The sequence below is a fragment of the Leopardus geoffroyi genome, chromosome A3 (assembly GCF_018350155.1).
Source record: "Leopardus geoffroyi isolate Oge1 chromosome A3, O.geoffroyi_Oge1_pat1.0, whole genome shotgun sequence".
Taxonomy (NCBI): Eukaryota; Metazoa; Chordata; class Mammalia; order Carnivora; family Felidae; genus Leopardus; species Leopardus geoffroyi.
Window position 1 is genome coordinate 55,836,278 of NC_059336.1, and position 144,179 is coordinate 55,980,456.

General features: G+C 41.7%; 3 long non-coding RNA genes across 4 annotated transcripts; 1 reads left to right on the plus strand and 2 right to left on the minus strand.

The window, feature by feature from the left end:
- Positions 1-2,106: 2,106 nt before the first annotated feature.
- On the minus strand, positions 2,107-5,857 carry LOC123580618. The gene is made up of 3 exons (XR_006703398.1): positions 4,080-5,857; positions 3,629-3,919; positions 2,107-2,554 (listed from the first exon to the last, which is right to left on the minus strand). It is a non-coding gene; the product is annotated as an uncharacterized LOC123580618 (long non-coding RNA).
- Positions 5,858-12,078: 6,221 nt separating this feature from the next.
- On the minus strand, positions 12,079-94,007 carry LOC123580619. 2 transcript variants are annotated; one of them, XR_006703400.1, is made up of 4 exons: positions 93,542-94,003; positions 16,265-16,917; positions 14,911-15,371; positions 12,079-13,667 (listed from the first exon to the last, which is right to left on the minus strand). It is a non-coding gene; the product is annotated as an uncharacterized LOC123580619 (long non-coding RNA). The 2 variants fall into 2 exon arrangements; XR_006703399.1 differs by having other exon boundaries at positions 14,911-16,917; positions 93,542-94,007.
- LOC123580620 lies at positions 18,546-25,970 on the plus strand. The gene is made up of 2 exons (XR_006703401.1): positions 18,546-18,876; positions 23,263-25,970. It is a non-coding gene; the product is annotated as an uncharacterized LOC123580620 (long non-coding RNA).
- Positions 94,008-144,179: the final 50,172 nt, after the last annotated feature.

Consider the following 144,179-nt stretch of genomic DNA (forward strand, 5'->3'; position numbering starts at 1 on the left):
CAGGATCAGCATGTCTGTGGAGAAGCGGCAGGCACTAACTGAGCTGGTCTCATCGCAGGTATTTCAAATAGAGGGTGTTTAATAAAGGAAGTTGTTAACATAAGTGATGAGGGAGCAGAGACCCAACGGGGGATTGAAACCCTTCCAATGTTAGCAACAGCATTAAGGACCAGAGAGATAAAAGGGATAAATCTGAGGCTACATAGGCTGCCAGAGATCTCCAGCTATCGGAGTTCAGATGCCTCTAGCATTCTCCTGCGCATGAGGGTACTTTGTATTACCTTCCGTCACTTCCCACAATCCTCCCAGTTCTTCCTCGATTACTCATAGGTAGATCACTTGCATCCACATCCTTATGTAAGGGTGCTGAAGATTACCCATCATGCTTTCAGAAAACATTTTTGTTAAATAGACAGGTTCCTTGGGGCGCCTGGGTGGCCCAGTCAGCTAAGCGTCTGACTCTCGATTTCAGCTCAGGTCATGATCTCATGGGTTGTGGAGGTTTGGCTCCGTGTCGGGCTCTGTGGAACCTGCTTTGGATTCCCTCTCCCCTCTCTCTCTGCCCTTCCCCTGCTCGCACCCTCTTTCTCTCTCAAAATAAATCAATGAACGTGAAAATAAACTTTAAAAATACTTTTTAAAAAATAAACCGGTTCCTCTTTTAGAACAGGTGATTTTTTAGCAAAATGGACCTGAAACGGAGAGGCAAGGAGCCTCAGTGTTTTCTCCCAGAAGCAGAAGCTGAGACAAGCTTATGCTTTACAAATCTTGCCCAAGAAAACATAAAAGCAATTGAACAAGCCTTTACAAATATTTTTTAAGGTATGAGGGGGTTACCCGTAACATACAATATTCTATCCTATTGTTCAGCGCACAGTTCCCTGGTATTGAGCACATTTACATTGCTGTGAAACCATCATCACCGTCCATCTCTTGAACTCTTCCGTCTTGCACAACTGAAACTCTGGCCCCATTAAACACTAACTCCCTGTTGCCCTCTCCCCCAGCCTCTGGCACTCGCCATTCTCCTTTCTGTCTCCATGAGCTTGACTACTTTTAGGAACCTCCTGTAAGTGAAATTGTGCAGTCTTTGCCCTTTTGTGACGGGCTTATTTCACTTAGCAGAACGTCCTCATGCTTCATCCCTATCGTAGACGTTGGAGTTTCCTTCCTTTTTAAGACTGAAGAAAATTCCATTGTATGTATGTAGGTACCACATTTTGCTGGTCCATTCATCGATGGACGCTTGGGTCACTTCCAGTTTTCGGCTGTTGTGAATAATGTGGCTACACACTTGAGTATACAAGAAATCGAACAATTCTTACAACCGTGTTCCTTGAGAAGTCGATAAAGAAGAGAAGCTTACACAGAACACAGGTCAGTGTGGATATGCTAAATTTGAATTAATTAATTGTGTCTAGTTAGCTTCTGGAAACATAAACAGAGATGCCAAACTAGATGCCTTGGCAGGGGCCAAACATGCAAAGAGAAGTCTGAAAATTATGAACAAAGGGGAAATTTATAAAACATTTAAGTGATTTGCATTAGGGTAGTGAGTGGACTGGACTATATTGCTGAGGTGAGGGGGTGTGTTGGATTTTCTAGACTCTTCCTTAAGACGAATGGCAGAAACCCAAGCTCTACACAATACAGAGATGTTGGATGGAGAAAGCACATAGAAGGAAGACAAGATTGAGAACCAGTGTTTTGTAAAGATAATCTATAGGAGCTGAATTGGTAGCAGAGAGTGGGCCATTTGCTGACAGGACAGCATGCAGTTTCTAGTGGAGATCTTGAAATATTGGGATGGAAATACAGTCCTTTTGAAACTTGAGGTCAGGGGCGCCTGGGTGGCGCAGTCGGTTAAGCGTCCGACTTCAGCCAGGTCACGATCTCGCGGTCCGTGAGTTCAAGCCCTGCGTCGGGCTCTGGGCTGATGGCTCAGAGCCTGGAGCCTGTTTCCGATTCTGTGTCTCCCTCTCTCTCTGCCCCTCCCCCGTTCATGCCCTGTCTCTCTCTGTCCCAAAAATAAATAAACGTTGAAAAAAAAAAAAAAAAAAAGAAACTTGAGGTCAGAGGAAATCCTTAGAAGGAGAGAGTGAGAAGTCATTAAGAACTATTTATTTACTTGTTTCACAAACAATGCTTGGGCAGCACTCTCTGTGGTAGATCATACTATCCGAGTATGGCCATTACCCAATGCTCTTCTAGAACTGTGCCGCACTCCCCATAGGAAGTAGTGTCTTATTCCCCTCTCCCGGAATCTGGATACGCTTGGGATTCACTTGTAAATAAGAGAATGCAGTGGAAATGGTGCTGTGTGACTCCGGTGCCTCGGCTGGAAAAGTCTTCCTAGCTTCTGCCTTTCTGTTGGAATGCTGAGTCTTGAAGCTTTCAGTTCTCATGAGTCATCTTCTTGTCCCAAGGCAGCCATGCTGTGAGGAAGCCCAACTAGCCAGATAAAGAGACACCACACTGAGAGGCCCTGAGACCTCTCCATGTAAGAGATAAAGATGCCCAGAAAGTCCATCCCTGGTGGTTAGGCCTCCTGCACCTGCATGGGAGACGTTGAGGCAGAACCATTGAAACTGTAGGTTAGGAATTAAAGCTCCCTGACTCCTGACCCACAGAGCCAGTGAGAGATAATAAGATAATTGTTGTTGTTTTCAACAACAACTACATTTTGGAGAGATTTGACATGGCTGTGGATAACCAGAGCACTGCTTTGGGACCAGGCATTGTTTTAGGTACTGACGTACGGTGGTTTGAAAATCCAAGTGTCCTTGTCTGTATTTACAGACCAGGTAGAAACAGAGTCACTGAGGATAACTAGCAAGAACACTTGTCAAAGTGATAGGGCGGAACGACTAAGAATAGTGAAAGAGGAAAATGACCAATGACCAGGTGTGTTCGGAACTTTCTCGGCATTTTGGGGTGAACGAGAGGAAAACGCCTTAAACGTAAGATAAGCAGTGTCCCTTCCCTACTTCCTCGCTGCCGGATAGGATAGGATCGAGGAGGGCAAAGCACCTAAAAGGGCAACTTAAGAGGGAAAAACACAACCTTTAATGTCTCACTGGGACAAAGTGTAACTTGAGTGACGCAGAGGTGTTGAGTCAGTTCCTAGAGATGGGTTAAATGTTGTTACAATCATCCCCCTTTTGGGGGCACTCAGGGGTCATGCTTCCTTTCAGGTGCTTCTTGTGAAGCCGTGGGCAGAACCATGCCTAGCCGTGGGTGCTTTGTGGCCAGAACAAAGGGCAAAATAAATGTATATCCCATCCCACCGCCCCACATACATAATTTATAGCATTTTAATCTTCCTACTTGTCTCTGCTTATGAATTTCTTATAGAATTATTTAATGATGTGAGTTCAATGGGCAATTTCAAAATCTACTTAATTTACCATTTCTTTTCTCAGCGATGCAGTGAGGCACTGAGAACCATACTGCAGAGGTAGCAGCCTGAATGCGCTTGAGAGAAAAAAATCATCCAATGCCAGACAATTAATACGTAGGCAGGCTCCTGCCCTCTATCCCTGGGTCCCAATAACCCTGACAGGATGCTAGGGAGTTTCACAGATCAGAGAGAGACAGAGTTGTGTTAAAGGAACAGCATCAGGCGTACCTCATGCCCAGTCTTGGAATGCCCCTGGTGTCTCTAGGTGTCCTATGAGGCGAAGGGAATGAGTTTTACAGGGCAAATGCAATAAACACAAAGGAGAAAAGGATGTAATCTTAAACTGAGTCCAGTAGTCTGGACGAGGAGACACGAAGAATCTGCCTGGGAGCATGGGAGAAACTTGTTACAGTAATAAGCTCAGGAAGCACACGTCCAGATCTCTGACATCGGTGAATATACATTCGTAAGTCACGAGGCATGGGAACATTCAAGATTCTTCTGGATGGACCGACCACGCTGAGACAAAGGGTGGAGCATGGAATGAGAGACCACACAAAAGCAGGTGTTAAGAGTCCTCACCTGGCAGACACATCCGATTCACTCCCACCGGCCCTTCTCCCACGACATCTCCCTCCCAAGCACTGGCAAAGCTGTTGGGTGGCCAGATGGGTCTCACCTGCAGGACACACGCCTGTCCTCCCGGACAACTTAGAGCGGCCCATGATGTCTTATGGCAAGTCGGTTTCAGAGCACTCGTCCTTTGCGTGGGGCAAAGCGGTAGGTCACGGTTTCAAATCCGGGCTGGTCACAACCGAAGGGCATTAGCTCACCGGGGAAGGACTTCGGATGACCTTTACCCAGCCTCGTATGAAACGAGGCTCTCGGTCTCCGCTCAGCTTTTCAAGGTCGAGGCGTCTGCACCGCTCAACGGATGCTAACCGTACACAGTAAGGAGAGGGGGACACACACCAGGGCTTTCCGTCTCCTTGATAGACACGGTGGGAATGTGTCCGGTCTTACGGACGGCAAGCCGCAGACGTCAACACCGTCAACTGAGCCACAGGCATCAGCATAAAACTCAAACCCGAGAGAGGCTCAAATTAGTATCCAAACATGCCTCTGTTTCCTTAATGCTCATTCAGACAGAGGTTCAATGGCTGGAAATTATTGAAATGAGGCAGATGTCAAGGGGATGCTGCACAGGCAGCTCCTCTTCAGTGGCAGTCATTGTGTGCCTCCAGCTTCAGGATCCTTGTTAAATCTCCACATCGTGCCCGGCCCTAAAGTACCTGCCGGTGCAGCTTTCCCGTTCGCCGCAAGAGTTGCACAAATGTACGAACGGAGCTGAAGGCTCTGGGATCGGCCTGGAGCTGCGTCATTTTCCCGATCGTTAGACTGAGAGCCCCGGTGCCCCGCTGCTACCGTGCGCATCATTTCGGAGCGCCATTCCCTTCCTCCCCTGTGGTCCTTGGCTTCGCTCGGCGCCTCCCACCGACCGACACCACCGGGCCTCCGTGTACCTTGCACGGGAAGAGAAAACGGTCTTGAAATAATAGACTTCCTCTTGGTTTCTCAATCGGGTACAATCAGGGTTGTTTTTCATTTTTCAAGCCAACCCGTGTAAAGCGTCTAAGAGGTGAGGGAATAAATACACGACTTTATGCTGGGGTGGGGGTTGTTAACTGTTTTTGCAAAGGTGGCCCAAGCCAAGGCATTCCTGTTCCCCAGCGGGACTGGAGGTGGAGGGAGGCTTAAATATAGGTCTTTTTTTCCCCCCCTCTAAATCTGTAACCTGCAACAATGTCTTGCAACATTTCGCCTATTCTGAGAACTGCAGCCTATGTTGGTAAAGAAGCTCAGTGATATTTCCTACTTCAGGAGGGGGGTGAGGGGAACCCTCCAGAGGTGGCCAACAGATGTAATGAAAGTCCTAGTTTTCTTCGGTGGAAAAAATGTCTTTATATGCAGGCAGGATATATGACAGTGCACATATTTTTTGTGCTAAGTATTCAACCTAAGTTAAATACTGAAAATACGAGAGGAAAAAATATTGCCCGATTCAGTATCTGACCTCACCTTACTTTAGAGCAAGGTTGTAAAATCCAGCAGAATGGCTTTCTTTCTTTCTTTTACAGATTTTATTTAATTTTTTAAATGTTAATTTATTTTTGAGAGAGAGAGAGAGAGAGAGGCAGAGAGGAAAGGAGACAGAGGATCCAAAGCAGATTCTATGCTGAGAGAGCAGCGTCCGCACGATGTGGGGCTCAAACCCCAAACTATGAGATCATGACCTGAGCCAAAGTCAGATGCTTAACTGACTGAGCCACCCAGCCGCCCCCCCCGAATGGCTTTCTTAAACTTCCTTATACGAACCTAAACTCAGCAGAGAATCTTAGAATATGTAGCTTTTGTTCTCTTCTCTTCCGACAACACCATCAAAAAAAGGAAGAAAAATAATCTGTCATGTGTATATATATTCTTTGAGAGTTCAAGTATTTTTAAATGTAAAAACTTTTAAGTGCAACATAAAAAAAGTAGCTGAGAGCTATAAATATGTTTTTGACTTCACAAAAGAAATATTTCATAATTTACACTCTCCATTCTTGAGGGAAGAGCAACTTTACCACTCATGAATTATTGGTTTCTTCTTCCTGGTTAAATATTCACTGTCTGTCCATCTGTCTTGTTCATATTTTTTCCTGCTGATTTTTAGCACTCTTAGAAATAAGGAATACATTTCAAACTCGATGCACAGGGGATTTCATTATAAATTGTGGCAAACTGGGAAAACGCAGACTTGATGTGTTAACCTCTACAAACTGGTGTGGGAAGCTGGGTGGGTAAATTCGTGGTGATGGCTGTGGATGCTCTTTGGATTATATACTAGAATCACATCGCTTAAAAATAATTATGTCCATTTAACTTTCCTTAGAAAAATTCGAGAACTTTTTAATGCTATAATCTGTTAAGACTTAGGTATGTGAGTTGTTTTTTAATCACCACGAAGCTAAAGTACCTGTACGTTCCAAATTGTAGTCAGTTGCAAACAAATCCTAAACGATAGTTGGGAAGGCAACACACACTGTCTCTGGAGGCTTGTCTGGACGTTACATAAAAATGCCCAGACTGGGAACTTCATAGGTAACCTACACGCCGTTGATCACGATTGCACGTGCATACACTTTCTCTGTCCTCCTGCCGTGCGTTTGTATCGATGTCACACATATAAAAACCAAACATAGGTAGAAAGAGTCTCAGTTTTAGAAAAAGCTTGGTTTTGGAACAGATTGGAATTTGGGTTTTAGTCATCCAAGATGTGATAAACCACACTGGGCATTAATGTAGAAAACAGATTGAGCTTTTTAATGGGACATCAAATAAGACTTTATTAGCATCTATTAGGTTCAACCCCAAGCTCAGGAAATAGCATTAATGAGCATCATATATCAGCGTGTCTGTTATTAGATAACAGTATCCCTTAAAACCAGCCAGCCATATATTACTTTATACTTTTTTACCTTTATCTTCAGAATTAGCTGACATTCTATCCTGTTACACTGGCCTTACTATTAGTAATAGTGAACCAATTTATAAACCCATTAGTGACACTTTTTCCAGAAGATAAAAACAGTCAAAATTATCTGGCAGCAATTAATCTTAATGGCTGTATGCAGTAAACAGCAATGGGCTAATTCCAGCTCTGTCAGCCCCATCAAACAATCCTGCATTAGGCAGCTTTTCAGTGATCCATTAAAGCATATTCAGAACAACAACAAATTCAATGCTGAAGGCATATGCACTAAACATTACAACAGTGATCTTCTGAAGCCATCATTATCTCTTAAATAGTACTTCCCCCATGTATTATCATTATGCTGTACATTAGAAATACTTTGATTAAACTCCCTTAATTCATAACAGACAGCTGCAGACCATTTATGCAGTTAATCTCAACACAACAGCTATTGAGGAAATATAACAAAATGAAGGCTGTAAACTGGAAGTCATTACTATGAAAGATACTGGTTTTCTAGCCCTCTTAGAGCAGAGTGCATCGTAAGGATGGGCTTTGCGCCTACAATAATGGGGATGAAACTGTTAATGACCTTCCACTTTCCCTGTAACATCTGTCCCGAGGCTGGTTGTATTGCAGACTGGGCGCGTGACCAGTTTAGACAGGGCTGTGTTCTCTGTGCGTTGGCCAATCCAAGGGTTCCACCGAGGAGGACCAAAGCTGTGGCTAGCTCCTGTTTCCCGGCTGCGGTGTTGAGAAGTCAAGGTTTTGGTGACACGGATAGTCTCACCCATGTCACGGAATCGTTAGTGTATAAAGCACTGAAAACCTATTCTGCGCGTATGTCATCGTTAGCGACAGCTTCTGATTTCCTTTCCAACAAGTGCTGTCTTTTAAAGTTTAATTGACAGTACTTGAGTTGACATACTTAAAAAAAAAAATGATGCCTATGAAATTTTCTCTGCAAACTTTCTCTCCCGTGTGTGTGCTATTTTCTTTTAACAATCCAGAGAAAATCTGCATGCAAAAAAAAAAAAAAAAAAAAACCAAACCATCCACCCCCCCCCCTCCCAGATTTAAGTAGCCACACCCCAAGTTCACGTTCCGCTGAGTAAAATATGCACGGGTTGAATTTGATGAACAAGAAACCTGTGTAAATTTCTCCCATAATGCACCTTCACAAACTCTTTCCTTTTCACAGGTAGAGAAACCATAAACATGTTCATGAATGGGCTCTATGTGCCTGGCATTTTTTTTTTTCCTCATATAGGGTTTATTTCAGAGTTCTAAACCACAGACACCGTGTCTACCTTTTGATGAAATGGCCAACTAATTAAAACATAAATTTAGAGTCCCCTTGCCATCTCTGACAGTACTTTTAGCTTTCAGGGTTAGCATCCGTGAATTAAATATTGATCCCAAATGTAAAGTGCCGCCATTGTGGAGTGATAAGGGCTTAGCTTTCAGAAGGAAGGACCAATCCCTGTGGCAGTTTGCACGGAATGTTTATGGGGATTTCCACCATGGTGGCTAAATTGAGCCATCCCTCCAAGATGTCCGGGAACACATGAATATTAATGTTTGCCAGCGTGGGGAGAGTAGATTAGCTGGGTGGACGTCACCCGTCACTTGGGCCCCTCAGGTTACCTGTGATGCAGGCAGAGATCCTTGCCTGCCCTCCCCCACGTTCCCAGCCACCCCTCCCGGAATACCACGCTTTTAAAAAAAAAGTGGCAGCTCTGGGAAATTTTCTTCATTTTTCTCTCCTTTCCGTTGCGTTTGTTGGAATGTCGAATGTCGTCGAATGTCCTTTATTTCTCACATTTGCGTTTGTGACAAAGCTGCCCCAAATCTCTCTTGGGTACCTGGATATCCTGAGGCCAGTTGCAGGCCTGAAGTGCATTTGGAAACACCTGGGATTTTCACCCATTTTGAAAAGTCTTCTCATCCTGGGCCTTAGCTCCCTGCCATCTGAGTTACAAAGCTCTACTCCCAATTGCTGACTCACAAGTACGTTTGAGAAATAGCGCCTTTCCTTGGAAGTTCACAGCACATGTCAGCGTAGTAAAGCCTCTGACAAGGTCTAGAGCAAAGAAGCCTGTTTAACTGTGATTAACTCAGCATTCCCAAACCTTCCCAACTGATTTTTTTTTTTTTTTAATAGAGTAACAGTCAACATCTTATGGGGTACTAATCTTTCATAGAACCTATTTTGGGACATGCTTTTCTAAATTCCTGCTTGTAATAGTTATGTCTCAAGATTAGTCTGTGGTAGGAAAGGACAAGTTTGCAATTTGACTGATTATGCTTTCTTCTGATTTGTGTTCGTACGTTTCGGTATAGCTTAAAGATACTCCACGGTTGACAAGTGGCCATTAGCAAATAAAATTATGTTTGGGGAAAAAAAAATTTGTTTGCAAAGCACAAGCTTGCTTGACTTTGATAGATCTTGCCATTCATTCCAGGAATCTAAGTTTATCAAACAATGTTCATGTAGAGATTTTTTTCTGATTGGGACATAAGGTTTTCTTCAACTAATGATTAGAGTTTTCCAACTGATGTTAAACATATGGATAATTCACGAATGTGCTCATTTACCCTGCTGTGGAACATTATCTTTAGCTACAACACAATTATATTGTACACGAAAAGTTCTATCTAGACATATTTACATATATCTATATCTGCCTCTATTCCGGAAGCTTCAAGTTATGAGCAGGTAACTTCTCCTGCTTGCAGTCTCAGCACACATTCCCCCCCGCCCCAAATACGACAAATAGTGATGACTGTGTTCTAGATGTACCCTATAAAAGTGTTTAATCCACTGGAACTGTGTGACTAAAAAGCTACAAACTGTAAGTTTACAGGCCAATGTCAGTAGAGTTCCAGCAAATTAAACCAAATAGAAAAATGATAAGGTGATAAAGTTAACTAAGAAATCCTCTAACACGTTTGATCTAGGATACTAACACTTGAAGAAATGTAGGTTTGATTTTAAAAGATGAGGTGTAGATTGAGGTGCGTGCGTGCGTGTGTGTGTGTGTGTGTGGTGGGTCTTCTGAAGCAAACTTCTAACTGCAATATTTCTGTTTGTAAATTAATTTATTTTTGAGGAGAGGGAGAGAGACAGAGAGTGCACGTGCAGGAATCAGAGAGGGGTAGAGAGAGAGGGAGAGAATCCCGAGCAGGCTCCGCGCTGATGCGGGGCTTGATCTCATGAGCCCTGACACCACGACCTGAGCGAAAATTAAGAGTCGGATGCTTAATTGACTGAGCCACCCACGCTCGCCCTAACTTCAATATTTCTAAATACTGTCCCAAACTTAATGTGCTGTCCCACCCCGGCCTTCCATTCAGACAGATCACGACAGGTCTTTTTCCAAGAAAAAAAGAAGAAAGGAAGGAAGGAGGGGGAGGAAGGGTGGGAAAGAGAGTGAGAAGAAGAAATAGAGTTCCTCTGATGGATTAGGTAAGATGTGAGAAGTGAAATACAGAAAACCTGGGGGGAACAGCATTTGTGCGGTACTTTTCCCGAAGGTGGCCATTTTGAGAAGGGAGTCAGGAAGGGGCAGACCAGTCTTACTATCATATGCCCGGGGTGCAGTTTGTCTCGAATTGTGCCTCAAACGCCTGCATAACCATCAAGCCTCAACTTTTTTCTCGCTCCTGTCGTAGAGTTCAGTCCGTGTGACTAAGTTTCAATTCCATTTCCTTGCTTGGCTGTATGGTTCTTCACCGAGCCTGGTGCTTGGGCACCCCAACCTCCGCCAGTCCTTTCTCCCAGAAGGCTGGTCTGTATATTCCACCCACTGCCTTGTCACCTGACGCTGACCCCCGTCTTGCCCACCCCCTCCGCTCCATCTGCCTCCTTTTCCTCGGGATCCAAGCGTGCTCCCCTTGGTCCTGGGTACTCTTCAGGGGCATCTTACCACCTGGGTTCAGGTAAACCCTTCACTGCTGTCCATGCTTCCGGTATCCCCAGGCCATGCCTTATACTGGACTCGGAGTCATGTTAGGAAATGCCAGTCTGGGCTTTTCAGAATCCTCCTGAGTCCCGCACCTGGCAAGGTCCGTATTCTTTTTTTTTTTTTTTTTTTTAAATTTTTTTTCAACGTTTATTTATTTTTGGGACAGAGAGAGAGCATGAACGGGGGAGGGGCAGAGAGAGAGGGAGACACAGAATCGGAAACAGGCTCCAGGCTCTGAGCCATCAGCCCAGAGCCCGACGCGGGGCTCGAACTCACGGGCCGCGAGATCGTGACCTGGCTGAAGTCGGACGCTTAACCGACTGCACCACCCAGGCGCCCCAAGGTCCGTATTCTTTAGCACGATCCGTTTCCTACGTCTCCTACTTTGTTTCCTGCCTGCTCTGCCCCAGTTCATCTGATCTCCTGGCTATTCCTCAGATGCACTGTGTTTACTCTCAGATCCGTGTCTCTGCCCATCAGGTTCCCTCCCCCTAACTTCTTTTCCTATTAACTGCCTCCTACTCATCAATACTGAATTCATTTATCATGTCTTTTGAAAATCTCAGTCTCTGGCTAAGCAAGATGCACCTACTCACTGAATTATAATTCACTGAACTGTAATTACTTTCTTGTCTCGCTTTGACCTGCCTGAGGACAAGGACAATGTCTTTCATTTTGTATCGCAAGCTTGTAAGACTATTTCTTGGAACATAGTAGGTACTTACAAAGTATTCATTGAATGAATGGACCAAAGATTATACAGCAACATCACATACTGGATCATTCCCTTCTCTGGGATACTGCAGAACTGCAGAATTCTTTAATGGTCAACAGTTAGATTTTTGTTAATAGACATTAGCTACATTATATAGAGAAAAAGATACTTGTAGCATCCATGTAAATAGCTTAACAAGTGCTGATCTGCATGTGGTAGGATTGCAAGTGGTTTCATCCAACCTTTCTGTGCCTGGGTGTGTTGTCTAAATTAAAAAAAAGTTGGTTCCTTTTATGATAATAAAAAAGAGATAACTTAAAAAAGAAACGTCGCGGGGTGCCCGGGTGGCCCCGTCGGTTAAGCATCCGACTCTTGATTTCCACTCAGGTTGCGATCTCATGGTTCGTGAGATCGAGCCCCGCGTCGGGCTCTGCGCTGAGCATGAAATCTGCTTGGGATTCTCTTTCTCCCTCCCTCTCTCTCTCTATTTCTCTGTGTGCCCCCCCCATCTTAAAATAAGTAAATAAGCATTAAAAACAACAACAAAAAAGAAATGTCTTCTTAGCATGGCTCACTGCTTTACAAAGGAACAGGACACACGGGGCCCCCTGCTGTCACATGGGTCGCTCTTGCTCTGTTCCGCTCTTCCTGTTCCCTCTGCTTCCCTCATCTTCTCGTCCCCCCCCCTCCCCCCCCCGCCAAGGCTGTTGGCGGTGGGAGGTTTGGCCCGGACTTGGTGACATTTGGTTCATGTTTGCATGTGATATTTGGTTCATGTTTGCATGTTTGCTTTAGTACCTCTCTGCTAAATGAGTCTCCTACCACTATCGACCAGCTACCCTCATTGCCAACACATCCCCACGTCGTGGCGGGAGGGGTCTAGGCAGCGCCGAAGGACTTGCTTCTCCTGGCCTTCCCGGTGAAGCATGAGTCCTCAAAGGGGAGACTCAGGGTCAGTCATTTATTTGCCTCAGGACGCTGTAGCAATTTCTCCTAAGGAGGCAGAATGGGTGGTTTACCAAACTAAAATCAAGGAACCCAGCCAAACTCCCCACACAACTTCCCTTCAACAGCAGAGTATGTCCTGGGCATTCCTCCGGGTCATTAAGACAGCAGCTCTGACCACCGTGGGGCTGAGCACAGAGCCCACTCCGTAAATGTTGTTTACGGGCCGGTCCTTCCGAGTTCCACTGAATGGGGCTTTCATTCTACGGAACGTTAGCAAACTCTTAAATGGCAATGCAATCTCGAATGTTTTTTTTCCTAACTACGTCTACAGACACAGTGAAGAACCTTGGTGCACCGGTCTAATACTCTTAAAGATGCAGAAGAAAAAACTGTAATGATGCTTGAAACAGGCTAGCCTTCTCCGTTCCCCCATGACAGCATCAGGTGACCAAAGTCTTGGTTTTAGTGGCCAGGATGATTGATATGCTAAGTTGATTATGTTCAACAGACATTTAGAGGTGCCTAATGCACTCAAGGTTACCAGGCTAGGAGCTTCAGGGGATAAAAGAAGAATGAAACCTGGTCCCTGCCCTCCAGGAATTGACAGTTATGGTGCCTATATATGAAGTGTGATAGAAAGTCTCTGCTCTTGGATTGTGACTCAGGAGAATAAACGTTTGGATTTCCCTTTATTAAATGGTTTTCTTTCGGTTGAGGTTTATTCCGAGCCCCACCTCGAGCATTTCGGCAACTTCCCAACTGCGCTACCCGTAACTTTTGGGCAAGGTTCTGTTTGTGCACTGATTTATTTATTTGCGTTCTCACTCAACAAATATTTACTTAATGCTCCTATGTGCCAGGAGCTGTTTTAGGAGCGTAGAGATGTGGTGCCGAACAAAACTTCAACACACGCACTAGGAATTAGCGAGGGCTATGAAGAGAAAGCAAGCAGAATGAGGGGGTCGCGAGGGTGAGGAGCTCTTCTGAGAAGGGGTGTGTCAGGAAGCCTTTCTGAGAAGTTGGCATTTGAATGAAGCCTTGCAAAAGTCTGGAGGATGCGCGTTAAGGGCAGACGTCCCGGCAAGTACAAAGGCCTGAAGCAGAATGACGTGGGAGTGTCTGCAGAACAGTAAAAAGAGCAAAGTGGCTGAATCCAGGGTGTTAGGTAGGAGGCGAGGGCCGCGCCAGGGTCAGGTTCCGGAAAGGAGGGGACTTGTAGGCCAGGACAAGGCCTGTGGGCTACATTCCAAGTAAAGGAGTTTGAGCATAGCCTATGACTGATCTGATCTTTGTTTAAAAAATTTTTTTTTTCAAGGTTTATTTATTTTTGGGACAGAGAGAGACAGAGCATGAACGGGGGAGGGGCAGAGAGAGAGGGAGACACAGAATCGGAAACAGGCTCCAGGCTCTGAGCCATCAGCCCAGAGCCTGACGCGGGGCTCGAACTCCCGGACCGCGAAATCGTGACCTGGCTGAAGTCGGATGCTTAACCGACTGCGCCACCCAGGCGCCCCTGATCTTTGTTTAAAAAAAGATCACTCTGACTCTTCGGTGGAGAAGAGCCCGTAGAATAGTTTTTTCAAAAAAGGAATAAATATCTACTCCATTATTTCAGTCCTTGGTCCAAATGGATTTGCACAAACGCGCTATTCTTTCCTAGTTTTGCTACCCGGCCAATAACTTGTCAATACGATGGCTATTATTAAAGAGCAATTTCTACCGGGAAGATTTGGCTCAACGTTGGGAAAAACCGTGTAACACCTAAAGCTCCCCAACAATGAGCTCCTGTTCCCAGAAGTGTCCAAATCGAAGCTAGGTGACCTGCTGTCCAGGGCGTGGTAGGAGTGATTCCTATCGTGTGCGGACACGAACTTGATGCATCTGAGAAATGCTAATTCTTTGGACTCATTTGCTTCCCATGAAATGACATAGATGGAACGGGATTCTAGGTTTAAGATACGGAGAGTCTCGTGGACATTATCCTGTGCTGCCCACATCCGTCATTCTGCCAGCTGGGCAGAACGGCGCTCAACTGTCAGCCTCTCCTGAAGTCTCCTTGGCTGGAGAGTGCTGCTTTGTCCCAGGTCACGCCTCTTCCTGGGACATCCCTTATCGTCGGTCAGCTGATGTAGAGGATAAAAAGCCTGACTGCCTTGCTCCATTTGGGGACAACTTTGAAGGGCTACTCTAGCTCCAGAGCTCCTGAGGTCAGCTGGGGCTTTGTAGACACTTCAAGGCAGCCCAGCCTCTCTGTCCGCCTAGTCTGGCTTTATTCCCTTCCTTCCCACCTGTTGGTCCCTTTAGACCACTTCCCTCTCCTCTCCCCGCCCCCCGCCCAACACACACACACTGTAAACTCTACCTCTGTGTCTGCTTCCGGGAACCCAGGTAGAGAGCATCATTGTGTAGGAAAGTAAAGTGGCTTAGATGTAGTTCAGGGCTCCTGCTTGCATTTTCAGCAGGTGCATTGTCACATAAGCCTTAAGGGAGCCTCAGGCCAGTGAGGGTCTCTCTCTCGCTCCGTATTCAGAGAGAGGACCGCTCTGAAATCTCCATGCATGCTCCAGGGAGAGACAAGGAGTGCACAGTGCTGGGTGCATAGTGGTAGCTCAGCAAATATGCATTAAAATGTATATATTACAACCCCCAGCCATATGTGAACAGAGGGACACTGTGCTCTTATTGGGAAGGTTCTGTACACGACCGTCAAGGGCAGAGGGTGTGCAGGAGCTAGTGACCAGCCAGCTCCTGAAGACGAGTGGTGACCTCCGTGGTGTCTCAGTCTGAGGGGCTTCGTGGGAAAGAGGTAGAAGACCGTGGTTTCTGTTTGGTGGAAAAGGAAACAGAACATCATCACATGCTCTGGAAACTGCAAAGGATGCTGGGCCAGCCCCCAACGTTGATTGAGAAAACTGAGTAGCCCTGTACGAGAAATTCAGAAATCGCTCGAGGATGGAAAAGTTTACTATCTCAAATGTTTTGAGCGAATGCTATCATGTATAACTTCACCCCAAATCATTTTATGCCTTCCTCTGATATTTGATTATTACTTGTAAGTCTCTTCCTGAAGCTTCAAGAATAAGTTTTTTCTTTTTGCAAGGCTCTTTCATATGAATTGGCTTATTGGCATCAAAATGCTAGATGATAAATTTATCTACAATTCAGAAGCACATTAAATGTGATACGTACAAGCGTAGATTTCGCTGGAACCATGTCTGTATTTTACTGTATGCCTATCTGAGGGTAGGAGGCAAATTTTGTGGGCACCAACTCGAATTCTGTACATGCATCATGAGAAAAGGAAAGCGTCCAGATAGGTTGTATTGAAAGGAATAAATACTTCACCCATTCGTCACAGGGTTTTTGGTCAATGTTTATAACCTCCACCCCGCCCACGGTCTGGGATGGTTCACTCCGACCAGCCTTAATTGCTTTTGCTGGAGGCAGTGCATTTCAGTGATCCAGGCTCGGGACAGCCATCCTGGGTCAGCAACTGGTCCTCCGCTCTCCAGCTACGTGACCTCACCCTGGTCACTCATCCTGGTGGCTCACTGCCTCATCTGTAAAATGGGAATGAATCCAATAATGCCTAACTCCCAAGGTGGCTTTGAGATGTTAATGTACGTCAAACACTTGGAAGAGTGTGTGGCTCGAGGAATCATCTATTTCATGCATTTTCTCTCTCTTGTTTGTAAAATGGACACAAAATACTTAACTGTTTAGAGTGCAGGGGGAAATACTTGCCGAGTAGTTAGAGTCCTCGGTGCCCAGTAGTAGGGGCGGCTCTCTAAGCAGCTTATGTATAGCTCCCATAAGCTTGTAGGGCCGCTCCTACTTGTTTTGGAAAAGGATATTGGAGATGAGGGGTGGCCTCTGTGACCATCTGTATTGTTGCGTCGCCTCCTTCTCCAGCTGCCTGCAGCGCTTGGTTGAGGCTTTATTATTGCATCTGGATCTCAATGTTGACCGGTCTCTCCCACCCGTTGGATCATATCCATGCTGTAAGCAAGTCTTGCTTTGGAGTCAGTCAGACCTGGATGGACCCAGGCTCCGAGAAAGCGGGGGGAGGGGGGTTATGCAGCTTCTTGTGGGGTCTGATACTCTGTCTCACAGAGCGGGAAGGAAGCATCAGCCAAGGCAGTGCCCTATACAGGACCCAGTAAAGGTGGCCTTCTCCCCTTCTTGCTCCAGGGCGGTGATCTTATATCCGCAAAGAGAGATGCTTGGCACCCCACAGGTGTTTCTTTCATGATTATGGAATCTGATTTTGTGCTAGTTATTTCCAGAATCGGATCCGGTGTGTTTCAACATGATCAGGGGTTTCCAGTCTCCATTTCACTCATCTGTTCTGATCCAAATGTCTCCCTTCCTTGAATAGCACAACCAACAAACAGACAAAGACAAAATATCAGAGGTAAGAGATTTGCTCATCTCAACAACCACAACATATTTAACCTATAGTGAGGTTCAGATTTCCTGACCTTAAGGATCTTATTTCTTCGTGCTGTGAAATGGGTACGTTGCTAATCAAATAGGATTTCGTGCAAAGTACTTTCTCCGCGTTTGGGTTGTTTATTGCATTTTGTACATTTCATTTGAATCATATCCTTTGAAAGCAGATGTATTAATTTTAACATCAGGAAAGAAATGATCTTGTAAAGATTCGATGTGCATGTCTACGAAGAGATACTATGATGGACTGTATGGGAACTGGTCATTATAATAGCCTCCAAGAGCAGTCAAGAAAATTTATAGCCATGGGCTAATTATCCTGTTCATGTTTTTATTTTTTTCTCTCTTTCTTAAGTGTACATCACTGTGAAAATTCTGCCTCTAAGGCTAGATAGCATCTCATGTGAATCCTAAGTCAGAGATAGGATTTATTTATTATGCTGGCCCTTCTTTTGTATCTCTAGACCAAGTGGAGTGGATACAGATGCTCAGAATACTATATATTCCAAAGAAACAAAATCTAATATACAGCAATATTATGTCCTGCTTCTATATTCTATAGGAGAGAAATGCCTAAATATGAAACCACACTTCATGCAATTTCTAAAACTGCATTCACATCCCTCCCCCCTCCACACACACACACTTTTGGGGACTATTGTGCTGGTTTTCCAAGTAAATGGGGCCTTTACTCTACAAAGAACGAAAGCTCTGGAAGGTTGTGTTCTGGACTTGCCGTCTCCTCTGTCAGGTCCAGTCCATTTCTTTCTTCCTTTTTCCAAGCTACAAAGCTACAACAATGTTTATATTCATATGAAGTATTTCAGCAATTCATAGCCAATTTATCAATGACCACGCAGCTGCAGGCACCACAGTCTAAAAAAATATACCAGCTCACTTGGTGTTTACATAGGCTCTGAAAGCCCCGAGTCGTGGCAAGGGGACCGAAGCCCCAGGAGTCATTAGAAAGGAACACTGGAGCCCTGGCCAGAGATGGCGGAGGGGTGTTTGCATTATAGCACAACACATCATTAAGGGCACAATTGTTATTTAATGTGACACAATCATCTTTCTGCTCTTCATGAAATCCACTTAAGTAATTACCTTCTTAGCTCATTGGCTCTGTGAGCTGCCTGGCTAGAAAGGGTTATATATTTAAGGAAATATTAAAAACGGGCTCATACAATTGCCCCCTTTAAATTGACTTTTACTTATTAACATATTCAAAACGAAGATTCCCCCTCCCCCCCCCCCCATTCTGCCCTCCCCCGCCAACCCTGAAAGAGTGCGAGAACTCCAAGGTAAATAAATGCTCTGGAGCATTAGCAGGATTTCAAGAGAATAAGAACACATTAGCCAAAGTGTCTTTTACTGTCAGCCATTCTTAAGAAAACAGCTGATACCTGCATATAATGCCTGGCTCTTTGTATTTTCACTTTGACATCTGTTTTAGCCAATCAATTTGTCATTGAAGCCAAAATGCTGCTTGAAAATTTGCCTTGGCTTTCTCCTTTTAAGACAAGAACACATTTCTGAAGAAAAGATTCCTTTCCAAAGCTCAGTGCAGGCTCCCCAAGCTGTGTGGGGCTTAATAAGTGGCGTAGTTTTGAGGACTCGCTTTGAATAGTCTAGATATTAAGACGGATGATTTAAAGAATCCACAGAACTTATTTTCAGAGCACATTTACATGCCTTTCAAACAGATTTTTTTATTATGACGTGTCCAAGATGAGCCTGCAGAGGTTTCGCATTATTTAAGAAGAGCCGTGCCGAAGTACAGAATTGAAATTACTTGAAAACACACATCTGCATTTGAAACTTTAAGCTCGCTTTCAAAATACACTGTACAATCCGTGTTTACTATAAATACAGCGAGGTAAGTCTGAAATACCTTTATCTTATTTGGTAGCTCTGTGTTTGAGCCTCTTTGTTTGAACGGAAGTGTCAGCTGTATTTTACTTTATTATATAAAAAAGTTTCAGAATTTAATTAAGGGTCAAGTACCAGCAGCAGATAAATGCAACAGCTAAAGCATATTTCTGATCACTCTGAAGTCTGCAATCATGAAAATTATTATCATTGAGTAAAACTGGTCTCAATGATGGTGACTGGGAGACAGATTCTGTGTTACTCAGCCGTCATTTACATAATAATGGGTTCCAGTTTTCATCAGCACCTTTTGTTTGTACAGTGCTTACTGCTACAGTAAATTGTCAAAATGTCATTCCTCTCCAATCAGCCAGAAAATATCAACAGTAAACAAGGCACAGGAAGAAATTCTCTGATTAGAAGTGTGGCAGAGGAAGAGGAGAGAGCTCAAGTCTCCCTGAGCGCTGGAAACGTGTTATTCTGGTGTCCCCAAGAATACAGTCGCAAGGCTTAGGAGAATGACTTCTCCCTCCCGCCCCCTCCGCCGGCCCCTTTAATGAAGAAATACCTCTCTGCTGCTGAGGTCGCTCTGAGACCTGGGGACTGTCCCTGGGGATTAATAGATTTACATATGTATTTGTCGTTGCCACTCTGGTGCCTCTTACCGGGCATCAGCCTCTCGTTTTTTCTGGCAGACTAGCTCGGATTAAACGGGGCAGGGATCTCCTAGTGTTCTTGTCCCCTGCTCATTCTCTGACTGTTGGCCAGTAGAGTTCCAGAGGATAAAGGAGCTGTGGGGAAGGATTTGGCCCATGACCACACTGCCATCACATGGGGCGCTTGCAGAGAGGCTCCCATCAGCTGACTAACCAGTCCTCCTCTCCGTTCAGACTGCCAGAGGCTGAGAGATGGCTCCCGAGGGAGGTGCCCAGGGACTCAAGAGCCGGGGAAGAGCCCAAGGCGGCAGATGGGACTTCCCCTCCCCTCTCGACTGCTCGCCTCGCTTTTCTATCTGGCCGTCCCTTGAACTCGGGGACCGGACACGTGCAAGGATGATAGGCCAACGCCAGTGGCAACGTTTAGGGCGCTGAGCCCTGAGTGCCCGGCTCTGAATTCTTTCTCTGGGCCCCGCACCCCACCCCAGGCTTCCACAGTATTTTAAAGTGTGTAAGGTACATGAAATCAACGGATCTTTCTGTTCTTCAGTGAAATCTGCCCAGGCCCAGAAAAAGATGAGGGTGGATTAATACAGTATATGCCTTATAACCATTATAGTTACAAAGTGTATTAAAATTAAAGACTTCACATTGTGTTTGAAATAAAAATGAATATAGTGGCATTCTGCCAAGAGCCCCAGAAACCACTCTTGTGTGGAATTGAAACATTTGGCTCATATAATACTTAATTTATTTTTATGAAATGACAAGTTATATAAATGTGTGTTTAAAACAGAGGGGCACAACATTTTTTTTTTTTTTTTGGTAAGTTTCTTTGTATTCTGGCTTATATAGCTCCACACAGTTGAGACATATCTAAATAGAACAAAAAGCAATAAACTTTCCCGAAGTGTTTTTTTTTTTTTCAAGCTACACGTTCCCCCAAATATTTCAAAATGTGATCGTACAGTTAGGTCGCCCAAGGAAAGGCTCACAGCACCTTCTTTGGGGGAATGAATGGGAGTTTTAAAATGTATTGAGACGAAGTGTCGACATCAGGAAATATTTTGTAGAGCATTCAGGTTTCTTACCAGGCACTTTATTTTGCTTGGCTACTTTTAATTTTTTCCCCTACTTCTTCTCTTTGAAAATCCGACATTGTCCAAACCCTTTCGATTAAGAAGCTTGGCTGAATGAAAGCGCCGCGATGCTGTAGCGGTGCATCAATAAACAGGGGGCCCGCGAGGCTGGGCAGCACGCGGGGAAACAGGGTTGATCAGCAGTAATTACCCTGACACCTCATGCAATACAAGGAATTAACTCCTAGGACTTTGGGCCGAATGAAGAAGAAGTTGATGGTTCACGTGGTGAATGCATCGGTGCCTCAACCCATTACCAGTTTGAACGAAGATGGGAATTTACCATACTTTTTGGGGGCGGCGGGGGCGAGGCTGGGAATGAGCGCTGTGCAGAAAATGAGAAAATAACGCAGGACGCCGAAGCCACAGCAATTTGGATTTTTATTAAGGCCTTTACCTTTGGATTCTATACCGTGTCTATAATACGTACATAAAAGAGGAGATCCATGGCAACCGTCGTCTTGAAAGGAGGGAGCCTGCCGTTTTCAAGAAGAGGTTAGTGTGTCACGAAATTAGGTGAAGGTATTCCAGGACAGACCTCAAGGAACGGAAGTGCTCGAGAACACAGAGCCAGGAGGGGAAGCACAGCTCAAAAGGCAACTAGTTAGCAGCTGGCACTATGACCTTTAACTGCATCCATGGTAACTGGGCTAAAGACGGAGTTTCCATTTTATCATCCTCACACCCACAATGTTAAGCCTGTGAATCCCACTGCAATTTAATGGCTGAAATCAGAAGGCAGATCTGTGTTCATTGGACCAGTGCCGATACCCTCTTAGCTAATGAGCGCAATAAACATTTTCGTGCCAGGAAACCAGTGCAAGAGGAAATATTATGCCATACAGAAATATATACCCAAACACAAAGAAATGGTCAGCAAAGCCAGTCTTTTCTGTGTACTTGCATATCCTAGCGCTCGAAGCCCATCATCTTTTAAGAAAAGAATTTTAAAAAGCTGCTAGGCTATTAAAAACAGTGGCACACCAGAAAGCTTATTGTGCACGAGAAATCTGAAGTTATGAATTCTAGACTTAATGACTATTACTGCCTCTTCTATTATTTTCCTTAATGAATCTTATTATTTGTAAATGTATGCTTCCTTTTATGTGGCTCCAAGATACTTTGTGCTTTTTCCCTGACTGTGCACTAACCTTCAGCTAGTCCAAAACAGCGCAAAAGAGACCCCCACTTTTTTTGGTAACAAGGAGGAGGTTTATATTATAACTTTGCCTTCCTGGACATTCGGTCCGTAGTTCCTTAAGAATTAATGGCAACAGAGTTGTATTGTCACAGACCGTGCAACCTGCAGGGATCCATAGATCACACTTGTTTGTTTTGAAGCCCCAGGAAAAAACTGACGGAGGCAGCTGACCACCAGTGGATGAGCTTTTGTATGCACCTGCCTTTCTGAACAAACACTGTTCATGAAACCGCTTTTAAGGAAAACACACAGGTTCGTTCAGAGGATGACCACTGAATCTGAATTGTTCAATGTAAGAAGCAACCAGGTTTAGGGGCGCCCTGGTGGCTCAGTCGGTTGAGCTTTGGACTTTGGCCCAAGTCACGATCTCGCGGTTTGTGAGTTCGAACCCCGCATCGGGCTTGCTGCTGTCAGGGCAGAGCTTGCTTTGGATCCTCTGTCCCGCTCTTTCTGTGTTTCTCCCCAGCTCTCTCTCTCTCTCTCTCTCTCAAAAAAAAAGATAAATAATAATAATAATAAAAAGAAGCAGCCGGGTTTAAAGGTTTAAGTTCGGTTAACATATTATATGAATTTTAACTCTGTGCCAGTTTCCTGTTCACATTCTCCCAATAATCCTTTTTACAAAACTTACCTTCAACACATTAAACTTCAGCAGTGTCAATGTGCTGCTTCTATCGAAAGGCTGCCAAGAATGATCCTTGAAACCTATCTTACTTGTTGCAACAAGGCATAGTCAAAGTTATAAAACTATATGCGTACCTGAAGAAAATGTAACTTAACGGGACGTTTCCCCCCCTTTCTTTCAAAATTTTCCTCAGGCGTTCTAAAATATCCCCCAACTTTCTTCTGCTCGAAATGGTTTTCTGAGCAAAAATGAGGGCTTAATAACTTTCCTTATCAGGGACAATAAATGTTTTTCTTAGGGCGCAATGCCACGCGTCCTTTGTAAGAAAAAGCTTGAACTGTGCTGTTAACAGAAACGACTTGTTCTGGAAACCATAAAGGTCAGGGAGAAGATAATTTGGGTGCTTCTTATCTTTTAAAACCGTGCCACTTTTATCAGTATCAGAAAGTTTTAGGAGGGTTGATACAAAAAAAAGGAAAGACAAAAGAAGTAAGAACTTAGAGCCCTGAATAATCACACCTGTTTACTTGACTCATAAAAGGGCAGGATGTACCTCTATCAGTTTAATAAAAGATGTTCTATCAATTTAGACAATTATACCAAAGATTAAGAATGTCATGAAGCTGATGAGATCTCCTAGGTAACATTAAAAAATAATATGCTTTTAGATCACATCATCTATTAAATGACAACTGCCAATTTTTTTTAAAGGAGTACTCAAAATTCTTTTCTTGAATGACAATTTGAAGTTCAAATACTTTGTTCTCAACAGTTAACTTCATTGACATGACACTTCTCGACTAAGGAAACTTGGCAAATACGAGCTTCCGGCTTATCCAAGTAACAGCAGACCGCAGGATAGCGTATCTTATGACCTCCCTGCATCTCCACTTAATGAAAGAACAACAAGAAATGTTTTGCTAGCGCATTACTCCGCTGAAAATATCTGAATATGACTTACATTTAAATATTTGCTGTCCTCTCGACTTTATTTTATCGGCTCTGAACAATTGCCTTTCTTATCGTCAGCTTGGTAAAAATTATTTCAAGCTTTAACAGAAAGATGCTATGGGACCATGAAAATGAGCCCACCATGACCTTGGTCAGACCCAGCTCTGCGGAGGGTGAATTGTGGGACCAGAGGCAAAGGGTTTAACGCAGCTCTTCTGCGTGGCCCTTGCTTGTGCAGGGTGCATAACACTACTGGCGCCTTCCTGAGGACTGTTCTACAAATACCTGACAGCTACGGTGATCCTGAGAGGCCTTCAACATGGGTGCTAGGGAAACACCGAGAATCACTTACTCATCTTTAGACAATGGATTTGCCATAGTCTCAGTACCTGGATGGAAGAGTCCACCAGGCGTCTTAGCCTCTACCACATGGAGCCTCACCCGGTAAGGTCCAGTGCTCCTCGGTTGGCCCCAACGATGCAGTAGAGGGCCTGAGTTCCACTGACCACCAGGTAGACTATCAGTCTGGAACTTGTGCATTGGTGACAGACTCTAGGGGCCAGGGTCCAAGCAGAGATATCGTCTGCCAGTAGAATGTTCTCTACTCTAAGGAACTCTGGCTGCCACTCACCCCAGCTTTGCATTATGCTTCCCTTGCCAAAAGCCTGCCTTCTGGTCTTCCTTTTCTACCTCTAGCCTCACCTTCTGGATCTCATTCCACTTTCATAATTTAACTCTCTGCCCCCCAGGCAAAGCACCAAGTGCTTCTGGCTTGTGTGTGACAAGGTATAAAAAGCACCCCGTCACTTTGCACTTTTCACCTTGTGGGTCCCCGGTACGTATCCCCTTGGCTATGTAGCAGAAGCGAAACTCCCATTGTTATTCTCAGCAGCCTCTGCAGGAACAATGCTCATTTATCAGGCTCTTAGCCTGCGCACGTCCTAAGCACTATCTCATTTAATCTTTACAGCAATTCTACGGGGAAGACAATTCTGGGAGATTATAAGTAAATTATCAGAAGTGAGAGCGATAGTAGGTCGTTTAGCTGAGCTATAATTCTCAGAAAAACCAACTCTGATCAACTCTGAGTTTCAGTTGGCATTTTTGTGGTACAGACACTGAGTTCTAAAGATTCTTAAGCATTGTTGCCATTTGTGGGATTGGAGGATGAGGGATCCTGTTCTAACTGATTTTCTTATAAAGGTCCCAGAATCCTCCTCAACTTGACTGCTTAGTGGGACAGAGTGTAGGTCAGTAGACTCCCTCTAAGACCTATTGTCTGGACTGCTGGACTTGTAGTCTCATCCTTTGATGCTTACTATAAAGCACTGACAGAGGGTTTTTGACTCTAGTCAGGCCTCTCCTTGTGCCTTTCTCCTGTCCATGGAATGCCCATGAGTAACTTTGTGCAGTGCCCATGAGCTGTTTTACCTCCACGGCCTGCCTTCTGCTGGGCGTTCAAAAGTATATCCATTGGAATTACTGACAAATTTTAGTGGCCCTTTTAGCAAAAGTTATCTTGCAAGATGACTTCAACAGAAAAAGAATGTGGAAGAGAAATGATGAATTTTTCAGTTGAGATAAGATGTTATTTACATTATTTACATGTACCTGTCACCTTTGCTCTCTCCTCAAAGAGCCATGCAAGAGAATACATCGAAACATCTTTTGAGTTCTTAAGAAAAAAGACTCGAAGGTAAAGATACACTTGACTTTGCAAAAACATCCAATATGATTCAAAAACCACCACAGCTTCCTAACTAACACGGAACTTCCCCATATCCCTCTATAGGCTTGCTCTGCCTGCAAAGAGTGGGGACCACACGATGGTCCAAACAAACTGGGCAGAAAATCAGGCATTTCCCCAGATCAGGGGAAACTGTCTAGAGAGGATCGGTGAAAGGAGCGGTTCTGATTCCAGAAAAGTCTCCCCCAGTTACTCACTGCATTCTGACTACGGGGGAGAACAAGTCCTATCACAGAAGACTTGTAGAAAAAAGGGCAGGTCAACAATAGAAAGCAATTTTCTAAAGATATCCGATCTCAGACTATGGGTAACGGGAGAAATGAAAGCAACATGTTTCACATGTGGCACAATGGCAATCTAACGCTGGAGAGATGGAAAAGCAAAATGACTAATAGGCAGAAACAGAGGAGAGTCGAAAGTCAGAAAATCAGTTTATGGGGATAAGTCCCATAACATTGAAGGAATGGAGAAAACACACAAACGATAGGATCCTGATCTTTGGGTAATAAATAAGGCAATTTGCATGCACAAGTGGCTCAAAATGGAATTGTATGGGAAGAAAACCAAGCAATAATTCAAAGTGAAAAATCATCCCATCCTCAAATAAAAACGTAACTCTTCTTATCAAATAATATAGTCAACCAACCAGTTCTCGTCAATGTAGAGAAGTACTTTTGGTAGAGGGTTCAGTGTAAGATTCACAAAGACTCATGCGGGAAGAGTGACTGTGTTTTTCTGAAGGCCAAGGTCATGACCTTTAGACATAAAGCACTTGCTATGTTTTTGGTGCTGTTGGTATTATCATTGTTAGTTCCATAAGGAAAAATTGAAAGGGTAAGTGGGCCAAGGAGAGGAAAGCATTCATGAGATAGTCTTTTAAAAATAAATATCCCACACTGCCATTTAGAATGGGTGAAACATAATGAAATTACAGATAAAGTTTGTATTCTGTCCTCCTAACATTTTGGAACTATTGTATTATACAGCAAGACTTCCCCAAACAGATAAATAACGGTAATCAAGGCTTCCATTTATTTCTGCTAGAACACGGAGGTAACTGCATCATTTGGGTAACTCTGGTAATACCAATAGGCACTAGAATAGACATATACACAGAGGGGAAACATGTCAGGTTAATTGTACTCTAAGACCAGAAGCATGGCAGACAATGCCAATATCTTAATTAGGACGTGCTTACAATTGGTCAGTCCTTCTGGATGGTAATTCTTTGTGCTCGGAGATGATCTAACAGTCTTACTCTATTTTCTCTGTGAATCCAAGAATAGTCTAAAGACTTAATTGTCTAGCACGGCTAAAGAAGGGGCAGTTTGGATTTTCTGGGTACGGGAAATACAAACAATTAGAGTCAAAAACTATGGTCTCTATCCATTTTTACTGATCATTTCCCCAAATGCATTATAAGGGAGTTTCACATAGGCATACTTATCTTGCTCAAATTCAAGTACATGAATTTCTGACAGGAGTTATGATGAACACACAGAGAGAGAGAGAGAGAATTGTCACAGTTGGGGGCAATGTCCCCGTCTTCCCTTCACCGTGAGCCTTGCCATGGAGTAACTGCACGGCGAGAGGTGTGTTGCCTCTTTAAATGGCCACAGTCCCTGTATCTCAGAGCAAGATACCTGTCCTCTCTGAGTGGGTTCTGGGAGTCTATGTGTAGGAAATGCTACTCACACAGCGTTACATCTAAATATTAGACCGTTGTTACCATCTGTCGTTCAGCCTTGGAAACAATGATCTATTCCAGTCTGGGAGGAAAAATGGTCGGGAGTGAATTTATCACGAGTTAGTACCATGCTTCATTTTATAGCAGATAGATATAAAGGAATTTTTGCTTCAAGGGTGATTCAGACCATCTTGCTTTTCACTTTACCTGAGATCCTCACCTCTAAGTGAGATGTGACCCTACTTTATATACATATTCACCATAATAAATCAAGTGAGTTTTAACTTGGGGGCCATAATTATTACATAATCTGCATGATAAAATATTTAATTTATTAATAAATTCATGTTACCCTTTTTCTTTTTAGTCATTTGCTCCTTGGTCCTAAAAATATAGTCCAGAAACAGCAGCAGTATAAATGCTATGTAATGTTTTAGAAGAAAATGGTATAGTGAGGGATAGTTAAACATCTTTATATCATAAATCACTGAATTCTTTATTTCTTTGATTAAGCCACATTAAAATATCTCTATTATCTCATCAAAAATGCCTTCTACCTGCTGTTGATGATAATCTCTTGCTTGCACTATACCTATACTGCTCAATGCAGTTGACATTAGCCACGTGTGGCTATTTAAATTGCCAATATGTAAAAGTAAGTATAGGGGCACCTGGGTGGTTCAGTTGGATAAGCGTCTGACTTTTGGTTTCGGTTCAGATCATGATTTCACGGTTTGCTGGATTGAGCCCCAAGCCTGACTCCACGCTCACAGCATAGAGACTGCTTGGGATTCTCTTTCTCCCTCTCTCTCTGCCACTCCCCTGCTTATGTACATGTGCACACACACACACACACTTTCTCTCTCAAAACAAATAAACTGATTAAAAGCAATAAAACAAAATTAAGAATAATAAAAATTCAACTTTTTAGTAATGTTGGCCACATTTTAAGTGCCCAATAGCTACCTATGTCTTGTGGTTATCATAAAAGACATAGGTAAAACATATACATCATTACAGAAAGTTCTATTGGACAGAGCTTCACTAGATGTTTAATTTGAAAATTGAAGAAATTTCACATTCCAATGAAATTCTGGGGGCTTTTTTTTTCTCTTCAGAGTCAAAATAGGTTTTCTGCTGTTTATTACTACTTCCTTTTTTTAAAAAAATTTTTTTCTTTTTGTGGGTCTCAAGATATACTGGTGTTTTTGTTGTTCAAAGACGGTAGAATTTGAAATTGTGGATTATTTGAATTATACAGACAAAGCTATGCTTTGTAGAAATAAACCATTTAAAATAGATGGTATAATTTACATGGCTTTTTGGAGTAGTAAAGTAGTTCGATATGTTTAGCTCTTCTGTCAATAACAATGTAAGATCAGAACAAAAAGCAAACATACACAGACAACACAAACAATTTGAAGTTCCTTTTGAGAGACACAGAGCAGGCAGAAACTTAGTGGAGAGAGGTGTGACTTTGAAAGGTGGATTATGGCAGATAAGATTGGAGGTTTGAGGCCTTTTTATGGACACTCTCTAATTGGAATATGGCTCTGGCTGCCTTGCTGGCTTGAGATTTCAGGAGACACTTTAGAGTCTGGTCAAGCAGCCGCCAAAAAGTACGGGAACAGGTCACTGTAGGTGAGAGTTGCGAAAGTTAGTGAACTCCACATTCGTGCAAAATCTTTTCCCGGATCCTTAGATTCCTATCAAACAACATTTAGTTGGAGGCCTTGGGAGCACAACAGAAAAGCATCAGTGGAAGCTGAAATAATTAAGCAGAGACTTTAGCTGCTACCTACCACATGGGAGACCAAGTTTACAGCCCAAGTCCAGCTAGATTAAGAGCCTGCTATTGCAAAAGTCATGTTTTAGAGGATCGTTATGGGATCCAGAGCCTCAATAACATACTATTTTTAATGGCCAGTACCAAAATTTTAAAAATCACTATATATTTAATGAAACAGGAAAATATGACCCACATCAGGAAAAATAAAACAAGTCGATGGAAAGTCACCTTGAGGTAACTCAGAAGTTATAATTAGCAGGCAAGGGCTTTAAAATAGCTATTATAAATAGTCAATGACATAGAGGCAAAACACACACATAATAAACTAAGATATATGGAATACCAGCAGAGAAACAGAAACTGTACAGAGTAACTAAGTGTAAATTCTGGAATTGAAAAGTATAGTAACAGAAAAAAGAAATAATTGGATGGGTTTAAGAGCAGACTAAATAAGATTAAAGGAAAAGTTAGTGAGCTTGAGGATAAATCAGTAGAAATTATCCAATCAAAAAAACAGAGAAAGATGATTGAAATAAAATCATCACAGCCTTAGAGGTCTGTGAGAATGCTTCAAGTATTCTAACATGTGTAACTGGAGTCTCAGAGGAGAGGACAGATGGGCAGAAAATATATTTTAAGAATTAATGGCCAAAATCTTCCCAAATTTGGTGCAACACCCAAGAATCTCAATGAGTTCAAAAGATAAGAAGAAAGTCAAACCTGGACATATTGGAAGTAAAAAGGTAAAAAACAGGACACCTGGGTGGCTAAGTTGGTAAAGTGTCTGACTTGATTTTGGCTCAGGTCATGATCTCACAGTTGAGATCTAGCCATCGATCTGCATTGGGATCTGCACTGAGTGTAGAACCTGTCTGGGATTCTCTCTCTACCCCTGTCTCTGCCCCTCCCTCATTCTCTCTCTCTCTCTCACACACACACAATAAATAAATAAACTTTTTATAAAAGGTAAAAACAAAGATCAAGAGAAAATCATGGAATCAGGTGTAGAAGAACAACGTATAACACGAAGAGAAAAATGATAAAAAATGATGACTGACTTCTCATCAGAAGAAATGAAGGCCAGAACTCAAACAAAGCAATCTCAATACAAATTAACTGTACCTTTAAAATGATGAAAGAAAAAAAATATGTCACTCAGAATTCTATGATCAGTGAACACATCCTTCAAAACTGAGGATGAAATAAAACACTTTAAATCAAAGAAGCCTAAATTTATTACCAGCAGAATTACATTGCAAGGAAGGCTATAGGCCATTCCTCAGGCCAAAGGGGGAATAACAGAAGGAATGAAGACCAGTAAAAAAGACAAGTAGGTGGGAAACATGAGAGATTCTATATGTAAATTTATTTTCTTCTCTTAATTTTATTTGAGACATGGATCTGTTCAAAACAAGTCATAACTCTGTTGAGTACTTTATCATGGTTGTTGACATAATTGATATGATAGCAATAGTAAAGGGAAGTAAATGGAATGACACTTTTGCAAGGTTCTTATATTTTATGTAAAATAGCACAATATTAACTCAGGGTGAGTTAATTTAAAGAGACACATTATAATTCCTGGAGGATCCACTAAAAAGGCAAAGAGGCATAGATTAAAAAGCCAACAGACAGGTCAAAATGGACTAGTAGGCACATTAAGTTATTTCAAAAGAAGACAGGAAAGGAGAAAGAGAGAAACCAAAAACACAAATATAAAACAAAAAACAAAATCACAAACCTAAACACAAGTGTATCTATGACTACATTAAGTATAAATGAATAAAATACTACAACTAAAAGGGAGAGAATGTAGGGTTGGATAACAAAAGCAATATCCTACACTTTGTTGTCTATAAGAGACATACTTAAAATGCAAAAACACAAAGAGATTCAAAGCTAAACGAATATAAAAAGGTATATGTGCAAATGCTAATCGTAGAGGCTGGCATGTCTATATTAAGACCAAAGTAGATTTTAAGAAAAGGAGCGTCAGTAGAGGTAAACACACATTTCAATGACAATAAAAGGGTCAGTACATCTGGATGACATAATTATATTATGTGCTTAATTATTATGTACATGATTATTAATATACATATTAATGTGCACATAATAATTATGATGTCCTAAAAATAGAGTTTCACAATAAAAGCTCTCAGAACTAAAAGGAAAAATAAACCACTGCAATCACAATGGCAGATGTAATACTCCTCTCTACCGCAATCGGTCATTTTCCAGAACTAGAAAAATCAGTAAAGGTAGAGAAGATGTGAATAACACAATTAACAAGCTTGATCTAATTGATGTTTATAGAACACAGTTTTCAATGACTGCAGAATACATGGTCTTTTCAAGCGTGGGTGGAATGTTCACCAAGGTTGGTCATCTGTTAGACTATCAAATAAATCTGAAATTTCAAAAGCGTGACATCTGAAAGAATATGTTCTCTGAAAAAAAAAAGAAGGAATTAAATTAAAATATATGGTTCAGCGTCTTCTGAAAATCAGGTTTTACATTTCTACAGAGTGAAGATTATAATATTCAGACAGAACTCACTAACGCATTTTAATACTTCTATAAATAAAATTATGATGATTTGAAGTTAGGATTTCAACATAGAAATTTTAGAAGCAGAGGAACACATCAGACTTAGTGCTGAAACTGAAAAGTAAGTTGTCAGTCGAGCAAGATAGCTCAACATAGATTCACTGGACAGAAAAGCAGGCTTGATCTTGCTCTAAAATGTTATAAGCAGCTAGTGCCAATTAAATCTGTCTACATTAAAAATATATATGATACTCCTACATTTGGATTGAGATATAAAGTGAAAAGTTTTTTGCAAGATAATTTGTCAGTATGTTTCATAAGTCTTGGAACAGATCCTGTTATGCCACTTTTCAAAAGAATATTGCCTGAAATGTTCTGGTTTGTATGACCAAAAATATCCAGTACAGTGTTATTGATATGTTAGTCTTATTATAGAATATTATTTTGGTTTTATTATAGAATATTATTCACACAAGAATAAGCTCATAATATATTGCTAAGCAACACAATCAGATTGTATAAAAAGTGTGAGCAGAACGATAGCATTCTATAAAAATTACATATCTATAATGCCTTAGAAAAATTATGAAAGAATAAATATCAGGTAATTAATAGTATTTTCTCTGGTGACTGTTTCACTAACAAAATATTCTTTAAAAATTTTTTTTAATGTTTATTTATTTTTGACAGAGAGAAAGGTAGAACATGAGCGGGGGAGGGGCAGAGAGAGAGGGAGACACAGAATCCAAAGCAGGCTCCAGGCTCTGAGCTGTCAGCACAGAGCCCCACGTGGGGCTCGAACTCACGAACCGCGAGATCATGACCCGAGCCCAAGTTGGACGCTCAACTGACTGAGCCACCCAGGCGCCCCAACAAAATATTCTTCAAAAATACGTAATGTTAGACTTTGTCACAACTAAGGCCTAATTGTGTTCTTAATATCATGACTTAACATATATACTTAACATACCTAACATATTTGACATATGACAGACTAGGCATTGAGTTTTAGTGCTTTGTGTATGTTATATCATTTATTCGTTGCAGCAAATAATAAATATTTCCATTTTATAGAGGGGACAGTGAGATAGCGATTGAGTAATTTGCCCAAATGGGTGCAGGCAGCATGTGGTCAAGCTGAGACTTGGTCCCAAGACTGACTCCAGAGCGGCTGCTCTTAAATCCTGTGCCACCGAATCCACCAGAACACATTTCTATCCATGAGAGGCAAAAATACTAAAAGAGAAAATTGCTCAGTAACAAGATACCATTCCTTGGAGACCAGGAAAAGAAAAGTAAATGCATAGTGCTGAGGCCAATGGGGATACCTGTTGGGAAGTATGTGGAAATGGATGGGATTTTGCTACCGGAGGTAACAGAGCCCAAAGATGTTTCAAATAAGTTGGGGGGGGGCAGGAAATTGGGATCGCTGCTTGAAAACATATCTGGAGCCGAGCTCCCAGGTTGCCGAAGGAAGGCAGGTTATATTTGCCACCCGTGCTGTCAGGGACTAGTGCCTAGCTGAATCTGTGTGTCCGGAAAAGAGGATGACAGAGACCCCACTTGGTCATCAAGAACTGAACAAGCCATTCCTTGAGTGTATGCAGCGTCACTGGAAGGAAAGAAATCACTGTGGTCGCTGTAACGTCTGGTTCTGGAGTCAGGACCCTCAGGATGAGGAAGAGTGACCGGAAGAGCTCTACGCAGGGAGGAACACAGCAGGAGAGGTAAATAAATGCACACAACAAAACCACACGTTTCACGGATGAACCTCGAGATGAAAATTGCAAAGCGTATCAGAGACTTGTAACGCTGAGAAAGAGAGCCAAGATGCCAAAGATGCACGACAGATAAAATCGAAACAACAGAAAGTTTTGAAAGCGGCTTTAAGTACATTTAGGAATCATCGATGAGACAAATGAAGGAACAGGGCTTGTAACAAGAATAATAAGTAAATCACAAAAGACAGGAGTGTAAAATGCCATGTTGGAAATTTGGGGAATAAAAAAAATACTAATTTAGATAAAATTAGTATTTTATATACTAAATTATATACTAAATTATAAACGACGAGGTGAATTCTAGAGTGGACATGTTCACAAGGGAATTAGAAAATTGAGAGATATGGGGCACCTGGGTGGCTCAGTCAGTGAAGCGTCCAACTCTTGATTTTGGCTCAGGTCATGATTTAACGGTTCGTGAGATCGAGCCCCATGTTAGGAGCACAGAGTCTGCTTGGAATTCTCTCTCTCCCTCTTTCTCTCTGCCCCCCCCCCCCCGCTCACATGCTCATACTCTCTCTCTCCCTCTCAAAATAAATAAAGAAAGAAAGAAAAGAAAATTGAGAGATGGAATTGAGGATTTCACCCAGAATATGCCTGTTTTGTCTGTCTCTTTCATATGTATCTCTATATCCATACACAGATGAATAAATATCCTTTCTATATATCTGTTCTAAAAAGGTACAAAGCTATGTACTCAAAGTTACAAACTTTCAGTTATAAGGTAAGTAAGTCCTGGAGATATAAAGTACAGCACAATGACCATAGTTAGTAAGATTGTATTGCATATTTGAAAGTTGCTGAGGGAGTAGATCTTAAAAGTTCTCATCACAAGAAAAACCAATTTGTAACTGTGTGAGGAGACAGATCTTATCCAGACTTAGTGTGGTGATCATTTCACAATACATTCATATATCAAATCATTACACTGTATACTTTAACACAGTGTTATATGTCAGTTAAATCTCCATAAAATATATTGTGAGGAAATGAAGAAATGCAGGTATAGATATGTAAACTTTTTTCTTTTTTTTTAAATTTCTTTTAACGTTTATTTATTATTGAGAGATGAGAGAGAGAGAGAAAGAGAGAGAGAGAGAGAGAGAGAGAGACAGCATGAGCATGGGAGGGGCAGAGAGAGGACGAGACACAGAACCTGAAGCAGGCTCCAGGCTCTGAGCTGTCAGCACAGAGCCTGACGGGGGGCTCGAACCCATCAACCATGAGATCGTGACCTGAGCTGAAGTCGGACGCCCAACCGACTGAGCCACCCAGGTGCCCCAATATGTAAACTTTTAAACTTATGGAGGATAGGTCAAAAAACTGTGACATACGTCTAACAGGGCTCCAGGAAAAAGACACAGAAGGAATAGGGGAGGAGTAATATTGGATGAAGTAATGGGTGAAAATTTCCCAACATTGATTCAGGATATGTGTTCTTATATTAAAAATTCCATTCAGGGGCGCCTGGGTGGCTCAGTCGGTTGAGCCTCCGACTTCGGCTCAGGTCACGATCTCGCGGTATGTGAGTTCGAGCCCCACGTCGGGCTCTGTGCTGACAGCTCAGAGCCTGGAGCCTGTTTCCGATTCTGTGTCTCCCTCTCTCTCTGCCCCTCCCCCGTTCATGCTCTGTCTCTCTCTGTCCCAAAAATAAATAAACGTTGAAAAAAAAATAAAAAAAAATAAAAAAAAATAAAAATTCCATTCAAATAAAGAATAAAAAAAAAAAAAAAACAGGAAGGAAATCCACATTTAGGTACATCATAGTGTGACAGCATAATATAAAAGAGCACACCGGAAAGAAAAGACAGGTTAGACAAAAGTCTTTAAAGGCAGACATCTCATGAGTAGTAAATCGTACCGGAAGACGATGGGTAAATATATTCAGGGTCATCAACTTTAGATTCTATACCCAAGTAACTTATTATTCAGTAAAGAAAAAAAAAATTTTTTTTTAATTCAGAAATACGAAGACGGAGTTTACCACTTACAGGCCCTATTGAAAACATTCCTGATGAAGTACTTCAGCAAGGGGAAAACAAATACAGAGTAGAATAGAAAAGTAATGTAAAACTGATAACACAGTTGACTATAACAGGAGCGCCTGGGTGGCTCAGTCGGTTAAGCCTCTGACTCTTGATGTCCGCTCAGGTCATGATCTCGCAGTTTGTGAGACTGAGTCCTGCACTAGGCTCTGCACTGACCGTGTGGAGCAGGCTTGGGATTTTCTCTCTCTGCTCCTTCCTTAGGTGCCTCCTCTCTCTCTCTTTCTTAAAAATAAATAAATAAATGTAAACATTAAAAAAAGTAACTATTGACTACAACATCCTATGTGCACTGTTTTTCTTTTGTTCTTAAAAATAGAACAAAAACTGTGTTCAACGTCAATAATGAGACAGAGGGGGCGGTGAGAGAGTGAGAGAAAGACACACACAGATGGACAGAGGGTACTGAGGAGTGAGGGGTACTGTTCCAAGCACAGTGCGAGCCCTTGTCCTTTGCAGGAGAATAGAGACACCAAATAACCATAGGGTCTTGTGAAAAACTTTTACAGTTGATTTTCTGAGGTACATGAAGAAAGGGGAAAAAGGTATAATGGAAGAAGATTGCAGTAAAGCTAGTTCCACATATTTCCATCATTGCAGGAAGTGTTCATAGATTAAACACCTTTATTACAACATTGGCACTGTGGAGTGATTTATTTAAAAAAAAGATATAGCTATATTCTGCTTATATGAAACAAAATCACACTGAAAATATTGAAAATAAAAAATGCAAATAGATCGCATGAGTTTCAACTGTTGGTATAGCAACATTAACACTAGATTAAAAAAATATTTTATGGCCAAAGTCATTGTTCAGGTTAAAGAGGGAAAATGTATGATTTTGATAATTAAGGAGGCACTGTCCACATGAGCATACGTGTGTTTTTAGAATTTGGAATAACTGTGACCTTAAAGATCACAAGGTAGGGTAATTGGTCCCCCCGCCCCTCCCCACACCCAACACACACGCCCGACGTTTCAGAAGATTAATTCTTTTTTCCTTCTGAAATCCCTGCTATTTTGATGTTCCCTTTCTAGGAGGTGAAGGAAGTGATTCTGTTCCCAATTTTATTGTTCAGTCTTGCTGTAGTATAACTTTTCTCACCTAGCTGTAGGCGCAGTAGAGAAACTGATGACAAGCATGTACAAGGGAAATGAAAAATGAACAAAATGCAAAAAGCATTTGCTGAGGTGGAAGAGGCGAGTAATCCTGCGAGAAGACCAGGTGGCTAACTGGAGGGTGCAGGACCGCTGACATGAAGGATCTCGGCTGCCGGGAGGAAGTGTCTTGCCTTGGTGGGGTGAGGCATCCGTTGGACAGTGGAGAAGCCATGTGGGGTGGCAGTTGGCCAGCCAAAGCCACCATCCTCCTTGCAGGAGCACTGAGAGAGAAGACAGACTCAACGCAATTCACGTGACCAGGATGGAATGGAATGGAATGTGGGTGTAAACCTTTCAGAAGAGGGTTAGAGAAATCTTTCCGGTGTTGCAAGAAAGATGTGAACTGAAGTCTTCCATGGGGCTTCAGGGAGTTCTGGGCTTCATGCAAAAGGGGCAGGGTTTGGTAGTAAAACGGTATTAAGCCCAAAGGAAAGATGCGTGGGGGTAATTTAGTAAGTCCCTTCAAATTTAAGTCAGCGTCAAATTCAATCTGAAGCATCGTAGCAGATAGGTACTAAACAGGGAATGATTATTAATATTTGAAAGACATTGGGCACCTGGGTGGCTCAGTCGGTTAAGCGTGCGACTTCCCCTCAGGTCATGATCTTGGGGCTCGTGAGTTTGAGCCCCACGTTGGGCTCTGTGCTGATAGCTCAGAACCTGTTGCAGATTCTATGTCTCCCACTCTCTCTGCCCCTCCCCCACTTGCACCCTGGCTCTCCCTCTCTCTCAAAAAGAAGTAAATATTAAAAAAGTTTAATATTTGAGAGACATACTTGCTTGGAAAACTTAAAAAAAAACAGAAGATAGTTGTTGTTTAGCCTCATGTGGTTTTTTGGTCAAGTTAGGGAGGAACACTAGGGACTCTGTACATCCTGACTCTTCCATTCCTGGAAGTTATGAACACCCAGTGATTGGAACTGGAGTTTTCTTGGTTCTCCTTTGAATCTGTTTTATGCTCCTGCTTTCTTCCTCAAGTTTCTGTCCAGATCCTTCCAGAAGAACCCCAGCCATCTTTGGTGAGTGTGGGTTGGGGTAGAGCATGTCCACTGGAGGTAATGGAGGAACCATCACCAATGTGTAAACACTATTCATGATCTGCAGTCACCCCAGAGACCATTGGCCAGACCACCATTTCCCGAAGCCCAGGTAAAAATATTTCCTTTCCCATGACAACCCTGGAGGGAGAGGAGAAACCCAAAACACAGCTTGCTTTCCTTCCAGCCATTTCATTTGAAATAGTCAGTTTTATATTACTGCTAAGCCATGAAAGTGTTTTTCATTGTGTCACTCTCAATTATTGTACATTTAATAAAGAAAAATGTGTGCTTTTAAAAAAGCCGTGTCACATCTGCAAAGTATTTTTTTAATAAAAGTCCCCGTTTCTTCCAACAATTAATGACCCATTTGTTGCCAGCAATTAGGTATAGTTTAATGTAGCTTCTCTTTTGTGTGATAATTATACATATATTTTCAAAGTACCTTTCTTGGAGGAGTGGGAAAAAATGACCCTTGTTTGGGGAAAAATGGGGCCGTGTAAATATTTGCTATAAAATAAGTAAGTGTGAATCAAGGGACTTGAGTTTTGGTATTACTGAGAAATTCATTCAAATATATATCATATATAAACACACATATATACACATATATATGATATATATATGTGTATATATATATGATATATATATTCATTCAAATTCATTCAAATTCATTCAAATATATATAAATCCTGAGCTCAGTAAAGGTCTGTGTAGGATACTTTAAGTGGTAAATATATATTTGTATTTTGACCTTGTGATCAATTCCAAACTTTACCAGCTATTTTAGTATTTTTTTTTTCTCAGGCAGCTGCCTGGGAATAACCCTTTTTATAGCTTTCAGATACTGCAGCATCTATAAATAGCCTTGTAGCATTACATTAGGTGAGAGAGAGTCCAATGTTCTATTGCATGAGCAATGTGGAATTTTGAATTAAAAAGTAGTTTAAATGGCATTTTGGTGTTAGTAGTGAAATTAAAAAGCAAGACACAAATCACAGAAGAGGGACAAACAGATGTTTCCCTGATAGTTGGATTCCTTAGAAAATTGACTATAAATTCAGGAAGATAATTATTAGCACTGGATTATATAATCAGTCTGATTTGGCTGGTTATCTACAAAGTCATTAAAAAGTGTCAGAAGAATCAAATGTATATTGTATATCAAATAGAAACTGCTGTTGGTCGTTGGTCTTCATTGAAATCCCTTCTGCATATCTTTTTTTTTTGGTATAACTTAATTAGCAAAGTTAAAATTAAGATGAGACTCCAGTGTGTTTAGATGAAACAATTTCTATGAGAGGACACTTCATTAAAACATTTTAATAATGCAGTAAACTCTTGGTTATCAAAGAAATCTCTTAAAAATGATCTTTTTCAATGAATATAATTATTCAATGTGAAATATTTGTCCTGTTCAAGAAAAATCCAAATACTACTCCTGCCGTGTTACATGTGCCAGGCACCTGTTATATGCTCTGCCAACAATCGTCACTTGCTAGTCTTTTTAACAATGCTGTGGCTAGAGTATATTCCACATATGCTTATTGAGTATTTAGTGTATGTTTGACACTATTCTAGGCTCTGTGGAAACAGCAGTGAATGGGACAAAGTACCTATTCTCATGAAGCTCACACTCTGAGGCCAGGCAAGGAAACTAATAAACGATACAGATGTTTAGGTATTCACAGAGTTGTGCAATCATCATCAGCATCAATTTTAGAACATTTTCATCAGCCCAAAATGAAACTCTATACTTTCTAACTGTTGCCCCCAATTCTCTCATTACACCCCACCCCCCCCCCCCATCCCCATCCCTAGACAACCAGTGTAATACCCTTCCGTCTCTATAAATTTACCTACACTGGACATTTCATAAAAATGGAATCCTACAGTAGGTGGTCATTTGTGACTGTCTTCTTGCGCTTAGCATAAGGTTTTTAAGGTTTATTCCTGTGGTAGCATGTATTGATGCTTTTTGTTGATGAATGATATGCCCATAAATAGAGTTTATTTATCCATTCATTAGCTGTTGGACACTTGTGCTGTCTCCACTTTTTGGTTACTATGAATTATGCTGCTATGAAAATTCACGTACAAATTTTTATGTGGACATAGGTCCTCATTTCTATTGGGTATACACCCTGGAATAGAGTTACTGGTAGATGGTAATTCTTTATTTAATCTTTTGAGGAAATTCCGGACTGGTTTTCAAAATTGCTGCATCATATTACATTCTCACTTGCAGTGTATGAAGGTGTCAGTTTCTCTACATCCTTCCCAGTACATATTATTATCTGTTGTTTTTTTTTTTTTTTTTTTCATTATAGCTATGCTAGTGAGTATAAAGTGGTAGCTGGTTGTGGTTTTGACTTGAATTCCCTTGATGAGTAATGTTTTCAAATATCTTTTCATGTGCTTAGTGTTTATATATATATATATATATATATATATATATATATGTATTTTTTTGACAAGTGTCTACTCAGACCATTTGCCTACTTTTTAATTAAATTTATTAGTTGAGAAAGAGAGAGAGAGAGCGCGCGCAGGAGAGGGGCAGCAAGAGAGGAAGAGAGAGAATCCCAAGCAGGCTCTCACAAACTATGAAATCAAGAATCAGACATTTAACTGACTGAGCCACCCAGGTGCCCCATTTGCCTATTTTTAAATTAAGTAATTCGACCTTTTTCCATCTGCATATATGTATTCTTGATTTTATATATATTCTAGATATGACTTTTATCCAGTATATGATTTGCAAATATTTTCTCCCTTTCAGTGTGTTGTCTTTTTACTATCTTGATGATATCCTCTGAAACACAAAAGTTTTTAATTTTCACGAAATCCGATTTATCTATTTTGTATTTGGTTGCTTTGCTTTTTGGTGTCATATATTAAAAGCCATTGCCTAGTCCAAGGTCACAGAGATCTACTCCTGTGTTTTCTTTGAAGACATGTATAGATTTAGCTCTTCCCTTTAGGTCTTTCATTCCTTTTGAATAAATTTATACATATGGTGTGTGGTAGGGGTAATGTGCTATTTCCTCCCAGGAATGAACAAACTTTCTTTTGATAGAAGTGGTTTCAGAAAAATAGTGTTGACTTATCAAAAACTATTTATGCTTATGCCAGGCACTTTTCCAGGAGTAACAGAACAATCTTCAGCTTTCAACGGGGTGCATTGTACATTGACGGATGTAAACAAATGAATATAACAAAGTTAAGTCATGAAAGAACTATGAAAACTATGGAACGATGAAAGGGAATGGAGAGGCGTGAAGATGCTATTTTTATATTGAGCTCTCAGAGAGGACCTCTTGCATAAGGTGATATTTGAGCAGAGATTTGAAAAAAGTGCCAGAGTAAGCCCTGAATATATCTGATTATATAAAAGCATCTCAGGCAGAATTGAACAGCGTACACAAGGGTCCTGAGGTGGGCGCATGCCAGATGTGTCTGAGGGATGGTGTAACTGGAAAGAGGATGGTGTAACTGATAGGCATGGAGAACTGAGGGATATATATATATATATATATAATTATAATATATATAATGTGTGTATACATACATATATATGAATATATGAATATTATTCTGGTGCACCAGAACACTTGAGGCCTCATGGATCATGGTGGAGACATTGGATGTAACACTGATTGGGACTGGAAGACATGGAGGCTTTTGAGCAAAGGGTTCAGGTGATTGGATGATTTATGCTTTACAAGGATCACCTTGATTCAGGTCAGAGAATAATTTGAAACCAACTGGAAAGCAATAATTTGTGCTAGAGAGAATGGAGGCTTGGCTCAAGGTGGTAGTGCTGGAGATGGTCAGACACGAGGCATATTTGGGAGAGATAACCAACAGACAGATACTGTGAGAAAAAGAGAGATGTTAAGGAGCATTGAAGGATTTTGGCTTGGGCAACTGGAAGTATGAGTTGCCATTAACGAAGATGGGGTAGACTGCCAGATACGCTTATCTTAGGAAACAGGTGAAGTTCAACTTGGAGCTTACTGAAATTGAGATGCATATTAGACAACCCTGTGAAAATAAGTGAGTAGTTTGATATAATTCTGGGTATGAGGAGAAGGGTCTGACCCACATGTAGAAATTTGGAGAAATGTAGAGTTAGTGTTTTCAACCTAGGGATTGGATGATGTCATTTAGGGTGTGAGAAGGAAAGAGAGGGAGGAGGCGTAAGAAGTGATTCCAGTGGTCCACTTCTAAGTGGAAGGAGGAAAAAAAAAACTGGCAAAGAAGTCCAAGAAGATGTGATCAGTAAGCTAGGAGAACCCAGAGAGGGTGGTGCCATGATTGGAGTGGGATCAAGAGGAAATTGGAGGGAACGGAGGAGAGACAGTAGGATGACTGTAAGTTATTTAGATTCAACAAATAGTGGGCACTTCCTATATTCCAGCAGTTGTTTTAGAGATAGCTCAGTTGAAGAAAAGAGATCCAAATCTAACCTTCGTGGGTCTGACATTCTAACAGGGAGACACAGACTGTGGCTGGTAAGTGTGTGAATTACACAATACATGAAGCAAATTCCTGCAGGAAAATTAATAAAGTAAGGAGTGCACGCCTTTCACCTACACAATGGAAAGAATTGAGTATCCTTCACCTAAGATGGAGAGACTGCGGGTAAAACATTTGGAGGGGAGAAGTTACTTAATATCTTTGCTCAATTCCTATGTGTAAAACGCTAAAGTAATAAGTTTTCAGGAAATTTCCACTTACTAAAAAAGTATTTAGCAGTGACAATCCACTGAAGTTTAATGTTTCTTATGGCCTTCCAAATTCCATGATTTTTAATGTTAATGTGGTATTGTCTTGCTCCTACAAAAAAAAAATGGAGATTTCCTTTTTTTTTTTTTTTTTGAGAGACAGAGTAGGGGAGAGGTACAGAGGAGAGAGAGAGAGAGAGAGAGAGAGAGAGAGGGAGAGAGAGAGAGAATCTTAATCAGGGCTCAATCCCACTACCCTGGGATCATGACCTGAGCTGAAATCAAGGGTCAGATGCTCAATCGACTGAGCCACCCAGGAGCCACCAGAGATTTCAATCTTCATAACAAATCTTTGACATTAGTTAGTAAATGTTTTCTATTAAAGAAATCATAGAATATGCTTTTAATAGCTCTTTTCTGAGCTCCTCAATTTGGATTCTGAATAAACAGGCATCTACTGTGTATTCATAACTCATGTTTGTGAATGATTAACGCTCTCAAGAAGCAAACACCTTTGGTTTGGGAAAGTCAAATAAGGCTTTTAAATATTTAGGCTCTATGGTTTTCTACTAAATATAAAATTTGCATAACAGAAAAGATCTTGTCTGTCATATTTTCCACATACTACTCATGATTGTGTGGTATGTTATATATCGACCCCAGTTATATACCCATGCGTTTCTCAGCTGAAATAAAACCACTCCCAGTGTCTTTCCTTTTTTTCAGCCAAAGTGATTCTACGGGTGAGAAACACATTTGACCTGCAGCTCAAATAGCACACTCATTGAAGCACGGCCTGAGTCCCCAGGAAGTCGGCTGCTCATTGAGCTGTTCTGTCCCAGTAGTTGGTTTATATCTTGATTATAAGCATTATCGCCTTGTATTTATTTTCCTCTTTTTTTTTTTTTCTCAATCGAAATGCATTGTGTTTCAGTTATATGCTTGCTTCTGTTCCCTTGGGGCTGTCAGGTGCCTCTTGAGGACAGAGGGCACCCAGAGTCTTAATGGTTCCTATTGTATGGAAGATGTCCACTAGAGGAATGAAGATACCCACCAATAAGCAAACGCTTCCATACACTTTTACCATACATAAATGCTGTATCTGAATTCTCTCCTTGAGAAGTTAAGTGACAACCCAAAAGCAGCATCTCCCCTCTTCTTCACTGAAGCCAAATCCCAGACTGTGGTGGGGGGGGGGCCCTAGCGTGTTCTTCCATGGCCTGCTAAGTAGCTGAGACACCAAAGAGAGCCCAGGTGCAAAAATGACCCCACCTCGTAGCCCCTTCTCAGAATTAGTCTTTCTTGCTGTAAGAGTCAAAGTTTTTTGGTGAGCTTCAACTTGAAGTTACCGTTTTTATAAAGTAATGGGCTTAGTTTTTCAGATACTATACCTAACCTAATGCACACAAATAGGTTATATCGTTTTCTGGCTACTCTAGCCGCCCCCCCACCCCCCACCAAAAAAAAAAAAAAAGAAAAATTCTGGGTGGTGGACTAAAGCTATAAAGGTTTCCTGGCGCTGTAAAGGGCAGCCTTTAGTGGGACAAGTAGATCTGTATAGATCTCTCTCATCTGATGTCACTCACGCTATCAGCGTTTTGAAGAATGCCTATTTAGGGCAAGGGAGAATGCGGCTCCCTAAGTATTTGCAGGGGGCGCAAAGCTAATCCAAAAAAAAAATCCCACTGGTCTAGGCTTTCTCCATTGCTTTGTGGGAACCAGGGAATTCTCTAGTAGCCATAGTTAAGGGTCACTTTAGCAATTGGAAACAATGATCAAGCAGCAAATTGTTGGCAGGGGAAATCCAGACAGAAGGTTGCTTAAATTGATGGCTTCTGTGGAGGCCAAGGGAATTTGAAACAGAATTTGCCTGGGAGTTTGCTTGGCCAAATCACCTTTACAAAGAACTGTGATGCCCAAACAATGCGTGTACCCCAGATCACATTCAGAAAGCTGGAATCAAGAGTTCCTAAATGAATCAAAATTATTCTAGAGGGATGAAATGACCATCTTCCCCAAAGAGGCCTCTCCAATTTATTGTCCCAATTTGCCCTAAAAGTATCATTATTCTCCCACTATCCGAGGAATTCATTATCTGGTGTTATCAGGTGCTAATCAACTTCGGAGGATCTTACATGTGATTTACATGAATTTATTTTTTTTTATTAAAAATTTTTTTTTAACATTTATTTATTTTTGAGACAGAGAGAGACAGAGCATGAACGGGGGGAGGGCTAGAGAGAGAGGGAGACACAGAATCTGAAGCAGGCTCCAGGCTCTGAGCTGTCAGCACAGAGCCTGATGCGGGGCTCGAACTCACGGACCGTGAGATCGTGACCTGAGCAAAGTCGGACGCTCAACCGACTGAGCCACCCAGGCGCCCCAATTTACATGAATTTAAATTTTGACTGCAATTGTTTACGACCTCCTTCATTAAACTCGTTGGACGTGTCCACCAATCTGACTCAGATTAAAGATGGATGAATCCAGCTGGATATACATCTTTACCCTGAAAAGATTCGGACGATATGGAGACAGTCCTCGCCCTTCTCAGTCCTTACGGTGCTCTGCTGGGTTTTAATTGTCAGGGGTATAACTTTCTCTTCAGGCTACTCTGAGGACCTACTTTGTTGTAAAAGCACAACACGTATTTGGGGACTACATGAGATTTAACAAACGCACCAAAAACCTCTGAGCATTTTTGCCTTTTAAAGAAGGCAGTCTTGGTGCAAAAGAGAAGCTGAAGTCTGATTTCGTGTTACAAAGGAGCGAGCTTGAACCGGCCGTGTTACCTACTATTCTTGCATCTTTAGGAAAACACTTCTGTCCTAGAAGACCCAGCTTGTTTGTGTATCTGTAGACTAAAGGTGACGATACCTTTCTCTTTTTTTTAAGTTTATTTTGTTTAGTTTAGAGACCGCGTGTGTGCATGAGAGCACACGCGTGTGAGCGGGGGAGGGGCAGAGACAGAGGGAGAGAGAGAATCCCAAGCGGGCTCTGCACGCTGTCAGCACAGAGCCCCGGGCAGGGCTCGATTCCACAAGCCAGTGAGATCATGATCTGAGCTGAAGTCGAGAATCGGATGCTTAACCCACTGAGTCACCCCGGCGCCCCTGGTGATACTTTTCTTCTAAGGCATCCGTAGTGGCCAGAGGTTTACTATCGCATGATGGAGTCAGTATGGTATTTGGAACATTCTTGGTAATCATAAAATTATTTATCATGTCCACGTGTATTCTGGATAAAATATGTTCATTGGGAATGCAGCCGGGGCAATGCCAGTCTCTTCCTGCCCACGGAACCTCATCACACCCTCGCTGAGTCACCCTAACTGAGCTCCAGACTTCGCCACGGTCGTCCCCTCAACTTCCCGACAGCCACTCACACCGGTGAAGCTTGAGGGGAAAGCAGTGTGGACACATCATACAGGGACCCTTCCAATGGATACTTCCAGGTCCACTGGCCGGATGAGGAGTCGTGGTGGCCTGTCTGTAGGCGATGTTATCACATGCAACAAAAATGGTGTGCCTATGGTCCACAAAAACAATAAATTAAGGAGGAGAGGACAAGGGTGGAAGACGTAGAAGGTTTCAATGCTGTGCCTGTGTCCTTCTCCCTGCTCTTTTTTTTTTTTTTGGAAAAGACTGTGTGCAACAGGGAAGGGGGAGGAAGAGAGGGAGAGAGAGGTTCCCAAGCAGGCTCCACGCTGTCAGCGCACAGCCTGAGGCGGGGCTCATACTCACGAACCGTGGGCTCATGACCTAAGCCCAAGTCAAGAGTCAGACGCGTAACTGACTGAGCCACACAGACACCCCGCTTCCTGCTTCTCGCTAGTCTTTAACACGTCCTGTTAAAGGAATAGCATTTACTTCTCACACATGTAGCATCATTTTCGAAGTGCCAAGTCGATTATTTTGTTTTATTTAGAAAAGGATACTTTGTCTTTGGAATACAAAGGCGCTGTCAACTTTTATAGATGACAATAGTAAGCTATAAGATTAATAAAAATAACACTAATTGAGAGCTGGTAGTGGGCAGACATGGGGGGGGGAGGGGAGCATGGTACATGGACCATTCGATCTAGACTTTATTCCCCAGTGATGTTTGAGAAGATTCCAGATGTTGGAAGAAACCATCCACTCTTAGTGTTTCCACAGAGAGAAGGGAGTTGTTGTTTCACTTGCCCGAAGAGAAAAATACAGAAGGAAAACTTCCAGCTGAAATCTGTTCCGACGGCACTCCTTTCCGGTTGCATGAGAATGACTTTAGGTGAACAGTGCATTCGAGAAAACGAGCTGAGCGTGGTGGGTTCCATGTAGCCTGCTCTCTTGGAGGTACCTGTCCATCAAACAAGTGCCTTGAGGCCTGTGCTAGGCCCTTGGTAAGCTTAGAAGAATAGGCTTTGCCCATGTGGGGCTATGATCAGATGGTAAAATGTCCAAACTGGAGAGGGCAGAGCACACCTAAACCAAATGCTTAAATCAGTTTGGTAGTAATATAGCTGATATTTCCTTTTCTGTCTCCCGTGTCTTAAGTCTTAGTGCATTCCAAACCAGGAGGGAAGGAAGGTAGAATTTATTTATACTTGCCACTTCAAACCCCCAAACCGAAATTTAAATGGGACGATCAAACATTGAATAACCAACTTTGCATTAAGAACACACTCAATGAATCTGTAGAAGGATGTATAGCCCTTGTTCAAGAATGAGACAAATAATTTGGAGCAGCCTCAAGGAAGTAGACTTTATGAACATTTGGTCTTCAGAATACTTTCGCTTTGAAGGCAGAGAACAGATAGCTTGAAGTAGCAAGGCATCACCAAAGATTTGCCCGAGTTTAAATGCTCTGAGTCCACTCACCCCACAAAACAAAAAATCAATCATTACTTCTAACACACACACATTATTCCCATAGGAGAACAAAATGGGACTATTCTTAGCAGAATCCTACCAATTCATCATCTAACCTGAATCTCACATTTATTCCAGAACATCGTCTCCTTCTGGATGGCAATAACTTTTCTTACCATTTCAACGTGGAATTTGTAAACAATTTGCAACATAAAAATATTCAGCTCATCAACCTATTTTTTTTTAAATGTTTATTTTTGAGACAGAGAGAGACAGAGCAGGAGCGGGGCAGGGGCAGAGAGAGAGGGAGACACAGAATCCGAAGCAGGCTCCAGGCTCTGAGCTGTCAGCACAGAGCCTGACGTGGGGCTTGAACTCACGGACGGTGAGATCGTGACCTGAGCCGAAGTCAGACGCTTAACTGACTGAGCCACCCAGGCACCCCTCAGGTCATCAACCTCTTTAGATAAAGTGGAGGACAGTAATAGGGTATGAGTTTTTTTTTTTTTTTAATCAAACATCTATTGTTCATCTCAATAAGATTGTGTCCCGTGTCCTACAAATGTTTGATTTCTCTGAGTGACACACAGAAGAATCCCAATTATGCACTTGGGAGGGAAGAAATGAATTGAAGTCTAATTGTCCAATTCTGAGACACATACACATTCTCTGAAAATTTCACATTCATATGAATGAAGAGACACGTTTTATTTGTACAAACGCAGTGCATTTTAGAACTCACGCAGGTAACTTTTACAGCCGCTCCTAGGGGGCAAGAGTGCACCGACATTGGCCACTCTGGGTGCTCCAGTCACCTTGATCTCTTCGCGGAGTTATACCCACGTTTTTATGGGGATACCATCACGGGACTCCAAGGTGGAGTAAATCCAACCAGACTCGTGCTGCCGGGCAATAAGACGTTGTGCAGATTTCCCCTCTTTTCTCTGAGACTGTAAAAGGAGGGTTAGATTAGGTCTGAGAGCACAAGGAAACTTCCTCGGGAAGTCAAGTTTTCTCTACAGTGGTGAAAAGTATGCGGCTTGGAAGAGTCAAAGAGAGAGCCCCTCTCACCCCAAAGTCAATAGGAAATTCAAGTCCATTGACATTGTTATTGGCAGAGGGCGATGCCGGATGACTGACATAAATTGCTCTCTGAGAAGGGCTAGAAGGAAATGTCATTTCCAAAATTAAATAGCTCGCATGTCCGTGGTCGGGGGAGGAGTGGGGTGGCCGAAGGACCACCGCACAGCAGGGAGCTCGCTTGGCATTTAGCTCAGTTACACCAATGCACTGAAAAAGGAAAAGGACGAAAAGGACGACAAGGGATGCCATTGCTTGGAAAACCAAAACCCTCACTCCACACCAACCAGACAGAAGGAAGGACAAGCCCTGTCCACACCTTGCCTGGCTTTCTATCATAGCTGCACAAAGGAACGAGTGGAGGCATTTTTCTGATGAATCATCTGATGTGACAAGAAAGTAAAACAAGAACCCCTTCTCAGGATCTCTGCTGGGGAGCAGTGATTCCCCGGGCTTGCAACACCTCTGAGAAGGAAAGAGGAAGGAAGGGAATGCAGAAAGTGAGCTCTCTGATGAAAGATCTCTCAGCGTAGCACTTGCCGACTTTTCATCCTGTCTTACAAGGTATTAGGGAGAAGGAAAACAAGGGCAGCTTTCAGAGGTGGGATTTGGCAACTGCGAAGTCAGTGTTAACTGGCCCGAGATGTGAACTTTGTTCTTTGTTTGCATGCTAATTACATTGTGTCGACAGAAGCAATGGCTGCCCCAGAAAATATAACGGTGATTTATTGGTGATAGTCTGAATCTGTGTCTTTGAAGAGTGAGAAAGGCTGTAACAAATTGCTAATAACATTTAGGCTCATGGAAGGAAGGTTTTCCAAGGCGAGATATCGTTGGCATAATTTCGCAGATGTTCCGGGGAGTCGAACGGCGGTATACTCTTTATATAGGTGTTTCGTCCTTCTGGTTCATTCTATGTATCGCTAGAGAAAGTTGTACCAGCTAGCGATTCCAAAGACCTAATTTCCACATCTCTGCATTCTGCCTAGACTGACACTCTTCAAAACTGTTAAGTACATTTTCTGGTTGTCTATGCCTGTGTAGCCGATTATCCCAGAACTCAGTCCTTAAGAATAACCATTTATTACACTGGAAGATTCTGTGGGTCAGGAATTCAAAGTGGATATAAGGGGTGTTTGTCTTTATGTCTTCTGGGCCTCAGCTGGGAGGGCTTGAAACTTGTTTTTCTTTCTTCTTTCGCTTATAACTCCTTGTAATTAAAAAAAAAATTTTTTTAACGTTTATTTATTTTTGGGACAGAGAGAGACAGAGCATGAACGGGGGAGGGGCAGAGAGAGAGGGAGACACAGAATCGGAAGCAGCCTCCAGGCTCTGAGCCATCAGCCCAGAGCCCGACGCGGGGCTCGAACTCACGGACCGCGAGATGGTGACCTGAGCTGAAGTTGGACGCTCCACCGACTGAGCCACCCAGGCGCCCCATTCCTTGTAATTTTAAAGGGTACGCACATGTGATTTTTTTGTGACAGGATGGTCAAATACATTTTCTCGTCCCTTTTGTTTTAAAATTGGAAGTAGGACTACTCAAAGGCGGTAAGATTTTAAGTGCGAAGACTTGCCATTCTTTCTGAGGCTTCAGAATGGGAGAGTCAGACGTTAAATGTACTGACGTTACCTTGGGAACGCGTGCACAGAGAGGCCACGGCAGAGTTTACCTCTGGAGTGGAGCTCAGAGGGTCAGGGGCAGGAACTGGGAAGGAACTTGATGTTTCCTGTACTGGAACCCCTATCTTCTCTGGTCTGGCTGTGGAGCATACCATGACGAGCTTTTTGTTTTGAAAGAATTCAAAACGGTACCGTCTGAAAAGGCTGCATAGCTAGGACTCCGACCATGGAGCGTCTTGGAAAAGGCAGAACTCACTTCAGATTGGTGGTTGCCAGGGGTTGGGAGGAAGGAGGGAGCCTAGAGTTTTAGGGGAGTGAAGCTACTTCGTACGATGCTATCATGACACCTGCTATCACACATGTAATTGTATACATGCACGTATGATACACGTGCATTTTGCATTTGTCCAAACCCAGGGAACGTACAACAGCAAGAGTGAATTGTCACGTGAACTATGGGCTCTGGGTGATACTGATGTGTCAGTGTAGGTTCATCGATTGTAACAAGTGCACCACTCCTGTGCGGGATGCTGAGAGCTGGGGAGGCCGTGCGTGTGTGAGGACGAGGGGTAAATGAGAACTCTCTGTTCAGTTTTGCTATGAACCTAAACTTAGTCTAAAAAAAAAAAAAAAGAAAGTTCATTATTATTTATAAAAGGGCACTTCCGGTAAATTTGCTTGAATGTACAATTTGAGACATAAAACTTTGGTACTCGACCACAGGAGTTTTCTTTGGGTAGATCTGCTGTTAAGGTAGGGGTCCGGTTCCCGAAAATAGTCCGGCAGGTATATCTCTGTTGCGAAAAGTCTGCAAACTCATGAGAGGAAAGGCAATCAATCCCTCTCCAGGTGCACTGTTTGAGTGGAGAACATAATATAATGCCAGCAGATACGACCGTCTGCCAAGAAAAGTTGGACTATAGCCGTTTAAACAGTTAAGAGGTGCTCACGTTTAAAGCAAGCTGGGCAATTATTCAGTTTGACTGGAGCTGGATCGGCTCCATTTGGAGCCTTGGTTTGGGGCATCCCGCCTTTCACAGACAGAACAAATTAGAGGGAGCTCTGAAGGGAGCATCAGAAATGATAAAAGGTTTAGAAAATGTGACCCGGGAGAAAAGGTTAAGAGAACTGGACACATTGAATCTGCAGAAAAGAAGAGCTGAGGGAGACATAATAACTATTTTACTCCGACATAAAGGGATATTATAAAGAGGATGGGGACCAATTATTCTCATTAGTCAATGGGGACAAAACAAGAAGTAATAGGCTTACACTGTGGCAGGGCAGATTCAGGTTAAATATCAGGATGAGATTTCACACTATCAGAAGTTGGAGAAGATGAGGGAGGGCTTATGTAGGCTCCTCTTGCTGAGAAATGGCTGAGGTTGAATTTAATGGGTGATTAATTGGGGCGGACTGGGGATTTTCAGATCGAGTCCTCTCTGATACGCATAGCTTGATGTGTCAGTGAACCCCTCTCCCCTCACATAATGGATTTGGGGATCGACGCGAGTGGGAACAGATATATATGTCTCAGGGCTTCCCATTCTGCATCTTTACATTATAGTGTCAGGAGAAGGAACACTCTTCTTAAATTAACGTCAAAATACATTTATTACATCTGTTATTAGCGAGTGCACAGTGTACTACTCCATAAGTCGTGAAATGTACAACTTCCATCAACCTTTGAAATGTTTTACAGAAACATAACACTCAATAATGTCTAAACAAGTGTGTGACAAGAACATTGAAACATGCTTTCTATAAGGAATAAAATCGTCTTGCTGGTGGGTTCTCTCTCTCTCTCTCTCTCTCTCTCTCCCCCTCTCTCTGTCATTTCCTGGTTTCAATCAGGCTTTAGAAAACCCTTAGCACCTGAACCAAAGGGACGCAGAGCCGCAAACACTCACCCCCTACTGTGGTTTATTGGAATTTTATCTGCCTAAAGATTGGGCAAAGTTTACCTCATTATTTCTCCAGTCTCTCATTGGTCACAAAGTTTGTAGCCCTTGATACATCTTTTCATGGAGCCATTAAGTGAAACAGCCAGTAATGAGTATCTTCATAATGACCCATTTAGTTCCTTCCACTGGAAGGGTTGCATATTACTTCTGCAACACTTCACCTACTCCATTCAGGAAACCAGCAACCCTGGTTAGTTGCCATTACAAACTTAACTTCTCTTGAAATCACTGGTGCTACAAAATGTTCTTTTAACCTCCCATAATCTTGAGTTTTTAGATATGCAATATCTTGTCTATTGTGAAATCAGCGAAATGGTTTTAGAGATCCCTGGGGTTTTCATACATTTGTATTTATCCCAAACTCTTTCAACTGCCAGTTGTTCATTAAAATAAAGTAAATTGGAATCGTTCATAAGAAATAAAAGCACTTTAATACTACCCTATGCCGATCTTACCAGGATATCTTTGCGAAAACAGCCTCCTTTGAAATAATTCAAGATTTTCTAGATTGATTGTTTAAAGACAAGCTTTCGTTTATTTGGAAGTATTGATACTCCCCCCGACATGCTTACATTTCCAGGTTAATAGAGCCTAAATTACCACTCAGGCCTTGAAGATGGTCAAGATCATTTCCCCACCACCGAGCACAAATCTTTCTGTAAACTGGTGTTTCTGAGTGAACACAACAGAGGAAATAGACTTTAAACAATTCAATGTTGTGTTTCTTGGCTTTGTATATATTTTCAATATATGTTAATGAATGATGGGTTTTGTATTCTTTTTTTTTTTCTTCCGGGTTTTGTATTCTTAAAATAAATAAGTCCTTAAGAACAAAGTGGAATCTGATTTTACTAGATAGTCACTACACATTCACAATTTAACATTCTAACTGTCTTTGCAATTCTGAGACCGAAATCACAAGATATTTAAATTTAAAAAAGTTATTTTATTTTATTTTTATTTTTGAGACAGAGAGAGACAGTGCATGAACAGGGGAGGGGCAGAGAGAGAGGGAGACACAGGATCCGAAACAGGCTCCAGGCTCTGAGCTGTCAGCACAGAGCCCGACGCAGGGCTCAAACTCATGGACTTCGAGATCATGGCCTGAGCTGAAGTCTGGAGCTTAACCGACTGAGCCACCCAGGCACCCCCAAAAGTTTTTTTTTAACATACATTTATTTTTGAGAGACAGAGCGAGACTGAGCACGAGTAGGGGAGGGGCAGAGAGAGAGGGAGAAGGAGGCAGAATCGGAAGCAGGCTCCAGGCTCTGAGCTGTCAGCACAAGAGCCCGACGCGGGGCTGGAGCTCACAAATGGTGAGATCATGACCTGAGCCGAAGTCGGACGCTTAACCGATAGAGCCACCCAGGCGCCCCTGATACTTAGATCTTTAAAAGGACATTTCAGACAGTCTGTGGAAGTGACTCAGGGCACAGCACGTGAAATAAAGAGTTTCTAATTTCTGATTTATAAACTCAGCCAAGCCCAAATCCTTTGCACCTTTTCGGAATTATAACCACGCTCTACCTCCCGTTCTCACCGATGCCAAGACGCCTTCTAACTTGGAAAACCACCATCCGCGTTCCCTGTTTAAAAACTCTCTTGACTCTGCATTGTCTACCCAGAAAAGTCCAACCTCTTGCAGTTTCTCACTCTGGCCAACCTTTTCCTTTCCATTACACAAACAATTAAAGTTTTCCTTTCCACGGTACAAAAGTTTGTGTTTGGAAAGCACTGAAAGCATAAGGATTCCAAAAAAACAACAACCAAACTTCATCCCCAGCAATTTTCAATCCACCAAAAATGTCTGTGTTTTCTGTGGTCTATCCTTTACCTGTAATGATTTCTGCCCGAAAGGACTTCCTCCTACCCAGCCACTTGGAGACGGACGTTTCAGCCTTTGAGATTCGGGCGACATGTCGGCAATGCTTTCTACGGCCCCCGACCCTTGGATGTAAAATCTCATCTGTTGTAGGTATTTTGTTTTAAATACTTGTAACTCCTTCCCGTAGGACGGGTGGCTGCTGCAAGTCAAGCACAGTCACGCCTTTTTATATCCTTGGCACTCAGCACCGTGTCTGCATCAGCTAGGGTCAGTGAATTTTTGGTAAATAAGAAAATGAATCATATTCTCCCGGTCGCCACAGAGTCCAGTCCACCCACAGCCATCCCTACCCTGCACACCCTTATGATGAGCAGGGAAAACTGTCTGTTCCTTAGATCTGGGTGAAAAAAAGTAGCGTGCCTCACTCGAGCTGGCTCGCCTCTTGATCTTGCTATTTAAGTCGGGTTTCTCTGACACTGAGGGTGGGTTTATAATACCCATCGAGTTACTGCATCACCTGTTTAAAAGAAAATCATTGCTATGGGTTAGCATAGCTAACGGCTGTCAATTAAAAAATAGTCGTGTTTAAAGCAACCACGCCGCCAGCTTGAAGCGTCTGCTAAGCCACGGATTCTAATTTTTTCCAACTAAGTTTTATTAAGTGATCTGCTTACAAATCAATACCGTCCAGAAATGATGTGGCTACTCTCGCTGTCTATGTAGCCAGACGTGGCCAGTGCCCATTTCTGTGCCAGCTATAAATCCTCTCACACCACAAAGTTGGAAGCTGGCGTAGCTCATTTGTGATGCTACACTTGTGTTCCACGGCAAGATTGATTCCCTGAATTCAAAGAATTCTAGCAAATGAATGATTAGGAATACATAATTTTAGGTGACAGCCATGGGTCTGCAGTAGAATAATTTGATATTTGAACTGAACACTTATCAGGAGGAGTATTATTGTGATGTGATTTGAACGACAGTAGGCTCAAAAAGAAAAAAAGGGAGGGGGGGATCATCTGGGAACCTTGAAAAAACCACTTCTTGCTGTAGATTGCTTGTTTCAACCCTGAAACAACCCTGCTTGTTTCAACCCGTGGGCTAAGCTTAGAATGAGAAACAGACAAACAAAAAGGTCTTGGGGAGCGGTAACAATCTTACATACCTTTCTACTGATAAATATGTTGCAACATATTTTATTATACATCCAATTTTAAAACTCTTACAAGAGTTCTAATGAATAAAAGCATGTTAGCGTATAATTTAGCTGATGTAATATTTTCTTCCTGGGGCCTCATATTCTTATTTTTATAGAGGGATGGCTCCCATGTGTGTGGTGGGGAACAGTGTGGTATAGCAGGGAGAGCTATGAGCCAGGGGTTCATGCAGTGTCTCCAGGTCACTCCCTCTGCCATTTTCTTTCTTTCTTTCTTTCTTTTTTTTTCAACGTTTATTTATTTTTGGGACAGAGAGAGACAGAGCATGAACGGGGGAGGGGCAGAGAGAGAGGGAGACACAGAATCGGAAACAGGCTCCAGGCTCTGAGCCATCAGCCCAGAGCCCGACGCGGGGCTCGAACTCACGGACTGCGAGATCGTGACCTGGCTGAAGTTGGACGCTTAACCGACTGCGCCACCCAGGCGCCCCCCCTCTGCCATTTTCTACAAATCATTTGACTTCTCTGTCCTTCCCATTCCTTGTTTATAGCATGTTGTCCCTGAGGACTCTTCTGGACTTTACAACTGAATGAGTCTACTTCCCATATGGTTTGTATAGTCTTCCCTTAGCTGTGGTTATTCTTCTTAAGCTAATTTCTCATCTTTCTATGCGTTTCATTCCTGTCCTGAGTGTTTGAAAACGGTCACCGTCATCGGTGCCTACAACTGTGATTTAAACATTTGGAAAACCCTTGGAGCCTGTTGGGTCATTAGGATCTGGTTCGTCCATTAACCGGAAATGCATGGTAGGACCGCAGGAAGTCCATTAACGGAAATGCATGGTCGGACCGCAGAAAGCCCTGAGAGCGCACGTCTGTGGGAAGGAGCAAGGGGTCATTCTCAAGGCCCTCGAGGATGGGACCTGGCCTGTTCTGCATCCTCCTGGGTGCCCAGCACAGAGCTTTCCGGGGTCCCTGTCAGTCGATTGTGTGGTGCCCAGAGATATTCCAGGCAAGCCTTATGGAGCATAGGAAGGGCTGTAGGTACAGAACCGAGTTACCTTCAATGCAGATGTGCAGAGCCCGTGAATTACACAGCCTTTGAAAGAGACAAAAGCTATTGTATACTTATGGCTTATTTTCCTCTAAGAGAAAAACTTAGTAAGCATTTTTGACACATGGACTAAGACTGTCTGTGTAGCAGCTGGAATGACACAATGGACCCTAATAGCTTTTTCAGGTTTTTTTTTTTTTTTTTTTTTCATACTCTTTGCACACTGCAATCCTTCCTCTTCCCCCCCGGAAGATTTGCTTACAAGCCACTACCGTGGGCACCGTTCCGATGTGGGTGTCTATTCGGGGACACGTAAGAGCCCGGCAACTTCTAGGGGCATGTCCCCTGACGAAGACACTCTGTTCTTCACACAATGTTTATTCCTCTAAATTCCAAATGCTACTATTTTAGGTGATTACTTTCCAATTTGGGTGATGAAATCATTTCGGCGCAGCCATCGCAGGTCTCTGGAGCCTGACTTTGTCTACCCAATTCTGTTCACTGTCAGCCGAACACCCCTAAGACAGCCACGAAGGCGGGGTCTTGCAGCGAGAGTGGCCACATGGCTGTGATTATGTCCGAGTTAACACATCAGCCTCATGAAGCTCAGAGAAAAACACATTTCCCAGATGTATGTTTGTGGCTTGTAAGGTTGAGACAATGCCACACTCCATTTCTGTGTGTGTGTGTTGGTTGGTTTATTTGCAACGTCTGGGATACGGGGATGTGAGAGACAGGTAGGGATGTGTGTGTAGATGTTTATCATTTTTAAAGAGAGTGCAAATTGAACATGCTGTGTCTCCATCAGCCGTGATTTAAATGCTTGAAGTCAGAACGCATTTCGCCACAAGCGATTGCCTTTGCGGCTTTGTTTATAGCATCTTTCTGCTTTTGGTGTTGGTGGCGGGGAGGTGGCCGGGGCTATGGAGGCAATGGTCCTCTCAAATGGAGAAGGGCAGCGTTCCGATGGCGATGGCGACTTCCTTCAACCAGCAGATTCTTGTAAGGAGCCGCAGGAACATGACTTTAAATAGATCCGTAACAAAGAGTTAAAAAGACATTAGGTCGTTTGCTCTTCGATGGCAAAATCGCAACTTCAGCTTGTATTCCAAGAGGCATATTTGCTGTGTTGGTCCTAAGGACTTACAAGTGAAGTTGAAATCAATCTCAGATGGATTATCTGTGTGATATAAACATGTGGGCATGAAATGTATGGAGAGTACATATGGCAGGCCCATCTGATATAAACAAGTGGGGCTGAGAAATATACATACATGACGTGATTGATTTGTTAACTGTGCATGTAAATGGAGCTGAAGGCCCATTTTCAAGCCTGACCTGTGATAAGCAAATGCACATAAATACACAATAAACCGCGATAACACAAGAATAACGTCAATTAAAACAATTATGACAACTTCTAGTCATCACGAGGTATTGTTTCAGTTCCATCTTAAAACAGGAAAAGCTCCCAATTGTTCTTAAATCGACTGGTAACTGATTCCACATTTGTGGAGCCTTGACACAAAAGCGTTTTTGTCCCTCGTTTGTATTCACTGAGGACATGTGAGTTCCAAAGCCCCAGAAGGGAAGTTATGTATGGCTCTCTGTTTGACTGAGACAGGTTGAAGTGTTGCCTACCAATAAGATGCACCCTTTATTTAGGGATCGCAGATACACATTTTATATTTCCCTACCAAGCCGCAAGGGCAAAAGCCTAAGTATTACCATTTTTAATGACTGTCGTGAAGTACACAGGCTAAGGAATCTAAAACCCACAATTTATGCTTTCGTAAATCAATTTGCATTATTTGGTGGTATAATTGAATTGAACAGAATGCACAGTAATATATCTAAATTTACTAAGGCCGAAAATTACTAGAAATCCATGCTGTCATGACACGAGATTATTCTCTTCAGGTGCATGGGTGCATTTCGCCTAAAGAAGCAAGGTTGTGCCCCAAACCCCGGGCACAAGTGCTCGCTGTTTCATGTACTTGCTTCTGGGTCTTAGTGGGGACTTTACTCTGAGTTAACCCTTTCTCCACTGTTATTTAAGTGGTGGTTAAAGTACCCACCCCATAAAGCGCTGCTGCCTCCCTCAGGGAGGGAGGATTGCTTTTTCTTCTAAGGTCTCCTCTCCTCTGCAGCACAGACTTTTGTTGTGACTCTCATCACCTGACCTTGTGAATCACTGGTGACACAGGGGGGTGGTTTATGGATCTGTCTCCCCAGGGGGTGTGGACTTGGGCAGACAAAAGCATCTTTTGTGTCATATCTGACCAGTTTGTCTCAGCATCAGGATAGGATCCCCCTAGAAGGTTGTCAACAATTACTTACTGAATGGCTTATGCCATTTTAGAATCTACAAGTCTTTGTTTAGACTCAGAATTTCGGGCATTTCTTAGATATCCATAGACTGTCATCGCAGCAAAATAGTTAAGTATCACTGCTTGGCAGCGACAATGAATTATTACAAAAGATCTGGGCTAAATTAATTCTGATTTGGAATCTGTATGTCATTTGTGACTTGGCCCATCCGATGCAAAATTGACCTCTAGAAGAATGTGCTTGACAACGAGGACCCAGTGACATCTTCTGTCCTCTGAGCCCTCCTGGCTCTGTGGCTCCAGGGGCCATCTCCTGTCCAACCATCACTTACTAGGGTAACTGGTTACAGTTGGCTATCCTCTCTCCCCAGGAAAAAACACATTCATGGATTTTTGACTCAAGCCATCTGAGGGGTTGCCTTGGATTCTCATTTACTTTCTTTGTGAAGGCCCAATTGTATGCCAATGACAAAGCAGTCTTGGGTGTAAATCCTCTCACTCATAGTTTTGTTGCATTTGTAAAATAAGGAGTATTGGTATTTAAATTAAGCTTCTACAAGAGACATGAATAAATAATTTCTTTGGAAACCTAAAGGCACCCCAACACAATTATGTTGGGGGATACTTTGACTTCTGACTCAGAATTGGATAGCCCTTTTGATGCAGCTGTACTGATCTCCTGGTGTAGACCGACCACCATGGGGAGTTATAAGAAAACTCCACTCCTTTCTCCACTGTTTGCATACTTTTTTTTCCTCAATGGCTCAAATCAATATATGTCATAGTGAAGGGAGCCTCAAGGATCTCTTCGCTTTTCTGAATCTCTTTCCTCCTCTACCAAGTGAGGGGCTGGACCAGCAGATGATTGTGTAAGATCCCTTCTGATGCCAGTAGCCATCTCTGGCATCTATATACAACCATGGGGGTTGAAAACATAGGCAGATCTTAATTGGATGAATGTAATTTTTCTACTGGAGTGGCACATTTCCTTCCTAGAAGGGAAATGTGTGTGGCTTGAAGGCAATGGGTCCTGAGGTCCGTCACCAAAGACGTTTATTTTAAAGGCAGCATCGATTCAGATTTTATCAATTGCCACCAAACAAACTGACTAATTTTAATGATGCTTGGCCACTGGGTCGGATGTGAGGGCACAGCTCTTTGCTTCGGTTTTACCAGGAAGGGACATGTCTATTCTATGGAATTCTGGAAGACTAGTTTAACCTCTGTGATGATAGCTGTGGCTGGATTCACCTGGAAGTAAAGGTGGGGTCATGTTGAGTTGAGGAAACTATGGACAAATTCACAGGAAGACAGATTAAGAACAAGACAGAGAGTGTAGGAGGTGAAGCTAGACACACAGAGACAGGGCGAAAGGGAGTATACTTCACTGAGTTAAGAACCATGTTTTCTTATGGGCGCCTGGGTATCTCAGTCAATTGAGTGTCCATATCTTGACTTTGGTTCCGGTCATGATCTCATGCTTCGTGAGTTCGAGCTCTGCGTCAGGTTCTACACTGACAGTGGGGAGGCTGCTTGGGATTCTCTTTCTCCCTCTCTCTCCGCCCCTCCCCTGGTCTCTCTCTCTAAAAATAAGTAAATAAACATGAAAAGAAAGAAAGAAAGAAAGAAAGAAAGAAAGAAAGAAAGAAAGAACCATGTTCTTCCCCCAAGGCTTGGGAACTCTAGTAATCAGGGAAGACGGGGTCAGGTTCACTTAGCTTGTGGAAGCCCACAGGATGGATGGGTATAGGTGCGCGTGGCTGGGTGCCTGGTCAACAGGCTGGGCTTCAGAATACCTACACTGGGTGCTGGGGGAAGGTGGGCAGCATGGGCAAAACGCAAAAGAGAAATGCATACCCGTGTTACCGATCTCCAGGGAAGCTGGACATAACTCTAATTTGTGCTGAGAATCACCAGGGAAAGTCAAAGGATCGGACGTTTCATTACGCAAAGCTGGAAAGGGAAAACAGGTAATCATCTCTGTGACCACTTTTGCCCAAACGAGCCTCCTTGTTGGGGATTCCGCAAAAGTATATGTTCCTCACAAACTATTCCTTGATGATACAAAAAAATCTGCTCTGCTCTCTAACAGAGGAGCAGGATGCAGGTATTAGAGCCAAGAGAGTCGGCTGTGGCACTTTTCAGCAGAGGCTATAGCTTCAGGCTATCTGGGATAAGACCGAAACCAGCTTAGGTTGGGGTTTCTAGGAGCGGACAGGGAGTGAGGAGTCATACAAGGAAGGGCTCCCGGGAGAAACTGTAAGGGAACAGGGAAGCGGGACAGGGGAGGGCAGGGGAGGAAGCCAGGCAGGGGAGCCATTTTAGGCAGTAGTATCCTCAGGCTGAACCCAGGAGGGGCTCTGGAGTGTGAATGAAATCTGAGAGATAGCCTGATACCCCTCCTTGAAGTGTGTGTGTGTGTGTATGTGTGTGTCTGGGGGGGGGGGTTGGCTTTCCCACTCACTCTGGTCAGAAGAGAGGCTCTCTGAAGAGAGGCCCGATGTCCCTGTGAAGGTGTGAGAAGCCAGGTACCTGGGAATGGCCTGGGGTCAGGGTGGATGAGGGGGTGGGAGCTAGACAAGAGAAGGTCACTGGAGCAGAAGTGTCCCCACAAAGCTTTCACCAGCCAAGATTTGCGTAGAGCCTAGTGGTTACATTTCGGAGTCAGAGTGTTTGTTTGTTTGTGTTGAATGTCTAACTTTCTTACTAGACGTAGGAACTTAAGCGAGGCACTCATACATTTTCTCACACAGAAAGTACGGACAATACACACAGCCCAGTGTCCGGCCTCGTAAGTGGCTCATAGATGTGAACAAAAATGAGAATCGAATTTCTTATGCTTCACTAGTTATCACTGACTAAGCGGTTTAATCAGGAAGATGCAAACAGAGTTGGAGAAGGAAAACTACAAGTAAAATGTGTCCTGATACTTGAGGGCAAGCATATACTCAGGCTTTTTGAATTCAGATACCTCAGCTCCTTTTGATATGAATTATTCGGGGAACCCATTCAACTTTCTGCCGTCGTCCTGTTTTGCTTGGAAAATGCTAACGCTACTGACATTATGATTCTTTCATTACACAAATTATAGAACTTCACAGGGCCAAACTTTCTCATCTATAAATAAGATAGTTTGACAGAATGATCTCTGAGTTTCTTTCCTTCCTAAAGTTTAGCATGGTTCTTTTTTTTTTTTTTTTTTTTTTTTTTTTTTTTGGTGCTTGCCAGTTTACAGTGAATTAATCATAGAAAAATAAATTTTCTATTCTACTGAAGGTTTCAAATGAACTCTTAACCTTTATAACTGAAAAAAATACTATGCCAAACTATAAATTAAACTTCAACTGGCGATATGAAGATAGGAACATAAACTATTTTGTTTAGGTGCTCTGTTGATGTTTTGTTATTTGGGTTTTGAAAACAGTGTAAGGCAAGAGAGGAGGGTAGAGTTATTTTAATTTTAATCTAATTTATTTTATTTTATTTTATTTTTTAATGTTTATTTATTTTGAAAGAGAGAGAGAGAGAAAGATAGATCGTGAGCAGGGGAGGGGCAGAGAGAGGGAGACAAAGAATCTGAAGCAGGCTCCAGGCTCTGAGCTGTCAGCACAGAGCCCAACATGGGGCTCAAACCCACAAACCATGAGATCATGACCTGATCCTAAGTCAGATGCTCAACCAACTGAGCCACCCAGGCGCCCCAAGGAGAGTAGAGTTATTTTTAAAAGGATTCAAACAACTCTGACGACTTCTGAAAAAAATGTGCAGAGCGGAGAAAAAGTTGTATGCCTCTTTTTAGCTGGCGTGAGTAAAACTGTGAAAATGGAGAAACTCTTTACAACGGTGATTACGTTGAAGACGCTTAGCGACAGCAGTCTTTCTTGAGATACAAGATGCATGGTCTTTGTAAAAGACTAAGATTCTAAGTTAGGGAAGCTCTCAGGCTAACATATCTTTATTCCCTTTAAAAGACACCTAAAAGTAGGGGCACCTGGGTGGCTCAGTCAGTTAAGCATCCGACTCTTGGGTTTCAACTCAGGTCATAATCTCACAGCTCATGAGATTGAGCCCCACATCAGGTTCTGTGCTGACAGCGTGGAACGTGCTTGGGATTCTCTCTCTCCTCTCCCGCTGTCTCTGATCCTTCCTTGAGAACACACACACTCTCTCAAAATAAATAAATAAACTTAAAAAAGCCACCTAAAAGGAAACAACAAACAGGGTAATGAGATTCGATCATTGAAATTTTTCTAGATTAATTCAAGAAAACACTTAAAATTACATGTATTAAATTATAATTGTGATGATTTAAGAACATCGTTCTTGATCCTACTATGAAATGTAATATTTTTTGTGATAGTTCATTTTATCTTTAAAAAAAAAAAGGTTTACTCATGGAGGGATAGGAGATGAATAAAAATGTCTTTGTGGATTTTGGAGCACCTGAGTGGCTCGGTCAGTTGAGAATTCAACTCTTGATTTTGGCTCAGATCATTATCTCATGGTTCGTGAGTTCCAGCCCCACGTGAGGCTCTGGGTTGACAATGCTGAGCCTGCTTGGGACTCTCTCTCACCCTCTCTCTCTGCCCCTTCTTCACTCATGCGCTCTCTCTCGCTCTCTCTCTTTCTCTCTCTCAAAATAAATAAAACTTAAAAAAAAAAAAGGAATTTCTCCATGGAGTTAAATATGAGGCTTGAAAACGTGATGATTAACCAATCACCTGCACATAGGATACCAAATCCATATTCTTAGTTTGTTCTTATAGTAATTACATATATACTGAGATACATGGTTTTAAATAAGAAGCTTCAGAATACTAAAAATTGGAATTATTTTAAAAGCTCCAAATGTGATTGTGTTCTAAACTGTTCCATAGATTGCCTTCTTCCACAATCTGTCCCACACACAGCCTTGAGGATCAGTCTTAGCTACATAAGCTGCACCTTGAGCATAGACATCAACTCTTCCTCTACGGATTCCAATTAAGATGAGCAAAGGAATATCAAAACCAGATGTGGGGTGGGGAGGAAAGCAGTGCCACACAATCAAGGCGGGATTACGAACATTTTTAGAAATTCAAGTTAGATATTATGTAGCTGGACTGCCTTTGAAGAAGACACTGATGGAAAACCCTCATTTGCCTTCCCCTAAAAGAAGTGTGCTTCAACAAGATGTACGTCGAGATTCTGTCAGAAACCTAACTGTGCGCATTTGGAGGGGCAAAACAGGTCACAAACAAGATGGGGAAGATGCGACTCAGAGTTGGTTTGTCCAGTTTTGAATAACAGCATCTACAGTGGAGATCAAGGGTGGCTACGTCAAGCAGCAGAGCAGTATTTCACAAGCATCCCTTGATGCTTGATGGAGTCATTAGCAGGGGCCCAAAGCCAGGAATGTGTTTCAAAGCCATTTACTAGCATAATTAAAACAGCATATCTGTAACCTTCAAAATTACGAGAAGAAAACCAATCAAATGGATCATCACTGACTTTGCCAAAATTAGAAAAAGAAAATAAAATAAAAGGAAAAAAGAAATAAAAAAGAAATACCTTGATAAGAAAAAGGGACCACGCATATCACTTAATGATAGTTGATCAAAATGACTTAGCATTTTAATACCAGACAAAGCATATTTTAAGGCAAAAGAGCATGTGACAAAACCAAGAGAATTTTTAAAAATTAAGAATAGGGGCGCCTGGGTGGCGCAGTCGGTTAAGCGTCCGACTTCAGCCAGGTCACGATCTCGCGTTCCGTGGGTTCGAGCCCCGCGTCGGGCTCTGGGCTGATGGCTCAGAGCCTGGAGCCTGTTTCCGATTCTGTGTCTCCCTCTCTCTCTGCCCCTCCCCCGTTCATGCTCTGTCTCTCTCTGTCCCAAAAATAAACGTTGAAAAAAAAAATTTAAAAATTAAGAATAGAATCACCAAAGAAAATAATGCTCATGAAAGTTTACATACAGAATTGCATCGCAACAAACTCTATAAATAAATGTAAAAGGGTAAGTGACAGGAAATCAACAGAAATGAGAGATTTTGATATACTTTTATGAATGCTTAAGAAATAATAGGCAAAAAAATTAATGGGTATGTAAAGTCTAAGTCATGAAACAAATTATACTACACATTTTAAATGTCTGTGGGAAATACAAGTATGATTTTATTATTGACAAAGACAACCTCAAGATAGTTCACAAAAAAGAAATTCTCTCACACATTCTCTGACATCAAGCTATAAAACTAAAAGTTAATGACAAAAATATAAATAAATACACAATCATACCTTTAAAAATTTTTTATTTTATTTTATTTTATTTTATTTTATTTTATTTTATTTCATTTTATGTTCTGTTATTTTATTTTATTTTATTTTATTTTATTTTATTTTATAGAGGGAGAGAGTGATCTCAACTCTGAGATCATGACCTGAATCAAAACAGAAGTAGGACACTTAACTGACCGAGTCACCTAATCACCCCTAAACATATTTATTTTGTAGCTTGTTGCAGAACTGAAATATCGTATCAATTGCATTTTTTCCCACTGGATTTCTAGGAAGTCAATCAAATGATCAGAATATACAAAGAAAATTATAGATTGGAAACTTCCACCCAGGTATGGCCTCCTTTATTTATTTTCTTGTCTTACTGTACTAGCTAGAAGTTTCAGAAAACATAAATATTAATAATAATAACATGCATTCTTGTATTTCCATGACGTTAAGAAAATGCTTTTCATGTTTTGCTGTGATGTTTGATGTTAATTATTTTAAGATATTTAAATAATGTTTGCAGAGTAGCCTTTCAATTTCACTTTATTATGACATTTTTAAAAATTGACCTTTGATAGAGCAATGACTAAGAAAACTAGAGAAAGGGATATACTCAGAAACAAACAAAAAAACCAAGATGGTATCCTGAGAAATACACAAGTATACCACAGGAAGGCAAGAAAAAAGAAATAGAGGAATGAAAAACTGGGAAAACAAACAATAAAACTTCAGGCTGCAGGCTTATCATATCAATGATTTTCTTAAAAATAAATGATCTAAGTGCATCAAGGAAAAGATAAAAATTGGTAGAGTGGACATATGTGGATCTTGAGAAACTTAACAGAAGACCATGGGGGAAGGGAAGGGGAAAAAATAGTTACAGAGAGGGAGGGAGGCAAACCATAAGAGACTCTTAAATACAGAGAACAAACTGAGGATGGATGGGTGGGGGGGTGGCAGAGAGGGGAAAATGGGTGATGGGCATTGAGGAGGGCCTTGTTGGCATGAGCACTGGGTGTTGTATGTAAGCAATGAACCACAGGAATCTACCCCAAAAACCAAAAGCACACTTTGCACACTGTATGTTAGCTAATTTGACAATAAATTATATGAAGAAAAATTGGTAGAGTGGATTTAAAAAGGAAAGATGCAACAATATGCTGTCTACAAGAAACTCAATTCAAATATAACATATGCAGCTAGAAAATAAAAGAATGAGGGGCATCTGGGTGGCTTCGGCTTAGATCATGATCTCACAGTTTGTGAGTTTAAGCCCTGTATCTGGCTGTGTGCTGACAACTCAGAGCCTGGAGATCCTGTGTCTCCCTCTCTGTCTGCCCTTCTGCTGCTTTCACTCTGTCTGTCTGTCTGTCTGTCTCTCTTTCTCTCAAAAATAAATAAACATTAAACATTTTAAAAAAAGAGAAGAATGAAAAAATGTAGCATGCAAACATTAATTTAAAAAAAAAAGCGGGAGTGACTACCTTAATATAATAAAGTGGACTTCAGAAGAAACATAATTACTAGAGACAATGATGGGCACTACACAATGATAAAAGGATCAATCCACAAAGAGGCATGATGACCCTAAAAATGGGTGGACACCAATTACCTGAAACCTCAAAATGCATGAAGCAAAACTGTTAGAGCTGAAAGGAGAAATAGAGAAATCAACACTTATAGTTACAGATTTTAGCATTGTATTCTCAGCAATTGATAGAACTAGTAGACAGAAAACCAGCAACCATATAGAAGAATTGAACAACACAATCAACCGAAAGAAAAACATATCAAGAATCCATAGAATAGGGATGCCTGTCTGGCTCAGTTAGTAGAGTATGCAACTCTTGATCTTGGGATTTTGAGTTGAAAGCCACCTGGGTAAACAAACAAACAAACAAAAATCTTATAGAATATTCAACCATATAGACCATATTTTAGTACATAAAACAAACCTAAGAAATATTTTTTAATAATAAAATCATACAGAGTATGTTCTCTGACCATTATGTAATCAAACTGGGAAAATTAACAGGAAAATCTCCAAACATAGCATGTTTCTAAATAAACCATGGGTAAAAGAGAAAGTGTGAAATTTAAAAACAAACAGAACTCAATGAATTAAAAATACAACCTATAAGACATGTGAGATACAGTTAAAGCAGCACAGAGAGGAAAATTCATAGCAGTAAATGCTTACATTAGAAAATGGGAAAGCTCTCAAATTAATCATCTAAGTTCCTGTATGAAGAAACTAGAAAACAAAGAGTAAAATAAACACAAAACAAGCAGAAATAAGGAACTAATAAAAACAAGAGCAGAAATCAATGAAATTAAAACAAAAAAAACAGATTAAAAACAATGAAAAAAAGTGGGTTCTTTGGGAAAAATTAATAAAATTGAAAAAACTTTAGCAAGACTGACAAAAATAAAAAGAGAGAATACAGACATCACCAATATCAGGAAAGAAACACAGGATATTACTGCAGATTCTTCAGTCATTGTAAGAAGAAAAGGGAAGACTGTATAGTACTTTATACTCCTAATTTCAACAACTTAGAAGAATGCATTACTAATTCTTCAAAACCACAAATTACCAACACTCAACCAAGATAAAATGGACAATATGAATAGTTATAAACCATTATAGAAATTGAATTTGTAGATAAACGTTCCAAAAATAAAATCTCCATGCTCAGGTGGTTTCAGTGGAGAATTCTACTAAACGATTGAAAAAATGACACCGATTCCACACAATATTTTTCTCAGAAAAGAGAATAGGAAGGAACATTTTACACTTCATTTTGTGAGATTAGTATCAATATCGGATGTCAGTACTAGATAAAAAGAAGACAAAACAGAAGTAAAGACAAATATTTTTCATGAACATAGCCATAAAAATCTCCAACAAAATATTAGCAGATTGAATACAGAAATATATAGAACAAATTGCATACCATGTACAAAGGGAATTTTTTCCCAAGTATGCAAAGCTAGTTCAGCATTTGAAAATCAATAGATGTAGTCTACCATATCAACAAGCTAAAAAGAAAAATGATGTGATTATATCAATTAATGCAGAAAAATCACTCAACAAATTCCAATAATCATTCATAGTGAAAACTCTTGGAAAAATCAGAACAAAGGGAAACTTTTCCAATTTGATGAAGAGCCTCTTCAAATGATGCATGTCTATCATAAAACTTAATGGTGAAATACTGAATCCTTCCCACTAACATCACAAACAGGGAGACATGTCTATCTCCATTATTTATATGCAACATAGTGCTGGAAGTTCTTACACAGCAATAAGAAATAATGAACATGCATATCTAAAAGAAAACAATCTATTCTTATTTGTAGTTGACATTATAATTTTATTGTCTACATAGGAAACCCCAGGACATCACAACATCTCCTAGAACTAATAAATGATTCAGCAAGGTTGCAGGATACAAGATCAACACCAAAAAATTAATTGTATTTCCATAAACATGAAAAGACCAGTAGAGACCAACACTAAAAACAACATACAACATATTATTGTGCCAAAGAAAATAAAATACTTAGTTATAAATCTAATCTAATCTATGTGTAGAATCTCTGTGGTAAAAATTACATACTCCTAACCAATGAAATCAAAGAAGATCTCACTAATGAGGAGACATACCACATTCATGGATTAGAAGACTTAACACAGTAAAGGTATCATTTCTTCCCAAATAGATCATGGGTTTAATGTAACTCCTAACAAATTCCCAGAAATGCTTTTTTTTTTTTTTTTGGTAGATATAGACAAGTTTAACTTATTTAGAAAAAAACAGGCCTTAAAATAGCTAAAAAAAAAAAAAAAGTCTGAAGAAGAATAAAGTAGGTTTCACTCTACCTGATATTAAAGCCCACTATATAGTAATTCAAGACATGTGGTATTGGCAGAGGGATAGACACATAGAAGTGAAACACAATACAGAACCCAGATATGGTGCTACACAAATATACTCAACTGATTTTTGACAAAGGCATAAAAGCAATTCAATAGAGGACCAATAGCTTTTGCGGTAAACGATGCTGGAGCAACAGGAAATTATACACTCATATGCAGAAAAGTGAACTTCAACCTAAGTCACTTTATACAAAAATTAACTCCAATGTAAAGTGGATCACAAGTTTAAATGCATTGAAAGTATAAGACTTTTAGAAGAAAACACAGGAGAAAATCTTCAGGATCTAGGGCTTGCAAAGGAGTTCTCAGATATGATACCAAAAGCACAAATCATAAAAGGAGTAATTGATAAATTGGACTTCATCAAAAATAAAACTTTTGCTCTGTAAAAACCCTGTTAAGATAATGAAAAGACAAGCTACAGACTGGGAGAAAATATTTGCAAACAAACAATCCAATTAGAAAATGGGCAAAAGACATGAATAGACATTTCACAGAAGAAGATACACAGATGGCAAATAAGCACATGAAAAGATGTTCAATATCATTAGCCATTAGGGAAATGCAAATTAAAACCACAAGGAGATATTACTACACACCTAAAAGAATGGGTGAAATAAAAAAATATAGTGATATCACCAAATACCAGTGAGGATGCAGAGAAACCGGAAAACTCATATATTGCTGGTGGGAATGTAAAATGAAAATGAGTATAACAGTTGATTATAAAACTAAACATATGCATACCATATGACCCAGCAATGGCACTCTTTAAAAAAAAACATTTTGGGATAAATTGGACAATTTATCCAAGAGAAATAAAACTTATGTTTACAGAAAAACCTGTACGTAAGTTTTCATTGCTGTTTTATTCATAACGACCCGAAACTAGAAACACGTCCTAAGTCCTTTCATCAGGTGAATGGTTAAAGAAAGCAAAAAACAAACAAACAAACAAAAAAAAAAAACCAAACCAAACCAAACAAACAAAAACAAGAATAAAAAACCCCAAACCAAAACAAAATTGTGGTACATCTATACCATGGAAAAATGGTCAGCAATAAAATGGAATAAATTAGTGATGCATGCAAAAACTTGGATGAACTCAAGGGCATTATGCTGTGTGAAAAAAAAAAAAACACTCTCAGAAAGGTCACATACTGTGTGATTCTATTTACATAACATTCTTGAAAATGAAATGACAAAATCATAGAAATAGAGAACAGATTAGTGGTTGCCATGGGAAGTGTCTGTGGCTATAAAAGGTAGCAGGAGGGATCTTTATGGCGGACTCCTTCGTATCTTGACTGTGGTCGTAGTCATGTGAATCTACATTTGTGATTAAAATTCCATAGAAGTAAAACACACATGTAACATGAATGAATGCATGTAAAAATGGTGACACCTGAATAAGGTAACTAGATTTCATCAATATAAATCTCTTGGTTGTGATAATGTGCCATAGTTGTGTAAGATGTTACACCGTGAAAAGTGGGTATATTATTTCTGCATTATTTTTCTATATCATTTCTTAAACCCTGTGTGAGTCTGCAATTCTCCAAAGTGAAACATGTTTTAAAAATAGATCTTGGAGGATGTTTTTTGGTAGTAATATAGTTTTTGTCTGTTGATTTAATATTAATAGAATTCTCATAATGAACTGTCCATGGTATTCTTGAATAAAGCCCATCTTTGAATAAAGCCCAACTTTTCTATGTACTTCTCCATTTGACTGATCTGGTCTTCTAAAATGGTTTAGGATTTTTTTACATCCATATGCACAATTGGTATTAAACTGTAGTTTTGTTTCTGAGTGTGGTAAGAGCTTTGTATATATAACCAGGGAGATTTTACTCTTTCCTCTGCTTTGGTTCAGTTGATACACCATGGTACTTCTTTGAAATTGTTGAAAGAATTCACCTCTAATACTATTTAGACCTATAGCATTTCGTGAAGCGAATTCTTTGAAAATTACTCCAGTCTCCCATTTCATTGTTACATTCAGTTTGTCAACTTCTAAAGTCAATCTTATCACTTGATATTTTCTTAGACTCTCCAGTGTTTCCAAATGTGTTAGCATCGAATTTGGATTTGATATTATATTACCATTTTTACATCCTATTTATGTGGTCCTAGCTCATGTCTCAGATCTACCCCACCCTAACCTAAACTTACATGTTCTCCTCGTGCCTTCAGTTTTAGTTTTCTAGGCAACCTTTAGAACCAACTGAAACCATTTTGGTGTAAGGAATCCTGTAGGATTCTAATTAATTACATTATGTATATATACACATATATAAAAGTATATACATATAGGTATATATATATATATATATATATATAGGTATATGTATATACACTCATGCATTTTGTTTATATGTATATATATATACACACATATATATTGTATATATGTATATATGTATGTATATATGTATATATGTATACATATACATATATGTATACATATATATACATACATATGTATTTTGTATATATATACATATATATTGTATATATGTATATATGTGTATATACATGTGTATATATGTATACATATATACATATGTATATATGTATACATATATACATGTGTATATATGTATACATATACGTATATATGTATACATATATATACATATATACAATATATATATAGTATATACAATATATGTATATTGTATATATATATATACATATACATATATGTGTGTATATATACATATATGTGTATATATATGTCTATATATACACATATATATGTATGTATATGTATATATACACATATAAAAGTATATACATAGGTATACATATGTATGTATATATATATAGGTATATGTATATACACTCATGTATTTTGTGTATACATATATACATATATATGTATATATATGTATATATATTTATATATATATAAATACACACACACACACACACACACACACACACACACACTGTCTACCACAATAAATTCCAATTGGATTAAAACATGGAACAGAAAAATAAGAGATAAAGAAATTTTAAAGTCTTGAAGAAAATGCTGTTTACTTGATATCTGGTTGGAAAAGCCTTTTCTCATCATAAATGGAAAAAAGGAAACAAAGAAATGATATGTTTAACTAAGCCAAAATGTAAAAGAAAAATTCTGCATTTTAAAACCAGGCGGACATTTCAATATATGGTGTAGGAACTATGGGATGTCTGTACCCAAAGAGGTGAACTTTAACCTCATCATGTGAAAAAGTTAACTCAAAATGTACCGTAGACCTAAATGTAAAACCTAAAACCATACAACTTCTACAAGAAAACACAAGACAACAATCTTTGTGACTTTGCTTTGTCTAGAGATATTTTAGATTCAAAAGCAAAATCACTATTTATAAAAGGAAAATAATGCCTGATAAATCTAAATTGGTCTTCATCAAAATGAAAAACTTCTTCTCTTCAAATGACACTATTACTAAAAAACTAGGAAAAGCTACATATTGGGGAAAATATTTTTAAAGCATTTATCTGAAGAAAGACTTGTAGCTGGAATATAAAGAAGTCTCAACGCTCAATAATTTAAAAAAATTCAATTAAAAATGGGCAAGATATTGGAATAGACATTTCACCAAAGATATATAGATGTCAAATAAGCACATGAACAGATGCTCAACATCATTAATGATTGGGAAATGCAAATTAACACCACAATGAGATACCAGTACATATATATTAGAATGGCTAAAATCGAAAACTCTGATCATCACCCGTGTTGAGAGGGATATGGAGGAGCTAGAACTCTTGTGCCCTGCTGGTGGAAATGTAAAATGGTACCAATGTTTGGACAATTGTGGCATTCTTTTAAAAAGGACTCTTGCCTTGGGGCGCCTGGGTGGCTCAGTGGCTTAAGTGTTAGACGTCGGCTCAAGTCATGATCTCACGGTTCATGGGTTCAAGCCCCACGTCAGGTTCTATGCTGACAGCTCAGAGCCTAGAGCGTGCTTCAGATTCTGTGTCTCCCTCTTTCTCTTCCCCTTCCCCACTCATGCTCTTTGTCTCTCAAAAATAAATAAATGTTAAAAAAAATAATAATAAAAAAAAAAAGCAAAAGAACTCTTGCCATGTGATCAAACCATCTCACTGCTAGTTATTTATGAGATAAAATGACCTGGAAATGGTAAGACCATACAAAATCTTGTATACAAATGCTCATCCAGGTTTATTTGTCATAGCCAAAATTGGAAATAACCCAAATATCATAAGGTGTTTCATGGATAAACAAAAGGTAATAAAAATTCCTCATTCAGCAATAAAAAATAATGAACTCCTGATATGTGCAACAATATGGATAGTTCCCAAATAATGTGTTTTCATATAGTATGTGTAATATTTAAATCATTCCTCGTGGTTGTTATGCTGCTAATACTTCTCAGATTCAACTTCGTAAGTGAATCAAATCAAAATTCTTCAGTAGGAATCTGTTTTAGGAACCTGTACAGTTTGGAAATGCTCTACTTTTTATCAAGCTCTGTTTTTCTGGTACCAGTCTATGCCTTTGAACTACACTCTCCTTTCTTTTTTTTTTTTAAATAAATTTTTTAAAGTTTATTTATTTTGAGAGAGAGAGAAAGCTAGCGGGGAAGGGGCAGAGAGAGAGGGAGAGAGAGAGAATCCCAAGCAGGATCCTAGCTGTCAGAAGAGAGCCGGATGCGAGGCTTAATCCCCAAACCATGAGATCAAGATCTGAGCCGAAATCAAGAGTCAGACGATTAACTAACTGAGGGACCCGGGAGCCCCAAGTCCCCTATTATTTTCATTGGTTCCCTTGCAGCATGGCCTCTGGCTAAGATCTGATAAGGGAATTCCTAGATTTCAGGTTCTTGTCATATGGCAGATTAGATTAACATGAATGCCTTCCTGGTATAAACACCAAAAAAAAAAAAAAAAAAAAAAAACCAAAAAACACAAAAAAACAAAACAAAAAAAAAAAACGAGATAAAATTTAATGAAGATTCTTTTAATGCAGCTGACGTCTAAAATGGAAACTCCCCAGGTGCCAGAAATGCAGAACAGTGTCTTAAGTGGACTGGGAAGAACATAACTCAATTGTCTGCACAGAATGTCAAATAAATAAGCATTTGAGACCAGAGCTGAAACTCAGACATTTTCAAAGATTCAGTGTGTACCACCCACGAGCATCACGGGAGAAGGGCTACTTCAGGAATAGAAAAAGTGAACCCTAAAGTAAGCAGAGAAGTGCGCAAGAAAGTTAAAAAAAAGCCACACAGATGAAAGCAATATATTCATAAAATAATCATTAAAAAAAGAGAACAGAAAGGAGGAAAACTCGTATGAAGCCTTATTATAAAGCCACAGTGACTAAACCATTGTGGTGCTTATGAAATAAACAAATTGACACCTAGAACAGAATCAGAAACTCAGGACGAGAGATATATACGTGTGTGTGTGAGCGTATATCTCTGTGTCTGTGTCTCTCGCTATATCTCTGCCTCTGTATCCAATCTATGCCTGTACATCATCGATCTCTGTATCTGTTCTTGAAAATATGCATGTGGAAGTGTATGTGCTTGCATGTGTGGGTGTGTGTATATACACATGGGAGCACAGTATAGTGCCCTTCTGTGAAGCTGGGATGACAATGTAAGAAATAGTGAACTTATTAATAAATGGTAATCTTTTAAATGGAGGAAAGATTTAAAAGATTAGACCCCAGGGGCGCCTGGGTGGCTCAGGTGGTTAAGCATCCGACTCTTGGTTTTGGCTCAGGTCATGATCTCGTGGCTCTTGAGTTGGAGCCCTGCATGGAGCTCTGCACTGGCAGTGTGGAGCCTGCTTGGGATTATCTCTCTCTCTCTCTCTCTCTCTCTCTCTGCTCCACCCCTGCTCACACAGGCGTTTTCTCTCTCAAAATAAATAAATATACCCCATAGAAATATAAATAAATATGTAAATTTAAAAGATCAGATTCCAGCCTCACACTGTTTTCAAAAATGTATTACAGGGGCGCCTGGGTGGCGCAGTCGGTTAAGCGTCCGACTTCAGCCAGGTCACGATCTCGCGGCCCGTGAGTTCGAGCCCCGCGTCAGGCTCTGGGCTGATGGCTCAGAGCCTGGAGCCTGTTTCCGATTCTGTGTCTCCCTCTCTCTCTGCCCCTCCCCCGTTCATGCTCTGTCTCTCTCTGTCCCAAAAATAAATAAACGTTGAAAAAAAAATTAAAAAAAAATGTATTACAGATGGGTAAGTACTTTATGAAAAATAAAGCTAAAACTTTTAGAAGAAAATACAAGGGAATATACTATTGACATGGAGTTCAAGTATTTTCTGAAGTGACAATGAGAAAGGACATGCTACACAATTGATCTGTTACACACAAGACACCATCAAACACTAGTTCAAAAACCAAAATAAACAAGCTGTGCCATCGTTAAAAAATTGGCATCCATAAGCTATGAAGAATACCTTCAAGTAAAAATATATATATAAGACTTAAAAATAAGTAGGTATAGAAAGAAAATTTACTGACAAGAGTAAATTGAGAAAAGATGGGCGGTGTGATTTAGTGGAAACAACAAAGCTGTAGATTCAGTCCTTCTTGCACTTAAATGCCATATTAACTGTGTCATTTCTCTGAGACACAGAATGGGATGTCTAAGCCTGAATTATTACCTTATTGGATTGGGAGTAGAATTATCATCATAATGGTATTTCATTCATTCAACAAACACTTACATGGTGCTTGCCATGTAGCAGGACAGAATGACTCTTGTTTCCCTGTATTTCACAGATGAAGAAACTGAGGTACAAGGAAGCTAAGGAACTTGTCCAAAGTCTTACAACTAGGAACTGTCAGGGAGGCCTGGGGGAGCCCCCAGTCGGTTAAGCATCCGAATTCGGTTCAGGTCATGACCTCACGGTTCGTGGGCTCGAGCCCAACCTTGGGCTGACAGCTCGGAGCCCGGAGCCTGCTTCAGATTCTGTGTCTCCCTCTCTCTCTACCCTTCGCCTACTCCTGCTCTCCCTCTCAAAAGAAAATAAGCAAAAAAAAAAAAAATGTTTAAAAATGACTGGTAAAAGTCAGGATTAGGACTCAAACCCCAAGGCTGATGCAGGCTTCAGAGACTATACTCCTACATACCCTCTCTCAATTAAAAGAAAGTAGGTATATGTACGTTTGTGTGTGTGTGCACACATACATACACACACACACACATATGTATATATACGTGTATATACGTGTATACGTATATACATATATATGTATATATACGTGTATATACATGTATACGTGTATATACGTATATATACACACATATGTATATGTGTATATATACATATATATGTATATATACGTGTATACGTATATATACATATATATGTATATGTGTGTATACATACATATATATGTATATATACATGTATATACGTGTATACGTATATACATATATATGTATGTATATACGTATACGTATATGTGTATACGTATATACATATATATGTATGTATATACGTATACGTATATATGTATATATATATGTACATATACATATATATGTATGTATATACGTATACGTATATATGTATATATGTATATGTGTATATATACATATATATGTATATATACACATATACGTATATATATATGTGTATATACGTGTATACATATATACACATATATATATACGTGTGTGTGTGTGTATGTACGTATGTGTGCACACACACACGCCTATGTCTATAACGGCAAGATTAGTGTGGATCTGTGGAATAGGTAGGATTTTTTTAAGTTAGAAGATTTGAGTATTGGCCCTTTGCCAATGCAGTGTATTTTTAATTTGTAAGATGTCTGAACGTAGTTTAGGGGTTTTGCTCTTGAAGCCTAAAATGATTCAGTCAAAACATGTATTAAAAAATTGTCTGGAAAATATTGTTATCAATCATTAAGAGTTCAGTCCTTAAGAGCCGAGTTTTGTTTGTTTTTGTTTTTGTTTTTCTGAAGGAAGGAAGTTGCCAATTTACCTCATTAATTAAATTGGCAAAATTCTTGTGCTTCAAACCATAACCAGAGAGCATACTTTTGAGGCTTTTTCTTTTCAACTTATAAATGCACCAGTGTAGACACAAATGCTCCTGTACACTAAGTGGTACACAGAAATGCTAGTTTGGGGGCACCTGGGTGGCTCAGTTGACTTAGCGACCGGCTCTTGATTTCGGCTCAGGTCATGGTCCCGTGGTTTGTGGGATCGATCCCTACTTCCTGCTGTCTGATCATAGCATGGAGCCTGCTTGGGATTCTCTATTTCCCTCTCTCTCTGTGCTTCTCCCCCACTCACAAGTGCTCTCTCTCCTTCTCTCTCTCAAAATAAACAAATAAACTAAAAAAAAAAAAAAAAAAAAAAAGAAATGCCATTTTGTGGTGGAGAAGAATTGACTGTCTCGCTCTGCCTTTCTCCCACCCAAGATTCGTGCCATCTCTTTGGCCCACCCCTTCAGACCACAAACGTCTTAGGATGCCTAAATTCCGTCTTCCATCTTCCTCAACCTTGGAAAAAACTTGGGGTCTTCGTTTAGACTTTAAATATAACATTTATACCAATCGTTAAAGCTCACAGATATTTATTTTTTTTTAATTTTTTTTTAACGTTTACTTATTTTTGAGACAGAGAGAGACAGAGCATGAACAGGGGAGGGTCAGAGAGAGAGGGAGACACAGAATCTGAAGCAGGCTCCAGGCTCCGAGCTGTCAGCACAGAGCCCGACGCGGGGCTCGAACTCACGGACCGCGAGATCGTGACCTGAGCCGAAGTCGGCCGCTTAACCCACTGAGCCACCCAGGCGCCCCAAAGCTCACAGATATTTAAATGTTAATGGCTTTGACTTTAATCTGCGGGATACATTTTTTTTTTTTTTTTAATTCTCCTTATCGAAAGAATAATAGGCAATACTGAGCTTCTGGAGTCTAACCATGGGCCGACTCTGAACTCTGACCTCGTACAGAAATACGGATTGCACAGCGTGCGTGTGTCTGCAATGATGCCTTTGGAAAGGAGAGAAAATGCCTGGGCCGGCCTCTTTCTCTGATGTAAACCTAATCTCTCTCCTTTCGCCCAAGATGGCTGGATGCCAGGGATTTGGTGCACATGTTCCTGAGGTCACACGTCTCTTGCGTTTCTGTATCCTCTCAGCTTCAAGATGAGGCTCTTGCTCAGGTTCAGGCCACTCTGGGAAGGAACAGTAGTGAGTTATCACTACTTCTCCCTGCTCCCAGGAGGAATGGGATGGAAAGCTGCTGACAGCAAGGCTGGCGGGAGATGCCGGGCGCTTCGGTGTGAGAGGACAAACCAGATCTCTATTGACAGCTCTCTCTGTGAGCAGCTTTCACTCTTCCTAATGACCTTGCAGGGCCACAGCGACGGCACCTACCGTGTCTCCACTGTGTCGGCCTCACGGTTCGGGGAGTGCTCTTTGTCTATACCGGCAAGCAGCCTGTGGACAATCATTTTATGTCATTTCGCCCCTCCCCTCTCCCGTGTGTGAGCAAGTGGAGAGAAAGGAAGTGACACAGCACAGTTGTTAAGAAGATGTGTGCTGAGTCAGAAAGATCCGGGTTTCCATATCTTTCCATCTCTTCTTGTGTGACGTTAGAACGCCCTTCAAGCCAGCCCTAGTTTACTCGTCTGTGCGATAAAGATAATAGTAACCACTTCCCCAGTGTTCTTGGGAGAATTAATTGAGACTGTATATATTAAGTGCCTGGTTCATAGTAAGCACACAATAATAATAGATGCCCTGAGTAGATAATCATGAGTTTCCTTCCCGTGATAACATAAAGCACTCAAAACCCCCCCTGTTCCTCCAATTACATATTCTGACATTTTTAAAATAGAATGCATTAAACTATGAACTCATTTGAACCACCATGTGATTGAAAAGGTAACGTCATCATCAGGGAACCAAAAGTTGCTAAATGCATAGAGTTTGTAAAATTTATTTATTTTTTTTTTAATTTTTTTTTCAACGTTTATTTATTTTTTGGGGGACAGAGAGAGACAGAGCATGAACGGGGGAGGGGCAGAGAGAGAGGGAGACACAGAATCGGAAACAGGCTCCAGGCTCTGAGCCATCAGCCCAGAGCCTGATGCGGGGCTCGAACTCACGGACTGCAAGATCGTGACCTGGCTGAAGTTGGACACTCAACCGACTGCGCCACCCAGGCGCCCCTAGAGTTTGTAAAATTTAAATGGGGCGATTTTGTGAAATCTCTGGAGGATACTAAGGAAGTGGCGGGCACTCGAGGACAGGACAGGTTTTATCCGTGCAAAGCCAATCAAACTCTTAATTTAAGTCACTTTTAGCATTAGGGTCTGTAATAATTCATGTTTTCCGGACAACTGGTATTTATTGTACCTCCTGCCTTTTTTATCCCCACCCCACAAAAGGTGAGATTCACAAGGGAAGAAATGTTCATTGGGAAGAAAACAATAGAGAAAACCGAGGCTCTGAATACATCGCCAATTGGATAGACCAGTTACTTACATTCACAGATACAGAGTCTCGTGGTTAGAGGGAATCCATTATTCATGGGTTATTTATTGGAACAAACTTTTGGCCGTGCAATTTTCCCTCTTAACTGCCCAAACGAACTATCGTTCCATCTTTCCTCCCTAGAAATCCCGGTGCGAAAGGAAGGAATAGAAGGGACAGGTAAAGGTGAAGTCGCCGTTCAACTACCATTTTTGTTGTAAAAGCAAAAAGAGCAGAGATTTCTGTAGCTTGTTTGAAAAGCTGGAACTTTCAGCCCTCTGCCAACAACCACAGCTGGAACTGACAAGGTCTGACATCTCCCCTGCTTTTCCTGCTCCCATTTTCTATGAAAATACTGTAGACACTGGATCAGGAAAGACAGCGGAGCCTTAAAATAATCAGTCTTTCAATTTGCCCCGTGTTAGTTTCCATAGGAAACAAAAGTGGGAACTGTAGCCAGCAGCAAGCAACTGTCTTGTTAGAACCCTCCCTTGTCGATTCAGCTGTGGCTGTTGGCTGAAATCTGAAAGTGGCATTTTTCAAAAGGCCCTTTGGCTTCTGAGTCTATGGAGTTTTCACTTTGGAAAGCAATAAAAACGAATGGAAAGAAGTGAAAATGACTTCCAACACCAAGTTTTCATATACCTTAGGATACTATTTCTCATGCAAAGAACTTTTCATTTCTCTGCCTTGTAGTTTATGTATGAGAACTGAAACGCATTTTATAAAAGCGAAAAGATACATCAAAAATGAAACGGTGCCTCTTTGGAAGGTTAAATCCTAGATCTTGGATGTGTGCTACCTTAACCGTAAACCTTATCGTGTGAAATTGCTTACATAAACATTCCATTTAGGGAGGTAGCTCAGTTTCCATTGGAACACCATCCCCGGTTCCTTCATATTTTACAAACACATTCCAAGTTACAGATGCTGGACAGATTGCCACAGAAGAAAAGTAGAGAGGATTTATTAGAAAACACAGCCAGCCGCGGAATTAAAATTGTTTTTAAAAATACATTCGCTTGGGAAAGAATATGACTCAAAAACTTTCCAATTGAACAGGACCTCCAGTTCTAATTCTTATACAAGTTTAAAATAAAGAAGCCTCAAAGCCATCATCATCTGGTGGAGTGATGATTTTACTGGGGAGGAAGCGTTTCACAAACACTCACTGCTGTGAATTACAGTTCAGCGGAGTAGTAATTCTTAGATAAAAGTTTTATGACAAGTCTGCGAGGTTTGCAAAATATCACACAAAGGTAGCTCCAAGTGATGTGTGATGGCTTCTCTGCTGTGGTCACCAAATTTATACGTTCCCTTAAGAGGGGAAAAATCCAACTGTATTGTAAGAGGCAGAAAGAGTGGAAAGGATACAAGGAGGGAAAGATTTACTGTATACACTGACACCATGTGAGTGGAGAGCAGTGTATCCGAAAGCCCCTTAAACCAAGGAGTAATCCACTAAAACCACCTGAATACATTATGTAATACATCTGTGAAAGCTCTGTCCTTTTACTTTCTCTTTGCTTTTTCACCTCCAACATCAACAACAAGAACCACGGCACAAGGGCAAGGCTCTGATTCTGTTGCTAAGTTCAACGTCAAAGCACGCCGTAATTTTCACGTGTAACCTTTTTCTTTAACTTTTGAATATTTATACCTAAAAAATAATGCTCTTTAGACTTATTTCCCACTCCTATCACCTGGGGGCATTAGTGTTCACATATCTTGCGCTTTTTTTTTTTTTTCCTTAATCAAAGAAGAGAATATGTTTTTATAGCTATTTATAGATTTCTCTATTTGATGTAAAAAATTTCAGGCAGTTTTTTTTTTTTTTAATAGCAAGGCCTGATGTGGAGCAAAACTAAATATCGGGTTGGCATGTGAGAAAGATCCTGCAAATTGGAAGTCAGAGATTTAGAAAGAACAAGACAATTCTGAAGGAAAATTTCTCTGCTTAAATACATCAGGAGTCCGGGGTTCCTTTCAAGTGGTGCTAAACAATTTGTGTGTAAGTAGAATTGCAATAATGGAAACACTGTTCAGCTTGCCTACTCTTCCTTCATAACTCATTAATGCCTGTGCTATGGGTTCTTTATGGGGCATCCATTAAGAGGGTAGAATAATAATAGTTTAATCCCCCTACACCCAATTATATATCCCCCTGAACCAGTGACTACCTCCCTTTCTCTCTCTCCCTGTGAATTATGTCTAATAAAATAGAATATGCTAACAGAGAGGATTAAAAAGACAACAAACCTCTCTCTTCCCAACGTTAAAAATTACAAATAGGAACTGTAATGCAACAAAAATAGCCAGAGTGGGCCAAGGTGGATAATGATGTATAGAGGGGATACCAGCCCCTCAGCCCATCTCTTATCATTAATAATAACGCCACACCCGACAAAAGAAAAGAGACTGCCCACCAGAACAAAACTCCACAAACACCCAAGACTTTATTAAACAACCCATTTTAGAACTTAAATCATTAGGCTGCATCTGCATGGGTTCTTCAGAAGGGCTGTCTGCGAGAAATAATGGATTGTCTGCAAACTTTTATCTTGGCTATTGCCTCTAGAGTTGTGCTATTTAATTATTAAAATGTGGTATTAATGAAACATGCAATCCTGGAAAGGAAACCACTTTTATCATTGCACATGAAAGGCAAAAATTTAATATACTGAGGACACTGTATACACATTACAAATATATTTGCATCCACCTTCCAAATAGCATGCACCCCCGTCTCCCCCCTCCCCTCCTTTACAGCTGCTCAATCTGCAAGAATGTGCACAAGTAATTTATCTGAAATGGCCACTATTGTTCTTGATTCTGATTTGATTCCAAAAAAGCCAAATAATAGAAACCATTCTGAACATCTATTTTGTGCACCTGTTGTGCGGCATTATGATACTCCGCGATTTTCATTTACGTCACATCTCTTGACATGCCTTTGATACACCATGCTGCTTTGCTCAACAAAAATCCAGGATGCTGGAAACCAATGCCATCTTATTTTATTAACAAAATGACAACGGTACATGCTAACTGCCTGGGAGCTCTGGAAGGAAACAGGGGCACATCAACCTCGCCACCAGCCATTTAACTAACGTTAAGAAGACTTAAAATAGCTGAAGAGCCTGGGTGGGGGGGACTCAATATACAAGATATTAATATCGCTAATGATGTTGCTACTTAGGCAAAACAATAGGACCTTGGTAGTTTCATTTTTTTCCCCCTTGTTGCTTTGGTTTTTGAATGCAATGTCAGTAGAGAATCTGAATAGTTTTTCAGCTCCACTCTATGTGTGGGCTGGTTTCTTTGTTGATCAGCTCAAGAAGGCATGGGATCCTGCATTTGCTGCCTTTCAAGTCCACAGCATCGTCTTTATTAACATTTCAATATTACGGCTCCAACCCTTTCAAATACTTCCTTAGTGGCTTCTTACCTTGGCTTCCCTGGGCAATGGCACTGCGATTGTATGGAGACTTACAGTGACCAAAAAGGGTTGGTTGTGATACTTTGTGGGTAAGGGGGCCATAAGCTTCACGTAGTACTGACAGACACACGGATCTTGAAGTAATGAAATACCCAAGCTGCCTTGGCTGTCTTCTGTGTGTATCAGCACGCTCTCGCATGCTGAGTATAATTGTGCACATGCTTATATTGCCCACGTATGTAAGTACGACCATCTTTACTTACGTCAAATAACCATAAAGCCAAGATCTGATTGCTCCCTGCTAAGGTGACAGTGTCGGGAACTTGGGTGTGCTTCGTAGGCGGTATTGGTGAATCATAGAAAGTGGCTCCATTCAAAAATCGGAAGATGGAAACTGTCTGACTCACAGAATCCTAGCATGAAAAGGGACCTCTAGGGTCCAATCCGGCCCTCCCCTAATGGAGGAATCAATCCGTCCTCAACATCTTTGACAGATGGTCTTCCAGGTTCGGTGTGAACTTTCCCTTGAAGGGCAAATTCTGCTTAACAAAGCAGTCCGCTCTATTTGTAAACGGCCCTAATGGTTGGGTGGTTTTCTTGACGTTGCGTTGAGACGGCGGCCTTTCCAAGCAGAACTGGGTAATGTGCAGAAGCGTTAATGCCAGCCAGGGCCCCCTTCGTGCGTGTGGGACCTGTGTGGTCACGTGCCACCCCATGGTTGGTTTCATGCTCTGCTGTCATTGTCTTGAAATCCTTACTCATTTCTCACAAGGGGTCCCGACCATTTCGTGTTGTAGCGGGCCCCACAAACTACATAGTGGATCTTGCCAATTGTAATTGGAGATGAGTGACCAATAGGAACTCTTACATAGCATGCTTTTGTGGGCTTCCAATGCTATATTATTTTGTTACCCCCTCCCCCTCCCCCCGTCATCTATCTATCTATACGTCTTGTCAACAGAATTACATAATATTCCTTGGACTTCCTTGCAAACCAGTTTTTAATTCATGGATTCCCCCCCCCCCCATTTCCCAGTGCCATCATGCCACTTAATTCAGTGGGGTTCCAGGATGGGTAAGGAATACAAACTTGACTAAAGAACAGTCTCTGAACTTCAGCATTATTAAGCTTCTCTGTCCTTTGCTTTTGAAATACTAACCCAAATCCTCCCTGTCAATCAAAGGAGAAGTACGTGTTTTGGCTAAGTGAGGCAGGGTCTAAGCTAACCAGTAGCATCCTCGGAACACTTGGTTTGAATGCTGATTCGTGCTTCTTACTGATGCTATGACTTTGGAAATGACACTTACCTCGGCTGTCTCCCTTTCCCCCCCTTGGGCCTGGCTGCCCCCCAGGGCTGCAGCAAAGCTTGCCAAGTAGTGCTGAGTGAGCCTGGGGATTTTCTGAACTCGGGTGCAGAGTTTCCCTGGGGGCCAGCCTAGCGCTATGTTTCTCCCATCCCATCCTGCTACAGAGACCCCAGACGAACATCTCAGGACCTCCATCAGACCATATGCTCACGGTGAATGCAGGCCTGGTGTTTTTTTTGTCTTGTTTTTGCCCGCTGTTCTTTAGGTACCCTGTATCATCTTGGTCACATGGAAGAAATTCTGTGAAAAGTTTTCAAGGAAGAACGAAGCTACTAGAACCTTTCTAGGTAGTGGGAATTGAGCCCAAGTGATTATTAGAAGGTATTCTGGGTGAGTCATTTAAAGCATTAGGATTAAAGTTGGGAGAATGATCCAAGAGCAAGAGAGAGAGAGAGAGAGAGAGAGAGAGAGAGAGAGAGAGAAAGCACAACCCCAATCCTGCCCCCGCCAGGACTGTCTGTCTAGTGGGGCAGTGGGGACCACATGTGAAGAGGTGGGAGAAGCCAGAACGCCAAGAGATTGGGAATCTGAAGAACAGAATCTAAAAACTGAACTGGTCAATAAAACAAAGAGTCTTGGGGTATCTTTAATCTCTATTCCCAAGAAGGACACATAGTTTTTATGAGATATAAATACCCCACTCTCATTTGAAAGCCTACTTCAGCAGATACGAAAATGCATTAAGTGATCACGATTTGTTAAAGTCTACTCTTATGGCCATGTTTATTATCGTATGTGAGTTTTATTACAACTCTACTATTTTTTCCTACCACTTGGTGAAATAAAATGCAGTTGTAATTAAATTAAAAAATTTTTTTGGCAGTAAAAACTGAACATCTCTTAGAAGACACAATGAAATAATGTGCAGGAAAGTGCTGCAAAAAGATATTTCCGCATAAAGTATTATCACCCTAAAAGTAAATTGCAATGTTTGGATCTAAGAAACAGAAAAACGATACCCTTAGTTGAGCATAAGAAGTGAGTATTTGGAGATTTCCATATTGCATACTGTTTTGAAGGTACATTTGAATGACTTTGAAATCTTTTCAGAAGAGTGGCTTTTTTTGTAGTGAAACATTTTGGTGTTTATTTCAGATGAATAACCAGTCAACTGCACCCAGACTCTGGGTGTTCCCTGCAGCCTAGTGGTTAGGACGCATTTGCCAATTGTTCAAGAACCTTGAGCTCACAACAGAGGACCTGGGTTATTTCCAAATACCATTCCCCTTAAAGAAAAGTCATGCAAGTCTGTTTCAAGCCGAAAGTTGAAGCAGTAGGTTGCACGTAGGTGTTTGAATTCTGAAACATACATTTCGTTGTGTACAATCACAAGTTCCTGAAGAAATTTTTTTTTCCCACAGGGGAAAAAAAAGATAGCTTTTAGGGGGAAAATGTTCATTTTATGTGTGAGACCAGTTGGTAGGAGTGAGATATTTTTATTGATTTAAACGACAGCAACTTTGTTTTTTAGTTTTTTTTTTTAATTAAAAAAATTTTTTTAACGTTTATTCATTTTTGAGAGACAGAGAGAGGCAGGGGATGAGTGAGGAAGGGGCAGAGAGAGAGGGAGACACCGAATCGGAAGCAGGCTCTAGGCGCTGAGCTGTCAGCACAGAGCCTGACGTGGAGCTCGAACTCACAGACTGCGAGCTCATGACCTGAGCCAAAGCCGGACGCTCACCAACTGAGACACCCAGGCTCCCCAAAATGACAGTGACTTTGTAATCAAATAAAACGTTAAACTTAGAAAGACAGAAAGAATTTGCCACAAGGAAGAAATGGGAGATTAGAACGGCACATGTGATACGGAAGATACACATGGCTTCTTGCCCAGCACTTATCAGAAGGGGACTTTGAACCTTGCGTTACACTTAACTTCTCTTGTTCCAATTACCTTCTCTGAACCTCAAGAGTTACCTTTGTGGCCATTGTCTACTAGAAAGGTAAGAGGAACCAGGAAGGAAGCTTAAGTCTGTTGACGTTCTGGTTGGTTTTACAGAGCAGAGGAGGCTGGATGTATTTAAAATAGAGTTTCAGTGTACAGGCTTTCTCTGCCCCCACCTTCCCGTGGCATTCAGCCTCCTCTGTCACCTCCAGCAAGGAGAGGACGTTCAGTGCTGGGTGACTTTATGGTGTCATTCATGTCTCTGGCTTCCACTGTCCATTACATTCAGCAACTCATATAGAGATACACTGTTTCTCATGCCTCACTTCTTTTTTGAAGGCTTTTGGAAAAGCCTGGACGTGTCTATGTCAGCCAGAACAGAGAGATATTCTGAGCAAAAACAAACTATTCTAAAACCACGTGGATATATTTTTAAAAATTTTATTACGACGGACAGAAAGAACCCCGATCGAAGAGCGTGAGGTAAGATTTCATTAAAATCAGAAGATACGACTGCATCGTCTCTAATATATTCATTTCCAGAAATGTTCCCATTAAGTAAAAGAGCCTCTTCTGAAGTAGACTCCCGGGTACCACAACGGGCTCCAGGGGAACAAGAGGGAATGCCCATTTTCCTCATGTAATTCCTCTTCCCTACCTTCACCTGGACTATGGGACAATGTTCATCAATTGCTACTCTGATCTGTTCTCTCTCAAGCTGAGGTTCTCTTTCTCACTTTCCCTTCCTTCAAGTTCTTTATCTTCCTACAATGACAGACCATGTCTGCCCACAAATGTCACGATAGCCATGTTCTCAAAATGTCACTGGCCTGCTTGATCCAATTTTTACTCCAGGGAAAAGCAGAGTACCACATGACACAAGACGCTGCGTCTGTGAATCTCAGAAATCTGTGAACTTCCCAGGTGGGAAACGTGTACCTTTGGGAAGGTCTTTGTTGCCAACAGATCTGTCTTTTTCGGGGGTGTCTGTGGAATTGTAGAAAGACTGTTCCAGATGAAAAGCAGAAGTATTTTTAAATGATTCCCCCGATCACTTGGGCTTGGTGGGCCTGTGTGGGACAGACTGGGGTCATTTTTCTTCCCTTCTCTCCCCAGGTCGTGGGAAAGCTTGAGCCTATAAAGGCAACCAAGGTGAACTCGCTCATTCCACACAACGGGGTAGATCATTCACCACGGGGTGTTCTTGATAGTGCTCTGTCCACTCTAATTTTAAGTATCTAAGCAATGGGAGTCCCACCACCTCCCTCGGAAGATTACCCTACAGTCTAATAGGCTTCGACATTAAGAAGATTTTCAATTGGTAATTGGTAATCAACCTAAATTTCCCTTTTCTTAATTTCATCCCATTACCCCAAACCCTGTCCTCTTGTTCCACCTAGCTCCTCACCTTCATTAGTGTTTACACTCCCCAAATAGTAATAGATAGCTGGCAACGCACGCACACACACACACACACACACACCCCAGAAATGACCACAAAAAACTAACCCGCTCTCAGTCATCACTTGGCTAGACCACAGATAGTTACTTCTCCTTGAAAAATATGTCTGTTCCCTCATACGCTGTTCTCCTCAAAGGCATCCTGTAATATTAAAAGGTTCAAGTATTTTTTTTAATAATCCAAAAAACATCTATAAGTGTAAACCACGGCAGTCTGTAATGGACTAGAGGGGAATGAAGGCATTCTTAACGTGGGCGGGCGATAATGGTATAGCTACATTCACCTTCTTTTGCCCTTGGCACAGACGGAGCAAACCATTAAAACAGTTGGCGGAAGGCTTTTCCCCCGAAGTTGTCTATTTCTATACTAGTTTTATATCATCCTTGCCTGTTATGGATTGAACGAGTGTTTTTCCTGTTGTACAAAAACGTTCCTTGACAATATATTTTCTACCAATAATCATTATTTTAATAAAACCAGTGACATTAATGTGAATAATTTGTGTTATTACGGAGGGGCATAAAATATTACAAGATAGGACTTATGGGAAAACCAAGCCCTAACTTAGGTCTCATTCATAACACGACCTGTTCTTTTTTATTTTTAGACTGCTTTACCAATTTGATTTACTGGCGACGGGAAAAGACTCTGCTTCAGCAGCGAACTTTCAAAATAATATACGTTTTAGAAATCAAGTTTTCGATTCATTTTCCTCCAATGTTGCAAAACGCCCTCCCTGGTCTCTGTTTAGGAAATAATTAGATCCCTGTAGTAGTGGCTGGGGTCTGCCTCTATCCTTCAACACTGTGATAGTGCTTGATTCTTCTCACTTTTATCTTGAATTTTAAGCCGGTTTTCTGCGTATATTCATAATAACTGACACAAGTCTTACACGAAGGAACAAGCCAACGGAACAGAAGAACTATGACATAACTTTTGGAAGGTTATTCTGTGGACCATACCCTGGAACACTTGATTCGGTAAGATAGCATTTTCATGCTACCAGCTACTGGCATTGCTGAAGACATTTATGAGCCTTTCTGGAAAATTTCTGGTAGATATCACGAACGTTTGTATCCGTTGCCAGATTCAGCATGTGGACCCAAGTCCCAGGCTGAGTCTTCACCGTCTCTGTACTTCCTTCCTTAGGCTGCGTGGTCCAATGTCTAGGGCGTGCCACTGATTTCTAAGAATTTCTTGTTCATGTATTTGTTGGCGGCATGTAAGTTGAAACCAACAAAAGGGAAGGCCAGAAAACTTAGAGTGGAAGGGAGGAAATCCACTAAGATAACACGGTGGCATTGCAAGGCATTAAACATAAAGAAAGAGCTGACTAATCAGGGCCACGGAAGGAAAAGAAGGGTGGCCAATTTCTAGGTCTTCTGAAATGTGGCATAAAATTGACGGGTCTTCGGTCCTGTTGATGTTAATGTCACAAAGTGCCAACAGCGCCCAGCAGGTGGGATTCTCTGTTTTCAATTTCAAATGGTGGGGAGAGCGAATCTGGCTTTATTTGGGCCCCTGTTGAGATGAACCTATGAACTGGGGCAGGGACTTGGTCTCAAGACATTTGCAGCTAGAGCCCTTGTGCCTCCGAGATCCATCCCAGAACTGGAGAAACCGGGGTGAAAAATCCATACATAAAAGGAGTCTCACCTTCTGGAGTTAAAGTTATATTGCATGGCAGGTACTGAAGATTAATTTGACACATTGCTATCAGTATTTGTTCAACATTACATCCCCCTCTTTTTCTGAGATTGGCATATGAAGTTTCTAACATTCCTTGGGTTATTGGTAGTAGGCATGTGTGCGAAAATCTAGGATCTTTCAAGTGTCGCTGGTTGCAAAATGGTAGTCCCAATACAACTTGTAGATAAGCAAAAATATAATTTATTTTCTTTATTTTGGCGGCGGCTCATCTTGGCCTCTTCCTGAGCCCTCAATCAGCAGTGAGTGAGGGTAGGGGAGAGAAATTAATTAAATGTCCAATCAAGTTTGGAGCTGTCAGGCCTGATCATTTAAGCCGTCTTTCTTAATTGGTGTTCATTCTTCCATTTGGATAAAAGGCCCACTCTCTTATGTATTTGCCCCCTTCCCCGCTTCTTCCCCTAAGATGACATTTTGCTGTGTGGGGAAAGGTGGGTGCGATTTATGAATTCTGCCGGCCCTGGGAATAAAGTAGGAATTCTCAGATTCACATGGTAGCTTTGTATTCTCTTCTGGCCCTTTCCTTGCTGACTCTACTGTCTGTCTAGTCTCTAGAGGCCTGCTTGCGTTCCTGGAAGCAGTCGGGAGCTGGTGAACTCATGATCCTTTATTTTGGCTGGGATAGAATGATAGGGGAAGGGCATGTCACTGTTCCCAGCCCTATGAACTCAGTTCGGCCCTCTGTGTCTATAGAACCACTTTCTTGCCGACTGTTCCATCCAGCTCAGGGGCCAGTGGTCACTCCTAGTCACTCCCTGTGGGGCTGCTTGCCCTGTGACAACAGGTCCCCCCCCCCCCTTACATAACCGGGGATAGCTAGGGAAGCTCATAGGCCCTCCCTCTGTCTTATCACGTGACTAGGGCAACAGTCATTTTGGTGTTTGGTTTCTTTATAAGAAACATTATGCCCATTCTACGAGTTTTTGAGGACAAACATCGTATGGAAAGCATCTAGAGCTGTACCTTTAAAACGCAGGTCTTGTTTGTTCTGGACATTCAACTTTTCTGTACACTTTCAGAGATCAAAATATTGAGGTCTAAAGATTATTTCCATGGGCATGAAAGTCACAGTTTCCAGAGATTTTCTGACTGTACAACTTTTCATTTCATAGGCCAAATAGAAGCCTTGTCTTCAACAGTAAATTTAGATTTCAAATTGTTCCCGGACTAACTTCCTGGACTCCCTCCTGTAATCTGCTACTCTGTGGGGATTTTCTGAGGCTGCCTAAGTCTTAACAGAAAATCCAAATGTTCATAGTTCTTGGTGGACTTTTGGGATCTCTAATGGCCTTTCTTATTATCACACACATCTAAATGGCAGAGTATTTTTTCCGATGAAGATTGGTATTGCAAATGGCTTCTCTATTGAAAGTAACTATTTTTTTTTTTTTTTTTTTTTTTATAAAAACAACATAAACCGCTTTATTCAAATCTAGTGTCGCGCTTTGAGAACTAACTCCAGAGATATATTTTCAGGGGTATCTCCCCAGTGCCCAGTGTCTGGATTCCAGCTTGCATTCTCTTTGTTGTTTCTGGTTTTCGATTACTACACCTGCAGGAATGTAAAATAAACTTTCCTTACTGGGAAAGTTACAGGGTATACATACATTGGATCTCTTTCCTTATTCTCATTAGGACCTTTTCAGAGAATGCCATGGATTTGCCTTCCCCTGCCACTTGCAATGTTTCTCTAGCTAGATCCTAGAACTGCTGGGTGCTTAGCATTTGGGGTTCTATTTAGACCTACTTGAGCGGGTCAGGTCATTTATTTCTTTTGGATAAGCATGCATGTGTCTTCAGAGGATTCACACACTTAGGAAGACTGGGGGCCCCGGGTGGAGAACCTGTGGCTTTCAAATATCTTTCTTTCATGTGTGATGACCTCTAGCTGGTGCAGGGGCGGGATCCAACCAGTGAAAGGGCCTCCTGTTCTCCTCCTGGGCTCAACCAGGGCCATTCACTCACCCATTCACCTTCTTCTCAAGAAAGATTCCTTGAGTGTCCACCGTTTCCCAAGAGTTACGAGGGATCAAGAGAACACAGAAATCTATCTTTGGCCACAATGCACGCTGAGCCCCAGCCAGTGTTCTTTTTCTTACTGGTAGAGGGATGCAGATAATGAAATATGGAAGGTCAGGTTATGGTCACCACAAACATCAGCAAATGGAATTTAGTATAAACTAAATTCCCATGCCAAGTACCTCCATTACAGTCATTATCTTCAATATTTTAAACACATTATTTTATTAAGTGCTTGCAGACACACTGAGCTATCGCATTTACGGAGCACACGTACTACAACATGGAGGACAGCCGGCTTGGCCGCCATCAAAGACAGAGAGGCATAGACTGATGTAAGGCGAACATTCGTTCTTCATTGAGGTCATTCCCAAACAAACAACATGATATAGCATTTGTGTCCTGCAGATGAAATCGAAGATGAACACATGAATTACTAGAAGTATCATCTGGCTCAATGCGAACTTTTGGTATATATTACAGGTATATGATACGTCAGACCGTGGCGTAGAATCTTGTCTGCTAGATATAGTTCTCGATTTTTACCTTCAAAGTCAGCTTTGTGACTCTTCATTTTTTTAAAAATGTTGGTTTATTTATTTTGAGTGAGAGAGAGAGTGTGCACCAGCGGGAGAGAGGCAGAGAGAGAGAGGAACAGAGAGAATCCCAAGCAGGCTCCACATTACCAGCACAGAGCCCGACATGGGGCTTGATCTCACAAACTATGAGAACGTGACCTGAGCCAAAATCAAGAGTCGGGTGCTTAAATGATTGAGCCACCCAGGCACCACATGACTTTTTTCTTTCTTTCTTTCTTTCTTTCTTTCTTTCTTTCTTTCTTTCTTTCTTTCATGTTTATTTGTTTTTGAGAGAGAGAGGGAGAAAGAGCGTGAGCAGGGGAGGGGCAGAGAGAGGGAGACACAGGATCCGAAGCAGACTCCAGGCTCTGAGCTGTCAGCACAGAGCCCGACGTGGGGCTCGAACTCATGAAAAGTGAGATCTTGACCTGAGCTGGAGTCAGATGCTCAACTGACTGAGCCACCCAGACACCCCCACATGACTCTCCTTAAGAGCATAATTGCTTCAGTCTCCCTCTCTCTTTCTTTCTGGATATGTGTGTGTGTGTGTGTGTGTGTATACACACATAACATAGATGTATATGCCTATGTATTTTTATGGATCCTTAGATCGTTTGTGAGGACCTTGTTTTCTAAAACCAGTGCTCATGTTGTCATTTTTTTTAAAAAGGTATTTTATTGTCGCTATATAATTTCATTATTTAAAAGAAGCCTATGCAGCAACGTAACAAATTTACTTCTTAAAACATCACTGAGGTATCAAAAAAGTCCCTATAATGCCAATAAGTGTTCCCCCTGCAGAACCTGTACAAATCAGACAAAAAAATTGGGGCTTTTTAACATCATCATCTAACAAGCCATACAATAACCAACTGGCTCTCTTAGTGAGGTTAGAGCAAAAACACATACTACTGGATAATAGTAGAAATTATCCATCTCTCAATCCAAACCTTACCAGCGGTGCCCCTCACCACCATTTTCCTCTTCCTGCTGTAAGACTGTGCTGTCTTTATCAAACAACCTCTAACGCTGTTTTCAGGCTAGTATTATTTTGCCACATCTTCTTTGACTGTTACTGGGTTCATCAACCTGTTGTACCTGATAAGGAGGGGAGCTTCCAATAAGTTACTAAAGCTTTCGATGAATCTCCTCTCCCAGGGCTCTTGGTCAACAGGTGCACAATGGTGAACTTACGGATTTTGTGGTAAAAGGAAAATTTGTTGTAATGCCAAACGCTCACCCACTGAATTTCAGAAATGGCGCCATGACCTTCCCACAAACCACCGGGATGGCCGAAGCACGGATTTATGAAAGTTAACTTCTGGCCTTGTGCCGAGTTACGGCAGAAGTTACTGCTTCCGGGTGAGTGAGTGGATGGGATCCCTTTGCTGATTAGTTTTTTTTTTTTTTTTAATTCCTTTCTACCTTAGGTGGAATGATTTATGCTGAGCCCAGAGTCAGAGAGCAGTCGCTCCCTGCCCTTCTCTTAAGCAATTTATTTTCATTTACTTTCTACCCATCTTTACCAGTTTGGTATAATTAATGATACATCCATACATGAACCAGGGAGAAGCTTCTTTTCCTTATGGTTCCCTACGAAGTGGTTTCAGGGCAATGACAACTCCAAGGAGAAACTAGGCTTGAACGCAGAGTTCCCACTACTCTCAGCCCCCCTGACACTTCACCAGGTGTCCAGAGCGCTGCCTCTGAGAACCTCACAGCAGCTTGTCCCTGATTGCCGAAAAATTCCCCAAAAGGCGGGACAAGTGTAAGGAGAACATTTGCCACAATCCAGTCTCTAGTGACATGACCCCGGATGAAGGTCGTCGCGTTCAAAAGCGTCATATTTAGCAGCTCTTCAGGCAGAGACCACAATGGATTTTGTAAAAGCGCACCAGGATGGCAAAAACAGTTCAACCCCATTAGGAGAGAGTCCTTATTTTATATTTCCCCCCTTATCTAAAACGGGCAATTGCTTTTCTGCCAAATAGGCTCAAAAGGGCCATGAAAACTAAAGTCCTTCAAAGCTGTTAAACGCATCCTCAAATTTACAATAAAATTCAGCATGACAAATCTTCCAGTAAAGTCTCTGGAGCATCATAGCAGCACTTCGACAATTTTTCTTTAAGTTAGCATGTTAGTATTCAACACCTTGAGCTACAAGGAAAGCAAATGTGGGCAAGGCAAGCAAAACAAAACAAAAACCAAAAGAGGAAAAAAAAAAAAAAGCCACCACCGACAAAGACAGTGGAAAAAAAAAAAAAAAACGCACACAGCCACGCACGCTACCAGGCATATGCCAAAGTAAACAATCGGTGTGGGTTTGCCACGGCTCTGCCCTGCAGGTACACCACAGGCAGCACGGGAGCTAATGGACGGGGAAAGAGAAAGGCGGATGGAAGGGGAAAGAGAAGGCAGAGTGCGAGAGCCGCGGAGCCGGAGCAGGACGGCCTGATTGTAAGCCTCAAGACACAACATCAGCCATGCAAAACAGGACATACCTTTCTGACTTGCTGGTTCTGTCGGCTGAGACAAAGCAGTCCTATTCACAGCGGGAGGCCAAATCAAAATGAAATTTTATTTAGTCTGCACTGTCCCCAGATTGGGTTTCAGAATGACTGCTTTAGGAGATAGCATGGATGTGGCTGATGCATGCTTTGCATATGAAACTGCAGTAGGAAAAGAAATCTACATAATCAAAAAAATCTGTGCTCTGTGTATGTGACAAAAAGCCTGGACTACAGTGATTTTACTGCAGGGTATGTTTTCAGGCAGGCCCTTTTGGGGTGAAACGCGTTTAAAAAAAATGTCTTCTACAATATTAGCAGCAAATAGTCAGAAATCTGTAATACACCACGAAAAAATCTATAGATTCCTGCTTGCAACTCTGCCACATCGAAATCATTGTGATTTTTCAGCAGATTTATGAATGCATCAAAAATTTGCGGCAGGGAACCGACTGAATTTTCAAACATGCGCAGATTATTTTGAAGGCGTTTATTCTGACAATTACTATACCCCTGAACCCCGACAAAATAAATGGAAAGCTTAAGTCTGATGCAATCCTGAAATAAACACTGAGAGTCCCTTTGACTTTGCTCTGGGAAGACAATTAACTCATTCATATTTAAAGGCTATTTTTAAAAAGAGGAAAAAAAATCTTTCAAAATACGGGCGAGATATCGAAAATATTTTTAAAATCAAGAGAAGGGGCTGTAAAATGTATATAGAATTCACATCAGGGAATCTTTGAAAAAAATGCTTATATATACACCTATATATATATATATATATATATATATATATATATACACACACACACATACAGATACACTGACTGTGTTCTTAATACAGGGTTATCACTGGCTTTGGCCAGGAAAGGGAAGTGGCAAGCAAGGTATAGTGAAACAAGGGGGCAGAATAGAGCCTGTTGATAAATATATATTATTTCTCAAAGAAATACTTATCCCAGCTTGATTTTGATAGATCAGTTCCTTGAGGTTGGACTCTGCCAATCATTTTCTTTGAAGAGGGGAAAAAAAAATAAAATAGAATAAGAGATTGAAAGAAAGAAAACCTACCTGCGTACAATGGTAGCAAAAAGACAAGGCAGGCTCTCCCCACTGCGCAGGGCTCTGAAAAACCTGGACAGTCATCATTCTGCCTTACGAAGTATTCCTAAGGACAAGAGGGATAGGAAATCTGCCCATGTGAGCTGTGAAGAGGTAGTCTCCAAGCCTACAACCCAGAGCAGCAGACAAACTTCTCTCAATAATGAGATACAAATAGCTCAAATAATATGCTTCCACACAGCCCCAGCAGAAACCCCCAACTACGGAACTCTGGACCGATACCCCTTAGAGAAACAGTCAAGACTCATTGTGTGATTCAGGTTTGGACATAATTTCTTAGGAAAGCTTTCTCCTGCTCCAGCTTAGAAGGGTGACCTGTCAATACTGATATTTACAAATGCAAAGGTCTCTTTAAATTGATCCTTTTGCGTTCGGTAAGATGGCATCGTGTTCTGCCGTGCGTGCCACCAGCATAATTACAGCCTAAAATCCAAACAGAGCAGGGCATTTGTTTCCTTTACGCTCCAGGACCACCGGATCCAGGTCTCCCTATAACAAGGGCGCTGCAGTGGCTTCTCTGTTGCTTTCAGGCAGGACCCTCTTTTGCCTTGGCTTTCTATTCTATCATAATTATTCAGAGAGTTATTAGGCAGGAGTTTTGCCTGCACGTTATTTTCAGTGACAAGACACCCCTTTTCCGAGGAACGGAAAGATGTTAATTCTCAACAAATCCTATATCCCCCAAATTCAGTGCACCTGGCATTCACTTTCTACCTAATAAGCATCCGTGAATATGCAAATGTTCAGTGTCTCAGTAACCTCATTAATTTATTCCTCAGGCAATCATAGAATGTGAACCAGCCCTGTGCCACCAGTGCTAGAGACGGTGCCGATCAGGGCGATGTGAATCAACTAGAAAGCTCAGGCTGCATATTGAAACACTGTTTCATCTTTATTCCGTCCTTTGGCACTCTAATTCAAACAAAGACTCTTACCTTCCTCTACTTAGCTGACAGCAAAAAGCAAAAGTAGGGGGAAAAAATGCCGAGGGATAATCATTAAGATCTCCCCCTTCACCACCAAATACGAACCAGAGGTGATTCATGGTTTGAACAAAATCTCCACAGCAAAACAGTTCCAAACTGCCCAAGTTCTCCGGTTTTGTTATTTATTGGGGGGCGTGGGTGGGGGGGGTTAGAGGGCGACCTGCTTTCCATACTGCAATGCAGTTGAATCATCTTTCTCTTTGCCCACATTAAAAGCCCTGAATAATGTTTATAAAATGTTAGGGAATCCCGGTAGGTTTCCTATTTAACAAGCCATGTATGACAAATCACAGTGTAATGTACTACGTTCTTAATCTTTAATTAGAATGTGAATATCTGCTAGAGAACGCAGTTAACTTTGACACGTTAAATCTTCTGGTTAAAGTGCCTTACAGGAAGAGCAAAGATGAAACACTGGAACAGTCTCCTGCTTCTCTCCATTCACCCAGACAGTTGGGGAAGGATGATAACATCTTGTAATACCTGCTCTGTAGTAATTAATCGCTGTGGTATTTAGGACCATTCAAGTAGACAAATATGACAGAGACAGGGACAATTAGGAACCTTGTTCAAGCTACATTAACTTTTCCAGCTATTACAACACAGCAGCTCAAGTTTGCTTGTAAAAGCTGCAGAGGGATTGCTATGCATTAGCCGTGCGATTATTAATGAAAGAAAAGGAGAATTGTGTTTATTGTAGTTTGAAAATTGCAAATAAATTTCAATTATCTGCTATGTCATTTTGTTAAACATGCATTCTGGAAATGCCTTTGTACTCTAAATCATGAGCTACTTATAGCAAACTAATACCAGAAACCCTCAGGGAGCTAGGAAGTCAATATTTTTGTTGAAACGCTTTTCTTTCTTTTTCTTTTTCTTTCTGTCTTTCTGTTTGTTTTTTACTTTTACTTTTTCTTTCTTTTTTTTCTTTTTTTTTTCTTTTTTTTTTTTTTTTTTTTGGTAAGTGAAACTGGAGATGGGCAAAACCCAAAACCACCTGAATGGGTTTCAGGTAGCCTGCTCTGTGGTAACCTGACATTCATTCGGCCCCACCATTTACCAATAGACCTTGAGTCAGATGTCCCAAGCAGACATCAGGGCAATCAGAACCACACTGTTAAAAGAAACCAGAGAAGCTCTCCTTCCTTTGGGAGCATCCTCAAAATAATTATAAGAAATCACTTATGATAAATAAATAACGTCTGCCATCTTGCCATCTCTGTCTCTTCCAATAACAAAGCCAGTTTTGGGGGAAGAAACACCTACAGAGGGGTTTCTCAGCTGTGGAGGTGATGAAGAGTCAACGTTTCTGGAGAATGGTTCATGTCTATTCTCTTTCACGAGGACAACTGCCAATCACTTTGAATGGCAAACTTGATCTTGAGAGAGGGGAAAAAAAAAAAAAAAAAAGAAAGAAAAAACAATAAGCCACACTTGGGAAGCAGGGATAAACATACCCGTTTCTCTGCTGCCTTTTGTGAAACTATTTATTTCTCAAAGCAGTCAGACATGTGTATCTAGTACCAAACCTCCCCTCGGTGTCTCCCACCCAAACCATGCCGCAGGCGCACTTTCAAGGGGCTGACGAGACGTATGCCCGGTGGCCTAGAAAACGTCTCAAGTCCAAACTTCCCATGTGTCCCGCTCTGTTCCGACTACCCAGGACCAGCCCAGTGACATGCTTCCCCCCAGTCTCTTCCCCGATTTTACTAGCCATCAGGGACTGAACACGAAAGAATAATTCTCGTATGTCCAGGAACTGGAGACCTGGTCCAATTGTCTTCTGTAAATCAAAGAAAGACCAGCTTAGCATGGCACAAATCTGCATCCCCACCCCAGAATCTGTTGTCACACACACACAAAAAAGCCGCTCAGTGCTCAGGAACAATCTCCCCTCTCAGCCGAGCTGCGATGATGTCAGCTTTCTGATTACAAACTGCTTATTTATGCTTCAACAGCTGCCAAGAGGAGCAAATAAGTGGCTAAAAGAGTGTCTAGACCAGGCTTTCAGTCCGCTATTGTCTGGGGGTTGTTACCTGGTTGACAGCGATGGGTCCAGCTGCCTGGTGTGAAAGGGAGCAGGGATGGGGAGGCAGTGATTGACAGAGGGGCCCTCCGGGTCAGCCCGGATGGCCCCACGTCTTTATATTCCGGGCTCCAAAGGGAAAGCCAGGGCCCTGCCTCGAGGTTGGAGGTGAAAGGAAATGTTGGAGGGTAATGAAAAAAATCTTTTGGCCAAATTTGCGATCATGAACACTTCCCCGGGGGGATCGAAGCCAGTCCAAGTGGCCTCTGAGTAGCCAGCAGTGGGCAAAAGGAGCGGGCCATTTCTGATGAAGCTCCCGGGCCCCTGGGGGGTGGGGGGTGGGTGGGTGGGGGAGGACGCAGAGACACACATACGTTCACTTTCTTCTTTTTCATCTTCCCGTGTTCATTTGGCGCTCTGGGATGGGACACTTCATTCCCAGCGAACGCGTCTGTGGCCACCTTTTAAATTCACCGTCCCTATGGCTCCGGTGAAGGTCTCAGAACCCCTCCCCCTCCCCCCCTTTTTTAGGACTTTCAATTGAAGACTGACAGAGCAAGAAACACTCCAACATTTGGGAAAAACAAGGAGCTTTGCAAGCTGACGTAAATGTCTAATTAGAATTTTCCACTACCCCTTGCAACCTTTGAATCTTGCTTTCCCATTTGTTTCCAGCCACGCTCTCCATTTTAACACTTTTCAGGGTAGATTTGAATGTACCAGATCGCTCCCTTCATCCCCGTGTCTCACGATTCACTGCAGTTGATTGGCACCAAGCATTTGTGGCTTTCATGCTGCTCCTCCCCTCGCCCCCATTTTAGAGTTTGGGGTTCTTGCGAAGAAAAGAATACTGCTCCATATTGATCACCAAGAGGCACTCATTTGAATATAATAATAATAGTAGTGAAATACCTTCCTCCAGGATGCCCAGCCCCCTACTTATTGCTACTCAGATACTTTGTGCCTTCTCAGGGACCGTATAGCATTATTATTTAGACACCATTGTTCCTATAAGGACAATTATGAAGCCCGGCTCCCAGGGGGTGGCGGCTAATGCTTATACTTCCAAATTTTCATTCTTGTTTACTTTTTCCCAGGCGCCAAAAACAAAAAAAAAATATCGCTTCCAAATGTTGGCCATGATCAATGATGCGAAGAGCACAAATCTGATGGCTCTGTAGCCTTAAAGATTGTTGCGTTAAAGAAGGAGAAAGATGAAGAGTGAGATTTTCACTACGTGAAAAATAACATCCATTTAACATCCCGGTAATCCCCAGAAGTGCCAGACTTGAATGAAATGCAAGAGAGCACCTGAGGAGTCAAAGCTTAATTTGTGTATACAGTTGGCTTTCTCCATAATATCTGATGCAGACGCTGTAACGAAAATGAAATCACGTTAAATTAACTGTAAAAAATAAGTTGATTTAATTAAGCACAGAAAGACTTAATAGATATAATAAAATGTTAAAAAGTCAAATGATGTGCAGTTATATTTCCGTTAACACTGCTCCACAAATGTACTAAATTTATTCCTTTCAATAATGATGTGTTTTGAACATTTAATTAGATAAATAATGTCTAATCACTTCAGCAAATCTGAACTGGAAGGATCCTTGTCATCAAAGGTGACTCATGCTCGTTACATCTACCTTTTAAGGAAAGGCAAAGCAGCAAACTTCAGCTCTTTTCAAGGAGATGCGCAGAAACGAAGGTAAAATCTGTCTTTCAAGCCTCATTAAAATTCAGGGTTTGCTAAACAAACTATTATTTACAGTAAGATGAGTGTTATTCGAAATAGACTTCTACTTGTTTGCCTTTTTTTTAAGCATCAGAAACTATAAGCAGCTGATAAGAAAAGGTATTCAGTGTTAGATGTCCTATAATTCATCATAATACTGTTTCCTTTAATAACTACTTTGCTCAAGTGATTGGCATGATTACAAGAAAATTACTTCAAATTATTCATCTCTTATCTTTCCTCTAAGATGTCCTACGTTGGATGATAGTTAGCATAATGGGGCCCTATTAATTGCTAATGTGGAAAGTCCTTCACAATTTGGATAGAGTTTGTAGCCCAAATAAAGAAAATAGTGCCAAATGCAACCTTACATCATCCGCTCCTTAAGATGGTGCCACCCACTGTCTATTAAATGGAATGTCAAGGACATTTATTTCTTCATTTAGGATTTGCTAAGATGAACCCAGCCTGCATATGAAGAGCAGACTCACAATTAACATCACCCTCATGCGCACGCCCAGGCACGGGCGCGCACACACACACGCGCGCGCACAAGAGCACATTTGTGCATTGCACAAAAGTATCGATGCCCTCTGCAATGTGGAAAATGATTAACATAAAATTACCATTTCAAGCTTATGGTGTTAATTCATCCATATATTTCTGGGAAAAAAAATTCTTGGTACAGAATCTTTCCATTTATGAGATTGCCTCGAATGATTTGTGTTTGGGAAATTTACCTATAAATCTATTTGGTTCATTCCAAGCCATAAAGTAGTATGAAATTCTGTGAAACCCTGAGACTATTTTGAATTTGCAGATAGATCATCGTTAAAAGCATTGTTAAAAACTTCCCTTACTTTGAGGGAGAGTGGTGCATAAATAGAATCCAAAGTAAACATAAAACTCAGCATTTTCATTCGTATTCATTCCAGTCACCCTGTTTTAAGTTCTGTATTTTTTCCACCCTATACAAGGCTTTCTGGGATATTTGTCTTTTAGGATCCCTTATTTTCGATTTTAAACCTCTGTTCTTCTCTCTGTGATTATATGAGTTTTATAAACTAATGCTGAGAATCCAGGAGTGCAGAAGTTTAAGCCTAAGGACACTGACAAATGGAAGCTTAAAGGTTATTTTGTATGTAAATGACAACACTGGATATTTGTTGTCTGCTTGTCCTAAGTTTGCAACTTAAAGAGTCCTTGGAACTTTTCACCTCTCTAACGTGTACTGAAACATCCTAAGTTGTTCTTCTTAGCAGCTGTAGTACCCAGAGCAAGCATACTCACACGCAGACGGGGCGCAACATAAAAATCAGGGAATCGTGATCGATATCCATGGGACCTCGAAAGAAAAACTAATATAAAAACCGTATTATTTGGACGTCAAGTGTTTTACTAAAGCCTCACTTCTCTAGATTTGATTTCTCCTGCAGCTGTCGTTAGAGTGCTCTCTACCCATCTGCAAACTCCGCTTAAACCTGCTGGGCCAGGGAACTCTATGCCGGTCACCCAGCCCCTTTCCCTACCACTGAGAACAGGAAGATACCAAGGGGCAATAGCATTTGGCCTAAGGTCAGACTTGTTTGGTGTTGAAAGCCTTCCTCTCTCACCCTGCCTTCCTCTTCACTCCCCTCGGCTATGCGTGTGGTTTGAGAGACCTCTATTACTTCTTACCACAGATGTCATTTTGCCCGCTTTGGCCTTCTAGCAATCACTGAGACCTTAACCTCTGGGGCTACTTCTTGAGGCCTCTCCCAGGTGTCTTGTCTTGCCACAGCGTTGCTCAGATTTTGGCCTGGAGGTGGAAAATCATGGGATGTAAAAGGTACTCCGGTGGACCCGTCGGGATCAAATATACCAGAGGGCAAGATGTTGGAGAAATTGTAGTGTGAGACGCAAACACCACTCCCATTGGGATTGGCTTGTTAGATCTCCTGTCACTTGGGTAGCATGATTCCAAGTGTCCCGGGGGAGCCCAGAAAATGTTTAAAATATTCATAATTGTGCTTAAAACACAGATAAGGGAGATAGTCATACTTAAGTATATCTTCACTGTATATTGTAATGCAGACCATGAAACCTATACACAGGGAAAAATACTCTTGTCTCCCAATATGCACAATGCATCCTACAATGTAATTTTAATGTGAAAAAGGTGGGTTTTTTTTTTGTTGTTTTCATTCTAGTCATTTGCCTGCTTATTTGTCCATCTGTGTGCCTATACTATAGGATTTTGCACAGTAAAATCTTGGAATTTTATGCTTACTTGCAAGCAATTTAAGACTTCTATTTAAAATTCAGGAAAGTAGTCTTGTTTGGGTTGCCTTTTCATGTGTAAGTTGCATAGTCTGGAACTTGGCCCTTCTCTGGAATAAATTAAGTTCCAAAGTCCAAGTGGGCTTGTGCTCAGTCATGAATGGCCACGCGAAAATCACTAAGTCACTCTCTACCTCAGTTTCTTCCTTTACAAATGATTGGGTCTGACCCATCTTTCCTAGCAAGACTATTTTTAAAACTCACACTTAGGAAAGAGTACTGTGCCTTGGAAAAAAGACAGTATGTATTGCTAAAGCTCGCTATTTTAGAACATAAGAATATGAAAAAAATATATAGAAGGAAAGAAAAAACTGAATTTTATCTATTCTTTGAATGGCCTGGTTTAAACTTCTTAGAGTTTCTGTTCATGATGTCCATGAATCAAGAAAAAAAAATAAGAAGAAAGAAAGAAAGCAAGAACAGAAAGAAAGAAAGAGAGAAAGAAAGAAGAAGCAGAAAGAGAAAGAAGGAAAGAAAAGGAAAGAAAGAAAAAGAAAAAGAAAGAAAGAAAGAAAAGAAAAGAAAGAAAGAAAAGGGAAGAAAGAAAGAAAGAAAGAAAGAAAGAAAGAAAGAAAGAAAGAAAATGGTGTGAACTGAAAATGACTTAGGAGCAAAAGACTGGGTTGACAGTCAAAGCCACAAAATTCTGCTCTGATAACATACACACACCTGTGTTGCCCTTGGGAAGTCACTCCACACGGGCATCTCATTCCTCCACCTGTAAATTCTGCTCCAGAAGGGATTTACATGGCACCTGAGTTTGAATTAAAAGCAAAGCATGAGGTCACAAAGATGTGCAAACTTTGGACTTTTTAAAAAGAATGCAGCTGGTTAAAATATTATTATTCTTATTTCCCAAACGGGCACACCTAAGCAAGGCCACAGGAAAAATATTTGTGCTGCCCAAATCCACAATATGAAAGTAGAATCAACACAGGATAGCCATGATTCTTACAGAATCTACTGAGAGTACTTTGAAATATCCATTTCAAGTTCATGGGATGAAGCGGCCTTGGGAAAGCAACGCTAAGTAAGACAGTGTTTCACATTGGACCCTCTCCAGCCACCTCACCTGGGAAACTTTGGATCACCACCACGACCCATAATTATGGTTCCACTAATATCTGTCTCTGGGTAAAGGCATCCAGTGAGATATTGAGCCCCTCGTAAACAAAGAATCATAGTACATTCCTCTTGGTGGAGAGGCTCCACACTATTTTCATTTGCCGGTAACACATCTAGTGTGGTAACAGATGCATAAAAGAACCTCCCCCCGCTCCAATTTTTTTTTCAATTATAAAAACCCAAAGGAGTTAGGAAATTGGTATCAAGTTTCATCTCAGTGTTCTTTCTTGAACTGTGAAGACAAGTTTCCTCAAATCCTCCCTAGGAAATGAACACCTCCCATACATTAAAAGGAGTCCATTTGTTTAATTCCCAGGACTGGAAAAATCTTATACAGATTAAATGTTATGATGGTTTAGAAGTTTTAAGTCTGTACATTTTATTATTAAACTTATGCCCTCCATTAATTTATTAATTAACACATCTAGATAACCATCTTATAGGTGGTAAGTAATAAGATCTCCACATACATTTCTTCATCAGGATATAGTGCAGTCATTTAACGTAAAGCTATTAAGTTCAGAATGAGCCTGATGGCTAAGCTTCCACCTAACGTCACTAGCAAGCTGATGTTATAGATTTGTGTCTATAGCACACTCACTCATACACCTGATTTAAACAGTATTATCCAAAATGAGCCAAAATGATAGATCCGATTTAAGCAAAATTTTACCTGTGTGTTTGGCCAATTGGATAACAGAGATATGAGCATTTTATTTATTTATTTATTTATTTATTTATTTTATTTATTTTATTTTTTTTAATGTTTTTATTTATTTTTGAGACAGAGAGAGACAGAGCATGAACGGGGGAGGGTCAGAGAGAGAGGGAGACACAGAATCGGAAGCAGGCTCCAGGCTCTGAGCCATCAGCCCAGAGCCCGACGCGGGGCTCGAACTCACGGACCGCGAGATCGTGACCTGGCTGAAGTCGGACGCTTAACCGACTGCGCCACCCAGGCGCCCCAAGATATGAGCATTTTAAAGGAGCTGGTTACGTGAGGTCCGTAAATCAGGGTGGCCAATTTCATTTATTCATTCACCAAACATATTTTGAACACGTGTAATGAACAACGTCTTGTATATTTCTGGGACTAAACGCGGCCCTTCTGATTCTCCCTGTTTTCAGGTTGCTTATGTAGGCTGTAACTTCAACAGGTCTTTAGGACATAATACAATAAGTGAAAATGGAGGTTCATGTAGTGCTATGAAAATGGAGAGGAGGATCTCCCGTTTTTAACTTTTTTTTAAGTTTATGTATTTGTTGTTGAGGGAGAGAGCGAGAGCACGTGTGTGGGGAGGGGGCAGAGAGAGGGAGAGAGAGAGAGAATCCCAAGCAGGCTCTGCATCACCAGTGTGGAACCGGATGTGGGCTATGACTCTGAACTCAGGAACCGTGAGATGGTGACTTGAACGGAAGTCGGATGCTTACCTGACTGAGTCGACTGAGCCAGCCAGGCGCCCTGGGTCCTGAGTTGTGAAGTTAGAAAGGACAGTCTCTCCTGGTGAGCAAGGTGAAAAAGGACTCCAGGCTGAAGTCAAGTTCAGAGAGGTCAGCCACCAAAGGGAGAAACAGTCTAAGACCTGGGAAAGCCATTCTCGGAGTGTCGGATTCCTATTTGCCAGTCATGATCCCAGTTAGGAAACTGGCATCCAAAAGGTTACACCCAGTGAAAGGTCTGGGCACCAAAACTGAAAACAAAGCACATGGGGATTAAGGCAACAAGGAGCTAAAGTCTGGGCAAGAGGACTGTGGCTGTGGAGGCATGAACAGGAAGAATGCAGCCTGAGAATGCACTAGAGAACTTCATGTGCTGTCATATACTCTCAGAACCTTTCCTCACGGAAGGCCTGCCTAAACATATTTGGTGAGATTTATCTATATATGGCAACCCCCTTTTCTAGAATGGTGGTCTGACCCAGAACTACAATGCTGGCCGACACAGATCTTGCTTCAACACAGATGTAATCCTATGAACTGATGTTTGCTGGTCTTTCCACCCCCCACCCCACTGGAGGTGGCGTTATCGTAGACTGGGGTTGCACCACACCTACAGAATGGGCATCCTAACCCCCAAATCAGACCTAAGTTCTTTAAACCTCTCCAATAAAATTTGGACACCCACCCATGAACATCTCTACAGATGGGTCTATATCCTTTTGGCCCTATTAAATCTGCCTCCTCTCCTCTTCCTAAATGTTCATAAAGGAAACAGGGAAGAAAGAGTCCCTGAAGGTCAAGACATTCGGAGATTGTGTAGGAATCACAAAGGTAGATGGAGGAGGCAGGTAGACGAGACTGTTTGTGGGCAGATAAACGGTAACAGCGATCATTGGTTTCCACCCAGAGACAATTATGAAGAGACCCTAGCCCCTCAGATACTCTTCTGGGTAAAATCTGGAAAACAGGTAAAAGTTCGAAAAGGCCAAGAGGAGCACACCGCTCTTTGTTGAAACTGATCAAAGTCTTTTATGACCCAAGATTAAGCAAGTGTGGTTGGCAGGCTTCGTCTGCATAACAGAGATGCTTGCTTTCTTCATACACTGTCTACTGTCGTAAGAGTGTCTAAAGATTGGGGAAGGGGACAGAAAAGACATTTTTGAGAGCGTAATGCCTTTAAGGTAACAATATAACACAAAAGAGGAGAGGTAGAGCAGATAATAACACGGGGTTTCTTTGAGGATCTATGCCTTCCTTTCTTTTGGGTAATTTGGTGGCATGGCGGCTATTGCTTTTCTCACACAAGTCAGAAAAGAGGGAGTCGTTCCCGTGTCCGTTGTGTGCGTTTGCGTGTATGTTGGGGAGGAAGAGAACAGGAAAAATACTTGTTTCTTTGTTATCTTGCTCCATCAGCCTACGTTACGTCAATGAAAATAATTCAATATGGTATGTGACCAGGCAGAAGTCAAGGTCATAGTGAATATTACATTAAGTAGAAAAGGTATGCCTGTAAACTAAAGACACAGGTAAACTGAATTTTGAGACAGGACAGAACCTGGCTTGGTTTCTCAGTTATCTTTCTTAGTGTTTGTTTCTTGGCAGTTACAACTGGTTAGCTTTGCTCTGAACTTGAAGAGAAAGAATCAACTTAATTTTAACCTGGTGACCGTGTGGTGTCCTTATGGGCCCATAATGAGATAGATTAGTCAGTGAATTGCCCTCAAGTGAGAAAGGCCTTCTGAGGAGCCCTGAAATGCTCTACTCTCACCTTTGGTGGATCAGACCCTGCGGGGTGACAGTAATGGAGGTAGGGTGCCTCTAGGAGGAGAAACGTCTGGAAATCTTCTCCCAGCTTATATTCGTGCTTATTAGAACCTGTAATTTATGATGGAGGTGGATGTCTGGGGATGGATCAGGATGGTTTTCAGAATTGACAACAGAGTCTGAAATACAGTGTTCTTCCAGACATCATTGTGGGTGTTTTGTTTTGTTTTGTTTTGCTGGTTTGTTTGTTTCAGACATGGCTGTTAATTAACAGAACCACATCACGGATCTGATGGCGGGTTTTTGATAAATCTCATTCCACTGCCCTCTTCTTTGTTTTTTTATCTAGTTCTTTGCCCTATTTAAGAATTAGCAAAAAAAAAAAAATGTTATTTTTTGCTTCCTTTCCTTCTTAGACCACCCTTACGTTGTGGGGTACGTCTGACCTGTGCATGGGCACATTTGGAAAGACCTTACACTTCCTGTTACACTAAAATCTACTTCACCGTCTTTTGCTACCTTGGCCAGCTATCTTTCCCCAAACCCCAGTACTGACCAGGTAGCAATGTAGGGTAGTATGTGCAGGGAGCCCCATAAAGCCTTCCAGCCGAGGAGAGAAGCAGGGATTAAAATCCAGCCCTACTATACTCTTGAAACTGTGGGCTCTCGCCCTGGACGAAGGGTGGCCTCTTCCTAATTGACGCAGAGGGTCCACCTAGGTCCATGATGGCTCCCCCCTGAAAGAACATGGTGCTGTTCACCCGCACTTTTCAAATTGCGGTCGAAGACCATTTGGAGGGATGAAATTTTCAAACTATAGAACAGAGAATATCAGAATGCCTCCCAGATAGTAAAGCTGTATTGTTTTGCAAAAGTTTAAAAAAAAAATTTTTTTTTTTTAACATTTACTCATTTATGAGAGACAGAGAGCACAAGCAGAGTAGGGGCAGAGAGAGAGGGAGACACAGAATCCGAAGCAGGCTCCAGGCTCTGAGCTGTCAGCACAGGGCCCGACACGGGGCTCAAACTCACAAGCGGTGAGATCGTGACCTGAGCCAAAGGCAGACGCTTAACTGACTGAGCCACCCAGGCACCCCTGTTTTGCAAAACTGCTCAACCAGCTTTGATTACATAGGTGTGTCCAGGGTTCCTAGATAAAATGTATTTCTTTCTTTAGGTCATGGTCATAAACGTGTGAAAGCCATCTTCCCGATCATCATAGTAAGTGATAGATCAATAATAAATCTTGACAATAATGTATCAACATGGTACATTCAAGAATATTTAAAAGTATGCTCACATTATTGTCTTTGAGCCTCGGAATCTTGAGAAGTCGACTGGGATTATTACCCTTCCTGGAGAGTCAGATGAGAAAACAGAGACTCACGTGCGACAGCAGTTTGCGGGTAAGTTCCTTTACCAGATCTAGGATCCAGGTAGATGAGAAAGACAGGTGGAATTGGACGCTGTAAAATTCAACGTTGCATTTGTGAGGAGCCATGGATTGCTTTAACGGGAGGCGAGCTTGAAGTTTAACGGGGGAGTTTAACTTAAAGCTTTAAGCTTTAAGTTTCATGGGAGGCGAGTTTAATCTTCCTCGGGGGAGGCACAGGTCGGATGGTTTTCCAAGGGGGGCAGGGGGACGTGCTACAAGACAGCAGAATGTTCCAGATGACAATGTTCAGAGGTACATCCAGAGCCAATGAAGGTGGTCAGATCCATGTCTCCCATCCCCCTGAGCCAGGAGCCTGGTGTCTTGTGGATCGAGTGGGCCACAAGAAATTTCTGGAAATAAATTTCAGGAAAAGGAAATTTCTGGATAAAGAAAAAAAAAAAAAAAAAAAAAAAGATTAGGCCAGAAAGGGGAAACATAGAAATAAAACACAGCAGAGCTTCTTTCATTACGTTGCTGTCTTCTTATCAGTCTCGGAGAGAGTAGCTACTGTTACCACATGTGGTTCTTTTCTAGGTCTCTACGGACCGCGGATCAAAATCTTGAGTTTCAGGGTGTGAAGTCAACAGAATGCCTTGTGTTCTAGACTCGACAAGATCCTTCGAGACGGTACTGCATCTTCTCATTTAAAAGAGGGAGAAACCGAGGCTCAAGACCTCACACACGTGAGTAGGAGTCAGGGTTCTCTCCTTGCGCTCGGCTTCCCCTCCTAACATACCTTCCTGCGCTCCTTGACCAAAGGTGAAGGTCTTCAACCTCTCTCCACGCTGAACACCGGCTGAAAGGTAGCTGAGCACTCCCTGACGCCTCAGATTGGAGCTTGGCCTCGGGATTGGCACTGGTGCTAGCCCAGCAGGGGGTCTCCGCGTCCTTGAAGTTGCCCGGCTGCCCCGCCCTGCTCAGCTCAAGCTCTGCACACCTGCTGGCCTCTCGCGTGCCTGATGCCAAGGGCAGCAGCGCCTATGGCTGACCCTCCGGCAGGAAGAGGTGCTTTGGAAGGGAACCCGCCAGCACGGACACGCAAACCACAGCCAACACTGTGGAACTGGGGACTGCTGGGAAGGCCGTAGTTTTGTCTTTGTGAAAGTAATAAATGAAAAAGTAAGATTAAAAAACCTTCCCATTCTGAGACGGAATTGTATTTCCATCCGGCTAAAAATAATTTCATTGACGTTTAAAAAAGGGTTTCAGATTGCCACTTGCCAAGATCACAACCATTTCCCAGCAACGTGTTAAGAGTCTTTTTTTTTTTTTTTTTTCTTTTCTAAATGATTTAACATAGTTCTCTATTCTGTTATCATAGGATTAATCGCTTTTTCAGATTGGGGGGACATTTCAATGACATGATTAAAACATTAGTTCTTTTAGTCTTCCTCTTTTCCACATTCCTTAAGAATAACTAATTTAGTGATAATTAAGAGAAGAGGGCATAATGGAGTGAAGAACACTGGCCATCCAATGCACATTTTACAAAGTATTGGGGTTCCTCCTGTGGGTTCTTTGATTCGGAAGGAGAGGGGGGTTTGTGTCCCTGCTCCATCAGCTCTTGAACACAGATAAGTGGACTTTCTAATATGATTCTACTCAAACGAAGGTCACTTTTTATTTAACGTTCCAGCGTCCCATGAACACTGGCCTCGAGAGACCTAAGTCATTTTGAAAAATTAATCAATGGTTGGTGAGAGAGATCCTGCTTTTATTTAAAAAAAAAAAAATATATCAGTTTTCGGTTAGGTTTCATACCATGACACCTCGTTACCCCCACCCCCCTCCGGCCCCCCTCCTCCCGGTTGGAAATGAAAGCCCTGGGCCCACCCGTCATGGCGGTGAGCAGGCGGGGGATGCGGAATGCGCGCCTGGAGCCTTCACCAAGGATGATAAGCCTGCATGAATTTTACGAGTCTCAGTATCAAGGTTGCCCTCGCCCAAGGGATTTAAGAATAAGGGGGGGAAAAAAGAGAAGGCAGATGTATGAATAACTGGCATTGTAAATCTTCACCGTGGCAACCTACAGCTAGAAAAAGTCTGTGATGGGTTCATGACTTAAGAAGAAAGCGACATAGCAGAATGTGAATGGATTTTCTTCAGCTACTTAATGCACTGCTTAGAGCAGCTTAAGGGGGGTGCATGTGAGTGTGTGTGCGTGGGGCGTGTGTGTGTGTGTGTGTGTGTGTGTGTGAGTGAGGGGGAGAGAAAGCGTGTGTAAGGGGAGGAGCTCTCTGGAAATTCGTTAGAAGGAATTACTAGTGTTATACTAGTACCGTTTAGCCTCGGAATATAAATGACTGGATTTTGCTTGGGGGAAAGCAAAAGGCCGTGGGGGAGGGGCATAGGATTATGAAGCGAGTAACAATGAGCAAATTGGACCCTCCGCAACACAGCACAAGGTCACGGCGAAAGTCACGGTGTTGGTTGGTGGAGGTGGTTGATAGGAGAAAATGGCTCATGATAAATCGCTTCCCGTTTTGCAAAATCTGGCAGTTAATGAAAATAAGATGCATTTGAGTAGCCTATACGAACACCTGATTTTTCCTTCTCTCTCCCTCTCTCTCCCTGCACACATACACGCGCACGCACACGCAGGGCCTGCTGATGTATGAAAGCAAAGCCCTGGCTCTAATTGTGCAATTATAAAACGGAAATGATGCAGGTTTGGCAACACGGGGAAAGAAGGCAGCTCAATAACATTGTTTAATAACAAGCAAATAAAGCTCAGAGGGGAAAGAGGTGACTATTTCTGCTTTAGACTCATTAAGGAGCCTGAAACATATTGTAAAAGAGTGATATTTAATTATGGGCTGGACTGATAACAGAGAGCAGGGCCTCACTGGGAGAAAGAGACCCTGTGCTCCTAGGAGCTCACAGCTCCAAACATCAATTACCATGATTATCTACCCGGTGCTTACAAAATGCACCGGCTCCGTGTTCCATCGGCGACCCGTAAACAGGCATTGCTTAGGCAAATTTATGGGCACAGGCAGCCAGGGCCAGGTGGGAAAGCAAGCCTCCCATTGGTGGCTTCCCAGCAAAGGAGGGAAGAAGCAAAGGAAGGAAAAATCTGTCTTCTGCATTGCTGAAAGAACAATTTATTACAGAGCATTTGCAGAAGACAGCATTTGTTGCCCTGCTGCTTTTTTTTTTTTTTTTTTTCGCTTTTTCTTTTTCTTCCATGCCTCTGTTGCCTGTCTGCATGAGAAATGGGAGCATATTAACCAAGTCGTGGTTACAGGGGACCGCGTGGCACGGTCCCGTGAAACTTTTTGGTGCCCTAGAGGCCCTGGGTCCAAACCACAAGGAAGTAGGAGTGAAATGCTGGTCTCTCCCTTTACCCTTTACCATCAGGGAATGGATGGGACAACCTGTTTGCTGGCTTGCTTACACTGAGAATTTGGGAGCATTAAAAGTGACAAAGGAGGGTAGTGTCCTAGCTTGTACGCACTCAGGAGTGTCTTTTTATTTTGTAGTTCTGTTTTCAGTATGGGCTCTGGAGTTCCAAGATTAAAGGATGCTTGGAGATTGTCGCAGTATCTAGGCTAGGCTTCAAAAAACAGTGGAATACTAAGATAGCGTCTGTCTAGCCATTACCAATTCGACTAAAAAAAAAATCCAGTCTTTTCATGTGCAAATCATTCCAACCACTGGAGGAAATGTTGACAAAATTGCTCAGATATTTTTCATGCTCTGTGTTTATACTTATATCTCAAAACAGGAAGTGTCTTCCTACTTCAACCTTGACAGCAAACTTTTCGGAGGCAGGTGTTCCCCTCCTCAGGCGCGTGCTCAGACACAGACCATCTGAACTTGGTCGAAGCTCCTCTGGAACCACTTTCTTGGACGAGGCCGTCCCGGAGCAGTTTATGGTGACTGGCGGACCCCAGACCACCGGGCAGAGCAGTCGGGGTCAGGAGCCTTGGTGGTCAACAGGGCGATCCTCGCCTGGCCCCGCTCTACTCCCGCCATCTGCCTCTGGAGCTAGAGTTTCCTGGCCTCACAAATTGACAAGGACGGAGGAATACTACTGGCTTCCGCTGTTCTTGTCAGCCCCCTCCTGAAGAACAAAGGAAATTTGGGCTACTTTTTAATTCTACCCTCTCAGCTCATCAACACTTGGTTTGCATTAAAATGTAAGAACATTACACTCCACACTCTGCTAATAATCAGAACGTACTGCTTTGAAGTTTCCCTATTTCTCAGCTACTACCCATGACAGATGTTTGCCAGAGAAAAACTCAGGGGGCATTTTCTTGCAAGCATTTTGGCTGAGAACGGTAACCATTGTGCCGCTTAATATTTCAGCAATCTCTGGAGTAATCAGGAAATAGCAGTGACTTATTTATCTCACGTCCTGCTCCTTGCTACCTCCCCACCAGTACCGCCACGACCTCTGAAGACACACATTAATTTCACCTCAGTGTTCCTATAGCATCAATTAATAAAAACTGACTACATTTTCAACAAATGCACATGTCCTGATAAATGAGGGTCCTGACTTAATTGCTCTGGAAATTAAGAGCTCACAATAGACAGCGTAGGTAGTGACAACAGAGAAGTTTTAATATTTAAAAACTCATTAAATTTGTGTACTTTTTGAATAATGAAAGTCACAGGGCCACTGTAAGGAGCTAATTAGAGTTTCAGTCTTAAATGTATATCACAGATGAGGACAAGCCATCTGCCAAAACAACAACAAAAAATTGGGCAATTTTCTGTATTACTAAATTGGGTTACTTTTTGTCCCGATTAGTAATACACTCTGGCTTATTCCTCCTCCTCCTCCTCCTCCTCTTCTTCTCTCTCTCTCTCTCTTTTTAAATGTTCCAGTGAATTAAGAGGCTGTGGATCACAGGTGTTATCTGTTTACCCAAAGAGAAAGATACAAAGGCAACAGGCACGTGGTTGGTTTTACCCTTTTTTTTGTTTTGTTTTGTTTTTTAATCTACGCTGGACTTTTTTCGTTTGCATTTGATTGGTATCATTTGAAGTGTGTTCTAATTTTTAGGTCTAAATATTTTTTCAGGGAGAAAGTTCTGTTGTTTTTGTTTATGACTTACAGCTGTGTAAAGATCTAAACGCTTAACTATGTGTCATGATGACAAGGCTTGAAAGGGTCTGTGAAAAGCATAAATCCTGATGATTACAAAAGGGAAGCACTCTCGAAAGAGTTCACGTCTAAACTCCTGAATAACCACTAAGTACATGGAGTGGAGATTTTTTCCCCTTTAAATCAGAAGTTTGACTTTAAAAGTGATGATTTGCTCTAAGAATGATATATGATTTCCCAGCCTGGTGTTAACAGTTGGAAAGGAGTCTAATCCTAAGTCGACGAGGCTTCTGTGTCATTTTTGCAGATTTCACATTTCTTGCTCCTCATGTCCACGTGTCAATGTTAGCATTGTCATCGATATTTAGTCAATGATTAAGCTGACACTCACGGTCTGCTCAGTTTTTGGAGCTTACTGGACTTTCTGTAGAAGGAAAATCCAAGCAACCCTGTCTGGCATCTGTTCCTGGAAACTTCCGAGCTATTTTTGAAAGAATTATTTTCATGTGAACTTGATAATTCTGAAAATAAAAACGAAAAAGGCTGGCAGCGGGAGGAGGTTTTGATTAAAATAGAACATTGATCGGTCTCCCAACCACACTTACCAAGGAAAAGAGTTGTGTCCGGAGAAGGAGACAATGTTCATAACGCATTGTTTTCTCACAGGGTGGAGGAAACGAACCCAATTCTCTAGGATAGGGAATGGGAAGAGGGGCACATGTATTAATCCTTTAACAACTCCTAGCCCAGTTATCATCTCTGAAAAGAAATAGATGAGTGTGGTCGCGATCCCAAGTCTGTGTTCCTATGCCCTCCTAATAGAAGAAATTGTAAAAATGCAGTGTAAAGTAGGTAAGAAAAGCACACCCAAGGTAAAAAAAAAAATGTAAGAGATAAACCATTTTTATGCCATCGGTTCATTATCTCAACCCCGCTTAATGTCCCTCTGTCTCAGACGAGGGGCTATCATTCTAGAGTTCTCAACTATAAGAAAACTATTATATGAAAATGCTCTCACAATGAATCCCATGGGATTGGGGGAAGCTAGGTTGCAAATGGGATTTTGCACTGTGTGAATTGCCAATCCCAAAAGATCGTGAAATCCTGTGGCTAGGCACAGGTTCCACAATATGTGCATTTGTGAAAAGGGAATGTCATGACTACATAATATTTTTACCTTTGGCAAGAATTTTATAAAGTTTCAGAGCATATCACACTCAAAAATACTTCTATAAGGGTGACAAAATTGAAATGAAATCTCTCTGGGTGCCATACCATCGCGCATTTATTAATTTGTTCTAATATTGTTTTTGTTCTATTTGTCCTGGAAAATAAATAAAAACTTGAAGTTGCTAGCCCTTTAAAGCCATTAATCTCTTGAAACAACAGTGGAGCAAATACTCCCGCCAGCCTCAGACAGGAAAAGATAAGAAAAAGGAGGAAAATTTAAAAGGATGGATGGCAGAAAAAACGCAGGGAAGAAAATAATGGAAGATCAAAGTATCCTTTCTCTTTTTAGCTTCTGTTTTGGATATGAGAAGATGAGAAGGAAAGAAATTGATACGGAGGGAGAAACACATGGTGGAGAATAGCTCAAGACCACAATACACAGAGCCACTTGTCCCAATAGAAATGTCACTTCACATATTAAAGGACAGAGGAAGCGCAGAATTGCCCATATTAACTGGTTACTTTGTTACAAAGCGCTCACTGAAAAGAAAATTGGTTAAATCTGACCACATCATAGTTTGCTTCTTCGGAAACCTACTTTCAGAAACCCCTTGAAATCTCTGTTTTACAAGGTAACATAATGGGCATGTGGCAATGCCTCTCCGTCCACCAGGGGGCAGAAAGGAACCCTTTGATTGGCCAGAGATCTTTGGACTTCGACTTTGATTTTGAACAGTTGTAATTTGCATAACCTTTTCACTGTTAGAGATCACTCACTACAGACAGATCCATATAGACTTCTCGAAGAACGCCTCTGATTCTGTGTTACGCTCTAACGTTCACTTTACCTGTAACGTTACTTTTACACTAAGTAAATGTTGCACTGAGGTGCTGGGTGTTACATTTGACGGTCTTCATACCTCGGTGGATTTGTCTTTTGAGGTACGGGAGGCGCTCTCCTTAGTGTCTGTGAGACTCGTTGGCGTGTAACTGTCCCACCCTTACAAGAACACAGAAACAGCACTGTTGATCGTTGTAATGCCTACCATTTAATGCAGCGTCTTTCACTGACACCGTCCTCTAAACAAAGTCAAAGGATGGTCACCTCGCGCTCTGTTCCCACTCTGTCCAGGATGGGCTCCTGGGTGCTCATGGCCTTTCTCAACGGCAGAATCCAAGAAAGAGTAGCCATTTCAGGAGAAAAAAAAAAAAAACTGACTGTTGGAAATAATTAAAATAACTACAACTGATAGACACTCAGGGGAGCCATAAAATGCAGTTTTCTATGCTAGTGCCAAATGTCTAGCTGAACTGAAATACAATCCTTTAGCATCTGAACAAGTTAAAGAAAAAAAAAAAAACCTAAAAACACCCAAAAACAAAAACCTGACTCAGGAATGGTCATTGCGGTTGGTTGTTCTCCACGTTTCTAAACAGTTTACATCTGTTGACCAGCTCTAAGTCTTACTTAACATATAAAATCTGATGAGAGATCACAGTCTTGAGTGAGTAGATGTGAAATGGATTGTTTAATTAGCACATCTTTACAATTCCATGTTGAGGATTTGGCATTTAAAGAAAGCTGGAGCAGGATTCAGTAGCACAAACACTGCAAGTACATAGAGTTTTAAAAATAAATCATAATAAAAAACATAAAGCCTATTGAACTCCACGGAACAGCTAAACCACATGGAGGTAGCCAGTTGAAAAAAATACACCCCTTGGAATTTAGTCTAAAAAAATCTGCCAATACGGCTATGTCTCTTGCTGAATCACATATGACATCGCTGTGATCTTTGCAGAAGAAATAAAATCATAAAACAAATCCAGGTGATGTCAGAACCACCCGTAATTCCTTCAATAGCAAGGCATAAAAACATATCCTTTAAAATGTTGGTGATATTTTCTGGCAGGGACGGTCTCCTCTTGTCTCAAGCTCTGAAGCTTTGGAAATGGACCCCATATGCATTCATTCACATTCCCTTTGTGGTCCATTATCTGTCCCTTGGAGGCTCTGGGGACAGAGCTGTTCCTTAATGGCTTTCTGGGATATGCATGACATTGATTAGGGACATACTACACGTACTTGAACACCATGGTAAAATCCACTGGTAAACACCAAGGTCAAATCCATAATAAATAAATCCTCTGATAACATATACATAAGCAAAGTGGACAACAGCTCAATCTTTTCTAAAATCATGTACTTAATAAAATGTTTACTTCATTCAAAGCTTTTCTATTTGTCATTTTTTTTAAAGTATTTATTTTTGAGAGAGCGGGGAGAGAGAGAAAGAGAGAGAGAGAGAGAGAAAACACAAGCGGGGGAGGGGCAGAGAGAGAGAGAGGGAGACACAGAATCCGAAGCAGGCTCCAGGCTCTGGGCTGTCAGCACAGAGCCCAACATGGGGCTCGAACTCACGAGCCGTGAGATCATGATGGGAGGTGAAGTTGGACGCTTACCCGGCTGAGTCACACAGGTGCCTCTTTATTTATCATTTTTAATCTCGATTCTATTGCTTCAATATTTAAGTTATGAATATATTTCTATTGCTTTTCTTACTCTTCAAACTACCCGGCTTTGAGATTTTGATCATTAGTAATTTTGGTTTTCTTTTAAAAAGAACAAAGCAGAGGTTCCAAGAGCCCCTGCTTTGTATGCAATAACGATGCCACTGATTGGGCAGCAGTAGGCCATTTGGTTGCAGTTGTTTTTCTAGATGGACTGATACTGAATATTTTGTTTGCCTGTTACCTGGTCCTGCCTGTCCTCCCCTCTACTTACTATCTTTCCCAACAGTGATCTGTATTGTGTTGACATTGGGCTTTGGAACAGGCTGAAACCTATAGGCCTAGTTTGATAAGAGTGTTCATGACTTGGGCCCCAACAGCCCAGCTCTCTATTCAAGGATCAAGCCATCCCCAGGTGCCATATGCATTTGATACTTTCCAAAAAATATCATAACTTCATTGGGATCTCTATCAGACACTGAAGAATCATAAAGCATCATATTTTTAAAAGTTATCTGTGTAGTCAAAAATTTATCTGTGGAATTTTTAAAGGTAGTTTTTTTCTGTATGGAAGAACACAATAGACATGTCAAACCAATTATACGTACAGGCGTCTAATTGCTTGCACATTGAAGCCACTAGGAACTGTCATTGCAAGAGACAGAAGTAAATCTGGCTTTCTGTGTCCCGTGACTACCATGAACTCAGAGCTCTGTTGCGGGCTGCCCTCTCCAGTGTTACAGTTCCAGAGGCATTTGTATATATTTTCGGGGAGCTGCTGGATTTTTGCTGTTGAAATGTTAAGTGGCTTACGAGTTCCCGAAAGAGACAAAATTAAAGTACCTCAGAAAAGGAAATGTTTCTTTGATCTAAAATACAAATCCAGCTTGAACTCCAGGAATGGAATTCAACCTTCGTAATAGAACCAAAGGCGATGTTCTGATGAATGTCAGAAATTTACGAATCATATTCAGATACAGATTTTAATGACACCTCTTGGACTTCTTGACATGAGGGAAAGCGCAGGCACCATTTTAAGCTCTGTGTAAGTTAAGGATAAAGCACCCTGAATTGTAGTTTGAAAAGAAAACCTGGTCATCAAGAGCTCTGAGTATATGTACAACTTAACTGTAATGCAGATAATAATAATAATAATAATAATAATAATAACAACAGCAATACCTTAGAAACAACTAGGTGTTATTATGAGACGTTCTTTGCAAACGCTCAACAGGCTAGGGTATTTTTCTCAACCTAGAAGTCAGATTTGTAATGGAATCTTGAAACTTTTTTTCTGAATATCACATGTCACCGCATTTTGCTTTTTGTGAGATCGTGGTGTGTCCAGCAACCTTGCTCAACTTCCCCCTCTCCCCTGACTACACTCCCTTAACCAAAGGACTGTGCTTGAAATGACCAACACGAGAGGCTCAGAAGCGGTTACGAAAGTTCTAAAATATTCTTTATCTCATCTCTGCTTCTTCCCTGTTCATCTCTTGAGTTTCCTGTGTCTCCTTTCAACATAGAATTTCTGAAGGAACCCGTTGGCTGATTATCATCTGTAATTAACTCAAATTCAGTGATTTGAGCCCTCTCCTTTAACTTCTTTTGGTGGCCTGATCAGTGAATCCATTAGTAATCAATACATTTAATAAGTGTCGATGCACATATTTGCTATCACACACAGCATTCGAAACAACGTATCGTGTAACTCCGGCTGTCTCCAAATCTTGATGATTTAAACAAAAGCAGATTTCACCTCTGTGAATCTTTACAAAGATTTCCAACAACCAAAAGAAAACAAAAACAAAAACAAAAACAAAAACAAAAACAAAAACAAATGGTTCTTTGGTTTCGATCTAACATGGGCATCTTTCTGGCCTTAAGAATCTCCCTCTGTTTATTTTCCATTAAAAAAGGAGGTGGTGATGCAATCCAACGTGAATATTTCTAAAACCTCAGAACGTTGCTTGACTGAGGGTTCATCGGTTTATGCTATTTTAATACACTCTGATCTGGGTCTTACTTACGCTACAGATTGCTCTGTAACTGAGTTTAATTCTAAAGCTGGGGTTGTAAACACTACCTTCGGTTCTCAGGCTCTCCTTCCTGTCGGGAATTTCCTCCTAAGATGCACTGATAAAACGTTGATTGCTTCGAAAACAAAGTTGCAATATTCATCACTTTGTGAGCACCATGACAAATTACAGAGCATTGTTGTTTAAATTAAATGTTAAAGTAGGTTAGTCCAGACATTTATAATGGCGCCCGTAATTAGCCCAAACACCGATGAAATATCAACAGATTAACTGTTTTTGAAGAAAAAAAAAAGGGGGTAATATTCAAAATACTCCAGTATTAGCACTCGGGCCTTTATACAAATGATGTCACATAGTCTGGGAGGCTTTGTCATGTTCAGTAAATTAGCATGGCCTAACCACAGCAGAAAATTTCCTTGAGCTGCAATAAAGTCTAAATGCTTTCAGACTCCCATGATCCTTTGTAGTCATCATTTTAAGCACTGCCTTAGTGAGCTGAACCTGTAAAGTTTTCTTTTGAGCGGCTGTGAGTTGATTAGATCTCTTTCAGCCTCGTAGTGGTAATAGGCTCCTCTCTGCGAAACTGCTTACCCTCTGCTCCCCTGGCAGCTGGAGAGACTGGAATTAATCAGGTCTGCTGGGGACTTCCTCCGCGTCTCCGCAGGCCAGCGACTCTGGAATCATTTACCACAGAATCTGACTGTCAACTCTTTGTCATTTAGGCTTTTGATTATGCTTTCTTTCTTTCCCTAGTTTTCTTTCTTTCTTTCTTTTTTTTTTTTTTTTCCAGGGGAAAAAAAAATGGAAATATATGGCAGAATATCCTAATGCAGAATTTCACTAGTTACTTATACAGGTATCTGTTATCACCTTTGATCTGTCCTTTAAAAAATATGGGTGTATGCTAGGATGGGGAGGATGGGAAAAAGCTATTAAAATTAACTTTTTTCCCCCTTATTAAGATACATATCCAGCCAAAAGAAAGGCAGACCCTCATAGGTACATTGTCTTTTGATCTGAAGAAAGATATATTTGGAGATCTCACTTTGAAGGACCTTTATGATTTCCTTCAACAGCATTCCAGAAAACGCTGTGCCTGTGTCTCCAGCTCAAATTTGTCTGTTTCAACATGTGCAGAATCACTACTTAAAACACAAAGCATATTAACATTCATGGCAAAACACTTCCAAGTACCCATGATTCAAGTCCACATAAAAATCTATGAGTCTAATTTCACTATTTGGTTTTCTTAGATGCAAATATCTTGATAATTGAGTTGCATGATTTTATGCTTAAAATTCAAAAAAAAAAAATTGCCCATAATGTCATAACAAAAACAAACCACCCAAATCAAAGTACAATTTTACGTTAAGAATTTTTATCTTGGGGCAACTTTTTCTTCAATTTAGCAACCAAGAATATTTTCTCTTATTTCAGCATTTTAATTGTTTGACAGGGTACCCTCTCCGAGGGAAACATATACCCAACAGATAGGGTAAAGACATTTAAATATCTTCTCTAGGGTATAACCATAATAATTATATGTAAATGCTGGGACTTAATGTTTCTAAAATTGTGATACATAATATTCTAGGATAAATGTAATCCCCCGAAAAGTATTTTTGCAAACAATATTTTCTTTCACCTAATTGGTATGAAGGCTGTAATGAGTCAAACAGAGAAATACTGTATATTGTAAATGCCAAGATGTAATGAATACATTGGTATCACATAGCCCGTACCAACAAAAGTGTTCCTGAAACAGACAACAGAGGAAATGTGTTTACCTTCTGACATGAATGTCCTGCTTTCTGTATGAATTTTCAGAGCCCGGCAACAAGTTTCAACTAAGGAATTGTGAATTATGTAGGGCTGGGGGTTGAGCCACATACAGACATAAATAGAGCACAACTTTGAGGGCGCACTTTATGTGTGTGTTTGGTGGGTAGAGAGTGCACACCTAAACCTTCTCCCAGGAGAGGAGGGAATGAGGGTTCACCGGCTGAATCCTGGAATAAACAACGCTAGAGGCACATAGCTGATCCAGGCTGCCCTGACCTTTTCGGCTCATGTATTTTCTGAGAATCGCATTATCTTTTTAAGAAAGGGACTCGGGGCTTACTTAAGACCATTCCGACCTACGTGGGTTGGTAGGGCTTTCGCTTCCTGGCCTATGCTCTTTCTCCCCGGCCTCTTTCCGCCATCCCTCTTTCTGGCCATGGGCTCCGGCTGTAGCTGCCACCTCCTTGCTTTCTTCTCTTTGGGTGGGCAGGATGCCCAGGTGCCTCCGAAGGATCTTCACCTGCCTTGCTCATTAGTCACCCTTCGGAGGGAAAAAGCATGCTGCCACAATGTTCTCTGCTGCTTCGTGGTCCCCACAGGGCCCCGGGCGCAGAGATTTGTCTGCTGTTCTCAGGTGTCCCAGACATCAGAGCCCTAAAGGGAGGTTGCTAGACTAATTTGGCATCGCCTCTTCCAACAGTGCGGCATGCACTTGGCAAAATTCAATGAGAGAGAGAGAGAGAGAGAGAGAGAGAGAAAGAGAGGGAGAGAGAGATGGAGGGAGAGCAAGAGAGATTGAGGGAAAGCGAGAGAGGGAGAGAGAGTGCACTGCTCACTAATTGAGCTATTTAACAGACTGCGGAGCCATCTGGAAAGCAGCCAATCATTACTCAGTGTCTTAATAGTATAGAGACTCTTGAATCATTCCAAGTAAGAAGTTTCACATATTTGTTTGTTTGTTTTATTTTCATTTGTCTTTTGGGGTGGTGGGGAAGAGGGGCGGTTGGGAATGCACACAGGAAGGAGGGGGGGTAAGGAAGGGGAAACTGTGGAGCATATGTAAATCCAGATACCGTAGTATGAAATGCCAGCACGTGCTCTCAGACGGGGCGAGAGAATAACTCACAATGGGAAAAAAGAAAAAAAAAAAAGTGGGGAATTCTACAGGACTCTAATTGTCTTTACAAAGTTTCTTTTTCCCTTCCCTCCGAGTAGGTCGCCTTCCGCCATACTGGAACATGCATTTCTTTGGCCATTTGTCACCGGCCATTTTCTGCGCAGGCACCGACCTGCCTCGCACTTGGCCTTGCAGGGAGGCTTGGAGTTGATCTGTGCACTCGGGCCGTGACGGTTCCCTCCGGGAACCGCCCTTGGTTTGAGAGGATTTGTTGATTGGCAAGATGGCTGGAGCCGCAAGACTCTGCCAACGCATACCCCTCTTTTCTTTCTGTACTTGGCTCTCCCTCTCCCTTTTCCTGGAAGCTTCTGGGACGGCTCCGTCTCAATTTTCTCCTTTCAGTCCTTTGTATGCACATTTTACATCCGTGTGTTCACATGGCATGTGTTTCTATTCATTGATTTCTTCTTGAGTCGTTGGTGTCTGCTTGACCTTCTCGAGCGAAAGCAAGCCTGCTAGATGGGGGAACCGTGCCCTCCAATTCCTCTAATTTTTTTTTTACTTTCTCTAATACTTTGTGTGCTTGAAAGCGTTCATTACGGTTTGTTTACTGAACTACTGTGGAGAATGGGGAGCTGTCAGATGAAGCTTCCATTTTGTTGAAATCTTGGCCAAGCCGTTAAAATTCTCTGCGCCTCATTTTATCAATATTAAGAATCGCCACAATGATGCATTTTCAAATGTTCTATGAAAATTAATGGATAATTAATGGCGACAGTGCAAGATAGTGATTAAGAGGGCTGGCTCTGGAGCCAGGCTGCCTGGTTTGAATCCTGGATCCGTACTGACTAACTGTTCAATAATTATAATGCTCTAAATTTACCATTCAGTGTAAGGCTTACCAGTTATTGGATGTTTACTCTGTGCCAGCCACCGTGACAGGCACTTTAAGAAGCATTTTTTCACTACAGCCCCATGGCACCCCCTAAGAAACAGATATAGCTATTATTCCCATTTTGCACGCGAGGAAGGTCAAGTGCTTCGCGTAGTGCTTGACATACAGTAGGTACTCACTCACGGCGAAACGAAAGCCATTTGCTGAATTCAAAGTTTGCCAAAAGCTGGAATTCAAAGAGAGGACCGACGCGCGTCTCTTTTCCCCAGGCTTTGCCGGCTTGTTCCCGGGTCTGCTCTGGAGGCAGAAACGCGAGCCTGGTACAATGTATATTCAGCCATGAGCACAGTTTACAGTGACGGCAGAAATAAACAGAGTGTAGGCTGCCTCGGGTTCTCGCCAACTCCGCCTTCCCTGCACACCACATTCCTATCTGAACGTCCCAGCCAAGGGCCCGTAAAAGGGTTTTACCACTGAGATTGGCTTCTCCTCAAACTGTCACAACTATTGCCAAGTGTTGCTGTCAAATAGTGGCACATCTTTTCCCTTTTAGAATTCTGAGATTCTCTATGGCTTAAAAAAAAAAAAAAAAAGTACGTTTGTGTGTGTGTGTGTGTTGTTTGTGTTTCTCTGTGCCGTGTGTGTTCTCAGACCCTGGAGGTGACTTAGGTTTTGGTCCAATATACAAATGATTGTATCAGTCACAGAACACGTCTGAACCTTGAAGACGTGCTAGAGATTTGTCTAGAATTCTGTAAGTAGTCGGTGTGCCCGATAAATGCTAAACAAAGCATTTTCCGTAGTTCGGGATTTTGTCTCATGACCCTGTTGTAAACATCACATGTTTGTTGTTGTTGTTGTTGTTGCTGTTGTTGTTTTAAACTTAGGGAATATTTTTATTTTTATTATTAAAAGTGCATATCATGTCACCTTCTCTATTTCTAAATCACTTGGTTCCGTGTTTGAAAAATTTTAAGGTACCCGCTGTAAGACCTTTCAAGATCTAAACACATTTTAGGGTCTAATACTCATTTTGAGATGGAAACTCATTAAATCAAACACCCACCTCATCCCCACTTGAATGAATTAAAAAAAAAAAAATCACCAAGATTCCAAGGTAGTTGGGATGGCCCCACTGTAGTTGAATCAGGCATTATTGATTACTTTTGATGTTTTCGAACAAGAACACCTTCTGGAATAATTCTATCTTCCACTGATGGAGCGCTTATTATTTTATTAAGTCCTAAAAGCAAAAGTTGGAGGAAGAGATACAATCTCCCACTTTCCAGGTGAGGACAGTGACGCTAAATCGTTCCTTTTGGGTCCCGTCTTGGGTAGGCGGCGGAGCCCGTTTCTTCCGTGAACTCTGACTACCTAGGCTCAGCTCTGTAACTGAATCCACTCTAAATCTTGCACCTGGCGTTTCACAGCGAACGCTCAACAGCATGTACTTTGTGTACAAACTAGCACGGGGGTCGGCCTGCAGCTTCCGGGCAAAATGCGGGACGCTGGTGACATTTCAATTTCAGATCAATGGCACGCTGCATCGAACATACACTGAAAAAGTATTCATCGCTTATCTAAAATTCAAATTTCACTTGGGTGTCTTGTATTTCGAGTTGCTAAACTGGCAACCCCAGCCAGAATGTAGTCAGGAAGGGAGTACTTAGCAAAGTAGAGGGTCTCTGTCTCCGTCTCCTTGAAGTTCTCTGTCGGCATTAAGGGGGCCTGTGGGACTGCTGCTTTCTTTCCTGGTTACCCTCTGGGACCTGGACTTTTCTTCCCTGCCTGCTCTTACTCGCTGTGATCAACCCTCTGGATGCTCCACATGTCAAATGCAGCAACCTCCACATCTGGGGGCCACAGAGGGGCTGGCCTTCGCTGCTGACGCCCATGCCCTCCAGAATGCCTCTTCTTGGCAGATGCGGGCCCCGGGTTGTGCGAATGATACTCCTGCCACAGCTGTTGTGTGACCGGAGCCCCTGGAGATTTAGTGAAGCTGCTCGATTAGGTGCTTACCCTGCAGTCCTGGGTTTCTGCTGGGAGTCACTGGGGATTGAGCAGGAGAAGCACTTGAGTCCTGAGCACTCTGCTCTACTCGGACGACCTGTCCTTCCTAGCTCACCCCGAGGACAGCTTCCCCCAGGCTTCCCCAGCTTTCGGGTGGGTGCCTTCCACCCGTGAGCCCCATAGCCGTGCGGCTGATGGTTCATGGCGGACGCTCAGACCGAGTTCTACCAGATTGTCCTCCGGTCATTCTGGGGTGCTCCCTCCCTACATTACTGAGCAAGGACATTGCTTGGCTGAGGAGATCACTTACGATTCACTGGGATTTTTTTTTTCCCAGGTGAAAATTAACAAGCAGGCTATGACTCTCTGAGGTGCGGACCATAATGGGCAAATACAGGACCCTGCTCGATATGGTGCCCCATGAAACAGGCCTGGTTGTAAGTCTAACTCTTGCAATGATCATTTGTGTGACATCAGGCAAATTAAGTTACCTAATGCTCGAAGTGTACCCCAAGGGATCAGGATCCCTAGCCATTCCTGAGACTTTGGGCTAAGGGACATTCTTGACTTGATCCCAACTGTCAGCAATTCCATCAAGAGATGATTAAATTCCCGAGAAGCCATCACATCACTTATTTTGCAATCATGAGACATCCTACGGTCCCAGCCACACCAAGCCCGGGCTGGGGTTACTTGAAAGCCCACGGTGCATCCCAGAGTTCTGGTAGCCTAGGCTGGCCATCTCCGGGTGGTGTCCAGATCCTCGTCCCGGGATGAGTACCAGCGTGGTGTGTAGGCAAGAACATGATGATAAAGGTAGATCTGAATTCAATCCAGACTACAGAGCTTTGGCCAGTCTGTGCCTTGGGGCACCTTCCGAAGCTCAGTTTCCTCACCTGTCAACCGTACATAACGGTTACCAGGCAAGCACTGTGTACCAACTTGCCCTAGCCTTTCAATCACGGCGGGGGTTAAAAGTGTTCTCATAGTATTATTATTATTGCTATAGCTATTATATGCTATTAGCATTAGCATTACGCCAACACAGGTATACGGCTACTTATTACACACTCGCAGATCTTTTGCACAGTTTGTTATATTCTTTAGCGCTGCACTGGCCGCAGGCAGCCACCAGCCTCAGGCAGCAAGCGCTTGAAACGTTACGTGCTGTGCATGTGCAATTCCCACTAGATTTTGTAGGCAGAGTATGACAACAATAATTTAAAGTATCTCAGCAAATGGTAATAATTTGAACACACTGGCTGAAATCAAACACAGTATTCAAGTTAATTTCACCTATGTGTTTTTACTCCTCTTGAGCATGGCGGCTGGGAAATCGAAAATTACAGATGTGGTTCGCATTCCTGCTTGTGTTACGTTTCCCCTGGACAGTGCTGCTCTAGGGAATTCAGGGTTTAGGCTTCACATGAGTTCTTTTCATTTCATTGCATTTTTCCCCCTTACTCTCTGTGTTCTAGCGTGATGTTGTACCGTACAATATATGGTTTTTAATTTATTATTATTATTATTATTATTATTATTATTTGCCCTGCTAAACAGCAGAAGATTAGGCTGCACAGGGTGAGGTATGTAGGAGAAACCAAAACAAGTGATGAGAACAGAATCTGACCCATTAAGAGATGTTCAGTGTTACTTTGAAATGTTTCTAAAGCTCTTAACCAGGGCCAGTCAATGTACATCTGGACATATTTTTGATTCTGACACAGCTAGAAACTTTCAGTGTAAAAGACAAATGGAAAAGGGTACCAAATGAGCTGATAGTTTCTGGACACTTGTTGAAATATTTGAAGAGTTTTTGTATCGACTCAGCTACTGAAGTTTTGTAGAAAAACGATCTAATATAGCATAGATACAATTGTGTGATTCCTAATTCAAATAGTCAAGATTTGCACGTATAAGCCAAGATCCAATAATTTTCTGAGTTTTATAGAAAAGTGGAAAAAACCCGAAAATACCTGACATATATTATATTACACAGTATAGACAGGTGCTAAAATTTCCCTTTATTTACTAGGAATGTGAAATTCTGAGGAAGAATGTTTTCTATGAAACAGGAACACTACAATTATTTTTCTGCTTCACCTCTTTGCTCTATGCAACGCTGTTGAACTTGCCCTTTTAAAGATTCATCAAAGTCTGCATTTACAATTGGCTTAAAACTGTCACTGTAATTTTGAGCTCGCGTGATGTGATAGGAATTAATTTGATTAAAACAAAATTAAAATGTGCGTAGTCCACAAGAGCCGAAGACGTTTGCAGCCTTCTTAGTGCCATGGCTGGTGTCGAAAGCCTTGCCGGGGAGCGGTTTCGAATTCAAGAGGAGATCTTGCCAATTAGTACATGTCAACGCTAAGTGGCTGCGGTTGGGTATTTTCCGGGCACATCTGATACTTTCATAATAACTCTGTTTTATTAAGAAGCATGAAAAAAAGGAAAGAGGGAAAAATGGTCTAGAGAAGCCCTGCTTTTTTTTTTTTTTTTATCCCCCAACACTCCAGCCCCAAGGAGTGGGTCCAGTTCTGCCATACCTCTCCTCCCCTTACATTTCTTTGGAGCAAGAGGGAGGCTCATCTCTTCCGAGTTCGGGACGGAGCGGTGGCATAAACGTGTCAGAGCTGTTCTTACATACATGATTGTCTCTGCCACTTCTTTTTTTTTTTTTTTTTTTTTTAATTTTTTTTTTCAACGTTTATTTTTGGGACAGAGAGAGACAGAGCATGAACGGGGGAGGGGCAGAGAGAGAGGGAGACACAGAATCGGAAACAGGCTCCAGGCTCTGAGCCATCAGCCCAGAGCCTGACGCGGGGCTCGAACTCACAGACCGCGAGATCGTGACCTGGCTGAAGTCGGACGCTTAACCGACTGCGCCACCCAGGCGCCCCTGCCACTTCTTAATAAGTAGAGGATGGTGTCTGGCTGTGTAAGTTATATTATTTATCACGCGTTGTCAAGTTTGGGATCTTAGAGGACATTCCAGCTCAAAAATTGAAAGTCTACTCATCCTCGTGTTGATGTACTTTTGAAAATCATTGGCCCCATTTAGCAAACAGATCCAGTGCTCCTTTTGGGCACCTGGTAGAACGGCCTTGCCTTACCTCCTTAAATTGGGCATTACCCAAGGTTCTCCAGAGAAGCAGAACCACAAAACCAGTACGTGTGTTCTGTACACATATGTATGCACACGTATAGGTTTATTGTCAGGAATTTATTTATAAAGAATGGACCCATATGATTATGGAGGCGGACAAGAGCCAAGATCTGTAGGCTGAGTCAGTAAGCTTTAGACCCAGGAGACGCTGGTGGTATGGTTCCAATCCCAAAGCTAGCAGCTGGAGGGAGACCCAGGAAGAGCGGATATTTCAGTCTGAGTCTGAAGGCAAGGAAGAGCTGATGTTGCAGATCAAAGGCAATCGGGAGGAATCCTCTGGTCCTCAGGGGCGGGCCAGGCCCTCAGCTGATTGGATGAAGCCCACCCACATCAGCCCACCCACAAGCTGCTTGACTCAGTCTACTGATCTGAATATTAATCTCATCCCAAAACGCCTTCACATTCCCCATAATGTTTGACCAAAGGTCTGGGGATCCTGTAACCTAGACATTCAAAATTAACCGTCATGGGCCTGGCCATGCTCTAGCCCATAATTATCTCCCTTCGGGAGGGAAGTTTTCAGAGCTAGTGCCCAATTTACTACTTTCACATTTTCATATCTAGGTGATTGTGCAGGAAAGCTTCCAGGAGCCTGGGTCCTCAAGTGTCTAGGATAAGCATGGCTTCCCTGCTACCTTTGCATTAGATATGTAATGTGCCTGAAGAATAAAGTTTTTTGTGTGTGTTAGTCTGCAAAGATTTGGGAGTTGCTTGTTACTGCAGCAAACTATGGCTCATCCTGACTAACACAACATCACCGTGTAACACGTGAGAGGCCAAGTCTGAAGCTGAATCAGAGCTCGAAGATGCAAATCTTTATGTGAGATGCTAAGAATTGTTGTTCCTAGAATTGCAAGACGTGTAGCCCTGCAGTCAAAGCCACCCACGAGGTAAGTTACAGTCTTTACACCCGCTTCGACTCTCTGCGTATCTTGGCTCACATTTTCTGCCCTTGTCATCTTTCCTTTCACTCAGAGTTACTTCTCCGATGGACACAGACCTAAAGAGTCTCATTGTTTTCAGTTGATCTGTGATGCCTTTAGTGAGCTGTATTTGGGATCATAGTTTTTTCACTGAGTTCCGATAGGAAGCAATAGACACGCCCGGGTGCCTGAATGCACTGTGATGTAATCGGCCTCAGGGGCAGTTGGCGACGCATCTTGGCAAGCAGGCAGGTGAAAGCAATGGCTCGTGCCACGGAGTCAGAGCACACGATGTTTTTTTGCCCGGCATCAGACTGCATGCACCTGGGCTAAGTACATATCTGATTGATTATTCATATGGAGATCCCCTTTCAAAAGCAGTGAAAACAGTTACATGGATATATTTTCAAAGCACCCTTGAGAGAAGGGCATTGGAACCTTCTCACCTGTGTTCTGCATTCTCAGATGGGTCTACCAGGGATCTGCTGGGGCCCAGGTCTAGGTGATGGCATATTTGAGGCCTGAGGTTATGGTTGAAGTTATCTGCTGGCTGAGCCAAATGCGTGGTAGAAGTCATCCAATCCTTCCTTTTGCCGGACTCCCGAGGGAAATCATGTAGTAAAACGTTCAAGATTTTTTTTTTTTTACACGGGTGTCACTCTCTCAATATAAAATCACGACCACATGCCTGTTAATTGTTCTGAGTATTGGCAGTTTAAATGGAAGGTGGTGTTGAGAAAAAGCTACCTACTCCAAAATAATTAGTGGTCCAACAAGCCCTGGCCATGTGGAACAAAATCGGAGAGAATCTCAGGTCTCAAACTGCTACTTAAGTGCCTATGGGCTAAAAGTTGCAAAATTGAATGGGCGAGTAAGTATGGTCATTAAAATTTAAGTAGATGAAAATTGGATAATTGCATGCTGCTTTTTATCCTGACACACATTGTATTACAAGTTACTGTGTAGAACCATCTTCTGGGGAAATAAATAGATGAGATGATTAAACAAGTAACTATTTCTAAATCCTATCAGAGAGAGGAGAGCAATTGAGCCACGTTCTTTTACTGCTCGTGGAATGCCCAACTCAGGGTCCGGCACGTGACAGGCACTCAATAAATATTTGTTGAGTCTATTAATGTATGAATGTCAACAAAAATCTTATCTTTCCATTAAAATTGAAGTGAGTACAATGGAGGAAATTATTTTAAAATGTAGCCCAGAATCAAACACAAATCATCTCAATTTAGCTCTTAATGAGCATGAAGAGTACATTGTTGCTATTAGTTTTCAAAATTTGTTTAACGATCATGAGATAGTTGGGAGTATTTGTAGTATGTTCCCTGGGTTGCGTTAATGGAAAAACAGTAATATTATTCTCCATTGCATTAATGCAATGGGCATTCTTTCTCCGAAGGGCTTGGGATTATCAGTTTTTGGGGTGCGGTTTGGAATGCTACGGAAAATGTTCGGACTGTAAAATCCAAATCAGGATTTCCTTTTCGGCTTCAAGCTAAAGAAGGCAATTCGGCATTTAATACGTATGCCTCTCAAATCTTCCAGGGCCTGGGAATGCTGGCGATTGTTTACGTAGTGTGTGTAGTTTAATGCTCAATCAGTACTTTCGGACTGACAGACTGCCTAGCGAAATGACCCAGGGTAGTAGGTCCGTTCGATGTGATTGTCCACACAGTCTGCAGAAGGTGAGAAAACAAAAACTTCCCGTGGCTGGTTGGGTAAAAGATGAGTAACAACAACCTTTAAAACCTTGAAATTCCATTGAAAGTTACTTCCTTGAAGAGGGAGGAAGACTTGTCAAGGGATTTTTTTAAAAAAAGAGGATCTCTAGAAATGAATAGGAACATCAAGAGATGCTCGACATCTCTGATCATCAGAAACATGCAAATCAAAACTACAGCGAGGTATCACCTCACACCAGTCAGAGTGGCTAGTATCAATAAGGCCAGAAGTAACCAGTGTTGGTGAGGATGTGGAGAAAAGGGACCCCCGGTACGCTGTTGGTGGGAATGCAAACTGGTGCAGCCACTGTGGAAGACAGCATGGAGAGTCCTCAAAAAACTAAAAATAGAGCTACCCTATGATCCAGTAATTCCACTTATGGGTATTTACCCAAAGAAAACAAAAACAGTACTTGGGAAAGATATGTGAACCCCTGTGTTTATTGCAACCTTATTGACAGTAGCCAAGATATGGAAGTAATCCAAATGTCCATCAGTAGATGAATGGTATATATACAATGTATGTGTCATATATACAATGTATATGCATGTATGTATACACACACACACACACATACACACATATATGCATACCATGAAATAAAATATTATTCAGCCATAAGATAGAATGAGATTTTGCTATTTTCACCAATACGGATGGAACTAGAAGGCGTTATGTTAAGTGAAAGAAGTCAGACAGAGGAAGACAAATACCATATGAATTCACTTCTATGTGGAATTTAAAAAACCAAACAAGTAGGGGCGCCTGGGTGGCTCAGTCGCTTAAGCGTCTGACTTTGGCTCAGGTCATGATCTCACAGCTCGTGGGTTCGAGCCTCGTGTCGGGCTCTGGGCTGACAGCTCAGTGCCTGGAGCCCGCTTCGGATTCCGTGTCCCCCTCTCTCTCTGGCCCTCCCCAGCTCACGCTCTGTCTCTCTCTCAAAAATAAATAAGCCTTAAAAATGCTTTAAAAAATAAAAAAACAGAACAATTAAACAAAGAAAAAGAAGGCAACAAACTAGTGGTTGCCAAGGGGAGGAAGGTGGGAGGGATGGGGGGAAAAGATAAAGGGCATTAAGAGTACACTGAGTAAGGTGTAGAATTATCGAATCATTATATTGTACCCCTGAAACTAGTATAAAACTCTATGTTTATTATACTTCAATTAAAAAAGAAAAAAGAAAGAAAGAAAGAAAGAAAGAAAGAAAGAAAGAAAGAAAGAAAAAGAAAGGAAGGAAGGAAGGAAGGAAGGAAGGAAGGAAGGAAGGAAGAAAGGGAAGAAGGAACCTCTAGTGTGACCAAAGAATTTAGCTAAAAAGTTAGAGAAGACCCAATGCCACTTACCATAGTTCTGGCTCTCCCTAGACAAATTTTTGCATCTTCAACCCTATGGAGGTCGATGCTACGGTAAGCTCTGCCAGGCTTCCATTTTTACCTTCCTGATGAGGAACCGCTAGCAGTCCTTTCCCTTGAACAAGTTTCCTACCGCCCCTCCAGGATTCGCGCGTTTGTGGGGCAAGGTGACAATTTCGCTGGGAGTAGAGCTCAGTCCTCTGGCCGATCTCACTTTTGTCCTCTGTGCTCACGTGTCCCGTGAAGAAGCTTGTCATTATCTAGCGTCCTAACTATCGAGGGGTGGAGCTAAAGGGCATATTCTCTGATATGTTCCAAGTCACAGACGCTCTACTGGCTTTGGGATTAACTTTGTTTTCTGGCTTCTGTGTTTCCTGTTCAGCTTCTTGGCCAGGGCCAGCATGCTGGGGGGTGGGGTGGGGGGGGATTGGCTTATATCCCTCTGCTGGTTGTGGCTTCCATCACACAACTGATTCGATGAACGAGTCAAGGCTCTAAAGCAGGAAGCACCGCCTGGTTCAAAGAAAGCACCCACAGAGGCTGGCTCTTGTTACTACAAATGACCTCATACGTCAGAGAGTATCTTTTCCCTGCTTTCTCCCAAGATAACTAAAACTACTACAAGATGGGCCATTTTGCTAGCAGCTTAGAATACAGCACACTTAATATATTTCAAAGCATTTATGTTGTCACATCCTTGTTGCCCACAGCACTTCACAAAGGCAACCTTCCTCCATCCAAATTCTGCTTCAGATGTCTGGCATTACCAATGTCATTGTTAGGCACTCATAATAACTCTGGGTCACCAGGGAAAGTGTTCATCTAATTCATGATTTCATACCTAGCTACTATTTATTGATCACTTACTGTATATTAGCACCCAAAGCTAATCTTCACAAGTTTTTAGATGACATCCCATTCTATTTTTTGTTGGGAGGTGGGGGGAAGGCAGCCAGGACCGGGTCCCAGGTTACAGGTGAGGTCAGCAAACCATCCTTTCCTTTGGTTGACTTATCTGTGGTCTCCTCACTTTATCTTTGTTTCCCATGATTTTGATTTTCAATTTAGGGTAAAAGCACCTTTCCATGTTGTCTTCCTCAGCAAGATGCACAGACAGCTTTGAGCACTCTTCTTAGGTTTGGAGGTTATTTCGTCGTTTTTACTCGTCCACCCAGCGTTTCCATCTGTTCTCTCCTTGGCCATTTGGATTGCTCCTCAGGGGCCGTTCTCCAAGCCGCCCACCCCAAAGCTGTGCCATCAACCAGCCCAGTGCATCTTTCCTGGGAGAGCTCCCAACTCTCCTTAAGATCTCAGCTTGGTATCTCCTCCTTATGGAAACATACTCTAAACCCTGACACTAAACTGGGGACCTAGATGAAACACTCTAAGACCATTCCTTGCTTCCTCTTTAAGGGGCTGATTAGGACTTGAGGCTTTGTGAGCACCAGTATATTCCAGAGCATTTCCCCACCCCGCTGGAGGCTGCGAGAGTCGGGGCGGGGGTGGGAAGTAGCTGCAACTGGTTTGTCTGAGGCTCGAGGGATGGTCATCAGCAGCTGGGTGAGACGTCTCTGGGGGAGTGGGGAGTGGGACAGCCATTGTCGGAGCAACTACTCCAAAAAGATCAGGAGAGCCGGAACTGGAAAGGGTGGGAAGGGAGGGGAATAGCATTGGAACCGCAAGGACAGCAGAGTCATGGTGACAGTAGTGGGCGGATTCCATTGTGCTTCAACTCTATGTCTCAGACTGCCGCTTTCCGATTGTTTCCACACATTCCCGTGTTATGGTTTACAGTCCCCATTTGACAGAGGTGGACACTGAGGTGAAATTGGCAGAACGAGGATTGAAAACCAGGATAGGTACTTGACAGACTGGACTCCATCGCTGCCCTACCTGCCTCGAGACCCGGGCACATGGGTGTGAGCCGTCGGCATTCAGATGGGAGCCGGGGCCCAGGGAGAAGGTGAAATCTATGGGAATGTAGATTGGGAAGACGAAAGGACCAAGACTGATTCCTGAGGAACTTGACATTCAGAGGTGGGGTGAAGGAGGCGCTAGGAAGTGAAGCCACTCAGAAGCGGGGGACAAGAGGAAAACCCGGAGAGATGGACGTAAAGAAGCGGAGAGAAAAGAAGACGTCCAATGGAGCGATGCCACACGTGTGTCCACAGACCAGTAAGCCGAATGCCAAGAAGTGTCGGTCAGCTTTGGGGACACGAAAGTTCTGAGCGACCCTATGCATCCAGTATTTTCAAACTTCACCATACCGAGATACTTGCCAACATTTACCTTGAGACTTTTATTCTCTAGATTTAGAGTTTTAGAGCATGTCCAATTCAAAAATGGTAATTACTTAACATACACTGGTATTCTCTGTTTTCATTTTATCATGCATCCCACTTATAAGATGAAATATACTTATGCACTTAAATAAGATTTTCCTCTGACTAAATTGCCAATCTCCTGAGAAAAATCTGATAAACTAAATTTTAATTAATCTCTGTTACACTCTTCTCATCTTTCCTCAAATGAATTAACTTTTTCCCATAGCAACTTAATACCTAGTTCACTTAAACACTAAGTTTTACTTTAGGCCTTTACTTGTTTCTTACATTTGCTCTGCATTAATTTTTTTTTCCCCCAAAGGTCACATTTTAAACATAGGTGCTTTTTTTTTTCCTGAAGATATGGGTGATGTTCTACTTTTCTCTAGTTTTTACATTTAATTAATTCATTGAGGAAATATTTATTAAGCACCTTCTGTGTGCTGGGTCCTGAAGCACAAAAATTAAGAAGACACAGTTCTTGCCATTGATGCTAACAACCAAGTAAAGATGACTTGAGTGGGTAGTTGTAATACCATGGCTGAAACAGGGACACTGGGTCTTAGAGAAGTTTCTAACCCACCTGGAGAAGCTGATGAGGGTAATGTCTTTGCTTCCCTTCCTTCCTCCTTCCCTTCCTTCTTCCTTTCCTTCCTTTCCTTCCTTCCTTCCTTCCTTCCTTCCTTCCTTCCTTCCTCCTGCCTTTCTTTCTTTCTTTCTTTCTTTCTTTCTTTCTTTCTTTCTTTCTCTTTCTTCTTTCTTTCTTTCTCTTTCTTTCTTTCTTTCTTTCTTTCTTTCTTTCTCTTTTTTTTCTCTTTCTTTCTTTCCTTCTTCCTCTTTCTTTCTTTCTTTCTTTCTTTCTTTCTTTCTTTCTTTCTTTTGTCTTGACCCAGTTTTGACATTCTGGCCAGAGGCTGGTCCCTCTTCTTGAGTAGTTAAGTAAGCCCATAACTCAACCACTTCTTTTGTTGGACTCTCACCCTCCAGGGCCACTACATACCCACCCATGCCTCCCTGGGGCCAGGATCCAGACGACTAGGGATAGCCCTCATACCAAGTTAGCCAATGAGCAGGCAGCCTTGAAACCTGAGTTGTTGTTATGCATAACAACATATACATAACTGCCCCCTATAGCTCCTGTTTGCTGTTCCCTCATCCCTGGGAGCAAGCTCCTGTGTGGCTCTGCCTTCTCGGGTTTGGAGCTATAACTAACAAAGAATTCTGCCTTTCATCTCTTCAAGTGTCGTTTAAATCTTATAAGACATCTTACTAAATCTTAAATCTTGTTTAGGCATCGGACGGGTGAAGAGCCAAGGGCTAGTAGAGAAGACAGTCCAAGGCAGGAGGAGAGTATGAACAAAGTTGTGATGAGAACTTGGGGTGGGGCTGCCTTTGCGAGGCAGCTACGAGCATCATCGGGACATTGGAAGTCATGAAGACTATTTATGCAAGAGGGGTGCAAACCGAGGTAGGAAGTCTGGGAACAATGACAATCTGAAAGTCAGGAAGAGAAGTGGAATCCAGGGAGGTGACAGCAGAAGGACATCTTGAGAGGTGTGAGATGGCAGTGTGGTTGGATAGGATGGAACGAAGGAGTTTCTAAAGTGGACAGTGATTTACAGTATCAAATGCAGGGAAGTAGCCCAGAAAGCTCAATGTTAGGAAGTGTCTGTAGAATTTGGTTGTCAGGAGGCAGTGTGTGGTCTTAAGAAGAGTAGGTTCAGAGTGTGGTTACTGCACAAGTCAGATTGCTGGGGGGTAAAGCATGGGTGGGAGGTGCAAGACCCCAGTCAGTGAGGGAGGACAAGTCTAGGGAGGGCTTGCAGTAAAGATAAGAGGAGAGAGTGACAAGACTATTTGTTACACGTGAATGGAAGCTTGTGACAGTGCATGTCTCCTTCTCCCACCTCTCTTTCTTGTCCTTCCTTCTTTCCTTCCCTCCCTCCTCTCCTTCCTCCTTCCCCCTTCCTCCCTTCCTTCCATTCCTTCTTCCTCCCTCCCTTCTTCCTTCCTGCCGTCCTTCCTCCCTTCCCTTCCACTCTCTGTCCCTCCCTCCCTCCCCCTCTCTCTTGAGAGGTTTGAGAGGAATTGCCAAAAGGAGGGCTGAAGGTAGAGGAATTGACTCGGAACCAGAACTGCAGAGGCCTTTCTACCTCACAAAATGCCTGTGTGTGTGTGTGTGTGTGTGTACAGTGAAATCTCATTCTTTTCAGATTTCATATTCATGAATTCACCTACTTGCTACAATTGCTTTGTAACCCCCAAATCAACTCATGGTGACTTTACAGTCATTTGAGGACGTGTGTGGAGTGGTGAAAAATTAGAGCCACCCAAGGTGCATGATCCCCACTGAGGTGGAACGAAGTCACACGATGCCTCCCTGTTTCAGCCTTCATACTGTCAGCAAGAGTCCTTTCCACAGTCTTACTTAGTGACACTTTTACTGCATGAGTGTGCTTTTTGTTTGTCATTTTGCTGTTTAAAATGACCCCTGGGTATAGTGCTGAAGTGCTGGGTAAATTTTTACACACAAAAGCTGGGGTGAACCTTAGATGGACTTCATTCAGGCATGAGTTCTAGTGTTGTTGGCTATGAATTCAAGGATAATGACCTTACTAAATATGTATATGTGTATATATATATATGTGTGTGTGTGTGTGTGTGTGTGTGTATATATATATATATATATATATATATATATATATATATATGAAGGTGACTGGAAACAAAACATATGTAAAACAAGGTTGTGGGTTGGCCAGTTGATGACAAGGCTCACAGGAACCTAACCCCGTATTGCCCCTAGGAGCAATGATTCAGTATTTGCTGGTTCAATGTTTGCAGAAACTTTGTAGAATACAACTGGGGCAAATAATGAGAACTGACTGCCTACATGCACACCCACGTGAGTATATGGGAGCTATGTATATTGCATTCTTTAATGACGTATTCAGTGGCTGGTTTAATCGTCATACCACACCTTTGTGGTTGGTCCTTCTATTTTCCTCACTAGATAAATGAGGATTTGGAGACCAAAAGGTTATGAGTTACCCAATGACAAAGTGCTGTAAGTAGCAGGACTGGGATGTGAGGGTAGGCAATGGTTCTAGGGTCTGTGTGCTGAGGAGCAGGAAGAAGTATATCTAAGGGTGTGGAACAAAAAGGAAGAGAGAACACGGTTCATGACTGAGGGCTGGACAGCAAGCAATGCCTTTGGTGAGGACAAGGGGTGACCTGGGATATGGGATGGTGATGGGAAGCAAAATCACAGGGTCGGGTTTTAGAGACATCCCAGAAGGATGGATTTTTCCATGAAATGTGATTCTAAGGCAGAATTTCTGAGTCAGTTAAAAGCGCAGGTGGTTGGTAGTGAATTGTTCACTATACCTGTGCTGAGTTTTCACAGATTTCCACGACCACTCCTCTGTGAAACATCGTTTCCCAATTTTCTCCTATTGTTGTGTTTCACTAGGTCATCAGATTCAGTTTCAACCGGGGTCCTTAGGGAAAATGAGTGGCGCATATCATCTCTGGACACTCCATTTACTTATTTATCCATTCACTCGTTTGTTCATTAGACATTCATTGAGTAACTGCTGTGTGCCAGACTTTCTTCTCCATGTTAAGGAAAACAGAATGAGAAGACATAAAGGCACTCAGAACCTTGGCAGAGAGATGGGAAAATAAGAATAGCACAGCTTTGGAAAGCACTGACGTAGTTGTAAGAACAAGCTATTAGAAGAACGCACATGGGGGACTTGATGGAGGGTCAAATGTAAGGAAGCCAGTCAAGCGAGCACAAGCTTCTGAGTTTAAGAGATTCATGCTTGACCAATGCTACTGACCTGCTGCATATATTCTGGCAATCCTATTCTGATGTGATAACCTCTTACATGTGGGGGTAGTAGGATAGAGCATGCCCAGTGAGCATATGCAAGACAGAGTTTGTCGACGTTTTTTAGGTCACCAGCTAGAAGCTGAGGAAGACTTGATCTTTTTCCATAGGAAGAATGAGCATATTGTAATCACAAAAATTTGGATATAAGATAAAGAATCACGGACCTTCTAAAATGCATTCATGAATTTTGCTTTGAATGATAAAGTTATATGGCACATGCCGCCTCTTGTGGGACCAGTATAGACTTCATCGAGCCCAAGGACTAATGCTTTTCATCAAGCCCAAGACTTGATGTTTCAGGGAAGAATGACGTAAAGGGGAGTTCAGGCCGAGGTAGCCATCAATTAGCCCCACCCACCTTCGGTCACTTTGGTGACTAGTGTTGGAATTATTGGTGTTCTAATTGAAGAATCTTTCTGAGTAATGGGAAGGAGGGCTTGGGGGACCCAAATGACTTGTAAGAAGGTACAAATACAGCCTCTGTTGACAGAATAACATAGACTAGCTCATTTTTATCAGAAGGATTCAGCATATGATTGCTAAGGTAGTGGCTGCTACTGTGGTTGGGTTGGAAGTGGAACCCTTTTTCCTAGGAAGGATGAAACAGGGTAAGATTTCGAGAAACATCACCTCAACTTTATGTTAATCTATTGACAAGATACAGTCAAAGTTCTTTAAGGAAACCATATCTACAGGCAAAATATTCTATACTTTTTTGAAAATGACTTTATGTTGCAGATGGTAGGGAAGAATAAATTAACTAAAATATCTTTAATGTTCTTTCTATCACTGTGACTAGTAAAATATATTTCAAGCCTTGAATAAAAGAGTTGGTGTGAACACGGCCCATCACATGTAACCAATAAGTGTTTCAAAGCTCCGTGTCAAGGAATTTTTCTGATTGTAAAAGGCATTTCTTAAGTACTGAGCATTCACTAACCCCACCTGCCTCCATAAGTGTCACTCTAAATCTTCTTCCATCTTTCTAGAAGACTACAGCTGTTATCTAGAATTTATAACCAACAGTGATTATATTTACTAAGTAGTTGTGAAAATCAGTTTGAGATTAGGAAACTGGGAAGATTATAGAAATTTAGTATGAGACCAAGTTATTAACTGCACCGAGTTCAGTAACGAAGGAAATATTGGGTGCAAACACGTTTATCACAATCAAATTCCCCAACCTATTTATTCTGGTGAGTAGCATCTTCAGACTCAAGTAGACATTTAAATCTGAGACCATGTCTTTACTTAAGAAAGGAAAGTCATCGTCAGGAAGAAGCTTTGTCTTTGCAAGTAGAATAATTGACTGAACAGGCATAATGTGATTCACTTTTAAAGTATATTCCTTGATATGATACTGCAGTAGTAATAGTAACGATCTTTCTTATTTTATGCTCCACTAGGGCATATGTGGCCAATTGTATCGCCAGTGTAAGTCTGGATTGCTTTCTATTACTTTCCATTGATAATTTTTAATAACTGAAGACATTTGGAACTGGAAGACAGTCAGTGGTGCTTGCAACAAAGCAGGGGCAATTAACATGGGTGAGGGTTTTAAACTCTGCTTTGGTCTGTGCACATCGGGAGAGGCAGAGTCAGCCATTAAAAATATTAAACCATTTGGGTCTGGGGTTAAGGTCTGTGAACTGTTTAATGTCATAATTGCCTGCTGCCTCAATCATCAAACTGAATGAACTTCTAAGTTGAAATGTCATAAACGTTCAGCATAAAGATTTATATAACCCAGGTATCCGACCTACCGCCATGCCATGCCTGCGGCAGGAAGTGTCTGTTATGTCTTACTCAACCTTTGGGGAAAAAAAAATAAATAAATCCGGAAATGTGCTTGTTCTGGCAATGGTCAAAACAGTAAGGACCAATTCTGTTATCTGTGTGGTGTGTTCAGAATCCCTGAGAAACATATCCATTCCCTATAAAAAAATAATTTAGATCCAAATTCCTTTCATGGATAGGTGTGTGTGTATTAGAACAAATGAAAATGCTTAGTGTCATGTTTTTCCGCTGTGTGTTGTGCTAAAATGTGAAAGAAACATTTCTAGCTAAAGCAAATTTTCTTTTTGCAAGAAGTAACATTATTTTGTGATTCTCAGTTTCTATGGTGCTCCTCCCTTTTATAAAAGCCCTGAAATTTCATCATGAACGTATGATAAAATGCATGCTACAGGTAAAGCAATGTTTTGTAGTCTGATGTCATTTGGAATTTCTCCTTTCTATACAATATAGGATCGTTTTAAAGTCAGTGATTCGTACAACTCATAAGAATGGGCATGCTTGCCTATTGTAAAAAATTGAAACCAACCAGCATCACAGGCACTGTGACCAGAGTTCTCCTGTGAAGGCCTGACGAATTTAATATGAGACCAACCTATGAACCGCACTCACCCAAATTATCAACACTGTGTACATTAAACTCTTAATAAATCAACAATAAAAACCAAAAATAAATTAAAGCGGGCCAAGACCCCAAGGAGCCCTTGACAAAAGAAACAATATGAGCGGTCGATGAGGCACTGACAAAAAGGAGGAACTGTAAGAGGGTGTTCCTGCCCACGAGATTTGCTAGTTTGGGGGGGCGGGGGTTGGCCGGGTGGACAAATGATCATTGCGCTATGTGCAGGGTAGGGACTTGTAGCAGATGCAGCGGAAGCTCATGAGGTAGCACTTCAGCCAAACGGGGTGAGAGGTGGAAGATAGGGAAGATTATAGGTCTTAGTAGAAGAGCCCGAGTAGTCTAGAAGGGGTGAGTCAGGCAAAGAAGGAAAGGAGGAAGAAGAACTACTCGGGACGGAACACCAAACACCAAAGTGTAGATGTATGAAAGGGGATGGCAGACGGGAGGCACTCGTGGCTTCTAGAGGGAACAATAAGAGGGCAGAAGTGGCAGGCCGGTGACCACGTAGAAAGGCAGGGACCACACACTTGAAAGTGCCAAGTACAAGACCACAGTAGAACATATGGTCTTCACCCTGCAAGCTATAAAAATCCAAGAAAGGTTTTAAATGCCATGATCAAATTTAGTTTTTGGAGCGCCCCTCCTTTCAGCAGTACTGAAAATTGCCTGGGCACAGGTAAGACGGAAGACGAGGTGGTTAGTTGACTATTTAGATAACAAATACAGAGTTACCTCCTTTGGTGATCCAGATCTCGATAGCCGGGGGTTTCTACCAAACGTGTGTGTGCATTTTCTTTAGATGTTTATTTTCCTGCCTGGAAGTTTTGCAGTCTATGATAAAAGTGCTGAATACCCTCCTCTACAATGCTGCCGAGGAGAGCTCAGGCAGATGATGACAACATTATTTTGCCAAAAGATTGTCACATTTAAAACAATATTTCATCACGGAGAAACTGCCTTCTAGAAGAGACCATTAGAGGCCAGGGCTCCAGGCGGCCTGCACGCCGCCTGCTCCTTCTTAGCAATTGCAATCTAGCATACCTCAGTCAGCCCTTAATAAAGAGACTCTCAAACCCAGTAAGGCTGGAAAATAAAAACAATCTGTAGCCTTTCTCTGACAGGATTCAAGATGGTCTCTAAAGAGCTCGTGGCAAGGTAGCTTACCTTAAAAGTGAAAACCGAGGGGCGCCTGGGTGGCGCAGTCAGTTAAGCGTCCGACTTCAGCCAGGTCACGATCTCGCGGTCCGTGGGTTCAAGCCCCGCGTCAGGCTCTGGGCTGATGGCTCAGAGCCTGGAGCCTGTTTCCGATTCTGTGTCTCCCTCTCTCTCTGCCCCTCCCCCGTTCATGCTCTGTCTCTCTCTGTCCCAAAAATAAATAAACATTGAAAAAAAAAATTAAAAAAAAAAAAAGTGCAAACCGAGTAGAGATACCCCATGTACATGACAAAGGCTGCATAAGTTACAGTTGGCTCTATTAGTCAGGGTCTTTCAGGAAAACAGCTCGTGCCTGGGTGCTTTATTATAGGAGTTCAGTACAAAAGCAAATTACGCAGGCATTGGAAGTTCTGAAAACAGGGGTAAGTGAACCAATCCAGAGGTTAACAACTGCAGGGAATGGCTACCACCCCAAAGATTTGGAGAAGCCAAGGGAAGAGGTATGTGCCAGATCCCAGGAGTGGGTCCTTGGAGGACAAATATGCAGTATGCTTTGTGGGAACAGACTTCTGGGAGGGGTAAAGCCACTGCTGGAGAAACCCATGAAAACTGAGACAGGGTAGAAATACTATGGCTTTGCTTTCCCTCTACCTTCTCCCTAATATCCTGCTTCCATTAACTTCAGCTTAGTGCTGAAACTACCTGGAAGCCAGGGGGCAAGGACTTCTGGGACATGCAGTTTTTAGTAGCCCACCATGCTACAGAGCAGAAGGAGGGGACAGTTACCCAAGGGCAGAGAGACAAATAAATGTCCCAGTATTAAGTAGTCTTTGCAGTTGACCTTGACTCGTCTTTCCAAAGGTCAACAAAGGGTAGGCAATTTTCCTGCTTCCAATGAGAAGCCTGGCTAAGATGTTTGCTTCCAATGAGAAGACAGTAAAAATATTTCACAGTGAGATCAGGTTTCAGAAGTTTCCCACGCCAGTCTTATAACATGATTCAAACTTATAAATACAGTTCAAACAATTCATACTTAGTTTATTTAACAGGAAGTATGGTTCTGCTTTCCTATGCATAGTAGGTGCACAATAAAGTTGCTGAAAGAATAATTTAAACATGATCAGGACACAGAGGTCCATTTAGCCCCTTTCTAATATTTGAAAGCAAATTAGGGAGCTCAGTTCTTAAAATTCCTTTCATTACAAACAGAAATGACCTTATTTCTGAGGGAGAGATTTAATCTTTGAAGAGGGAGTGCTTAGCAAGGATATTATGGAAGCAGGAATCCAGATATGTCTACAAAGAGGTAACATCAACTCTGAGATATGCTATGATGATTAATGCACAATTGCAAAATTTGGAGAAAATAAGTGATTCCAATTATGATAATGAAAAAAGGAGCAAAGAAAGTGACCGTTAGGACCCTCCTACCACTGCCATATTCAGTGCATTATTCTGCAGTCTCCTCTCTGTTGTGCATCGTGAGAACAGTGACTATTTCACTCAGAGGCTCATAGATTACTGGGTCCAGGGCACTGTGCTAAGCTCTGTCTTCCACCTGATTTTGTTTCCCTTTGTGTTTATCCTCTCCCCAAATTTGGACTTGCCTACATATTATCTTTTTGATATAGCATTCAAGTACATGTATGGCATTCTTATTTCGACTGTGACATTGTGCTGAGACTATGAACCAAAAAACAAACAAATCATCATCACCATCACCACCACTACGACCATCATCATCATCATGACAACAACAACAAAACTCCATAAACTCAAAGCATGATTTTTAATCTCAGGGAACTGATAGATTTGATATCGTCTTAGTTTTTTTCTAATAATTTTTTCATTTGATGAGCATGCTAGATCAGCAAATAACAGCTTTCCTTAAACAGTTACTGTACATGAGGCACTGTGTTAAGCATTTGACACACTGTGCTTTATTACTATTACTATTCTTATTATTTCATCAATGCTATTAAGTATGCTATATTATCATCATTTGACAGAAGATGCAGTAAAAACAGAGTGAGATTATGCTGGCCTGTAGGTGGTGGAATCAGGATCAAAACTCCAGGAATAAAAGAGGGAAAATAAGGTGTAGCATTCTCATGGCCAGTCAGCATGGGCACTCTGATCTATATTGCACTGGTCTACTGAATGCCAGGCACTGTGCTAAGCATTGGAATATCAACATAGCCAGAAATGGCTCCAGAAGTTCAAGAGTTGTAGTATAATTTATGAGACTGTGTACAAAATGTATCGTATGGTGCTACAGATGCTGAGAGATGGGAGATGATGAAAGATGCCTAAGGAAAAGTAAAGGAAAGTATGGTTAGGTTAATTCCACATCAGCAGTGGGAGAGACCTGGGGCAAGTGACCCTATAGCTGAGTCATGGAACTCCTTGGGTAGGTGATAGAAGATGATGAGGGAGAGAAGAACATGAAAAGAGTGTGAGTAAAGGGGCGCCTGGGGAGCTCAGCTGGTTAAGCGTCCGACTTCAGCTCAGGTCATGATCTCACGGCTCACGGGTTCGAGCCCCGCGTCGGGCTCTGTGCTGACACCTCGGAACCTGAGGCCTACTTCACCTTCTGTGTCTCCCTCTCTCTCTGCCCCTCCCCTACTTGCACTCAGTCGGTCTCTTCTGTCTCTCAAAACCAAATACACGCCAAAAACTTTAAAAAAAAGAGAGAGAGTGTTAATAAAGATGAGGTGGGAAGCAGAGTAGTACTTTAAGAATATAGATCAGTTAACACGCCTGCATATTGGGTGCCAAAGAAAACAGAGCAGAAATAGATACCAAGGAGATGATGGGACCCATGATCATGTCACTAAGACGTGTGGCCTTTGACCTGACAGTAATGAGACAGCATCAAATCATTCTAAGCAGCTCTCGTTTGCAGAAAGGCCACCGAGATCAGGAGGAAGACGGTCGGGGCACATAGCAACAGTTGATTGGGTGATACAGCGAGGCTGTGAAGTGGGTCGGCCTAGAAAAGGGACAAGAACTAGGCAATGGACTGTCTAGAGAAGATGCTTGCAAAGTAGAAACCGTAGCACTGTAAACCTACTGTACCTGGGAGCTAAGATGAAAAGGAGGAAATAAGGGAAACAG